Genomic DNA, 124,082 nt, shown 5'->3' with positions numbered 1-124,082 from the left:
TACACATTTCATACAAACATTAGACTTGTTATTTCATATAAATTTTTTGATTTGTTTCAACTATATGTGAAATAACAAGTGTAAGTTATTGTTTGCCTTCATTACTGGCTCCTGAAGATGTTCATAGATATGAAAAAAACGTTCTGAAAAAAATATGTATTTGTTTTATTTGACCTAAAACCCATTTTATAACACAAATTCATTAACAAAAGGTCATCAGCATCAACAGTAACTTAGAAGTGCATGTTCTTACACTTGTAAGGTGTTTTTCTCAATTTTGTTCCTTATTAGTTTCTTTAACTGTTTATTTAAGAGTTTATAAACAGATAGTAGATATAGGGCCTTTATAGCCACAAAAGATAAGAGCAATAAAAGAATTAAAATCGTCATTTACTACAACTAATCAGAGTTATAAGATCCAGCTGCGTCATTTGAAAAAGTGTCGCAGTTTTTTTAGTTGTAGGTTTATACATAGTTTGTTTGTTTGCACAACCTATACTCACATTCGTGCTATAAAGATGAGTTGTTTTGTAGTTTGTCGACAATACGATATCAAAGGTAAATTAAACTTATAGTTTATTTTTGTAGGGAAATATTATAATGATAATAATCTGTTTCAATGGCATTAAAAAATACCCGATATGTTAATTTACTTTCCAATTTGTCGAATTGAATATACCAATAAGGAGAGTCAGACAAACTTTTGAAAGATTGAAAGCTTTTATATTTTGAATTAATAGATATGAATCGTAAATATTAATTCGAAAGCATCCAAAGCAAATTTACTTCATAAAGAAGATTTCTTGAATTTATAATTTTTTATTTAACAAATGTATGTCAGTTTTTTGTAATAGACAAAAAAAAAAACACTCTGAGAAAGAATTTCAATTTTTAGATTATTATATTTTGTTTGTTCTAAATTAAAGCTAACCCTCAATGTTCAGAACGTCAAACATCGGCGACTCATGACCGAATAGTAAAACGTTATCGACAAGTGATCATTGCTGTTTGACGTTTCGGACAGAGAGTTTTTCTTCTTTTTTGCCGGAAGAACCGGCAAGAACCAGAAGTCAACTAGAATTGATTGGCTGAAAGCGTGGATTTCAGACAAGTTTGCAAGATTGCAGTGCTCCTGGCACAACGGTGCCACCTTCTTAATATGAAACATGTATGTTGAATCCAATATGGCAAACATTCGTCGGGCTAGATCAACCCTTTCCATAGCCGAAAGCGAAATCATTGAACATACCGAGAAGCCCTCACATCCAAATGAAGAGGATGAAGTGGACACATAGTTAAGGTTACTTCGCAAACGAGTGGAGATAGCACGCTTAAGGGAATGCTCGTAGCAGGTAACTTAGACGCAGTTGATCAGCCTAATCTCGGGGCCGACACCACTTTCGTTACTCCTTCCAGAAAGTACGAATATGTTCGGATGCCCTGAGGCCTCCGAAATCCACCAGCTGTATTCCAGCGTTTTATAAATAATGTTTTATTTCCGTTTATCAAAGAAAGGTCAGTGGTTGTTTACTTAGACGACATTACAATAGCCACCGCGAATTTTATCAGCCACCTTTCTTATTGCAACGAGTTCTATGACGTCTGGGAATATTGAATTTCAAAAAATGCCAATCCGGCTACGAGGAAATAGATTTATTGGTATTTAATATCAGTAATAAGGTTATACGCCCCAACGACAACAAAAAAGATGTTCAGAAATGTTTTGGTATGTTTTCATATTTCCGTCGATTTATTCTACGCTGCTCCTCCATTGAACGGCCACTACGCCAATTACTCAAAGAAAATGTTGGCTTTAACTTTGATGAAAGCTGTAAGGCCGCTTTCCTTACCGTACGAGACAGATTAACTTCCCTACACATTCTGGTTCTGTATACTCTCTCCACCGAGAAACCGAGCCGAAAATTTCGATGGCAAGCAACCAGCACCTTCCATAGATAACCTTTCTGAACATGCCAACAAACTCATGCGCAAATTGCCTTAATTCAAGAAAATATTCTTGCTTTCCACTCTACCAAATTGAAAGCTAATTCCGCGGTAAAAATTGGAGATTTCGTTATGATTCGTTATGTTGACACGAACGGTAAGCACAAATAAAAAATTAATTTCAAAATATCTTGGGCCATACGCAGTCCATTAAATCCTTCCGAATGATAGATACATAAGAATTCGGTGTTGAGACGACTAGGGGACAGATGCACGGAAAGACCCTAACGGTGGACTGGAGTGGTAACACCGTCGAAAATAGATCCGGTTTAAAGATGCAAAAAGTCAACGAATGAGCTTTAATAACAGATACAAACATTTGTATATACACTATACTCAAGGCCGGACAAAGCATATGTGCATTCATTTCAGTTCATTTTGTTTTTATTGAGACATTAATATACATTTGATAAATTATGATTACATTATTTTGAATTTATGATAACCGACTTCAATAATTGTATCTAGTTAGCATATGTGCAAGATGTGCAAATGAGCAGCGCACACAATTCTGGGGGCGCATTACCATTAGCAAGAAAATGTAATCGGATCTTGCGCAAACAAATATGTACTACTATTTGCCATTTTTTTCATTCATTAAAATAATCTCAAAAACAACATCCATCACAACTGTCCCAAATTATCTCTTGCGCACTAACTAACATCACTTTCATTCTTGCATTCAATGAAAATTTAACTCAAGATATCGGAGAACTAAAGATCCTACCTACCTAATGTCCAAATAAATAAAGGAGAAAAATAGAAAAAATCTCAGCACAAAAAAGTTTATTCCACATCATATGTGCAAGATTTATCATATCATGTGTATGTGAGTTCTCATCTACAAAAAAATGCCTCCGAAAAAAGAGAGCAGGTAGGTTGCTGTTATACGTATACTACTACAAATATTCAATGGATGTGCAAGTTTTCTTTTTTGCACATTAAGTATCGAAACTATAATGGGAGATATTTTAAAAAGAAAATATATCGTATGGGTCAGAGCACTCAGAGCCTGCAGGTTTTCTTATTGCACACTGTATCTGTGTAAGAGTTAAGTACCTGCTTACAGGAGTTGACATTTTTAATAGAATGGAAAAGGAGCATTATATGCGGAGTCCAATCGTTCTTGAGCAGGCAGCTTTTTTTTAAGTTAATGACTGTTGTTAAGGCTAATTTTAATTTATATTTAGTCTGGTGTAGAATGCAGATTGTTTTTTCGCTTTGTTAGTTAATTAAGATTAAATAAATAGCTATCAGTTTTTAATAGAAGTGACGCATTTTGTGATAAGACAAGACCGAAAAGTGACTGGCTCAGTTGGTTTTAGACAATCTTGAATAACATGCAATTTTAATAAGTAACGAAGGCAAAGTTATACTAATGGTTTGTTTGTTTGTTACAAAACAAAGCTCAAGTTTAGTTCAAACCTTGAAGATTTTGCTCCGTATTAAGTAGTTACTCTCCAAATCCTTAATACAATTCTGGTCACGCTAGCTTCAGGAGGACATAGTTTTTTCAACTTAAAATTATTAAAAATGATTCAAGAGAGATTGATATAGGCTTATCTATAATGTCCATTGACAAGGAATCTTTAGACTTTGATGATCTCATTTCTGAATTTGCAAAATGTAAGGCCAGAAAAGTAAGTTTCCAAGTTAAAACGTGTTCCCTCTGCCCATTTCTTGGCATCAATTTTGTTTATGGTTTAGGACGTAAAAAAAACGCATTGAAAAAGGGGCGCTTTCTACTAATTTTGCACAAGGCGCAAGTTTGGCTGGACCGTCCCTGACTATACTCTGTCCAATAAAATAGTGTAGTACAGGGAAGATAGGACGTTTGTACTTTAATCTAAATGAGAAGAAATTCGGCTCTATGTAATAACCTCTTACGAATTGACTCTTAAGGAAAAAACTCTTAGTCCTAATGAAAAAAAAATCCTTACAATAAATGGTATAACTCCAAAATGTCTGATTTTGTTCATAATCTTCTAATAATTAGGTTGTGCACGGCTCGAGAAATGCGAAAGGTAAGGTGGGTTGTAAGATTGCTGGATAAATACTATAACTAGAAAATGCGCACAGACAGTTATCAAACTTAAGGGATTTTAGTCAGTTTTGCAGCAGGCACTCTTGCGTTTCCTATACAAAAAAGCGTTAGAACTTTTAATGACATCAACATCAGAAATGCCAATAAAAAATGCATTGAGCTTTAATTCGAAATACCAGATAAATTCTTTATTTCAAAATGCTGTCTCTCAAAATTTGTATTAACAAAAAACTGTTTCAAAAAATTCTGTAATTCAGAAGCCTGCATCTATAAAAAGTGTATTTGTCTTGAGTTACGTTATGACGTATTCTTAAACAAAAGAAACAGATATAAATTGGTACTATCAAGACTTAAGAGAAAATAAATAAATTGTAAGGAATATAATTTCCAAGTGTATTATTATTACAAATGTTGTTGATTTGTACGATGATAATACATTTCAAATATAAAAAGCATTCGAGAATGCTAAAAGAGAAAAACTCAGTCTTCAGGATTGCCAACGGCTCATCAAAGCTAGAGAGTTATTACCGATATGAGGCTTAATAAAAACATGAGGATAAAAAGCCAAATAAAGAAGTGAAACACTTAAGGGTCCAAAATGCTAGTATGAGTAGTCTCGAATCGAATCCCCCTCCACCAACATCATTCAAAAAAAAACTTAAGAAAAAATGCGGATAAATTAGCTAAAACAATAAATGAAAGCTATTAGTTCAGGTGACCCTGACCGGCTCAAAGTATAGTTAAAAACTGTTCACATGAGAATGACGAAAAAGTAGAAATTAGCATTTTCATTGCCGAAATAAGAGAATTGTAAGGAACAAAATTATTCTTACCGAGTTGTCATCTGTTAAGACGAATAAAAACAAACCATATGGAAGAAATGTCATAAATTGACGAATATTCGTTAATTCGTTGGACTCTATCATGTGAATATTCCTGGATCGGGTTTACGAAGATACTTTCCTCTACTAATATCTCTATCGAGATTTGAAGCCCTTGTCAATAGTAAGGATGCACAAAGGATCATCACCTGCCATTATAACCCTTAAATTGATTCTGGTTAATAAACAATAAAAACAAATTGAAAGAAGAATTATAGAAGGCACACAGCTTATGGTAGCTTTTAAAAATTACCTCCACACCGAGTCAAATCTAACAACCCCAATGCGGATTGGCAACTCATGAAGCATTATGAGCCCACGGATAAGAGCGAAGATATCAATGCTAAACTACTAGAGAATGGTGCTACTTCCATCAAGATGGTATACGTTTGAATTGCGTTTCCTCAACCTTTCGTACATCATAGCAACATTACCGGCCATGAAATATCAATAAATTAGCCAAAAACAGTTCGCAAATCTTACTCCGATCGAGTTGCAAACTGTTTTTGGCTGGCTTTCACTTCTTCTTCAAGCTAAAGACAACTCTCGAAAAACAATGTTTCGTTGAACTTTCTGTTTGACGACATGCCTTGCCACTTAAAGACATCCTGAAATTCTGCAAAAGATCAGGAGACACCCCCATAATTAATCTATACCCAACCGATTCCTGATCGAATCAAATGTCTGGATAAAAACACGATATAAAAAAGCACTTTTTTGGAGGCAATAAAACTAACTCGGTCGAATAATCATTATCTTTTTTCAAAAAATGTGTTATACATATATGCTGAACAAGAGATTGAAAAGCAGATCATATTTGTAGCATCCTTCTTTTTTCGCTTAGTTAATAATTCTTATATTTCTAAATGTTTAATATTATATTGCTCAGTATCGCTTTTTTATTTTTTTTCCAATAGTTGTTATTTATTTATATTTGTTTAGAAAATGTTCGTTCCGATTTTCCTTGTTTTAACCAAAAGCCCAAGATTACTGTATAAGTTAATAACAATTGCATTAGGTATTCATGTATGTACCTAATTTCCCATTCCCGCACTCACTTTCCTATACCCAGCATCTACACTTTATTTCATGCCCTCTTCCTTTTATTATATTAGTTAGCACAATATTATTAAGTTAATAATTTGTATAACCATGCAACATAACCATAATGTCCTCCCTAAAATGCCTAGCAACACGATACATTATAGACAATGTATCCAATTGCAAATATATTCCATTCGATGGCATTTACCTATAGTGATATATGTAACTTAAAAAATATGCTTACACAATCGTAACTATTTTTAGTTAAAATGTATTTCACATTTAAGTTATTCATGTATGTAACTCTTTTGAGGCTCGTATAAAATATAGTAGGTATTTAGTTTATACAACCGATCATGATAAATTTGTATATACATACATATGTATGTTTAAAAAAAACAGGTGTGGCTACTAAGGAAAACAGCAAATAAAACAAATTAATTAAATAATTAAAAATTTAAATCAATTTCATCATAGGAATGCATCAAACCGTGGAAAATAAATAAATAATTATTCTGAAACTGCAATTTTGGTTTGGCGGGGTAGCTTCCTCCCTTAAGGTGGGACACTAGAGTAAGGGAACATTCATGCAAATAATGTTTTATGTATGTGTTTAGGACAGGCAATAAAACGGCGCGGAGTATCTAATTTAGTTTAAAACGAAACAACAAAATTTGCGGCGAGTTGGTGGATACATAGTTTGATAAGGAGCGTCGAATCTACGGATTTTTGAATGTTTTTGTTTAAATGACTTTTTATACATATATACATCCGTCTAACAATAGAATTTTTATTTGTTTCGGGATATTCCAAGTTATAACCTTCCACGCATTTTCCAAAAAATTGTACATAGTTGTAATGCAACAAAAAAAAAAAACAATTTTAGGGGTTGCTGTTGCATTTGCAGTATGTTAATGTGTCAAGTTACCTATACAAGCTTAGAAGTGCATCACTTTTCCTATTTCTATTTCAGTCTCTCTGGTAACACATTTGTATTGACCGTTAGTATGATGCACTTTGCGCTTGTATAGGTGGAGGTATTTCAAAGAAGGGTAAGTTCGTTTTTGAGGGATCTAACTGAGTGAAGTTGAATGTTTGTCGAGGGGCACTGTAGTAAAAGTAGCATTTTAGTGCGTATTCACATACCTATGCGAACAATTTATACCTATTATAGTGTGAGTTTTTAGGCTTTTTCGCATATTTGTAATCCTAATCCTTTGTATGCTTGTGCCACAATTTCGTCTATATTGCTGCACTTTTAGCATTTGATAGCAAAAAGGATAGCACACACATCTGGAAAAATAAAGCTTTTGAGATTCAAAACGAAAAAGACATACAAACTTATTTGTGGTAAACGACGCGCGTATATTACGCACTAATACACAAGCATCGATAGAAAATTTTAGGGAATTGAACAAAATTACATTTCTGATTTCACGAAAGGGTGATAGAGGTGAACGGCTTAAATGCCTAACGAAAGAAAATTTGTTTATGTGTAAAGGTAAGTAAATATATTATCATTTTGAAGCGGCGCGGTGGTCGTGGGAGGTATGAGTGTACGTATATTTTCCTTTTTCTTTTGTAGCGGTGATATTTAATGCGAAAATCAATTGATTATGAGATTTTAAGTTTATCTTTTCGCGCACATTATTTACCAATAGTATTTCAGACCATAACGCGTTTAATTTCCATTGAAAAAAAAATATTTTTTTTTTGCGAGGTTTTACGGTGTAAGACTGACATTTTTGATAGGTGTTAAAATTATTGTTTATGGTACTCGGTCTTGTTCTTAAACAATACCGGTGCCTAGTTCTGATTACAAATAGATTATTTGTTATATGTTATCGTACTTTAGTTGCGTCAAGTCAAAGTATTCTTTCTTGGGTGTTCAGAATTGTCCGAGACAATAGAAATAAAGAACTAAAACAAGAGATTCAAACCGAAAAGCCAAGACTTAACGTCAGTCGTAAGCTTGGCGACCTTTATTCAAACAGGCATGGTGTGTAGTGAAAAACTATATACCCAAATATATGTATATTTACCAGACCTTTGTTGAAGGTCCTTGGTCGGAACTTTCAGCCATTAGTTATGTCTCAAAGAAACAAAAGCAGTTCATAGTATTTTAAGAGAGATTAATCTCCATAACAAACTAGAAAAATATTTGGGTCGAATACCTTTATCAGAAAAATGTATGCAAAATGGGAGCCGTTCAAATTGCACAATATCTTGCAAAATGCTAATTTGTATAATGTTTCTTGTAAGTTCCCTACAATTTTTCTTTTGAAGAAAGAATTTTGTTGGTACTAATTTAAGTTTTAAATCAGGAAAACTGAAAATAATAGATCGTGATTTTTCCTTGCGACATATAGGATAACTATATAAATGAGTCAACAAAAATTGGTTACCCGATTCCGTCCGTTTGTTTGTCAGTGTGTCCACGCCCTTATATAGCCCTAGCCATTGAGTACATTATACAACTTAGAAATAAAGGTTTTATGCTGATTCGCCTCATTCGTTTTTTTCATTTTTTTAGATCAGAAATAACCGAGGCCCCAAACATTTTTTTTTTAATTTTTGTTTTGGTACCTATTTTTTTGTCTTAACCTGTCTTTGGAGGGAACCCCCTATAGAACCGTTATTTTGTTTTTGAGTTTTCTCAAGAATTAATTAATAAATTAAATAAGCACTAGCTCTTATACTATCTGAATAATTTTTGATGATCAAAATTGTCATTGGTTTTAGTTCTGATTTTTAAACAAAATTTAAACATACATTTTCTGAGATTTATATCTCGAAAATGGGTTGATATATTTTTACGAAATTGAAATGCAAAATGCATATTAATAAACTCAAAATAACTGTATAATTCAAATGTTGTTGAATTCAAGTTAAAAAGTTTTGTACACACAAAATTAATTTAAAAAAAAACGCTTCAACGATTTTCAAAAAAAAAAAATTAATTATGAGAGCAAATTTTCTTGCAGGTACATTTTTAAATCAAAAATATAGAAAATATTTTTGAACAGGCTTTTAAGATACAAGAGCGAACAAATGCGACCCAGTCGTGCATATTATTTAAATTTGCATACAGTTTTAATCAACTAAGAATGCAATGTCTATAAAACTTAAGTATTAACTAGATATTCAATTTTCTTTTTAAAGCATTGTTTGTTTTAGCCTCTGAATGCTTTAACTAGAATCAAATCGGGGGTACAAGGAAAACAAGTTCTCATTAGTAGTAGTAAATTGTACCAGTATATATTTATTAAAAACATAAAAACAGAATAGATGTAACGCATCCTGAACTAGTAAATAACCAAAGATAAATACACTAAAATAATGATTTTTTTAAATAAATAAGTTTCCTAATGATATTTCACGCAGATATTTTGGTTGAAGTCATCTATATTGAGTCAAATATACTCTGTACAATCTTATTTAGGTGAATTCTTTTCAGTTTTTGTTTATAGTCTGATAGATATACATAACTGACTTAATAGGTATACAATTTAAAGAATATTTAAAATACTCTAGAGATCTAAAAATTATCATTGATTTTTGATCGCTTACTTAGACAAACAATGCCTTTTATGGCAAATATAACTTAATGAATAAAATTAAAACAAAAACAAAAACTAAAATTAAAACTAAAACTAAAATTAAAACTAAAAACTACAACTAAAGAGGTCCAACTAATATACATTTTATATTTAAGGATTACCTTAACGGTAAGTATTTTACAAAACATTTTATTCAGATTATCAATATTATCCGCTAAATTTGAAAATGACATTAAGAATATTAAATGGTGATAAGTAAAATGTATTAACAAAATTGTCAATCTTAGGAATTGCATGGAGACTTATTCTTTCTATTTAGTACTTCATTAATGCGGTGTAACCTGAGTTGCTTCATATAATGTTTTAATTGAAAACTATTACTAACCATTTCTAAACATTCCCCAATATTTTCCGTTAAAAAATAGACAATTCTTTTGCTACAGTAGGTGAAATGTAAACCAAGTACAAAAACCGTATCTTAGGATCGGTCTTTTAATCGTCTTGTACATCAGAATTCTAGATTTTTTTAGCATACCATCCTCGCCTTGAGGATAACCCGTGGCATGATGGTAAGTGCGGTGGTCTGCCTATGCCACCTAAAGTTTTTTCACGAACTGACAAATTCTCCAAGAGTAATTCTTGTCATAAAAAGTGCTTTCGCATTTGCGTGTATTGAAGGGTGGAAGCCCATCCTCAATTTTGTTACGATCGCCCTCAATTTTGATATAATTGTGTCATAAGCAAAGATCCAGCTTCATCGAGAATAGGTTCTGAAATAGGAAAGTATTGCAGACAAATGTTGAACAACAATAGCCCCAGTATCCATCCCTGAGGAACACCTGAGTTCACTGGAAAAAATGCGTGTGCGCAGATCATACAAAAATCGATGTTCATCTATTTGTTTAAAAACTTAAAAATGAGCTTAATGAGCCAATTGATGCCAAAGCGAATCAATAGCTCTTTGAAAGCATCAAACATCATACCAATGCAGTTATTTAGAGCTTATTAATGTTTTCGAGATATCGAATTTCAAAAAAAAAGAGCTGGTGAAGCTAGGCTTAGACAATTTTGTTTAAGGAAAGTGAAAACAAATCTTTTTCTTTGTTTTTGAGAAAATTTGAATTTTAGATTCTTGACCAAAAAACTTTTATCGCGTCTACTTTTATTTTTAATATTTAAAAAAATGAAGAAACGACTAACGCCAATCAATTTAAAACCTTAGTTTCGAAGTTTGAACTGAATCGACCAAAAGGCTGTATGGGCGTGGACACTATAATCGTTATTTCATATTTGATTTAAATCCCGAATTCAAAATTTGAATGCAAAACTTGCCATATAGTTCCCATATACCGAAAGTAAAAAAGTATTTAAAAGAAATATTTTCAGTTACTAACAGAGATTCTACCGCAGTGTTATCTTCTCGGTATTATGGGGTTAAAAACAGTTGTATATGTTAGCATTCAATATAAAATATCATTTTTAAGGAATAAAGGTTTTAATGCCTTCAAAGTTGTCATCATTTTTAATAATTTAATCGTCAGACTTCTGTAATTAAAAAAATAAATTACAATGCATACAAATAATGTCTATAAAATATAATCACATATATTATATGCATTTATTTATATACGAAAAAATTAATGTACATATTTATACATAACACAAACTGTATATAAAAATGATGTATATATTTATATAAACATTTATTTATATAGTAAACACGCATGTGTGTGCACACATCCTCATGTAGTGTACGGATATAGAGTGGATGGTATTTTAAGTGCATTAATCAAGCCTAAAGCTCTAACGGTCCGGATTTTGGTCAACTAGGTGGATGCAATTGGGCGCAAAAAAAAGCTGATGAAACTTTTGGATGATAATATGTCGTGTAGTTGTATTGGTTTTCACGCGCGTATGATTTTGATATTTCGATGCTGATGCACTAAACAGAATGATAAGTGCAACAAAAATGCATCTTCGTATACGCGTATAGAAAACGCGGAGTTTTAATGGATAGGTTTTTTCTGATTGTCAACCCATAAACCCTTTCTATTAACAGCCAAAAAGGACGTACCACATTTTTTTTTATTTACTGGTATGGGTTACATTGTGCTTTAGGTACATAATTATTACGAGATGCAATTTTTTGAATTTCGCGTACATATTGGAGACGCGTTGAAATATTTTTTAAGGAAGGTTATAATTAGTTCCTCTCTTAAGAACTGTTAGTTTTCGATTACTATGAGAAGAGTTGCATTAAACACTAAAAAAAGGATAACTTATGTTTGTACTGTGGTTTTTAGATCTATTTAACATGTCATGTAAATATTGATGATTTCAATATTCATAAAAAAAATAATTTAAGTTAGTTCTAAGTTTAGTTAGGTTAAGTTAAGTTAGGTTAACTTATAGCTTGTATTAAGATGAATAAATAAATGAAATATTGAAGCGACCAAAGTGATCCCTGAGGGGAAATTGATATTTTTTAAATTTCAAAATTCAACATTACGACTCCATACTTTGTTAGTCCGTTCAACAAAAATGAATGTTCTGCTAAAGGCCTTCTGATCTTTGCATAGAGTGATTGCTCCGCAAAAAACAGCCAACTAGATGTTCCGTTTATGATCTTAAAGAATGATCTGGCCAAAAAGTAAAGAATAATGTGTGCTCTTCTAAATCAACTACAAAGCTTATTTCTAAAAGTGTTTGTATCACTGCGATTTGTGTTAACTTACCACTTTTCTTTATTAAATATGAATAAGTAAAGTATAATATTAAATAATAGTTGCATTGTACCTAAATTATAAATTTTCTTATAATAATAGTTTAATTTAAAAAAAAATGACCGCTAGCATGTCCAAATCCTCTTTGAAAACAGTTGGATATCTGTGATCTTATCATGCCTTTCAAACAGCGTTTAATTGTATAAATGTAAAATAAAAAAAAAATTAAAATACATTATGTTAAATTTTAATATTATCTATTTCATTAGCTTGAAGTAAACTACGTATATATACAAAAAAAATCCAATTTGATGATACGCATATAATCATCGAGCAGACATATTAATCGATTACATAGACTTTTGTACATACTATATGTTTTTCAATCGAATTTACGAGGAAAAGGGACCATAAAAAAAGTGTATATAAAAGTAAAATGCCTGTATTCTATAACCGATACTAGCTTCATGCCACTCCTTTATTAGTGTGCAGTTGCGAAACTATATAAAAAAAATTAAATGCATACAGCCATATAACTTTATGCGACCACAGCAACACACACACCTACAGACCGATGCATGTAATTATTAAACAATTGCAAGCAAATGAGAATTCCCCTATAGTACCTGCATTAGTTTGAAATGCATTCTTTAAGCTCTATTCATTATCTCATACTCATATACATATACGTATTCATAACGTTGTTGAATACTATATATGTATATATTATGCGTAACTAATACAAAAGTCTGAAAAAAGTTTTAAATGGTAGAATTTTTTGGCAAGCGATTAAAAGTAAGTATTTTCGCAACAAAAACAATGTCACGCACTCTACATTTATGCATATTGGGGGTGATTTTTGTTTTATTATAACGCAACATCGAGTGGTTATGCCCCATCAGTCAATTGAGGTAATATAATATTAATATGGAGAGAAATTGATTTCACAATCCCTTGCTGCATTTGGAGGCGGCGATAACAGGATGAAGTACTCGCTCTGCTTAATGCAGTTCCAATACTTTTATTAATCGAAATTATACCTAAACCTTTGTCCTCAAAGTCCAAGCTGATCTAAGGTGTCTATCTATTAAGCATAATGTATCTAAATTTGAAGACTTCCTACAAATATTGTCGCGCGTTTTTGGAATCCCAGGGCGTGGCTTGTTTTTATTTATTTTTTTTACTATAGAGCAATTTAAATTTTATAATTTGGTATTTTATTAATATTTTACAGCCGTCAGTTGACTTTTTTTTTAAAGAAACCGAAAATAACAAGCACAATGAATCAATTTGATTTTTTTTAAGATAAAGCGTTAAGCTGCTAAGCTATCGCATCAAAAATGTTACAATCACTTTGCAAACGAGTATAAGATATCTGTTGCAAATAGTTACAGACGAAAGATAATAAATATATTTAATATCGATATTCATTGTCAATTTAGTGATTAAATTTTCATAAACTTTTGAAAATTTAACATGCACTGTTTCAACAGCTGTAATTGGATATCTCAGATCAAAACAAACACACGTGTGTGCGACCATTATTCTAAGAACTTGACCAATTTTGTTTTTATTTTTTTCATCAGAAGAAAAAGATGATCATGATACTTAGAAAAAAGTGTTGATTGTTATACAAGTTCTTAAGTACCCAAATACTTGAGAAACAGTGTTATTTTATCGTTTTCTGAGTACCAATATGAAGGGGCAAGTAACAGTGCCGGTAGTGAAATTGGCACTGATACTTTTATATGAAAATAATATTGAATTTATTTTCTTTTTCATGTTCGACATTATTTCAAAACAATTTTAATAACGCCAAACAGAACATTGAACACAAAATTATTTTTTGTTATAATATGCTTTTTTATAACCGCTATGTAATGCGACATGTAAGCAGTGATTTGCGTAATCTACGATCATTCAGTCCCTTATAAATACATAAATTAGGTGGCGCAGTAGTCCATTGAAAACTATAACTATAGTGACTTACAGCTCCCAAACATTCCTTTGTGCGATTACTGTTGATGGAGGGGACTTACAGTTTTAAGTCGAATCTGAACGGCTTATTTAAGAAAGCCCTTTTCATAACAAGAATTTCTCTTGGAGGAGTTGTCTATACCTCGCAAAAGGCAATACCCGTGAAAAAAGAACTTGCGATGGTACAGACAGGGATTGATCCCAAGGCATCTGTCATGACAGTCCTATGCACTAACCATCACGCCACAAGTAGTACATACATATTGCCCCCTGCCTCTGCAAATTTCAGGATTAGGGTAATTCTAATTAAAGTGTGCTAAGTAGAGGGAACAAAGGCTGCATGTAGCTTTCGACTTTTTCGGACTTTTATTTGATTCTACTTTCTTACTAGTTCATTTTTTTTTTTATAACTCCTTGTCTTTTAGAAAGACATTTCTTCTGCCTCCGTGTTAAGTTTTCGTCATACTTGTCGTTTTAGTCCAGATCATTTCACATTTATACGGAAATAAATATGACCATAACAGGTGCTATAACAGGAAATAAGGCCAAGTGAAATAAGGCCAACTTTCAAAACTTGGCCTTATTGCACTTAACAAAAGTGAAATGAGGCCAATTTTTAGCATTTGTTTATATTGCATTCTGACAAAGTGAAATAAAGCCAAACTATTTAAGGAAGTAGGACCAACTATTGAAATTTGGCCTTATTTTACGGCATCACCAAAACAACAAACAAGAACAAATTTGATCAGAAGTAAAAATAAAGACGATTTGAATATTAAATTTAGTTCACGGAACCTGACAATGTTAATACTTATGGTCAATGATCGTGTATTAGGTTATGGAACTTGTATATATGTAGTTTTTAGTGCTATGGCTTGCAAGGGGTATTTTAACAAACTGGTTGACTCAAGAAAGGAAAACATAAATTAAAGTTATGTTTAATGATTGTACTGACGAGCTTTATAATATACAGGTAAAAAAATAGGTTGGACGGTCTTGTCTGCTCAAATGCACCTTCCCCCTCCCCCTCAAACGAATGAAGAAACTTATATTAAAAAAAGATTATATTACCAATAATGCTTTCAATATTGATAACATTATAATAAATGAAGAAATTAAATAATTCATTGAAATTGTTTAAGACATTAATATAGGTTTTCAAAACTCACCTTTTTTAACTATTACAGCTTCTATGTCGCATCCAAATTTTAGAAGTTCCTTTAAAATGTATCCTTCGGTTTGATACCACTTCATTCTCGAACTAGTAAATGTTTGTTAATTCTGTTTCGAAATGATACCATAGCAATGTTCGTGTTTTCCAAAATAAATTAAAATTTTCTTTGTCACTACACATATTTTAAACATTATTCAGGGTTTTAAGTGTCAATGTCAGATTTTTTAGGAATAATCACTGGCATGAACGGTTGCTGTCTTTCAAATTCTTTCGCACGCAGTGCCATTTTCTTATATTTATTTTTTTTTCACAAAATAATTATAATTTTTTCTTTGGTTTTGTACTTTTTTTTAATACCATATACAATTTTGACTTATCAACAAATGGATTTTAATTTATCTATCTCTTAAGGTGGTTTTGATTCGAAATACATATATTCTTTAAGTTTAAAAATAACTTAAGGTCCCAGAGATGATTTTTTAGTTTAATATTTTTTTAAGTTCTAGTACTAAATTCTTGTCTAAATTTTACTACAAACTAATTTTGTTTTCACAGCGAGAAGGGAAAAAATCTGTTACATATATAAAAATCTGATTTTTCTTCCACTAGTTATTTTTTTCGTTCAACAGTTTTTCTTTGTAACAAAAAAATATATTTTTTTATACTAAAAAATATTTTTATATGATTTTTTGTTTGACCTAAACATTTTTTTATTTTATTTTTATCAAGCACTTAAAAATGTTCAGAATGATTACGTTTATTTTCTTCGCCACTTTTAAGTTGTTTTTGCCGTTTCTTTATGCTTTTTAATTTTTTTTTGTTGTTTAAGGCCAAGTTAAGGCACACGAATTTTCAGATAAGGGTTGCTGTTGTTGGTTTATTTGTTTTGTTATTATTTGTTTATAATCTCTTGCTTTGAGGCAAGGTTTTTATATAATACAGTTAGTGTTAAATTTCTATATATATATGTATATATATATTTTATTATACAATGTAAACCACACACTCTTATTAATATAACCAAAAAAACTGAAATGTTTTTAGTTTAACTAATGTTTTTGAATCTTTTCTCTTTTTCTATATAAAATAGTTTCTTTTTTTGTTTAAATTTTAACTTTTGCGATCACATTTGGGTTTCCGGAATTTTTTTATGAGTATTTTTTTGTTTTGTTTTTTGCGATTCTTTTTGTATGTATAGGCCTAAAATATCACTTGAAATATTTCGAAGACTACTTTCTTGCTTTCCAAAATATAGTACGTTTTTTGAGTGTCTCACTTTTTTTATTAAATATTTTTTTTTTAATTTACTAAATATATCATTGATTTTATATAATTAAATAGTTTTTAACAATTTTGCACAACATGATAAATGAACAATAACGTAAGAAACTTTAAGTCTTGAACGATTTGTAAATTGTTTTAATATTTTATTTTTATATTTTTACATTTGTTGTTTATTATTTAAATTAAAACTAGCCCGTTTTTAAGTTTTATTAAGTATTTTATTGATTTAAAGTATGTTGTAGCCCTCAACAAAACTTTGTTGCTAATATAGATGGATTGTTGCAATTTTTTGTTGTTTTATGTATGTATTTATTAGATAGGATTATATTATTTTTAGTTTATTAATTATTGATATATATTTGATGTGTGTATTATTAGATAAATAAAAAAATTGTGAACAAAAATCAAGAAAAATATTTTTAAATTGAAACTAAAAAACTGTATAAGTTTGGGTTATATTTTAATTATTTAATTTTTGTATGCTATTGGCTTACACGAAAAATGTATAAGTATTAAAAATCAATTTTTTTCCTAAAAATTTAAAATTTTGTGCATGAACCTGAAATTTTTTGAATTTATGCTCTGTTTTCGAATTGTATTTCTATATAATTTTTGTTTGTGTTTGTTCCCAAATTATTTTTAGTTTCCTTGTAGTAAATTTTCTATAACTTCGATGATTTTTTGCTTTGTGTTTAAATTGGTATATTGGGTTTATGTTTCTTATTTAAGATTTATGGAGGGAGTGTAAAAGAAATTATGTGTTATTTTTTGCGTATTTTTGTTAGCAAATGCTAGCTGTATGGTAAATGGTATTTAAAACTGTATGTTCCGGTGTCAGTGTTATTTTGTGTAATTTCGTAGGAGTGTATTTTGGTATTTTCTTTCAAATTGCTTTGAAAGTCTATATTTTTGTGTGTTTGTGTATGAGGTTTTTATTTTAATTCAATAACTATATTTTGCTTTGTAAATAAAATTGAAATTGTTTAAAAAGGTCTTAAAATTTTGAACTTAAAAAGTGTTTGCCAATTTGATATACTTTTAATTAATGTTAAAAAAATTAGATCTTATGTTTGTTTTTATTTATATATTATAAATATTATTATTATTATTTGAGAAGTTGTTTTTTTATTTTGTATTTATTTCTTCTAGCAATAACTTTAATTTTGTAGAAAATTTTGTTGCGTTGTTATCATTCTTAAATTGTATTAAAATGTTTTTATTTTTGTTGTCTTTGTACTTTTGGTTCCGAAATTAGTTATGAATTTTGTTGCAAGTTTTATTCTTATATTTTTGGTTGGCTTTATACAGTTATTATTGTTGTTTTCAAAATCTTTAATAATTTTTCTTTATGTTGCTGCTGTTCTTGAAGTTGCTCTTATTTTATTTTTATAATAAATATTACTTTTTTTAAATTTATTTTTAGAAAAAAATATTGTCCGTTCTATTGGGTAATAAACTGAAAGTGGTTAAGTTTTATGTATTCTATTGCTCAATTTGTTTTTGGAAAAGTTTATAATATTTCTTGGTCTATTGCGATTTTAAATAATGATGATTAGACCTAAAACGGGAAGAGAATTAAACGTTACTTTACTTTAGTTAAAGCTTAGCGCTTAGTGTAAACCATATTAAAATTCCGTCAGTCGTTGTATCTTTATCATATTTTTTTTTGTGGCTTAAATAAAATAAAATATAATAAATAAAGAAAATAAATATTAATACATTTACGAAATAAGGCATTCATGCTCTCTACTCTAATCTATAACTTATTTGTTTTACTTGTTTCCATTTGCTCAGAAGTAAGATAGGTTAATTAACCAACACTATTTAAAAAAAAAAGTTATTTGGACCGAATAATATTATTTTAAAGCTTTATCCCAAAAACGTATTGCTTATCAAAAGCTATTATAATTCACAGTGCAAATTCAAAACATATATTGTCAATAACTTTTTTTTATAGCGTTATATAATCGGGTTATAATTTTTCTGTAAAAAAAAACAATTTTTTGTATCAAATTATGCCCATCACTTTTGTTGTCCTTCCTCGCTTCGTAAAGTGTTCAGTTTTCGTTTTTATCTATTTTAATTTATTTTATTATTTCTTTTGAATTATATCCTTATGAAGGGCTACTTAAAGGAAAAGAAGTAAAAATGCAAAAAGGATGTTCAAGTTTCTATACGGGAAATAAAATGGCGGATACAATTTTAGCACTTCTTTCAACCTTTCGTAACACATAAGGCATTTTGCACTATTGTTGAAAACGAAAGGGAAGTAAAAGGGAAGAAGATGAAGACGAAGACGAAGAAGAAGAAAAAGAAGAAGAAAAGAGTATTAGATTTTGTGTTTTGTGTTCTACATTGCTTTCAGACGACTTGCGTGCCACCAGGTTCAAAAGCATTTAACGTTAAGATTTTGATTTTGTAGAAACTGAAGAAGACAAAGGTAAAGACAAGATATTGAAATAAGGAAAGGAAGATAATAGTAATTCGACATCGAAAGCTAAAATCTAATAAAAGACTGAGAATAAACAAAGATGATAACTGAAAAATAAATTTAAGGAGAGCGCCAGAATTATAGAGTAACAAGTTTCGAGATTTTCATGTTGTAAAACATGTTTGGCCTTTTTTTTTTAAATCACTACACAAATTTTAATTGCCACAATGTAGTTGAATTTTTTTATTTTTTGTATTAATATTTTTTAAATCCAATTTTTTCACTGAATCTTCATGACGGAATTTAAATATTTTTTTTTTCACAACTTAAGCACTTTTGGATAATTGTAATATTGTTAAGAATTGATGAATTTTTTAAAAGTTGGTTTGTAAATTAAAAAAAGGAACTTGCATTTATTTATTGTATGTTTGAGAATAATGGAAAAAAATGTTGCCGGAAAAATATGTTGTGTGTTGTATAACCCAGCTAAAGGCTTATTATGTTTTGTACAGCAATTTTTTAAACTTGGCACGGTCGATTCCAACATCATTTGAAATAAGCAAATATTTATTCTAGTATGTGTGAACAAATACATGCAGCAGGAATTGATTTTGAGTGTATTTGTAGGAAAATACCCACAACGAACATGCAACTGCAATTTTGCAAAATGCATCCACTGAGTCCCCTTTTTGTGGTATATGGTGTAAGCCTTTGCATTGCCTATGCCTATGCCCTGTGTCCCATGCCAATGACGTGCCTATCCTTGTTAAAGTTGATGCTTAATCACCCCTTGCACTAGGACTAGTATGGACATCACACTTATTTCGCGCCCATGACAACATAGACTGGTGCATTTTGTTCACTTACAAAAGTGAAGTTGCAACTCGCAACTATAGCTATACCAGCAAGTTGAATAGCTTAAATCAGGGACTTATTGGGTGAGCCTGGAATGTACATCCAATCCCACATACAAATTGATATAAAGTATGCATATAATAGTATAAATTCACAAGCACATCAGCCTATCTGTAGATATGGGCTACATGGCTTCCTCTATTTCAACAATGCAAGCTTTGGGGTATATTTTGAAAACTTTACTCCCTTTTTGCTGGTGGTCCAAAAATATAACTGGACGGTGTAGGTAAACCGACCCCGATTTATTTAATCTGTGTGCGTAAAATTTTTGAAGTGTTTGTGCGAAAAATCTTTTTGTGCGTACGTATGCATGTAACTTCGTACTTCAGCGTACGCACGATAGTTAAGGTGGGTTTTAGGACAGTCTCTCGGTCAATTGATATATTGACATTTTACCTTTGTGTTAAATGTGGAGCATGAGGTGAACATGGGAGCATTCATGAACGAGAATGACGTTCACATATGTGTGTGCATTATGCATTCAGAAAGCTGCGCCAATACAAAAAAAATGATGCTGGTATTCTTCGCCGTGTTATTTTTTAACGCGGCGTTGAAAGGATGTGCTCTGATCTGGCATCTCTTTCTGTTTTATTTTTAATTTCGTATACGAAAGCTATCAATATAGGGGACGCATAAATATAAATGACCTTTGCTTCCAATAAAGATAAAAGGTTTTATACTATAACATTATACCCCCATTCTCTTTTTGTATTCCTTATTTTTATGTTTCCCAGTCAACTTGAATATTATTTATGATGAAGGTACAAACCAGAATAAAAGGTTTGATTTGTATGCATTTTACCTATAGTCGCTTCTGTCTCTCTATGGCAGATATTTTAATGTGGATAGGCATATAGATGGCGTAAAAAAATGCGCCGCGTATCATGCGTGAGGACCAAAATACAACTAAACTTAACTTGGTAGTGTGATGAATATAAACCTGCTGAATTGTATATGCATCACCAGAATGTGAAATATTGGAACCAACTTAACGTATACCTAGCCAAATTATGTGGGCGTGAGGGAAAAATTTGATAAGGAAACCCTTTAAAGTGCTAAAATATTTAAATTTTTAATAAAATGTTTAATAAAAACTATACATACGTAATACGTATTTCAATATTTAAGGATTTATCGCCACCTTTCAATGAAACTTTCTTTTACTTTATTTTTTAATATGAACAATTTACCAACAAATTAAAAAATTGTAGGACTTGATTTTTTTACCAAGCAATAACTTAAAAGTATACCGTTTAATAGAAGTGCATTGACAAATCCTTCAAGAGTAATTCTTGTCATGAAAAAGTGCTTTCCCAAAAATTAACCGTTCGGATTCGGCCTAAAATTGTAGGTCCCTCCATTCCTGACAACAGTACTCGCACACAGGAATGGTTGAGAGTTGTAAGTCACTAGGCCCTGGTTCACAACGGACTGATTTGAATGTCATCTAAATAAGCAATAGAATGAGTATTGCAAGAATTGTACTGCAGTGCGTAAAAGACGAAAACTATAATTTGAGAATGAAGGTTCATGAAATTTTTACGAACGTAGGTACCAAGCAGAAAAAGTTTCAGCCTTCGTGCTTTGTGAAAAGCATTTTGGAAATCCCCCTACTGACTTTTTGTCCAAACAAAAAGGATTGAGAAAGTGGAAGTGTAAGTGTGATCAATATGAGCATATCACACTTTTTTTTTTTATTTCTCGTCTTATGGACAAAAATCAAAACATGAGAAAATCTCCAAGAAGAGTCATATACTTACTTACTTAAGCTGGCGCTACATGCCTGTGTAAACTAGAATCTCAAACAACAACTACTGCATTCAGCTCAGTCCCTAGTTGCGCAATCCAGGTTGGGAGACTGCTTTGGAGTTTGTGCTTATGGCATAGCCTAAGTCGCTGTAAACAGCCCATGCAGACGTCACTGTTGTAGATCGTTTCTTAATGTTAAAGTGTGGAAAACGAATACTGATAACAATGACATCTCATCCTGCAGCAAGTTGTGCCATGGAGGCTTTTAGCATATTATTACACAAGATGTCTTACCTTTCTAGCTTGGCATTAAAATCAATGCGTTTTAAATGTCGTGGCTAGGACTTTGCTCATATGCTTTGTCCAAGAGCTCGAAGAACATATTTTTGGTGTTGTTCAACCTTTTCTTCTATTGAGTCCTGTGCTCATATTAGACAATATATACCTAACTAGCTTTACTTCAGGTGGTCAGGATTTTAAACTGACGCACGACCTCCAATCTGAAGGACCGGTCCTTGATTTGAACTTTAAGGGTGAGGGCCAGCATAGACGCTCCTTACAAACCTCAGCTCCTATAGGATTAGATAAGTTTAGGCATTGAGAAAAGAGCTGAGGGGGTTTAAAACATATTTGGAATTCAGGCAAGGCTGTACATTGAGTCTAGTCTGTTTGCCTTGTTTGTATGTAGTAGACCTTGTAAACTTTTTATCAGTTGGTATCGACTTAGCCGGCCAAATAATAAAAGCAATGCTTTTCGCTGACGGCATTGTACTTTTTTGAAGTTTGATAGTGAATCTGAACAGGTCCAACATTTTGATTTTCAAACATACTAGAGGCCGCAACCCGGTGAACGAAAAATGGAATTCAAATACCTCAGAGTTTGCTTAAGAAAACATCTAATGGAAATACATCTAAGCGAGAAACTACCTAAACTCAAGTGCATTTAGAGCAACTTGGAATTGATGCTTTCGTAATAAATGTATAGCCCATAGCAGAAATTTCAGGATATTTGAAGCGGTATCGGAATAAGTTATATTTTACGCGGCACGAACTTGGGAAAGCAGTATGAAACTGTTGAGAAACTTCTTGGAAACTTTATAAATAGAATTTTCTCACATGCCATTATCAAAATATACTCGTATGTAATGAGCCCTAGTAATAGTTGATTACATTCTAAGAGTGATGATGATGAGTATCAGTAGACTTGCAAAGATAGCAGCTCTTCAAGCCATACCAACAAAAACAATTCGATGTGTTGATTGGTTAGATTTGACAAGAGAATGTGGAATGGAATAAATTGAGTTAAAAGCTTCTCTGTATGGCAGCCCATTTCTACAGTGGGCATTAAACAGTGAAAGAAATGTTCAGGCAGCTATATACTGTCCACTTAATCATATATTGGAAGAGAAAAACCATTTAAGGCTAGGTTCCCCAAATATCAATGATGGTTAAGTACAGAAGTAAAGGAAATGTGAATTTGTTACCTTATGGAGAAAAACTACTCAATATATGCTCCTTGTGCAATTCAATTCAATTCTTAAGGAAAGAAAGAGTAATGCTTTTGGTAGCGGCAAATCTAATTTACGTTAGCAACCATTACGTTATTATTTACGTTAACCATTAACCTATACATCTCGACTCGAACAAATGGAAATGCTTTTTTTTGACTAGATTGTTCTTTCAGTCTTAACATATGGCTGCCAAACATGGCAATCCACTAAATCGTGCGTCGTAGATATTTCAAAATATCGCTTTCCTTTACTAAACTATATTATAGGCTCATTAAATTCTTCCCTAAACAGTAATGTACAATAAAGAATAACTGCATGGAATTTAATGCTTCGAAAACCCAATAACGCTCCCTTTCAGTTTATATGAGTAGTATTTAAATTAAATAAATACACTAGGCGCAACAGCTCGCAACAACCAGCGCCTGGTGACTTACAACTCTCAACCATTCATTTGTTCCAGTATAATAACCTATATATTCTATGTCGATCCCAAACGGCTGGAGGATTTGTAGATTCTTCGCAGGAGACAGTACCACTGTTATATAGTCAGTGGCACATGTCAAACTGAAAATAACGATATTTTCGATATGTCATCATCTTTTACGCGATGTCGCCATAAATGCCACAAGATGATTGCGTTTCCTCAGACAATGCAAGACATTTTTAGGTATCTCCTGGTATCTGGCTCAAACTTCAGCATAACGTCCATAGTCTCATCCTATGCCTGCCAGTATTAAGAAAAGGGCTATAAAAATGATTGGTGACATCGTCGTAAAGTTTATTCCTTAGCAGTACTACGCGAATGTGCCTTACCACGATCTATTTTTCCATAGCGATGCAATGTTTGAGATTTTAAAATCGACACCTCCTTCGCTAATTATAAAATTATTAATATATATATATATTATATAATTATAAAAAAAGATATAAACTAATTTTGAAAATAATCTATAAGAAATTTAGATATTTTAAATCGATAGGAAAAATTGTCAAAATGTTCGTGTTATCAGCGTTTCTCTGCTCAGCTGTGAAAATATAAAAATGTGGCTTGTTTTGATTTAACAATCATCGATTCAACTTTATTCAAGACTTACATGTTTATTTAGTTTCGAGGTAAGTGTTCGCAATTTCATTTCAACATCGAAGTAAAATTTCATTCTTACGTTACTCATAATAGATTGTTCGATCTAGTTCAAACAAAAATATTTCGTGTGAAAATCATAATTAGGACATTTGTTTTCCTGGAGGTGCAATATCTTATACTTTCCTTGATTTGCTTCCATTAACAAGATATCGAATAATGTATAAGAAAGTTATGTCACAAAAGTTAAACCTGAAAATGATCGTGCTTATGTTATTGGGTGTCAATACTTTTCATTTATAATGTATTACCAAGATGCAGTTATGCATATTATTTCAGTAATATAAAAAAAAAATTACATAATTTTATACGTATACCACCTAAACTCAATTTTCGCAGACAAATAGCTAATAATGCAATAAAATTACCGCATTCTTCATAGCACTCATATGAAATCTCCACTCTTTTCCACACTTTTATCATCATCAGTTTTCCATTTTCACGTGCATATGTATAGGTAAGTATTTGGCTATTATTTGACTGAACGGAGGATTGCGATTCAATAAATTGTATTCTCTTGTTTCAATTCAACGCCTAAATCCACAAACCCAGTACACATGGAAAATGTCCTTTTTGACCAATGTTTGGGTACAGCCGCTATACTACTACTATAGCCGCTTATAAACATTTGGTATACACCTATAATATATTCCGCAGTAGAGGCCCTCAGCATCCTAGGCCTACTCCAGCTTCGCACATTCGTGGTATTAGTCGGTTCAAATTTTGTCCTTCACGTCCACATTAACATGCGTCGTGTTCTCGCTCGGTTTTGCAAAATAATTGCATATACATATTAAATGAGACTTAACGTAGCTACATGTACCTTCTGTACCTATACACATGTTGGTACACGCACTTAAGTATGTATGCCTCTACATTTATTTAAATGCATTTTATAAATCCAATTTTATGTACAGCATAAGCAGGTGCCTGCGCCGTGGAGTGCATGCGTGCAATATGTTTTCATTTTCTATACACTAGTATTGAATTAAAAATTGCATTTTTTTAATTTCTACAAGTATCTGCTTACTTTTAATTATATAAACCCTTAGCTTTATAAAAACCTTTTGAACAAAATATGTTCAAAATCCTTGCAACGTAAAAGTCCACTGAAATATTTGTTCGATATTATAAGTCCTCCTTAGAACACACTTGATCTTGGTAATAATTGCTATAATCTGTATATGGCATTGGTATGAGTTATACAAAACACAAAAAAGAAAAATATAAGGTGGTTTATGACCTTGACTCTAAGCTTAGTATTTGATTTGTAATGAAATGTTTAGAAACATTTTAATTTTTTCTTTTCTCTTTAAAATGTCTTCTTTTTCCTTTTTGTTAGTTTTAATATCTACAAGAAAGGGATCAAATATGTACATATATACATGTGCCTTAGGTGTAGGGTTTATAAACGAATGTGAACTGAGCACATAGACCTTTTTGCACAAAGTTAAATAAGAGTTGTTGTGCACCACATAAGACTTAATCTTCATTCAAGAAGTGACTGAATTTGGCCTAAAAAAGGTGGGAGTGTAATGATGCTAAAGAGAAGTTTGTGAGCTCATTTAGTAGTTACTATTCTCCCTCATATTCAAACTCTTGCTTTATTTATTTTTTCAGACATGTCAGTATTATTCAGCTTCGTATAGATACGTAAAAAGGATCAATGAAATCCAAAGTGCACGGAGTAAGATTCACATATTAACAATTCAATCAAAGCAGTTTTATGTTTAAGTTAAAATATGTAAGCACATATACTTGGCTTGAACTGAATGCGCACAAACATTTTCGTAAATGCTTTTTACATTTTGTTCAAATACTTACGGTTCTTATGACGTCTTTCGATGCTAAATATTCTCTTGAGATATTTCAAAAAAATATATCCAAATAAAACTGCGAGCCTTGTTTTCGCCCAGTTGTAAAGTATTGACTACTTAAAGAAGAAGTTTTTTTTTGAGTCAACTGAATAGGTACAACGACAATTTAATTGTTTTTTATGAGCGTTTTCAAGTACTGGATAGTTTAAATAAAATTGTTTAGGTTTTTAAGTGAAATTTTATTTCTGATTTCAAATTTTAAAAGCTAAAATCGACATGATTAGGAACCAATACCTAAGATCGGACGTGGTGCAGCTAATAAAATTTCCCGAAATCTTAATGGCTTTTATTTTTACTTAAAAAAATAAGATTCGTGCATATGTAGGTTAAACATAAATGTAGGTGAGGTAAAAAGAACTTCAAAAACAGCAGCTTAAAGACGAGCAGTTTTAAGGTATGCATCTAATTCTTGTGATTTTTTATTTATTTATCGGACAACCTTTTATTTTTAAGATTAAAAAAAGTAAAAATATGTTAGAAGATTCATCAGCACTTTGAGGAAGGTGTTGTTATATTGAAAGCTGTCAGTTAATATCGAACAGTTAAGGTTGAGGTGCATCAAAAATTGCTGCAGCTGGGTATAAGGGGATCCTCGAACTTGGCCTACCAACATGAAAACGCGCCTTAACTCGGTGTGCTTATTATAGCTTGGACAGAGGAGCCAAATTTGCATTTTCTAAAACAATTGACAAATTCATCTGATCTAAACATTATTAAATACACTTAGAGATGCTTGTGGGTTACAGTAAATGAGATATTCTTCAGTTTAAAGCAAAAAATCCTTAATTTCTGAAATTAAGTTAGCGTTTAGTAGAATATAGATGAATACTAGCTGATCCAACAAAAATTGTGTTGTCATAAAAATAATTTCTAGAGAATATTTTAATAGAAATAAATAGCTTATTGTTAGTGTGTAAGGATGTGGTATATAAGTGGGAGAAGTATAGAGCACTGTAAACGGTGACAAAATATTTAAATAACAAATCACCAAACAGTTTTTTTAATTTAATAAAACTAAATCTGTACAATTATATACATAATGCTAATTATGACTATACTACAAAAAGAAATACCAATCCCTTAATGCAACAATGTCCAATATTTTTTGTGATCCCATCTTTCGCCAATACAAACAAACTGGATGGTTTGCCCACTCGAGAGCACGTCTGGAAAACATGTCTTCAAATCTTAGCCGCAGACACACATCGCTTGGCCTTGAGACTCATTGATAGCTATTGCAAATGCCAATCTAATTGAAAATTAAAGGCGTTTGAATTGAAGTGGCACATCTGTGGGTATAATAGGGATTCGCGGTAGTAATATATTTTCATCTCGGAATTTGCCATTCACAATTATGACTTCGATAATATTTTTTATAAATTTTTTAATTACTAAACGCGTGCCGTTGCACAAATGTGGTGGGCTCAAATTACGAAGCTAAGTTAGAGGTGATCCAATCTTCAGTTGTAAATAATGCGGTGGCATGCATGGTAAATCCATAAGATCTTCGGTGGTATCACAAACTGTATCAATAGATTTGTATGACACCAAGCCTTCTGGTAACAGATGTTGTATCTTGAAATTTAATTCCTTGACATCCACATTTTTTGCTGCTGAAATTTCTCTTTCTGCCGTCCACTCATGATTTGTATATTGTCTGTGTACTTCGGGAAATATCTGGTCAATGAGAGCGTATATCTAACATTTATTTTGAGAATGTTTCAGCGGATGGATCTTGAAGGAATTGAATAAGCATATTTACTTTCGGTTGTACTTTTCAACTTTACGCCACAATGGCGATGATTTTAAGCACGCGTTGATCTCATCAGCATACGTGGAAGCGGAATAAGAGGAATGTTTTTCCAGTTTTACCTAGGATATAATGAAAAAAAGAATCCATCTTGTCCTGTCGAAGCTGAGAGCATGATGTGGTCATAAATGGTTCTTTGTTCTTCATTCATTAGAGGGCAATTGCGAGCAACAATCGCTGCCATTTCAACAGTTTTGTATTGAAGTTCACGTTTCAATTCAGTGTCTATTAAATCAGATACATTTCGATTTGGTGAATGCATACCGAAATGACTGAGTGGTAAGTTGGCAATAATAATGCAAAGATCCTTGATAGCAATCAATGCTTCCTTTTACATAGTGTCATTGAATACTATCGTAAGATTATTGCATCGTGTACGATGTTGACCTACCGAATGTATATGTAAAATTTCATTAAAATTGGTTAAGTCGTTTCAGAGGATTATGGCAACTAACACTGTGACAGGAGAATTTTATATATTAGATAAATACATTTTTTTAAATGTCACCTATTCAGTTGGCTCAAAAAAAATATTAAATTTTACTAGTATAGGGTCGGCCAAATATTTTTTTTTTAATGCTATAAAAACATCGAGTGTAGCTTTGGCTGTGGGGCACGTAGTGCCGTCCTGTTGAAACCAAATGTTGCCAATATCCTTCTCCTCCTGTTGTGAACAAAAATTCATTCAACATGCCCCATAACGACCTCCATTGACTGTAACGGTAAATCCGCACCAAACAGTTACTCGTTTTAGGTATATCGGCTTTTCAATGCATGCGTGCGGGTTTTCTGTGGCCCAAATGCGACAATTTTGCTTGTTTACGTACCCGCCAAGATCAAAATAAGCTTCATCTGAAGAGATGGCAAAATCGGCATATTGTCTAAGCGTTGTTTCCAGCGTTATTATTCAAGCGTAAACACAACCATATTCGTTCAGCGGAAGGATAAAACTAATTATATGTCAAATCAGACATGAGCTTAGTGTTACCATTCACGAAATAAGCACTAGTTGAAACAAAAAATTAAATTGGCAGACCCTATAGAAAGCTTTGCAACTGGGCAAAAGAAAAGCTTGTGGTTGTTTTTTGATAATCTTTTGGAAAATTCTTGGAAGAAATGTAAAAATTATTTTCACAAATGTGTGTATTCAGTATTCAGTCGAAACGGAGTGTAAATAAATATTTCGTAATTTCCGTGATCTAAACGAAAATGGATATCATCTAAGTATTTAATTTGTTTAAATATATAATATTCTTTATTTACTTATAAAAATATGATTTCTTAAATGCTATTAGAAATAATTTTTATTTTTTAACAAAATGATGATTTTTCTACTAATTACTTATAAAGAAACTTATTTCTACTCCAGATGTTTTACCGAACTTTCTACTCAAATGCAATGCAAGCCAGGTTTGTTTAGTAAGACTAATTTTTACAAACCATTAAGTAGATAATATTTTAACCTTAGTTGGACCCCACAGCTTATAGGATAAGACAAGAAGATATTTGATTGGATTGTATACACTTTACGGCGTAAATTGGCTACGCGTAGGATATAATGAAATAAAGTGTTCTCCAACAAGAGGATTTATTTCGAACATCAAATAAAAGATGAAACGATAGTAGCTTTTTGATCTTTGGAGTTTCGCATTCCACAAATACCTTTCAGCATATTTCGCACTAAGGCTTACATATGTCAAATCTTTATCAAATTCAATTATAATAAGAACTCGGTCAGTCCTTCCACTAAACAAGTCGCATCTGCACTGATCAAAAAATACTGAATTGTAGGGGCCATGACTTTCCCCCTGATAAGGTATACTTTTAAATTTTCTTGGGAATTTTATTTAACTCAAATCTAATCGTACTGCGTTAATGGATACCTACATAAAATTTGTATTTTAGTGCCGTACACTTTTAACTGAGGAATAGATGAAGATCACAATATAAATTGAAAATCCAGCCTCCGCACGAATTCATCACTTTTAAACCAATGATAGATCTGAGGGGTTCTTTGTTGTATAAGCAAAGATTTTATCCACGGACTTCATAGTAATTTAACGATATTCACCAAAAAAACGGTTTATTGGTCAAAAACAACAAAAATCTTTTTAATAATATTGAAGGATTGCTTTTTACCAAGTAATAATCTTCTTATGGATGACACAAATATAGAATGGAAATCTGATGCAAAATAACTTGGAATGCATTAACATTTGGCTTAAATGCACAAAAAAGGATTCAGAAAATAAATCATGCAGTTAAAATTCTTTATCCATTCATTAAGTGCAAACCAATGCTTAGCACCGATAATAAGGTTCTAATATACAAAGTTGTTTTCCAAGCTATCAGGTATAGTGGTTCACCATCTCTAATATACGACGGCTGCAGATAGCTCAAAATAAGATATTAAAAAAAGATTCTGAAGCTTCCATGGTAATTTTCAACTAATAAACTTCATTCCATTTTAGCCATGGATATGGTGTAAGGAAGAATTGCTAAACTTAATGAGCTATACCTTGCATCATGTACTATGTCTGATAGTACCTTGATTACAAACCTAGCTTCACAATGACTTTTAACTATATTTATTCACTATTTATGTATATTAATTTTTGTTCATACATTTATTTACTTATTTATTGAATTTATATGTCTATTTGTTTATTTATTTACCTATTTGTTTTTTTAAATATATATTAATTTTTGTGGGTAGTTATTGATTTGGTTTGTTATTGTTATTGTTATTGTTATTTATTTAGTTATTTTTTTTCTTTTTTAATTTATTTATCTTTTTATTTATTTATCTACTTATTTATGTATTTAGTGATGTATTTATTTTTTATAAATTTATTGTTTTTTTGTCTATATCTATATTCTATATATTTTTACCTACTTGCTGTAAGACTCAAAGCTTGATTTGAATCTTTTTTTTCCCCTCCCACCTTTCTTTCATTCTATTTTATAAAGGGTTTTATATAGCTTTTCCTTCAATATTACTTATTTTTGTATTTTTGGTTGATTGATGTAATAATTATAACATTGATAGTAGTAAGGTTGTCTTATACCATGTCTCTGTAAATTGTGCAATTTAATTTAAGAAAAAATATTATAAAATTGATGCTTCAATAAAGATAAAACAACTGTCCCAAATAAATGGGGTGTGAACGGGACAAATTTTAACTAAACCGGCGGCGGTGGGTCAACATTGACAGTAGCTATGAACACCCCCTGCTTGGGGGAAATGCAATGCATATCAAAATGTTTATTATTTGATTTTTTCACCTGATTGCTTTCTTGCTTTCTTTACATTCTTGTCTGACAAAATTTTTAATATTTCTTTATAAAACTGTAAATGTAAAAAGTAGAGAACACGGCAATTTGATTGACTAGACTATATAAGGTGATAGCAACATTAATACAAGACAGAAGAGAAAGAACACATGAAAACAGCACGCGTTAGGTTTCGAGACGGTCCTCCATCTGCCTACTAACCGCGCTCACTAATGCTTGATTTCTTTGATCGATGGGAACTGATGCTTTATCACTTGTCTTAATGTGAAGTGTGTTAAACCCCCTGATTAAAAGTCTGGATCCGCCCTTGGCCACACAAGGAACGAAACTATGGAAATTTTGCAAGAAAGGTTTTTTAGCCGCGATATTTTCTTGAAGATTAATTACATTTGGCCAACGAGATCATGTGATTTAACGCAGTTAGACTTTATTTGAGCTTTGTTAAAGATGGGATATGAGCTCCACAATCGATTCAGAACCTGTAAGACGGATTCTATAGAGTTATCGACGACATACAGACAGAGATGAGAAAATAGTCATGGAAAACTTAATGGGTGGAGAAGATAACCATCAATTCGACAATTTTCGGATCATTGTAGTTTTATGAAGAAAACAAATTTAATTTTTATTCTGAGAAAACAGAAAATTACAATGCTTTTTTTTTGTTTATTTAAACTGTTTAACTAACGTACTTTTGCTCTTAAAGCCTTATATAGGACGGGAATTATATATGTACGCATATGTGCATACATACATGGATATGTAAGTATTAGTAGACAATATTTACTTATAATTTGTAATACACATTGTGTATAACATTCCTCCAACAAAAAAAAAAAAAAAAAACAAAAATATATATATGAGAGGGTGAAAAGGAATGCGTTTTTAAGCCTTCTTAAATATAAATGTTTTTCATGTTTGAACATTTCTTTTCTATAGATCTTGATACATTTAAGGGAAATTTTCCTCATTTAACAGACAATGAAAAACGGACATTAGTGAGTACCTATATGGCATGTTCGTTTATATTTTTAAATGTCCAAAAAATAGTTTTCATGAATTATTTATTTATTTCGTGCTTTTTTTCGGAATCCATTTTCAAATACACACAAAAAAAACATAAACATAGTTATGGTATATAGTGTATGCAATTGCATAGTTGTATTGAGGGTGGTCAATCTGCGCGTATTTAAATCTATCTACAACGTAAATTGCAAATTTCCTCTCATATGAAGTTTATATAGCTAAACAATTTAGCGCACCACCCCTATTGAGAAATTAATTTTGATAAAAAGTTAAAATAAGTGTTCCTGCAACATGACTTTTGGCATGAGAATCATTGAAATTGGATCTCTCTTGGACAAGATACAGTTTTCAAATACAAACAAAAATGTAATCTTATATGGATAAGATAACAATACAGAATTCCTCAGCGATGCCACAAATCCTTGTAATCTCACTTTCAAATCTATTGAGTCAAAAGACCAAACATTTGTTTTGGTTTATTGGTGCATTCCTTAAAGTAAATCTGTCTACTTTATTTTACAGAGATTTAAAATAATTTCTTATATGTGACCTGACATGGTCAATAACAGAGCTTCGATTCAATACATTGCGGCTCACGTTCTAAGGTGTAACTTTTAAAAATCAAATCTGGAATTTTGTTTTCGAAAATATTTAAATAAAACTGGTATTACTTACTATAGGTAGGGTCCTGCGTTTAATTGGGGATTTTGGAAAAAAGTTACTTATTTTAGGGTCACAATACAAAATGGAAAAGTTCAAAAAGGTACTATCTTTCTCGTTTCCGCACAACATCGAGGCGCAGTATCAAGCATTATTTAATTCTCCGACTATTGACGCGGATGCATTGTATTTAAATGTGGTGGTTGTGTTTTCAATGATTTCATCTCGTTCTGGAGCATAAACCATTAACATATGACATAAAATGCTGAAATGCCTTATTTGCTAGCTCTTTCGGGAGTTTAAATGCAATTTTATTAATCTGCATTTTGTGCATATATGTATGTATAGACTGACGCAGGAAGGGAGCGTAAATAAATAAAGTGGAAAATGCAAGCAGATAAATGGTATGAATATTAGGGCTGGCTGGAAGACGGGTTAAATAAAAATTATAATACCTAGCAGGCGGTGAACAGTAAATGCTATCTATATGTATGGGTAAGTGCATTTTTTACATTTACAAATGTTTTTTTACCTACCTCGGTTTTGTTCATTAATACATATATGTACATATGTACCTAGGTACTTCTACCCACGCAAAATTTGTTCGAATGCTTTGAAGAATATTTTCATTAATTATAAGTTAAGAAAATAATATAAATATTAGTTTGGTTTTATTTTTATTTATTTATTTACTACATATTTAAAACAAAAAAGTATAAACAAAGTATTTGTTGGTCATTTGGACTGATTCTGGATATCTTAAAGTTGTTTGGGAGATACGAAAATTATAAAATACATTAAAATTTAAAATGGGAACAACTCGAACTATTCTGCATGTATTCGCCCCGACTCTTAACGTGATGAATGTGGATCGAAATACCCATTAGTGAAATCGACGGTTAGATGAAATGAACCTGGGAAAAGTTAAAAAAAATATTAATGGATCTGTCTTTCTTAAATACAAAACAAGCACAATTATGAAACTAAAAAGTTGAAATTATTATAAAAGGACATGCTTTTTTTTACTACTGGAATAATTTTTAATATTGGAAGGGGCTTGGCTATGACACACACTGATATCTACTCATTCGTGCCCGTCTGTTGATATTTCCAAAAGTCTTACGAAATTTTAATTATAATATTGTTAATAGAATATATGTACATATATAAGTAAAAAAATAATTTGCATAAGATTAAATTATTGGAATTTCTATATGTTTCTGTTTACGTGATATTTTTTAGGACAAGTAATTTGAGAATACGCCTAGTCTCGTGGCGTGCTCTCCTATTAGACAGTGTCGGGTTATGACACCTATTATCGAGCTTATATGCGATCTGCTTAGAGAGCAAGCACCTTGAACGTTTTAAATCCAGTGTTGGCCAGATGTTTTTTGTGACTTGACACGTGGTGATGTTGTTCCACCTGGTGCCTGCCCTCCTCACAGCGTCTTACATTAGCAGCAGTTTACAAGTAGCGATTGCTATGCCTGTACTTGTCAAACGTGGTAGGATGGGCTGTACTGTACCGTTCCTGGCAAGTTCATCTGCCTTACAGTTACCTGGAATGTCGCCATGACCCGGCAGCTAGCAAAGGTGAATATTAAACTGTTGTGACATCTCCATTAGAGATGATCAACAGTTATGGACTGTTAAAGAGTTTGTAGAGACAGAGTCCAGAGATTTGATAGCGGCCTGGCTATCTGAGAAAATACGGATATCAGATGTTGATATCACGTTTTCTTTAAGCCATGGACAAGACTTCCTTTATCGGCAAAAGTTCCGCCTGGAACACGCTACAATGATTTTCGAGGATAAAACACCATCGTAAATTTATTTTTTAATCTAGACATTGACAAAATTGAATGTTAATTTTTTTTAAACTATACTAAATGTTAAAAGCAATATTTTTATAGGATAAAATTAGTTTTCTTTATTGAAATCGCAAACCTTATTGGTTATAGTTTTGTTTGGTTTCAACAAAATGTTTTACTCTTTTTCAAATTATTATAGAAAGACAAACCAAGACTTATTTGTTTTGAAATTCCTTTCTTCACCTGTAATGTAAACATTAATTTGAATTTAATATCTCTGCCGATTAGTGAGCTAGGATACATATTTGAGGAAGAGATGCCGCTCTTTCTGAAAATGTATACTAGTCTTTTTATGAACGTAATGTATACATTATTATTTTTTAAAACCTATTAATGGATTTGAATTATACCACAATAAGATCAAGTATCACAAAAAATTATAACTATCATACAAAAGTTTAAAAAAAAATATATTAAAAGCCATTTTCTTTACTATTTGTGAACTCTTAAGTTGAACAACTGTACAATTTACACAAACTTGACAGTTGAGAGACAAGTTGACTTTGTGTTCTTTCTCTCCTGCATGTAGATATAAATTATAAATTTTACTGCTAAATATTTTTTAGTCGATCTAGATTACTTCCACATTCTGTGCAAAGGGTGCATTGTATTTGTATACCGTAACTAATATTTTCAAAATTGTGTGCATTGGGTCCTATTTGTTTTAATTTTAATTTATTCAAAATTCTAAATAATTATACAGGGATTTTCAGTTGGCTCCTAACCTAACTTTAAAAAGCTTCTTTTACTTTATTTTTGTAGAGACAAATTAAAATGAGGCAGAGATGCCGCATCATATTTTAAAACTTAAGAGAAAAATAAAACAAATAGAAAATACAATAATATGTGCTTGTAACACCCCTTTATCGTACACCACTCTAAAATTGAAAAAAAAACCCTTCAACTCTTAACTTCTTAAGATTTAAAAAGTCCTTTAGGGAGGTAAAAAACAATTAAATGGAACAAATCCGGCTATCCGATATAAACAATTTGTTGTCCTACATTTTTAGTTGAAAACTTATCTTAAGGCAAAAATGAATTTGTTGGGATGGCCAGAGGCAGGAATTTTGTTGAGTGCGGCATATGTCCCGTAATTACTCTAAGGTCGACGGAAAAAGGTATCTAGAACGTACGTGCACACGCATACAGTTATCTCTATAAAAAAAACCTTTGAAAGTTTAAGTAATGTTAAAATTTTTAATTCGAAAAATCAGGCCGATTATAATAACTTTCTATGTGAAGTTAATAATAATATTAAACTCTATCTTGAAGATTGGACATGACTTGTCACAGCATTGCAGCTGCCCATGGAATAATTTTTACGACAACTTAACATTTTTGTCTACATCCCCTAACGGTATACGAATACACCAGAAAACTATCCCATGATGGGACGAAAGTAAATCTAATTTCGCATCTGACGCTTTTCGGACAAGAGATCAACAATCACATTACGAATAGGGTCTTCCCATTGCGAGTATGTGATCAAATGACCGAGTTAACACCCATCATCATACACATCCTCGACGACTGAACCCTTTTATAATTTCCTATTTCGATTAGAAGCCTCACCTTGCATCACTACATCCGTTATATTATTCTGAAAACACATGGTCAGGCAACACAAAAAAAAAAACAAAAGTAGGTAGAATATAAAAACTAAAATTAAAAACCTATATTCAAATGCCTAACACTCTACCTTATGGGTGACCCTTTTTTAATAGAAAAAAAGTTTGAATAAATTAAGATTTTTCTTTCATTGCCATAACCACTGGAAATGTCAAGGGATAAATGAATCAAAATCACATGAACAAATGTCTAATGGACAACGGTACATCTTCTGCTGCGTGCATATTTTATTTCGTATACCTACATATCACGTACCTCGGTCCTCAACATTCAGTTCCTGGTTCCGAATTGCATTGATGTGTCTATATCTTGTAGAACTCATTCTCCCCGTTCGTTGTCCAAATAGGAAGCCCTTTTTTAAATTTAAATAGCCATAGGAATAAAAAAAATAAAAACTCCGTTAAAAGAAATTACTGGACCCTTTATCTTGTCTTAATATCCATGTTTTTGGAATGGGGTTTAAAGGAAACACAGCTATCGTTTGCCTTCAAGTTTTCAATTGACTCTGGCTACCTGAAAGTGAGCGCTACAACTATGTGCGCACGTATAACTTCAAGGAGGACCGATACTTAAACAACTAGAAACTAAAGCAGTAACACAGTTAGATACCGTTTTGTGAACAGTTATTCTGCTCAATTGTCTTTTTCACTATGTTTTTTTTTTTTAGTAATTACACCTTTAGGAGTGTTGGCAACTAAACATCTTTTAAGCATTTATATATGCATTTGTAGGCAAAATACATCGATATTAGCCATGGGAAGATGAATAAGTTATGATTGGAAATCAAGAAAATGTTTTTAAACATAGCATATGTGTATGTAGGTATGCATGTATACAATAATCATGTAGTTAAACGATCAATTAAGTATGTGCTGTGCAATACCAAAATTAAAAGAGACTGATTATTCATTCAGAAAAATGCCAATTATTTCTTAAAAACCCTTCTTCGAAAAAAAATGTATCGTTTTAGTTGGTGAATTGAAAATATAGCTTGGGAATAAGGACAGAATAATACATACATATTATATCTATACAATGTATAAATGAGGTTTCCTTGGCGCGCGATTCACTGTGTGTCCATTACAGGGTTCAGGTTCGATGCTCCCCCATGTGCTCGCTTTTACAGACGTTGATTCCCGTACATTTACGAGGTACGTAGGTAAGTACTTGTATACAATTGCTTATAACATTTTGTCCACCTGTTTCACCTTTCCTTGTGTCAATATCGCTGGAATGTTTAAATCGTCTTGTTATTCCTATAAAAAAAGATCTCGGCACGACTAAAGGTAATTGAAGGAAGGTATATTTTTACTCATCGAAAACTGTATTCTTTTTATTAACGTTGAGTGTATGTTATTCTTTCTTAGATGAAGTGTAACCTCTGATACAGTTATGCCTCGATTACCTTACCTTTGTATTGTTTCGTTTGATAGAAATATAATTTATTTTACCGCGAGATACAAATATTTTTAACCGCAGACCGACCATACATACATTAGTCCTTGAGGTTTTACCCTTTTTTATGCAATAGTGTAGTGGAAAAACAAAAAAAGGATAAGTATCGGTTAGATGTTCTACGAACAAAGGGAAGCAACGGTGAACTTTTTTGCTCTTTTGTGATGGAAGCATAATACAAACACCCTGTCGATTCATATATGCGGTTACATGCCGCAGTTTTTGTACCAGATATAAAGCGCACTTATATTTCGTTATATAGGTACCTACCTACGATATCTATAAAATTGACCGAGAAAAATGTAGGTAATCTAAATTTGAATACAAAGAAAACAGTTTTGTCATCAAATACATTTTTTGAGGTATTTAAATAAATTAACTACAATTTGAGCCTTAAGTATTGTCTGTAGATGCAACGGTTTTCAGAATGCAATTGTTCAAAAATATTATCGCAATTATTAAGGTGTTGCCGTTGATTCTCAATCTTTGATTTTGTACGTCAACTCACTCCTCTGAAATAATACTCCTTTCACCTAAAAAGGTTGATATAAGCCCCCATCCCAAACTTTTGTATTATTCTTTTGGCTCGATCTTCTCACCCCAGAGTTATGGCGTACCTTATGGCAAATTTTCTATTTTTAACTTTCCATTGGAACTTGCGATAAAAGAGACTTGAATTATATTTGATATTATACTAGCTGACCCGACAAACGTTGTTTTGTCATATAAATAATTTTAAGATAGTATTTTGATGGAAATAAATAACTCATTGTAAGTGTGTCAAGAGGTGGTATAAAGTGGGAAAAGTATAGTGCACTGTAAACAGTAACAACATTTTAAAATAACAAATCACCAAACATTTTTTTTAAATTTATTAAAATCAATTCTTTAAAATTATACGTAAACATAGCGCTAATCATGACTATGCTACAAAAAAGTAACAATATCAATCATTTTGTACGACAGAGTATACAATATTTTTTGTGATTCCATCTATCGCCAATACAAACAAACTGGATGGTTTGCCCACTTGATAGCACGCCATCTATAATTGTCCTTGTGAAAAACATGAAGTGCTCAAATATAAATCGCAGATAGATATCGTTCTTTGAAACTTGTTGATAGTCATTGCAAGGTGTTCGAATTGCATTGGGATTCGCAGTAATAATATATTTTCACTTCGGAATTTGCCACTTAGAATAATGCCTTGGATCTCATTTTTCATTAATTTTTTAAATACTAATCGCGTGTCGTTGCACAACCGTGGTGGGTTCAAATAATGAAACAAAAATACTGTAGATCCAATCTTCAGTTGTTAATTATGCGGTGACATGCTTGTTAACTCCAATGGGTTCAAAACCTCAGTTGGATAATTTGCAGCTTCGGTGGCATCACAAACTATATCAATAGATTTTTATGACACCAAGCTGTCTGGTAACAAATCTTGATATTTAATTCGTTGACATCAACATTTTATTCTGCTAAAATTGATCTTTCTGCCAGCCACCCATGATTTGTATATTGTCAGTGTATGTCGGGAAATATCAAGTCAATGAGAGCATCGTGCAGAAATCTACCGGTTATTTTATGCATCCAGTTTCTCATCCATCTGTAGTTACTTTTCCGTCGCCTATATCTAACAGTTGTGTTGAGAACGTTTCAGCGTATGGATCTTGAAGCATTTGAAGACCCACATTTAAATTAATTTGTACTTTTTCAACATTCCGCCACAGTTTCGATGATCTTAAGCACGTGTTGATCTCATCAGTATACGTTGAACGCGGAATAACGGGAAGCCACCTGAAAAGAGTGTCGCCAAATAGTCTGTCGTTGTTTTTTATATCTTGCAATATCCTGCCCAATGCCTCAAGCGAATGTTTTTGTGCCATAAATACAAACAAAAAACTGGACAAAAATATATCCAATATTTTACGAACAAAAAATGATTGAATCTCCAAAACAATTGTGTGCAACGAATAATAACGTTTTTGACATCTGGTACAATTGTGAGAAAAATCAAATCGAAAGTTTGTGGGTAGCACATCAGCCTCTTTTTTTATTATTCTTTTGGTTCGATATTTAGACTCCAAAGTTATGATACACCTTATGGCAAATTGTCTATTTTTATCATTTTAATTCATCTGTTTTTTGTGAAAAATTTATTTAAACTAATTTTTCAACAACTGTATTTTGAAAAATGTTACAAGTACAGATACGACTTTAAGCTCAAAATGTATATGATTTGTTTGATTTAAAATCGTAGAACAAGATTGCATTAAAAAAAATCGACTCTTCTGATTTTTGAGTTCTTTCGTTTGGCGCTTGTGGTCGGAAACTTGAATAATATAAAAAAGGGCAACATTATACAAATCAGATATACTGGATTTAACTCAAGGTCTTCTTTTATTCAAATGACAAAGTGACTAGACTTACATTCATAAATCAATTGAATAAATCTGTTTGAGGCTATCTCTTTAAGGATCAAATAAAAAATGAATACAATGATTCAATTTGCATCCGTCAATGTTATTAGTTAAACTTTGACGAATGCACATCGATTTTTTTTTTCATTGTTGACCTAAAGGCTTATTTATTTGGTCTTTGTAGACCAACAGATTTAGTGCTGATTTGTACTTAAGCACTCCTAGCGAAGAGTTTTGAAAAAAAAATATTCAGGTTTTTCCACTCCACTTTTACTTAGGAACCACCAACCAACAACACCAGTGTAATCTTCTTTCGGTTATAGGACAACTACCCCCAGTCCTTAAGAAGAAGAAAAGTAATCAAACTTAAAAAAGAACAATATTTACATAACAGAAAATAATTTCACGAGCTATGTAGTGCCTAATAGTGTTTTTTAACAGTAAATAAGAATTTTTACGTGACATGATTGAAAAAAACCGATGAAAATTTGAAACCTAGAATTAATTAACTGTGGTGAAAATTAAATCATGAAAATTTCATTTTATGTTCACTGGAAAATGGCTTGTGCTCATGATTGCGCCCACCCACCAAAAAGTTTTTTTTTCAGAAAGGTCCAACTCAATGCCTTTTTTTACCTCCTTTTAGAAAAATTAAATTTTCTTCCGCACATTTAATTTCTCTTTTTTTTTTAATAATGGGGTGCGGAAAAATCATGAAGTTCTAGGGCAAACAATTATTCCGGGTTTTTGGAAACTGAGTGAAACAGATTTCAATAATCATTCCAATAAATTAAAAATGACGGAATGATTGTATTTGAATTCTAAATCAGTAATATTAGGTGTTCATTAGACTTGGCCTAAGATGTGGCTATTTTTTCTTGAAAGTAATCTTTGAAATATGCCAAAAAACATATCCATAAAGAGTTTGATCTAAAATACTCAAGTTAGTACACTTATTATCGTTGAGGATGTTGATATTAAATTAAATTTTAAATTATAATAATGAATAAGTTTTAAACTTTATCTCATAAAACGGTTGTTATGACATAAACATGGCAATATCATTTTTAGTAAAGCATTACATTTTCTACAAACAGTAGTTGGTAAAAATGCATTTACCTTTAATGCTCAAAAATGTTTTGACGAAAGAATTCGATATAAAAAAATACATTTTTAACTGAAGTGTTTATATTTATATTTAAAACATTTTTGTAGAACTAAAATGTTTGTAGTTCGTTTTTTACATTCTGCTACAAAGCAAAGAAACAGAAATGTTTCTTAAGAGCAGTTGCAGCTTTATATGCGTAAACAAATACATAATTTGTTGTTGCTGTAAACCTGAAAGCATATAAAAATAAATATAACTTTTGCTAAAAGTAAAATAGATACACAGAAGTAGAAAGAGTGCTACCTTTTTTAAAAGTTTTGCCAAAGGGCAAAGATTTTCAAGTACATATCTCAAGCTTACAATCATCCAAATACCTAGTAACTACCAACATTTTAACTTAGTTTTTCCAACATTTATTGATTTTTCGTGTGATTTTTCACCTCCAGCTTTGTATGTTCCTTCGTACAGTGAGAAAATTATGAATTTGAAAACTAGAAGAAGAAGAATTTATACCCTATATAGAAAAAGATATAAATGTGTATATATCTTTCACCCGCTGCTCGAATAGACAGTGCACAGAAATAACTTTTTCTTCCCAAGATGATTGTGTTGTTTTCATCTTGATGTTGTCGTTTTTTATTTTTATTGAAAATTCTTTTCTTTTAACGTAAAGTGAAATAACTACGAAACCCAAAAAAAACTTTTTTCATTATCTTTTATTTTTTTCGCTTTTCGCCAGTTTTTTTTTTTGATGATTTTTGACTTTTTTAGCATGAAGAGTATTTTTTGTAAATTATATTTTTTAAAATTTTTAGAATTGAATGATACCCAACAAAAAAAAGTTGTTAATACTTTTAACATAGTGTATCTCAAACTTAAAAAAATATTCTATACCTACCTTTACGAAAAACATAACCTCGAATTTAAGATATATTTATTTCCAGTCTCTAGAAAGTAAGTAAGAATACAAGAATAAATATTTTTTATACAAAATGTGGTTTGGCTTTCTTTTTAAATTCAAAATCATACTTCAAGAAAAGGCATACAAATCTACATCCCCTTTTCGCTCCTCATTCAAGATTTGTTCATCTCAAATTCGGAAGTAGAATACATACATATAACTTTTTTAATGTAAATATACCCAAAAAAGAAAAAACATAAAAATCACAAAGAAGAAAAGGAAATGGAATTCTTTTTACTTCTAAATTTTTTGCTTATCAAAACATTTAATTTTTTTCCTTGGTATCTTCTGAGGCTAAAAAAGTAAGATGATGATACATTCATAAAAAAAACTTTAAGGATGGTATTCATCATTTATCAGGTTTAAGAAAAAAACATCGTGATGCGGACGAAAGTAAATGAGAAAAAAAGAAATTAATGAAATCAGAAGCATCCGTTCATCGTCCTTTTTTGTAATGACAAAATTAAAGAACGAAATGTCTATCCTTTCAACTTTTTTTTTAATGCATCATAGAACAAAGCACAAAGGTCAAAGTCGTGCGATTGTGAAATGGATAAAAAAGGGAGGTATGAACAGAACTGGGAAGGTCTATTTTAAGAAATAAATAATAATTTCAAACTTTTTTTTTCAAATTGGACAACGAATAAATGATTTTTTGACGAAAAAAAAAAATAATATAAAGAATGGGTTTTCGTTTTATTTGTAATTGCTTAATTGTTTAGTAGATATATTAAAGATTTCTATGTATATATTATGTATTGTATATTGTTTGTAGATAAAATGGCACTAAAATTTAATAGTTTTATTATAATATCAAAGCATTTGTTAAAAATTAGTGCTAATATATTAAAAAAAAAAAATAGTATAGATCTCGCAAACACCCTTTTGTTTTAAGTTTTTGGTGGTCTATACTTATATTATTGGCTACCCTGTATCTAATATTAGGTCACACGATTATTGTATACACAAACAATTGTGTTATTAGTTGCAAATTCAAAGCTCAATTATTTGAATTTCAAAAAGAAAAAGAAAATTATTTGTCAGATTCGTGTCTTTGGATAGACTGTATTTAGTTAATTCTGTTGTACAAATATTTTATTTTATTACTAGACGGCATTTTTTCGCACGGACGATTATATCTGTTTCAAAAATTAAAATCTCGTTATTTAAATACGTGAAAATAAAATTAAAATAACAATAACAACATATTTGTCAGTATTAGAGTTAACCGTGAAAAGACCTAAACTGATAGAGGATATATTTTCAAGTTAAAGTGATGAAGATTGTCAATCTCTCATAGTCTCTGGATGCTAAAACCCAACTTCTATGTGCATTAAATTTACTTCGAAGTGTAACTCAGTACTTTTACTTGACGATTGACAGGGTGTTTCAAAATAATTAATTCGGTGTAAAAGCAATTTTTGTTGTTTAATGGTAGGACAACTCCTGGGAGACGAAAGTCACTGGGTCACTGGCATGTGTTGCTAGAATTGTTCATGGTTCTTTAATAAGAATTGAAGCAGCGTTGGTGGATAGAAATGGTGACCATTCAATTAATGCCATGTTTGTGTGTGGTCCGAATTTATAGTTCTTTTATGTTTCCACCCGGTGCAGTGGCCAGGATCTGTTTACAATGCTTCGGCTTTCAGAAACAGTTTATTAACAAGAAGATATTAAAATGGATGGGGCCATTTCCTCATGTCTTAAAATTAAGGACGAGGAAGAAAGTCATTCCACACCAAATCGAACAAAATGAAACTCTGAGAAGATTTTTGGGGGCTGACAAGAAATAAAGAAGGCTTGTCGAAAATGCATCGTCTAGACTATTTGAGATTATTGCCAAATGTGCAAACATTTTAAAATTAAAAGACCATTAGCGTTCTGTTACTTCTAACATAAAAAAAAATCATCGAAAAGCGATGAAAATTGAAACAAAATGTAAAGGTTTCGATCCATATTTCATCATTTTTAGAACATTTAACACATTTTAAGATTAGGTACACAATGAAATTTTGCCTTAAAATTTGTCAGTAAGTACATACAATTGCAAAATTGTCACGACAAAATGCGTCAGTATATAACAAAGTTGTCATGACGAATTTGTCATTGTGTTTTTCTGAAAAACTTGTTACCTGTCAATATTTTATGGAAAACGGATTTGTCAGCTACATGTGACAAATTTGTAGAACTGTCGCCTGCCAATAGGTTAATATTGTTGTAATTGTTGTTACTCGTTGTAAGTTATTTGTAATATTAATTGTTTTCACGCAACGTGTTAAGTTTGCAAATCACACAAAAGTGATAAGATTACACAAAAGTTCGAGTGAATGCCTTTTTTATTCATTAGATAAATTCTATACTTTGATGCCAGAATCAAACAAATAACTCGAGCCAATAGATATCATATTTAATTTTATCAAGGAGGTAAACCTTTCAAAGGCCCAAGATCTTGCCAGAAATTTGTTGTTTAAAAACAATTAAAAATAGTTTTATCTATAAGGAATAATTGGGTTCAAGTCGTAAGGGAGTTACATTCACACAAATTGCAAATTTATTTGGTATTGGTGATGGGTCAACAATCCTTGTAATTGAACTCGTTTTGATACATTAAAAACTTTCAATTATGATTAAAATATGTATGTACAGACAATATACATATATCAACTTCTAATTTTTCAATGCCGAGGAGTAATTATTTGTATTGGCGAGGAGCTTCAAGAGGAAACATACTTCCACTGTTCAATGAACCTTGAACGAACTGCCCCATTGTATGGACTACGTTGATGGGATCTAAATAAATTGGGGAAAAAACCCACAGGAGATAAATAAAAACAAATTTGATGTTAATTTTACGAGAAAATTGTAACCTAATGGTGTAAATCATTTTTCATACAAAACTTGACACTTCATTTAACTGATTCATAAGCAAACAGTAAAAGCACTTTTATCTAAAAGGCCTTTAAATTTTGTCAGTTTCAACAAGCTTAAAATGGGAAATTTTAAAAATTGGGCTTTGGTGCTTTATATCATTGCGTGAATACTCTTATTGTATCTAAGAAATGCTACTAATGAAATTTAAATGGAAAATTAAATAGTAAAATTTCGTATCGCACATTTACAAATTTTTAAAGTCAGAAAATGTTTAATAGCTTACGCGTCATACATATTGCGTTATTTACAACGGTGTTATAAGGGTTTGTACCAATTTCAACTAGGTGCGACTTTTTTGAGCTGGATAAATTTTATCGTCTAATATCACTGGACTATAAGACGTATTCCAGATTTTTAAATACAACATAAGAATTTAAAGTAACAATTCGTCCCTGTATACAAATTAAAAAAAAACTATTACGTAATAAATAAAAAAACCCCAACAACCACTATAGATAGGCAATATAAACATAATAATTAAAGTTACTTTTTAAACTATATCCACCATTTTTGTTTACGCTTTACTTTAAGGTCTAAATAGCAGGCAAACTAATTCAGAAAAAAATGGAATACGTTATCCCACACTTGCCTAATGTACTACACACAATAGGTAGGAAGGTACGTTTTTTGTATACCCTTGTCCCATATTGCATTTCAAAAACACCCTTCTGAAAAAATAACCCCTAGTGGAAAAAATGAAACCATTTTTGAATGGCATTGGACCTTTTTATGTGTGTGTGTGTAAATATAAATATCTATGTGAAATTTTTACGACGGTATTTAATTTTAGCATGAACGGACATCGTTAAGTCCCTTTGATAGATACATTCTACATCGTACTGTCTATACCTAGTTTTAGATGAACAAACGTGGAGACATAACTATTTTTACTATTTGACTTCTAAATTAGAAAAAATAACAGCTGCAACCGCGTATGGCCGTCGCCGTTATGATTACACCCTAGTATAATTTTGTGTCTACCTTCATCTTGTCGCTTGCGCTGTGCTGGTTCAATGCGCGTCTAAAAATTTGCAACCACATTTTTATTTTTTTTGGGAAAAAACGATAACATACGTACGTACAATTATTTAATTTTACATAGGCAAGGTATATTGTATAAACAACGTTACCTTAGATTTTCATAACATCTTTACAAGAGTAAGACACTAAAAACAGACAATTTTTGGGGATTACATGCATTTTTTAAATTAAAATCGTTTTAAATACATAGGTGGAAGAACAGAGGTTGACTAAATGTTTAAAGGGCCTACCGGGATTTGAGAAAGAGGAACACTTTAAATAATAATATCTTAAACTTATTGAATAACAAAATATTAATAATGAAGGTAATGCAAGAATACATCCTAATTAAACACATGCCCTTTCTGATCCGTTCTGCCAAGTTTTTAATTACCTGGGAAGGTTACAAATAATTTGGCAAGAGCGTTTTCATTAAGCGGAAGCACATCGATATTCCTAAGTATAGTGCAGGGAGGAATCGGTTGAAAGCGTTTGCGACAAATGACAATAAAAATTACCTATTTGATTTGTGTAAGGTGACAGTTAGTTATGATAGTCAAATATCTTTATTCACTTTAAAACGAAATCAATGACAATTACGCCCACTAACAACAAGCTGTTTCAAAAGAAAGAAGAAAAAGTACGATTGTAATTTCAAAGAAGCATAATGGCTTACACAGTAGATAGAAGGGGTGCACAGCACATGTCTAATGAAATTTTTTTAAAGGATATTTGGCCTTTTTTGAAGAAAAAAAAAATGAAGTAGGCAGAAACATAGAATCTAAAACTGAAGTAGGTGACAGTACTCTAATAAAGCTGCGAAGTAGATTTTGTTTAAAATATAAAAATAAGAAGATAGAGCACTTTTCATGACAACACAGCACATCAGGCAGGAATCGAACTCAAGACCTCCGGCATGACACTCCAACGCACTTTTTTTTTTAATTTCTTTGTATTCATTAATTCTTTAAACTATCTTAAAGCTAGACAAAAATTCATAAAAATAGCCTAAATAACCATAACTTACTGGTCCCCTACGGACACTCTAAGTTAAACAATAATACTTACTTCTAATGCCCTTCAGCCGTAAGATCTATGTTACTGTAATTCAATTTGTTTACTTTTTATTTATTTGAAAATTTAAAAAAAAAATAATTTCAATATCTTTTTTCATTTTTACTTAAAAACTACTTAAAATAAAACTTAAAACTAACTTGAATTACCTATTCTACCTATAAACTACTTAAAACTAGAAAACTCACAGCAGCAAATCTAACTATATAACATTTTTTGTTTTTTATATTTTGTTGTCCTTTTTTTTTCTTTTCCAGTTTTTTTAAGTTTTGTTTTATATTTTGTTTGTATTTTTTGTGCCACCGTGCCTAAACATAAAACTAAACCCTAAAACTATGAAACAAGTATATAAGCCGGCCAAGGCTTAATACCCCACCCCGACTACCCACTATCAAGTGCCAATTGAAGAAACCAAAACTGGATCTCCTGCTTCATCCTATGAGTTCGGTCCCATTCGGACACAGCCGTACAAGAGGAATGCCTCTAGTGGAATAAGTCCGCTCAAGCTTCTAACGCACTAACCATCACGCCACGGGTAGTACAAAACGCTTTTTTTTTTTTTAAATTAAGAGGTACTCAAGGAGTTACTACCACCCTAAAATTGTTTAAACACAGTGTGAGCGTTAGGAAAATAAGATAATGATTAATGATGATATATCGGGCATATTGATCCTTAAATTTTGAATATCCCAATGAGATGGGGAGACAACATTGGGTAACAAATTCCACATTCCTGATGTGCGATTAAAAAAGAAATCTCTGCACTTGAAGTGCACTTAGTAGTGCGAGTATTACGGCTGACATAAAATGTATCTTTGTAAAAAAAGAGAAAAGCTCAAAATTGTATGTATATGTACGTTTATACATTTGCAAGTGTGTATGCCTATGTTATCCCCATATAAAAATTGAAAGTATATTTTACTACAACTTAACTTAAGGTTATCACGTAGAGTAGGTACCCTTCTGACACTATTCAGTAAGCGACACGAATGTCATTTTGTGTAAGCAAATATTTTCTCAGTAACTGTAATGAAAGCACAAACAAAAAATTTGTTCTAACAACACACCTTTATAGTTTCAGCGTATCTTCTTCTTATCGTAAGCTCATGGACATTAAAATATCGTGGTTGGGTGTGTATATTTTGACATGATAGAAAACGCATTCAATTTTCTAAATTAGTGACTCCTTTGTTTGAAAATCTAATAATTTAATCATCACCTTGCGTAGCGTCAAGAGGATATTAATATATATAAAGTTTGTAATTAGATAAACGTATCTATGCTGCTACCGCATAATGTTTTTATGGTCATTCATATTTCTTAGGTATACAAATTTCTAAGTCGAGTACAGGGAGACACACATAATAAAATGCTAATATTGAAAATGTAAAAAAAGATCTAAAAAAAACACTGAAACATTTATGCTAAAACGGTTCATAACAGAAAAAGGCAAAACAATTTTAAAATTCACTAATTTTTAATTTTCTCGAATACCTCAAGAGCAAATGAGATCATTTGCTTCAAAATTATTTGATTTTTCACAGAGTAGTGTTGTTGTTAATTTTTAAGAAAAATTGCATTGACATTATTTTTTAAATAACAAAAAGCTACGAAAAACAAGGCAGGGTAAACAATGATTTTCGACTGAAGTGTTTTGATAACAAAAAAATGATTGTGTTCAAACTTTCTTCACGTTATACATAATTGTAAGAACTTGAAAAAAAATATTAAAAAGTAAAAATTTAATTTTGAGTTAAATGTCTTGAAAATAAATGAAGATATATATAAAAGAAGCAATATTTCAAGACAAAATACTCCTATACAAATTTATTCATTTAACTCCTCAGATACATCCCTACATACAAATATATCTTATTAACATTCTTTTCAAAATTCCTCTTATTGATAAAATTAGCTTGTCACTTAAAATATCATATGAATATTTTTAGCAGGTTATAATCGGACATTATCGGTGTGGGTTGCATCCCAGCCTCTTTTTCTTTTAAGTTTGTTTGACTACGTTAAAATTATAACAAAAAGGCATATATTTTAACAGGGAGAACAAAATTGTAACCGAAATATTCTTCAGTTTTGGATTAAAAAAAGCATTAGACGATATTAAGAATAAATATTGATTTCATAATTGAAATTTCTCCGGAATCTAGAGAAATAACAACATATTGTACTAGAAAAGGCTTATTGGAATTTTTTACATGTATTCAAAATTTTTTTCAAAAGATCGAAGATAGTGTATTGAGCTACCAAAGAAGAACACGATAGTTAGGCACTAAAAGTAAGAGAATACATAAAAAATATCTTCTTGAAAAATAAATTAAAGCATTTTTATAACTAATGAAAAGTTACTTGGCTCTTGGATATAACGATGTGAACGATCAAACTCAAATAAACGCCGATGCCAGTCCCATGCATCGGCTTAGGTGAAATTTTAATTCAAGTCAACAATCAAAACGAGCCATAAATAAAAAATGGAATGCGACCCACACTGATAACTTCCCATCCCGTCCGTCGATTCGTATTACTTAAAAGTTTGTAGGTTTTGGTCTTCTTTTAAAAAGTTATATTTGGGTACTATTTTTTGAAAATGTTATTTTTTTATGGAAAACACGGACTGTTGGATTCTAATAAAAAAATATTTTTAATTTTTGAAAAGATTTTTAAGTCGAAAATCAATTTTTACCACATCTTGTTAATTTTGTTTAGGTTTTCATTTTTTGTAAAAGAATTGCCAATTTGATTTTTCTCAAAATTTGTCCGAATAAGTTGAAAGTCATGTTCTTAAATTTTTGAAAAAAAAAATTGTCCGAATGTTGAAGAAAACAATATTTTAAAAATTAGTTGAAAACCTTAATCTCAAATTCTTGAGCTATGGACGACAAAAAAACGTCGCGAACGAACGTGCGTACACACGCAAGATCATTCGGTCAGTCATGTCAAGAGTTAGTTTTCACTACAGGCTCTAAGGGACTCAAAACTGAACCTTGAGGTACTTCTACTGTAATATTTCTGGTTTCACTGAAAGTACCACGTACCGTTTGTCTCCAGTTTTTAAGTTAAGATGAAAAAAAAAATCTGGCATAAGACCTCTAAAGTCAGCAAACTAGCAATAAAGATATATTCCTATAATAATTGTTAATATATTCCCTACACCTTATAAGATTACTTCAGCTACTTTCAAATTTTGTGGTAATTCACTATGAAAAATAGTTTTGTTAAATAAATTTACTTAAATGTCTACAGTAAGTCCACCTTATAAGATTGTTTCAGCTATAGTTTTGTTAAATAAATGTAATAAATGAAGAAAACGAATAATCCAAATTTTGAATCTTCAAAAAAAGATAACGGTTTGAAGAAAAACTATTTGGTTGAAAACTTATTAATGCATTCTATATTTACAGCATTTTGAATACCAAAATTCATTAAACATTTTAGCTATTTACGAAAACTGAATATTTTTCAAATTACGTACATTAAGATTTGAAGGAGTACTCGATTTCGTTATGATAAATTAATATATTTAGCTTAAAAAAGTTTTTTACCTATTTCTATAAATTATTTATTATTTTTTATTGGACTAAAAATTTCCTATCTATAAAAATTTGTGTTTCTGTTGCATAATTAATTCATTATAAAATTGATTTCAAGACGATAAACAGTTCAACAATTCTTCATAGCAATATATTCAGAGCATGTCAGAGCTTATAAAACTCGTGCTAATAAAATCACGATTCAAACTTTCATCAATTAAAATAGCATTGTCATCTGACGCATAAGTGTTGTTAAACTTTGCATAGAAATTTAAAACAGTTGATTATAATAAACAAATTAATGATTTTGATTTAAAAATGTTGTTGTATATGAGACAAGTAAAAAAATGGCTTAGTCCACCCAGTTGAATGAAAAATCCCTACATTAAACATTTTTTTTTTTGCAAAACGAAACGTGAAGTTGTTTTAATCACAGGTTCTGATACGAATCGCGCATCTGGAAATTTTTGTTACATATATACTAAAAAGGTTCACATGTGCAAATGAAAAAACCTGACACTAGGCCTAATTTGATTCATCTACCTTATTTTGGGTTGCCCAAACGTTTGCTTTAAAAAAAATAATATACCTATAGTTTTCAACATAATCGAGTTATTTCTAATGACAAATCAAAATACAGTTTCAACATAAGTTTCCATAATTAAAATCACGCTTTAAAATACATACATTTTTGTGTTTGACTCCGTGTTGAATATTGCATATGAAACAACGAACTGCTTTTTTGATAAATTTGAAATAAAAAATTAATAATTATTTAATGATTCACTATCAAAAGCTATTTTCGCACTATGATGGGGAAGTGCAGCGTATAATTTTGTTTTCTTTTTTTTTTTTTAATTATTATAAATTATAAATTTTGTTTTAAAAGATTAGCTTTGAGTGATGGTGACGTTTCAAATAAAGGCTTTCGGGAAAAAATAATTTCGTTTCAGATAAATATGGTGTTGACCAATGTAATCAAAGAATATCTTTTATTTCTAAGATAAGTTAAGTTGTTTTAGTTTGTTTAATAAGAGGTGTTTTATCTTCTAAAAAATACAGCGCAAATGAAACACAAACTCACAACACATAAGATAAAACTATGTTAATACCAATCTTCACTAATCTTTATCTTTAAAACAATATTATACTTATTCAATACAACAGTTTTTTATACTTTAAAAATGATACAAATGATACTTCACTCAAACCACACGTTTATACAAAAAAGGACACATTTTTACTTCAAGATAAGAACTTAACATAAGCAAATAAAAGCATCTCTGTTTATTTTTATCATTTATCACTCTTATACAGAACTTTAATATGAATGTATTTGTTTATTTATAACTACTAAAAATGTACTGTCGTCCGCCGGTCGTCATCCGTTACCCTTTGAAATAATGAGTAATAGTGTTAAGGATTGATGTCTATGGTCAAATGGTTCACCCATCTCATCTTTTCAGTCGTATTATAATTTTGTTTCGATTCCACTGAGACAGTAAAATCTTTGTATCCAATTTTGTGTACTTTCAATTTCAACCCCTGTAACAGATTAAGAGGCAAGAAACTGGCAACTGACATTAATCGTACGCAACTGCCATCTATGAAAGAATAGAGTAACTTTACGACTCAAATTTCTTATGGGAAAGAAATTTCCTTTTTGGATGCACCGTGTTGGGAATACTTATTTGTTGGGTAAGTAGGTACTTATCCAACTAACAATCAGAAATATAAAAAGAATAAAATTCTCATAAGTTTACAATATAAAATGCAATAAGAGTCATATTACGGTCTAATCTCTATTATTGTTATGATTCAATAAGAGAATCGAATACATATGTTGAATTCTGATCCTAATAAAAAATGTTTTGAATATGATGGATGATTGAAACAGGTGGCTAATTCAATAAATACACAGTAATGTGGCGCTTTAGTAGCAGTAAAGTAGTAAAAATGTGATTTTATTTATCAGATTAATTGTTCATTGCTTTTTTTTTTAATTTCACAGTTATAGCATTGGCTTTTGCCGTGAGCCAGAAGAAAGAGTATAATCTAAACAAGTGTAATATAAATAAATAAATAGTAATAATAAATAGATTTTCAAGTTGTATAAAGTTAATTGACTAAACAAATTTGTTTCAAGATTCATAATGTTGGTTTTGTAGGGTGGATTTCATGTGCGTTCAGAAGGCTTCGTTCAGGATTTGGTATCGGTATTTTAGCGCTGTTTTGACGTAACTGCTCAACACGTTCCACTCCTTTCCATTTAGGATTCCTTTGGCTTCATCTAAAGTTAAGATGCTTTTTCTCCAGTGACCTCTTCTGATTGCAGCAAGAATAGGGCACATTGCTAGGAAGTGCAGTACGTCTTCTCTAACCTTGTGGTTGCAGTAGGCATTTTTATATTGTAGGCGATTGAATTCTCCGATTTATGAAATTATTGCTCCTGTATCCAAAGACTCTTTTTACAAATAGAACTCATGTTTTAAATTTGCCAATAAAATAAGTTTGTCTTAAAAAATACCAATTAAGAAAAAACCTTGATTTGTTAGATTTTTTCTGAAAATTGTTAGAATGTTTTTTTTTTTTTAATTTTGAATAATTTGTTTTAACTTGGAACCACCTTTCATGCCATTACTATTTCTTTGATTCCAAGAAACGGCACAATATATATTATACTAAGTTTAATATCTATCTCACTCTTAAATGTTTGTTTTAAGTATTGAACACCTTTAAACTAGAATTAGGCATTAGTCTTACATTTGGAGAAATAACATACAAGCGAGTTTAGTAAAGCTTAATAGCTTAAAGCCAATTAAGTAAAGATTAATATAAAAATTAAAATGTAAACGGGAAACTAAAACGTAAGAAAATATAACTGTACATGATTTGTTTTTACATAATTAATTAATTAAAGTTGTTCGTTGACTACTTTAATTTTGTAATAAATTCCATAAAGTTGGTTGAGCCAACATTATCTTTAATTTTGTTTTAAGACGAAACAAATTCATTTAAAAAAATAAAATAATTCGTTTTGCACGAAAACAAATCAGCCGTGTGTTGAACAAAGGCACGGCGGCGGCGGCGGAGCATTGGCATGCAGTTAACTGCCTCAATCAACATCATCGTCATCTCAAGCATTGTCGGCGTCATCACCATCTTCATCTTCATTGGCATCATCGTCACCTCCAGCATCATCATCACCTCTAGCGTCATTGGCATCATCATCGTCACCTACAGCGTCATCGACATCATCATCGTCATTTCCATCATCATTGGCACATCGTAACCATCATTTCTATCATCATTAACACCATTATCATCATCTACAGCATCATCGGCATCACGACCAGCGTCATCGACATCGGTTATTCAGTATGGTCATCAGCTCTTGATCATCGTTACCACAGACGATCATCTCATGATAACATTGTATTTCATCCCCATCGTGTGAATCACAATCAATAAAAAGGAGGTAAGCCAGCATGTCTCATAATTCTAATCGTATAGTCTTAGGAAAGGGTCGGGTGTTCCTGATGCTCAAGGGTAAGACAGTGAGGATTATAGTCGTAAAAGGTGTAGCGCACCAGATAACCAGTCACTTATGGTACAATGTGGTACCTGCCAAGACTGGTTTCATTTTACTCGTGTTGGGGTTGCTCAAACTGTGGAAGAAATTGACTGACACTGCATCAAATTCATACAACCTCGAATGCAAATGTTCCTGTTTCAAAAGGCAAATCTATTGTTAGAGGAGGTTTCTCCGAAAGCGAAGTCCAAAGCTGAGACTTCAAAGCAATGCAGGCTGTTGTCAAACACTGATTTTCATCAAGCCTTAAGCTAATTGTCAACGTCGAAATCAAGAATAGTTAAAATTAAACTTGATAAATTAGAAGAAGAGCGCAAGCATGAACAAAAATATTTAGATACATAATATGCAATTCTTGAGAATTTCGACTCTGATGAGGATGACATTTCAGTGAAAACTTCAACTAACAGCTGCAGTCGCGTGCAAGACTGCTTACTTAGCGTTAAGAATGAGTTCGGTTAGGTAGTGAAAATACAGTAGGATTAGGGGTGGCAACGAGTTTAGTTCAAAATAAGTTAAGCTCCAATTCTATAAAAAAGCTATGCTACAGCCTCTTCGGAAGTAACATATACCGTTCCCCAATCATTCGAAAATAAAATTATTAAAAAAACAAAGTCTTTATTAACGTTCACCAAGAAGAAAAACCTTAGTCTCAAAAAGTTAATAAATGCAATTCGTGCAAAAATAATTGTAAATCACTAGAAATGTTTTTTTTTTTTTTAAATCATGAAAATTGAATTTAAAATAAACCAGCATGGTGTTCAATTTTCATGATTTTAAATCATATTTATTAAATTAAACGGTGTTCAGGAAATAACAATTTGACTGTTAACAGTCAAACACCTTATCTTCACTAGAAATGTGTCCGAATTTCTTGAAACTTCCACGTTTTTACGTTTGTTGCATTTGTTAACGACGACATGGCTCTCGTCGTTGCCTATCATCCCAACTATGTGGTGTTTCAGGATGCACCTTTCGACATAGTGCACTTTTGCACAACGACAAGTTCCAGCTAAAGGTTGAACATGACATCGGCGATTCACGAGTAAAGGCTCGTTATACTGCGTATGAAGCTAACATTGTTCTAAATCGTGTCGGTTAGGTTTCAACGAGAAATTTATCGAAACCTTCACCTTTATTGATGATGGATCTTCGGAGACACGTATTAACGAAGAAGTTGCATTCTCTTTGGAAGCTATAGGTACAAAAGAACCACTCTGTTTTAGGTGGAAATATCGGGTGGTGGCAGCAATCGAAAATACTTACTTGCAAACGCACGTAAAGTTCAATCATTGGATCTTCCAAGACAATCACTCGATTTTAACAGTTTGGCGCAACGTTTTACATACATAAGAGGATTACTGATAAAATCATATTAGAACGCGAGGCCACAGATTCTACTTGGTCTGCAACACTGGCGGCTATAGGTATGTTCTTAAAGACTCGAGAAGGTGAAGATTCTTAGCCAGCCGCATTTAAAACCAGATTAGGTTGGACTCCTTATGACGTGGCTTCAGATGAAGATACGTCAAATGAAGACCTCATTGCAAACATTAAGTTCATCTTTGCGACTGTAAAAACCAAATTGATTCACAGATGCACGAAGCAGTGACAAAATATTTCTCGTTGGAGAATTTGGGAACAAATGTTACAAAATGAAGTTTTTCTGAAGAACATCATAAAGTTATACAACTGGAAGAAAAAACTATTTTCTGAGATGACTCTTATGCAGTGCCACTGCTTTGGAAATATGAACATTTATACTTGCCAGACACTAAAGTCATGTCTGAAAGAAATTTACAATGTATTGAAAAGCGTCTTTCTAAGGCCTCGGCCACGCAGTAAGCGGCTGAGCGGCTAAGCGGCTGAGCGGCAAGCGGCTGAGCGGCAACTCTAAGCGACGTATGGCCATGCACTAAGCGGCTGAGCGGCTGAGCGGCAACTCTTGCGACGTATGGCCAGGCACTGAGCGACTGCTTTTGAGCGATTAGTAGTTAAAATGCCGTTGTCAAGAACAGTTCGCCGTATTTTACTGGCGGAAAATCGTTTGTTTGTGTACAAATTACTTAAACGTATACAAAAAAGAAGACGATTTGGTGTTCATCCGATTAATCAATTAAGATCGGAGTTTGAAGAATTTAATCATTTATTTTTAAATCTACGAAAATTTCCAGATAAAATCTGGCAATATCTACGTATGTCTATCGAATCTTTTGATTTGCTGCTTGAAAAAGTGCGTCCTAGATTAATAAAACAAAGAATTGCTATTGCTATTGCTCCAGAAAACAGGTTTGGTTGCTGAGCGGCGCCGCTTAGCATTAAAACAGGTTTGGTTGCTGAGCGGCGCCGCTTAGCCGCTCAGAATTTTGTTTCGCCGCTCGCTCATTGCGTGGCCGCTCCTATGTGATTTCATATGTTTTATATTTTTTTTTCCGCTCAGCCGCTCAGCCGCTCAGCCGCTTACTGCGTGGCCGCGGCCTAATCAACCTGAATTAACTGAGCCAGTTAACATGCAAATTAAACAGTATCTCCAGAAAGGCTACGCGAAGAAATTAAGCGGGGATGAGGTAAATAGACCTACTTCACGTATATGGTACCTACCCATATTCCTTGTGGATAAAGTCATATAACAAACTATTTAAAAGTTTTGTGGTCATTCGAGTGGAACTGGGTTTCCATAAATGCTGACGATGCATCAAAAATTAAGAATAATCGCGAATTCAGTTCTTCGAGCAGATGGTATAAAGGACCAAATTTGTTTGTACCAGAACCCTCTTCTTCTTGCAATAGAAAGTAAAGACTTTACATCATATAGTGAGGGTTCAAAAGAAATTAAAGAATGTTTCATACATTGCGCTGCTTGTAATAGATGTCTAACGGTTCTCAGGATGGACAAGTCTCCTAAAAACAGTGATGTATGTCTATCGCTTCGTAAAAATCTTCGTGAAAAATGGCAAAACCCAAACGCTTTACATGAAGAGGGCGAATCCATCTTTGATGAAAAGGAAGCGGCAAAAAATATTTCTTTCAACAATATCAAAAAGAAGGTTTTCCTAACGAAATCTAAAGCTCTAGTCACTGGAATAGTTTCCAAAAATGAGGCCAGCATCAATACAGCCAGTTCACTATATAAGGTCTCACCCTACCTAGACGAACACCAAATAATTGGAATCTCCTGAGGAATCGATGCAATAAGCAATGTTCCATTTGAAACTAAACGACCAATTATTTTACCGAAAGACTACAAAATTACTCACATAGTAACTCATGAATGTCAGATTTCACCACCTTTTCAACGATACAGTCAGTGGTTAACGAACTTCGGCGAAATTATTAAATCCCAAACTTGAGACACATTTTGAAAAATGGCCAGCAACAATGTAAAACACTTCAAAGCAACAGAACCAAACCGTTGCCCCCTCGCATGGCCAACCTACCCTATGCTCGTCTTCAATCATTTCAGACTCTTTTCTTACACAGGAGTGGATAACTTCGGGCCGCTCTACGTTAAATCGACAGGCGTGTTGGAAAAAGATGGGCTATGCAATTAACATGCAATTCACATAGAGATAGTTTACAGTCTTTCTAGTGATACAAAATATTTATTTCAAGACGATGTATGCCTAAAGAAATGTATTTATACAACGGCTACAGCAAGCCTTAAATGAGTTGAACGAACACGTATTAGCCAAAGAGTTTGAACTTGAGCTAAAGGAGGACTTTATTCCTCCAGCAAACCCCAATATAGGTGGGTGCTGGGAGCTCATGGTAAGATCTGTAAGAAGTAGAAATATCTCCAACCCGAAACCCCACTGACGAGCTATTGATAAGCATGATGACAGAAATTGAAAGCATCGTGAATTTATGACCTTTAAGCTACGTACCCATTGGTTGGCTATACAAATCAAGAAAATTTTTGTCAATCTCTTGTAGATGAGCAGCCAAACTAAAACGTAAGAATATATAATTGTATTTGAATTGATTTTATATAATTTTAACTATTTTTCAGGAAATTAAAGTTGTTTTTTCTTTAAATATAAATTTGACTACTTTAATTTTTTTTTGAATTTTGAAATAAATTTCATAAAGTTGGTTTTGAGTCAACAATATGTATGATGGTACAATTTTTGAATTTTAGTAAAAAGTTTGGATATTTTTTTTCATTCAAAAAGTAAAGTTTGACATTTTTGGCACCAAATATTATTGAGACAGTATAAGAGGTTGTGCAGAGAAAACTATTGTAAACGGTTCATTAATTCTTGAGAAAATTGAAAAATAAAATAATGGTTCACTTTTGAGAAAATTCAAATTTTTGCCTAACAAATTTTGATTGGGGTTGTTGTTACTTTTAGTCTTGAAGAATAATTTTAAAAACACCTAACGCAAATCTGCTCAAACCTACAATTCCAAGTTTGAATTCAATGGACCCAATGGTTTGGGAAGTAGGGACAAGGACAGAGGCATATCCACAGTATTTTTGAATTTCATGTTACCACAGTATATTTAGCCTTAGATATGAAATTGGCACTTTCTAAGTGGATAGATTTTAATATCATGAATTATTTCAATTACTTGATTGGATCATTAAAATTAATAACAAAAAGGCCTACATATTGCAAATTTCAAGCGTACCAGATGCAAATTTATTGAGTTTTATAAACAAAAAACATTTCAACGACCATTAAAACAACTTAACATCATTAATATATAATAATTTATAATAGACACTGATAGAAAAACCTCGAAAGAAAGGTGTGCTACCATTTAAAAAATAGTACAAAGCAATCAAATTAGAGTACCTGCGTTTTTACATATATTAAAATCTGATCTTTTTCTCTATATAACTTTCTTAACGATTCATTCTGGTAGTATCTTATAGGTTTAAATAATTCCCTATCGATAAATAAATCAATTAAAATTTAATTGCATCATGTGCCTTTTATTTAAATTATGCAATTTTAAAGTTTAAAATTGAAAATGTGATTGGTGTAAAATACGTGATTTTTCTAGCGGCACACATATCGATAAGATCTTGCACCAAAATAAATAATTGTGAATGATAATTTTACGAATAATCAATAGTAAAAAAGAGCTATTGATCTAAATTTTTAAATTTCAAAGTTTGTACAACAGCACAAAATCAAAATTTATCATGAAATGAGGGGTTTTCTTTTGAATGCATATATTTCCACTGTTCTGCACAGAACGAAAGATATTTATTAACGATGTTTCAAAATGAATCACGCAAGTATTTTCTTACTATTTAGTTGATAAATTTCAAATGTTAAAAATGAAAGATTCTGTAGATGGACGGATGAAATCGGGGAACCCACTTTTTTCGACTTCCTTGACATCGTAATGTCATTATCTCGATTTAAAAATGTTTTACGAATGCAATGCTTGCGATATAGTTCATTTATGTCACAAGTAAAAAGTAATGTACATCAGCACTGAACAAAATGTGTGCTCAAACATTTACTACTGTCAAGTTATCACTACATTTTGCGAAATTTAAAAAATTGAGTATGCAGTTAATTGTAGCTTTTTTCTTGTATATAAGTTGTGGAAAAAATGTGTAGCTCGACAATTTAAAAAAAGTGGTATGCAGTGCTAGGTTGATCTCAAGTTAGCACTACACGTTTTGATTTTGTTAAATCTAAGTACGCAATTAGGTGACAGTTATTTGTTGTAAATTAGTTGTGGAAAGAAAAAAAAATCCAAACATTTGTTTACTTTAATTTTTTAAAAAGGGAGTATGTTGTACTAACTTGACACCGTGAGTCCAGGCATAAAACAAGGATATTCGAAAATGTAACCATGTAATTAATTGTAGCTTTTTTTGTTTAAAATTAGTTATGGAAAGAAAAAAATACGAAATATTTTTTTACTTACATTTTTTTTAAAAAAGGGGGTATGTAGTGAGTGCGTGAAGTAAACCCCCCTTTTTTGATTCTCCTATTTTGGAAGGGTGTTCCAGTTTGTTTCACATTGTTCCAAAGGTTTTTTTTTAAAATCACCCAAAATGGGGGTCTTAGACCCGAAAACTATTTTTGACCAAGCCCTCCCTTTCTCGAAAATTGATTTTTTGAGTATTGTTCCAGGTTGTTCTGAACCTTGTTCCATATTTTTGGACACCTATGATCAAAGTTTTAAAAGATAAAGGCAAAATTTGAGAAAATTCTATCCCCCCTTTTTTCGAAATTCTAACTTTTTATATTTGTTTGGATTCTGAAAAGTGTTCTTACCATTTTTCCAAAAACTAAGAGTCGTTAAATGTATATTTTGCCAATAACATTGCGATTTCCGACGTCTGAAACTATAAACCAAAACAAAAAAACGCAGATTTATTATGCTACATTTTAGCGAATATATATTTTACCTCACTAATCTAAGTACACAATGATAGTTATGGTGATTATTATGCACGTTACACAAAACTGGTCTCTTTACTACGTGGAAACATTTTAAATAGCCTTTCAATTACCAATAACAAAACAATTACATGAGATTGCCTCCCTTAACCGTTTCCTTTACACGTGTAGTAATCATATATTCGCATGTACGATCCCCTTCCTCCCCTATGTCCTTTTCAAATCATCACATTTGTCTTCATGTTAAATTCAAGGAATTTTGATTGCCGCATTTGGTAGGTTTTATATCTTTCTTGTTTATACAGTCATTTTTTTGTACACACACACATATGTATATATGTACGTATCTCTGGCTCCAGGATAAAAGTCGGCGTTAAAATCAACAAATTCACAGCGCAAAGTGAAACAAAAGACCGTTTTGTGTAGAAGGTCTGGCAGTTAATCGCTTACTTCATTATAGGTTCTTTCTGCCCTTCATTTTGTTCAGAACGTGTGACCTCACTTTTTCCCGACATTAAGCTGCCGAAACCAACAAAACAAGAAAAAAAAACACTTTTTGACAGCATTTATTTTCCAATTTAACCTGTTGACCAGGTTTTTTCATGCGGATGAGAAGAGGTAAAACAGGACTACAAGGTTTCCATCCTGAAAATGGTGAAAAAATCGAAAACAAACATCCATTACACGGTTTTCATATGCAAAGCCGAAGTCGTATTTATTTTTGCTGATTTTTTTGCGAATACCTACATTCCACCACTTGGTGGTTTCTCTTGGCTTTATCTCCCTAAAGCACTTTAAAGGAATTAAAAAAAAAGCACTAGCTACTCTGAACAATTTTGTCCTGGTGTTTCGTTAAAAATAAAAAAAATCTAACGTGTGTATAGACACCAACCTATGCTTCATTTAAATTCATTTTTTTAAGTTTTTTTTTTTTGCACACATTGGTGGTGACACTTAGACAATTTAGTGTTTGTATCTGAGGCTAATTAGAATAGAAGGATTTAAAATCGTTTGAGGAAAAGATATAACCAATTATTGCGTTGCGAACACATTTACATATGCACACGTATATGTTTTTCTTAAATATTTTTGATGGAAGAATTTACTTTAAAACTGGGGAATATTTAAAGAGAAGAAACAGAAAAAATAGGTGGCGCAACAGTCCTTTAAGAACCTAGTGGCTTACAACTCTCAACCATTCCCGTGTGCGTGTACTGCTGTAAGGGACGAAAGGGACCCAGAGTTTTAAAACGAATACGAACGGGTTATTTAAGAAACCACTTTTCACGACAATATATCGCAAAAGGCAGTACCCGTGCAGAAAAAATCTTTAGGTTCCACAGGCAGGGATTTTTTGTTTGTTAATTAATTGTATTAATTCAATCTTAAAGATAGACACAAATTCATAAAACGAGCCTAATTAATCATAACTTATAACTAACTCACTTGTCCCATACTGATACTATGAGTTAAACTATAACAATTGTTACTAATAACTTCAATTCAAAACTCGAAAAAAAACTAATACATACCTTTTTTTACTATTTTTGCTTAAAAACTGCTTAAAATTAGGTCCTTAAAATAAAGTCCAACGCATTAACCATCACCCAACGGGTACTACAGTATTTTTAGAATACTATATTAAAAAGAGGCTGAGATGTGACCCACACTGATAACTTCCCATCCCGTCTGTCGATTTGTCTTGCTCAAAAGTGTGTCTATATGTACTCGTATCAATTTTTACCAAATTTGCGTACTATTTTTTGTAGATTTTATTTTTTGTGAAAAAACGGACTGTTGGATTTTTATATAAAATTTCTGAATGAAGCCAATATTTTTAATTTTTGAAAAGCTATTTGAATCGAAAGTAAATTTTTGCCAAGTTTTAGTATTGTTTTTTTTTTAAACTTTATTTTTTCTCAATTCGATTTTTTTAAAAATTTTATCGAATGTTGAAAACAATATTTCTTATAAGATAAAATTAGTTTGGAGCCAAATTTCAAGTTTTTGAAAAGATATTTGAGTCGAAAATCAATTTTTACCAACTTTTATAAATTTTTTTTAGGGTTTTATTTTTTGTAAAAAAAACTGTCGAATCGATTTTTCTCAACATTTTTCAGAATGTTGAAAACAATATTTCTTATAAGATAAAATAAGTTTGAAGCCTAAATTTTAAGTTTTTGATTTGAATCGATATTCAATTTTTACCAACTTTAAGTAATGTTTTTTAGATTTTTATTTTTTATAAAAAAAAACAATTCGATTTTTCTCAAAATTTTATCAGATGTCAAAAACATTATTCTTCATTGCACAAAATTGTTTTGGAGATGAAATCATATTTAAGTCGCAAAATTTTGGAGGTGACAAATTTTTTTTTTCAGTTTTTTTGATTTATAAAAAAACCGTTAAATGGATTTTTTTAAAAAATATAATTCTTTGATATCACGTTACAGTATATTATATAAAATTTAATTCAAGTTTCTAGCGTTTTTGGTTCGTAAGATATTTAGGGTTAACCAAAATTGTAACCCTTTTTTTTCAAACTGCTATGGTAAAAAAAAACACCCACGCAATTTTCTTGAGAGCCCCTTTTGCGTCTTTCTGTCTTTTTATCTGTATAACAAAATTTATTTGAAATCGATATCTCTTCTGGTTCTTGAGCTAAAGACAACGAAAAAAACGTCGCGAACGTACAGAACGCACAGACATCTTTCTAAAAATCTTGTATTTCGACTCTAGGGACCTTGAAACGTCGAGAAATGTCAAAATATTCAATTTGACAAATCGGACCCATTACAATAACTTCATATGGGAATAACTTTTAAATAAAAAAATAACAGTTTTGACACAATTTTCCTCAATCGTGTTGATGAAAAACTTCGCAAAGTTCTCTCAAAAAAATGATTTCGTGTATTTTTTAGGGAGTTTGGTTTGTTTTTCTGATCTAATGAAAAACAACTAAAATTGAGCAAGGACATTACACATGTATTTGAAATTATAGCAAAATTACAGTTCCTTTTACATTATTTGACCAAATTCTTCTTGAGATCGTCTACGTTATGACACATTATGCATATGTTTTGTGATTTGAAGCACATGTTGGTGGATGAGAGATCCCCAAAAAAAAAATCACAAATAAAATTTACCAATTTTGATTTACTTTATACGAACTCAAGTTTCCTTTTGAAAAACGTTTTTACTTCAATGCACAGTTTTGAAGCTCTGGAAATTAAGGTGAAATTATTTTAGTTCAGTTTAACAAAAGTCATGGCTAATGTATCGCCCGGAATCGTGGGCGCATTAGAGAAGATAGCCTTTGGCCCCGCCGAATAACATGATGGTCAATCTGGTTGCCGGTAGGTTGGCCTGGGGAACTCCAAGTTTGTTTGTGGAGGCACTCGTTGATGAACATATAGCTAAAGACTTGTTGCCTCAGTCTGGCTCCAGTGATGAAGCCGCATCCAAACAGGCGTTACTGGTTTTTTAGGTAGAATTCAAAATAATAAATATCGCTGTTTTTTATCCTCGTTTTGTCCGGCCCATTCCATCGCATTTTCTGGATAGCCTTCTCATGTTATACGGCTGCTTGTGGTCTGTTAAGGGACCTAAAATTCCACAACCATATCCAAAGTTCGTTATAAGGAAATCGCTTTCGTGGGTTATCAACATTAAATCCCTCCATAATGGAGGCTTGTTGGTGCTTCGAAACTAGTTTTTCTTTACGTGGTCCAGGTCCTTTATTTAAACTCCAAAAGCAAGAGGCGGTATATATGTCATAGTAGATAGTCATGCTTATCCACATTTAAACGATATCGAAATCCTTCTAAAACTTCCATATATTTAACTAAGATTATTTCGAAAACACAATTTAATAAACTCGAAATTGTAACTACCTACAAGAATAAATAATAAACTTATAAATCAAATAGGATCTTAATGTAATCGGTCCAATATATCGAATTGAAAACTTTGATATTTATCGATATTTCCTGTGAGTGCGCGGTTTACGTATCTGTATATCAAGATCCGTAGATGTATTGAGTTTAAATAATTTATGTTACAGATAATATCATTGGAAGATGCAGAAGGAACTTTTAACAAAAATTGAGTGGGTGGTTTTTTTTAGTCTAGCAATAAAAAAAGTTCATTCCAAATATCTCACGAACCAAAAATGCTAGTGACTTCAATTAAATGATTTGTTATAAAATGTGAATGGATTACAATTTAGTTTAATCGTGTAAAGATTTGATAAAAAAAATATTGAATGGATTTTTTTAATTATACTTATTTAGTAGCACTAGCGCTATTGGATCCTGAAATAATTTGGGTCAACAAGGACTTAAGAATAAGGTTGTTTTACACATATTTTACTTGCCTTCGCCTATATAAAAGAACCAGTTAACCAGTTAAAGAAACGGGCCAGAAAGAGCATATGTATTTTCTATTAGAATCACTTGCTCAACGTATACAAATTATACCTATATAGGTATTACGTACAAACTCAACAACTACTGCTTACGTGACACTTTAATACTAAAATCCAACACGCACAAGAGCCTGACTGTAAACAACACATGAATAGCAATTTCTTGTACCTGTTCGTATGCTTGTTTTTTTAAAGACTTTAACGAACAAAATAAGCTAAACGTAATAACTCCATGTTTGCGCTGAAAACTTGTTGGAAAGAAGGGATGTGATTGGATTGTAGTAGGTCCTTTTACCTACCAATAACATTCCTTCATTATTATCATAAACACGTTTTTATCGATCTATCTGCATAAATCTGAGCACGCCAAAAAACTATTCTTTATCCGTTTTAGACACCTACCTAACTACGCAACCAATACGCGATCGCTTTACAATTTTAACATACATGTTCTTCCTCTTTCATATCTTTAGATAATTTATTTTCCATCCTGGTTCCTCTAATATGAAATTAAAATTAAGCTATCCAAAGGAAAAATCTTTGAACGAATTAGTTGAATACACAAACAATTGTTTTCGTTAAGTATGCTTACAAGTATTTTTCTTTTTCGGGATGAGTTGTCCTAGGATGAGTTGTCTCTTAAGATGAAACTAGCTTACCGACAAAAAATGTTGTGTATTCGATAAGTTCATTCAAATACACAAACCATTTCCCTTAACAAAATATTTTCCGAGTATTGCATATTTGTATTATAATACAAAGTTAAGTTTTTTCAACAAATTATTAATTAATATTCAATAGAAGTCAATTTGCATAGTCTACGGAAAATTCTCTTTGTTAAAATTAGTTCCGTATGAGAGCCGAAAAAAGGAGACATCCTAAGGAAATAATATATATGATAATGATTCGTCCAGACTAAATTTCTATTTAATCACTAAAAAACTGCATAACAAAAATGATTTCAAGAAAAAAATTGAAAAGTTGTATGACTTCAAAAATTAATTTAAATAAAATCGGTCTAACGAATTCCAAAAAAAAAAATTGAAAAATGTGGGTTTTTGACAAATAAAATGGCATTTATATCTTTGAATACAAACTTATTTTACAGGTATATTTTTTAATCTTATGTATCTTTGCATAAAGGAGCAAGTTCGTGAGATCCAGTCGTGCATTTTATTTTATAAGTGAAACAAATTAATAGAAACAAAAAAAAATCACATTGCATTTTTTTTAACTTTACATGAAGTTTCTTCATTAAAAAAAAAAGTTTTAACTTTACGTTAATATTTTAAATGCAAATCTTGTGAACTTCATGAAGTTCTCTATACTTTAAGATGATCTTTAAATAATTACAAAATAACGGTTGAAAAGAATATATCTATGTATCATCAAACATATACATGCAGAAATACATATGTACTTGAATAGATAAATCAGCAACAAAGTCTATGAACAAAAACATCACAGGTACATAGGGGCTTTTTGAAAGTAAATAGACATGGTTTTTATAAATTCTAAAATTATTATTATAAGTAACATTCCTTAGGTTGGACACGTATACCATGAGATCTAGATTTTCTAATCGACTTTATTCAATTCTCAATATTTGAGGATTATCACCCTGCTTTTGTATTGAATATAGTTTAAGTCCTGGCTGTATATACATATGTATGTACCTAACCTACCAAAATTTAACCCCAAGAATTCTATTCAAATCCACACCTACGCATGTACTCTTATGATTTTTTACAAACTTAAATCACCAAACAATATTTCATGTAGAAAAAAGATTTTTTTTTAGAGATAAGCACGAAAGGCAGGAGCCTTAAGTGCTCGCTTTCACACACAGCCAAACACAGCCCATTTTTATCTTAAATTGTGAAGCCCTAGAATAAGTATATACCTGAAAAATACATTTCATAAAGTTTATAGGTAGACAACATATAATTTAAATTTAGCTGCAAAAAAATAAATTGACAAAAATAAACTCTCACAAACAGCTACCTACCCACAGATAAAGAAAACCCAGAATTTTTGTTTACCCCAAAAAAATATGAGAATGAAAACATACATAAGGAAGACGGATCCAAATGAATATCATTTGCCCTTTCTTTTAGCAATACCATGAAAACTTTTTCTGCTAACATTAAAAAATTAAATAGGTATTGGAGGAACGTACCTTCTTTGGCAAGGAGAAAACTATATCTATAGAGGAAATACACATAGAAGGTATAAGTTTTTTATTTATTCAATATAAACTTCCTCAACTGGCACTGTACCCAAAGCTTAGAGAAGTGGATTTTAAGGATTTAATATAAGAATAAAAACCCCCGTTTCGATATAACATATAATATCATGTGTCTTTATGTACATCGCCATCATCCAAGTGCAAAAAGCCCGCAAGGCCATCATGTACTCGTACTGTACACAATGCTTGTAAGGACTAAAAAACCTCTTCTCTCTTGCATGTAAAAAAATCCCAGAGTCTAGTCCACTTACATTTGTATTTCCTTATCTTGCTCTCCGGCTTCGCATTTCTTTGTCCCTCAAAGGTTCTACCATCGTGCTAGAATGTAATTATACAGAGAAAGTAAAAAAGAAAGAAAAAAACAGCTAGAAAATCATTAAAAAAAAGGATATGTACACAGTTATACATATCGAAACGTCTGTTTCATATTATTTTTTTTATCGTGTTCATTGTCCGTCGCTAACGTCCCTGAGATCCAAACTTTTCAAGCCAACCAGCCGCTGCTGAGGCTGACTTCTTCTGTTCTGCTAGCACAGTAGTAAGATGAAACAGAGAATAACGGTAAAAGGTATCGAAACAGAAAAGGAATGTCTTCACAACACAACCACCTTCCGTATCACTTGGATGGGATATACATAAGTAGGTACATAGAAAAGCTTTAGCGTTCAGTAGCACTGCAAGAGAAAAGCAGATTGAATTCTTGCGCGGACAGGCAAATAGAAATGGCTCTGCTGCTCCTCCACTGTACTGTGACGACCATTATAAAAAGTCCATCCCAACTTTTACTATGCGCTTGTACATTGCTCAAGTATTTTCTTATTTTTTATTTTATATAAAAGCCCTAGTTATAACATATTTTACCATAAATGGTTATGAATTCATTAGAAAGCTATTTTTACCTATCATGGAATTCTTTAAAATAGAAGTGCTCAAATCGCTAACCACTTGCGCGATATTCAACGATTTAATCTAAGACAAATATATAAGACACTAACACACCAACGAGCTAAGGTCACATTTCCCTAGATTTTGGTTTTGTCCGCTTTCTCATTTCTTTTTATTCGAACTTTCACTTGAAGATGAATTGCAAGGGATTCTTTTCTCGTACCTCATTTTTAATTGTAATCCTACTTTGTTGGACGTTCGTTCTGTCGTCCTTGTTGGAACAAAGATGTGTGGGGGGCATGTATAATATGATGGTTGAAGGAGCAAGAGTGTTGATAAAATTATATTTCCAACAATTATCATATCCTATATGTACATATTTATGTATGTCTATGTTTTTGTACCTATACATATTTACACAGTTGAAAATTGGATTTTGGTAAAGAAAAGATTATGTCTCCGTACGTATTCCATGGAACGAATAAGGAGAAAAAAACACCCACTTTTAACCCTTTACATGTCTGCTTGTGAGATTATAAGGCCAGGCAATGATGATAAAAACTGTTTTAATAAAATAACGAAATACTGCAGCTAGAATTGGAAATTTTAAGGTGGAACAATAAAGAATAATATATGACAATGTAGGATATCTCTACACGGGTTAGCTTATTTAAGTAAATTTTATACGGACAAAATATCACTCATACGCCCCAGGGATTTTTTAAAAGAAATTGAAGCAAGTTGCTTAGAAAATTTGTATGTATTGACTAAGGATTTTTTTATAAAATCTCTATATGAATTACCTTTGTTAAAATCTATTTAGGAAATTCAGGCTCCAATAGCTACCCCTTAAAATCGATTATAATCAAGTCAAATTTTTCTATACAAATTTCTCTTCATGAGTTCTTTTAAGAGTGCAGCTATTCAGCATAATAAAGTCACCATATCGTTGACACAAACAAGTTAATAAGACAATTATATTCCATATCAATGATGGATGCAAGTGTATGCCTGGTTTCGGATTATTTTGACTCAAAAAGTCTAAGAACCTCACATTTATTACTAATAAATTCCTAAATAAGTTTTAAGATATTATTTACGATTCTTTGGTCAAAATCATTTTGAATTATGGATTGTGGAACTCAAAGTCTTAGAGTAAAAATTAGCAGCGAGCGCGGATCTTGTAGGGCATTTTGTTGTACGACTTGAAACTCGTGGAAGACGCGGACCGCTCTTGCGGAAGACGTTTAAAAAGTCACGTGCTTCATAAACTTGCAAATTATTCTGTAGCTAAAAAGTCTAAAAGTTTAAAAATTAAAAAAAAATAAAGAAACAACTTATTAACGACGATACCTAAACAAATTTGGTAAAACCCTAGAAATCGAAATCTTTTCGTGTAAAAATAATATATTAACCCACGTGTTGACCTTATTGGTTAAAGTTTAATCATTTCGTAAAAAAAAAAAACAAAAAACCTTTCGGTTTTTTTAATTTTACGTTAAATCCCAAACATAAATAAAAAGGTATTATAAAAAAAGAGTACTAAAATCTGGGGTATAGAAATAGAAAAACCCCCGTGCACTTTACCAATGCAAATACAATAAAATCGAATTTCTAGAATTTGAAAAACAAAATTAGTGACGTCACCATTTAAAACGTCCATTTTTAACCTGTGTGCTCATCTTAATAACTCCCGGATTATATCGATAGGAAATCAGACCAGCCACTCCTGCTATAGTCCTTTGAAAGATGATCATCTCAACTCGTAAAAAAAATATCATCATCCTTTCTGCAGCGGTTTTATTTTATTATTTTTTTTTGTGTATTTTTCTTCGTATAGATTTTATATATTATTGTTTTAATGTCATTTATATTTAATGTTAAAACAAAAATAAAAGAAAATTGATTATTAAGTGAAATTAATATATGTTCTAAATAAAAACAAAACAATCAAATATCGTTCATAATTAATTTCTTTTCAAATAAAAAAAAAACAGGTGTAAATTAAGGATAACCTGCCCTCAATTCCATGCAATAATCTTCATATGCAGGGTCTGGCAAAAAACCCTAAAATCATCCCGTATTTTTAGACGTTTATATTTAAAGCTATTTACAGATAAAATGGTATTGTGGGTATAGATAGTCGCTTTTAGTAACCATAATAGCGTGGCCCTTATGAGACAGTTTGGTGTGCAGTTGCTGAATTTGGTGTGTTAGGTCACTATTTTTTCGAAGAAAATGGACAAAAAGTTAAAGTTACAGTTAATGCGGATCGCTACAGTTAAATGATTGAGACCTTCCTCCAACCAAACTCAAATCAGTTTCCTAGGTTCCAATTTAAGAAATTCAATACAATTTTTCTGTTAAATTGTTTATTTATTTGTCATTGCCTTTTAAGCTATCAAGTTAAAATAAAGTAAAAGAAAACAATTATTTATGTACTCGTATTTCAAAATAATTATGTAAGCTAGGATAGATATCCGAAATGAATAAAACATATTTAGAAATCTATCTCTATCCATCTTATCCTAAATTCTGAAACAATTTCTAATAATTTTTTTTTTTTAATAAAATTTTATCATAGCTATAGTATATCTCTTTCGAATAAAACTTCTCTTAGTAAAAAAATGATGTAGTGTAAGTTATGCTGTTAGGTAATTAGGTGATAAGAGAGCGAAACCCGCTAAATGTCAAATTGAAGTTACCGTTTTACTACTTTGGTTTGTTTTGATTATTCTTTTTCTTATTTTATTTTCTAGGAAGATTTGTTTCTTTAATTTTCTATGAATATTCCTTTTTTTTTTAATAACAATGAAGATTATCGTTTAATTTTTGTTAATAGTATGTAAGGTTTATTTTTAATTTAATAAACATCTTGAATATATGAACATTTAAATGAAGAGTTATCATTTTATAGATGTTTGGATTTATTATGTTTTCATTTTCGTTCTTCTTTAAGATGATTATAATTGAAATGCATTAATTCATTTAAAGAATTTTTAGTATTGGATTTGACAACTTTAAATCGAGATGGCCGCGATATTGTACGGAATTTTGTTCTTGTAATGTATATTTTTTTTTTCTGTAGTTCGTTTTTAAAGTCAGGGGTTATCACAACAAGATTTAAGGACGTGATAACTACGGATGTACCTCACCATTTCGGTGTAAGAATGTGGGTGCGTAATTCCTCTGAGTACAAAAACAACAAAACTCCTTCACTCGATACAAATCAGGACTCAAAATTCATAAGCATATGGAACAAATCAGGCCTCGCTATTATAAAATGAATAGGCATGAAAATGCGTAACGACCATCTAGACCTAACAACAGCAAAGATGGCAGGCTACTCTGTGCACATGCAAGCATGCAGTTGTGGTCCAGACACCCTTAGTCCTTGCTGCCAATATGAGTTGAATACACCTGTAAGCATTTTTGTCGTTCTGGGGGGTTTATAGGGATTTGGGTTTCTTAGCAGATGTATATTAATGAGGATATAATTTGAGATGACGTTGGATTTTTCCAACACAATTTAAAATTATCTCAAGAATAAAAGCCTCCTATTTTAGAATAGTTTTAAATTCGTTACAACAAAAATGTATCAATGTTATAAGGTAAAAAAGTATATGAAGAAGAGAAGGGACTTGAATACGAAATTAAAAAAATGACAGGTAACTACCTATATTAATTTATTAATTAAGCAGATCATGAATGCGAAGTAGTGCATCTTTTAAAAAGCTTGAGCCAATAGAAGCAGCAGATAACAACGTAGAAGAAGAAGAACATGGGTGGTCAGCTTGTCAAAGCTTTTTAAATCCAAAAATCTTCCCATAGCTTCTAAGCTGCTGTTGCACGGGACGATGGTTTTGCCAATACTTACATATATGTAGATCCGAAACCTGCGTGTTTAATAAGAGGCACTTTGGCCAAGCGCGTTCCAGAGGAAGGTATTGGAGAATTGTTGGCCCCTTATGTGAGGAACAACGATTCAGGAAGAAAAACTACCAAATAAATTACGTGGTGCAACAGTTCGTTGAGAACTAGTTCCTCCAAGAGAAATTCTTGTCATAAATAGTGCTTTCTCAATTTAGACTTTCGGAACATCCAAACTATAGGTCACCTCTATTTCTAAAATGACTCGCACACAAGAATGGTTGAGAGTTGTAAGTCGCTGTGCTCTACTTCTCGACGGACTGTTGTGCCACCCTATTTATTTATTTTATTTTATTATCTACAAAATAAAATTTATTTGAAGTCGATACTTTTGCTTGTTCTTAAGACATGGATGAAGAAAAAGGGCATCCCGAACGTACAAAAACACACTCACATATTTCTAAATACCTTTCTAGGCACCTTGAAACGTCGATATAATGTTCGACAATCGGACAATAACTTTCTATGAGAAGCAAAAAAACTATTATCTATCCATCACGATCACGCAAGGTGTCGAAATTTTCTCTCCGTCCGGAAAAGTCGTAGACAAGAATATTGAACAATTGACACAATGGTCAGTTTGTGTAGCGCTAATGCCCAGGAATAAAATTATTTTTCTTAGGTATAGGCAATGAACACAAATGATTTATAAAAATCAACGTGCAAGGTGAATATTAACATTTTTAATAAAATAAAAAAACAGTACCTACACACACACCATTTCTATATAAAGTAGATAATATCAAAAAATGAATGATAGAAACATTTAATTAAGTTTAAAATATTCAAGCCAATTTCAGGCACTGCCTGATTCCGCAAATTTTATAAAGGAATGTCCACTTTCCCAAAAAAATAAAATAAAAAACACAACCCACTAAGTATGACATAAAAAAACTCTATCAACATTACCTTCAGAAAAACACCAAAAGAAAAATAAACCCAAAAAGGTCATAAAGGCTACTTAAGTGGTGTAAAATTACCACATGCGAATGACAGATTGCTACGTTTACAACGTCCTCACGTCGCACACACCATAAATTTAAATGTAAATTACAGTTACACACAGCCAACAGCATGGTTAAGTGAAATCACACAAGCAAAACTTGACCTCCGCTTCATACATCTTCTGTAATTTAGGACCTTGTTTTATGCAATGCAAAGAATGAATTAGAAAAAAAAATAATAGAAGGTAATTTTTAGTCCATTTGCTTGAAATCCATTACAATCCGTTGGCGGTTTTTTCTCAAACCACGCATTCTTTCCGATTCATTATTTTATGGAAGGTCGACCTACAACATGTATCACCATCTCTCGAATGGCTCGCATCTGCAGCCTCCCAAACGGATCCTTGACAAGGGTGTAACAGTGTATAACGACAGCCAATTTGGCTGAAGAAAAAAAGTGTAGAAAAGAATTGGAAAGCCCTCGCAAACTTAGTTACAATATGGGGAAAATGAAAAAGTAGAAAATTTTGTGTTTTGTGTTTACCCTTTTTATTTACAAATAAGTTAATCTCCAGGAGACTTTTTTAAGTAAAAAAACATGAACAGCTAACTCTAGGCAACAGGATCCGAATTACATTATTGATGATAACTTCTTCATCGTCATACATCGTTATTGTCTTTTAAAGCTGGTGCTACTGGACAGTCTTAGAAACTAAGGTGAATGAAATGAAATGTAATGTAGGTTTTGTTATTTTATCTCATTATTTATTTGTTTAAAGAAACCACATCAGGAGGTCATTGTCATCTTTGGAATTTTAGATGGGTTAGCATCTAATAAATGTTATATTGCTAATTAGTTAAATTAAAGAAAGCATTTATTATTTTCGTTGTTATTATTTTATTGTTATATAATACCAACACACAAGCAATTATAATAATTAAGGACAGTGCGACCAATTCGAAAAATAGGATCACATTAAAAAGAAGATACCTATGAACATTGGCTTCGAATATCTGATGAATGAGATATATATGGCTGAAAAACGAATCCCTTCTCTAAACAATAAGTCTTAAATCGAGTCAAGGGTATAAGTGATCATTTCTTAGATGAAAGTACTTCCGCATCGTGGGAGAAACCCTTAACACTTAGCTGTGTTAATGGAAATGTAAAATATGTGATCACTACACAAAATAAGGTCTGTGAAGCACATACCTTAAATTGAAAGCTGTTCAGCATCCTAACACATCGATAGTCGCATTGGGGGAGAGTAACGTCTTAGACAGCATTGAGGATTCTCCGTTTTTAAGGGACTGTCTTGAAAAATGCTGTTTTTTATCTCCTCCTTTTTTATTTACCTCCTCTGAACAATTAAAGGCTATCAGATTTGTGAATTTCACGTTTTCTTAACAACTGCATATTGTGTCAGAAAATTGGCTTCATTATTTAGCTTTCGAAAGAAATGTCATTAAGGACGAGCGTAAAGTATCTACATTGTAACATTTTTTGTTTGATACCAAAATTTTTTGTGAGATGAACAAAATTTGAAGTCGTTCTCTTCTTTTGTTCTCATCATATTTAAATCGAAAACCTTTTCTTATAAGTTTTCTCTTGTTCTTGGAACTTTCAGTTAGCAACAATAATTTGCATAGTTATGATAAAATAAGATTGATTTCAAAATCTGTTTTTGTTAACTAAATTTTTAATAGATTTTAATTGTTATAAAAAAACTGGAAGTTGGATTCTTATAAAAAATGTACAGACTGTTAAAAATAATATCTTTTTATAAGATGAAGTAAATATCTTTTATTCGAGTCGAAAATCAATTCTTACCAACCTTTAGTATTTTTTTTATTTTTATTTATTTCGAGGTGACATTTATATATATTTTCACTTTTTTTGATTTGTAAAAAGAGAACCTAATGTTTTTAATTCGAATATATGTGTATGTGTATATATTTATAATTTTAATCCATATTGTTAGGCGAACATATCGCTTCAGGCCTATCAAGAATCCAATCTAATCGGATGATCGCACATATTTGGGTATGGTTTAATTCAAGATTTCTTTCTTTATAATGTCGCGGCGATGAAAGAAAAATATCGAAAATTATGCTTGTGTGTATGTAAATTTAATCAGACATTTCTAATAAACTTAATAACATCCATATAGTTTTAGGTAACTGTATCATAGATCTATGGATATGGGCTTAATTATATCTGGCTTTTCATTCTTGAAACACGATTTAACATCAATAGGTTATTAATTTAATGCATTTCGCAATTTACATAATGTTATCAATTAATGAAAACGCAATGTAATTACCAAAAGAAATTAAGCCCTGAAGCAACTGGTTGAAACCCTTAAACATTTATTTGCATTCTTTTCATTCCAATATATCGTTTTAAGTTCCCACGTTCTCCCTTAAAGAGGTTTTGGGGATACTCTTTTCAATTGAGTTTCATTTAAGTGTTAAAAAAAGTCCACAGTAGATTGTATTCTTGTGTTTTATATATTCCCTTTTGAAAAAAAGCAAATCCCACATTGTTCTAGCAAAATAATGTGTTGCTCTTCTCACATAACCACGAATGTACACATAAAACGGACAAAAAACCACATGATCCCAATAAAGTCCAGAGGAGATTTACACAAAAAAACCATCAACATCGTGTTAAAAAATAACAACGCAGACCTTCCCGAATGGAAAAGCGTGTACGAAATATAACCAACACATCCCTTGGTTCAAAATTAAGTGAAATACATTTTGATTCGGCTTCCTATGCATCAAGGGAGAGTCGTTTGTTGAACGCTAAGTCGGTTGAATGTGGATGAGACCAATTTTAATTTTTTTCTAAAAAAAACCTGACCACTGGGTGAATTTGCCTACAGCTCAAGAGAAAAAAATACGAGCCACTGATAATAAATTTGATTTCAAACATAACGTACAAGGATTTGCAGTAACGCACCCTTGGGAAAAATTAGCAAACAAAATGGACCTTTTGGATGGATGGATCAACGTGCTTCGCGTATGCGATGTTAATCACTTTTTAGACCGAATCTGTGATACTTTGCGGCTGCTTTGCATTAAAAATCGTTAACACATTTTTTTGCTATGGCTATTCACTCTAAGGAAAGTTTTTGCGGATGGAATGAGGTTTTAATTTTATTATCTCTGTCGATAAAATAATGACATCATCCATATAAATTGTAGAGAAATTGAAAACATCTAAGCGCTTTTAAGTAATCATTAAAAAATTTAAATTATTTTTAAGCATTGATCTGCGTGTGTGAACGTGAAATAATGGTGTGACTTGTGAATCAATTTTCTTCTAATAGAAGGTGATTAATTGTTTATTTTTTTTTAAAACAGGTAACAGGTATTTCCTTTTAATTTCACAGTTTTGTTTTATTAATTTGGGCAGAATCTTACAAAACCTAACAAACGTTAGGTTTTGTGGACAATGTGGCGACTGATTACCTTATGGCCACACTAATCAATAAAATCCATTGTTATACCCTGAATTATTGAACTTCACTAAAAGAAAAATACATAATTAAAAGGTATGATGTCTGTGGATTGTCTTGTTTTAGTTTTTTAGAGAATTGGCTTAGGCGTAATAATCTGTTTCCTGGAATGTCTTCGAGTTCTTCAAGATTATCGAAAAAGAGTGTTTTTTCAGTGTGACTAAGTGCTGGCTTAAGAATTAGACAGTGTCTCTTGCTCTTCCTCATAACTGAAGCCCTTGCACACATCATCGGTAGTTTCTTTTTAACCCAACCGGTTGTAACGGTTAGTATGCTCATGTCTAGGTGCATCAGATCAGTATAGCTCTAACTATGAGGAAATCGTCTATTGAACCTTCTGATCAATATTTTTAGTAAAAACTACTCTCTCATTTATTCCATTAATGACAATGTTTTTAAGGAAGTTTTCAGGGGGAAAACTATCCTTGAAAAGTGTACGTAAGATTCTTAAAAATTTAAATGTGATCATACGGGCTCAGATATACTTGGTATATCTTGGTTTCATGGAACCTTTATCAATTAGTTCACATGATTTCCTTAAAGGTTTGTTAAAGTTGGTTTCTAGTATTTGGAATACAAAATTCTATTAGTTTGTATCAAGGTCATTATGTCCCCATACATACTTGAACAAATTATAGGATTCAAGTAAAAAATCAAAAATCATCTAAAAAGTAAATAATTTGAATAACATTAGTTTTTTTTAATAATGACTTAATATTTCTTCATCAACTCATTAATGGTGAAAATGATGTAGCTTATTTGATTTCTTGTGTATATTTGAAATACCGAGGCGGAACTCATCACCTGCGTACATTTGATTTTATACATATTAACTTTTATAGAACTAGCTATGGTAAGAATGCAGCTTTAAGTCGAATAGATTTAAATCTAAATAAGGTGGGATTAAAATCATTGCTTAGAACCAGTGCTCTACTATCGAAAACGTCTTTATTTTATTTTTTGTTCTGTAAAAGTTAAATGTTAATTGTGTTTTGTATTTTATGCTTGTGTTAGGCTATAATTGTATTATTTTCTTACTAACAACAAACATATGCACTTACGATGAGCTTCTGTTCGTAGTTTGACGCTTGCTTAAAGTTAACTACTTTCTGAAAATTCTGAAGTGTAAACAAAATATGTTTATTTTGTCTTTATTTAAATGGACTATTCTATTTGAATTGCATATGTTGTCGATTGATTAGCAACCAAAACAGAAGCTAGCTTGGAACACAATTATTGAACTTCGAAAAGACCTATTAATTCCACCAGTTAAAAAAATGTTTTACGCAGAATAAGAATTTCTTCTAGGAAACATAATGGGCATTTTTATAGAACTCATAACTGATTCTATTAACCTTGCCTAGTGCCATTTTAAGTCCAGCTTTTTGCAGTACAAGGGACAGTTTCCACACCGCTAAAGGTGTGTGAAGAAAAGGGTGTATTGTCTCTTGCATCACCCAATAAATTTGCTCACATTCAGGTGTAATCAATTGAGCCTTTATTCAAGTGCCAAAGTTGACAACATTAGCTGATATTGATAGAGGCGGAGTAAAACTCATTTCTAAAAGGCATATGGTCAAAAATCAAACGAGCATATACAGTAATCGATGTTGAATAAGCCATTACATCACAAAACGTGAATGTACAATCTGCATCCCCAGATACTCTTCCATTCAAAATAACCCCACAATTTTCAAAAAGTTCCAAACATTTTTTAACTTTCGCTTTTGCTACTTAATCTTTTGAATTTTTGTGATGGGAAAGAAAATAAAGACCTTTCCATTGATAAATTGAATATCAGCAGTTCGAGCATTGAAATTATCTACAATGCTAAAAGATTCAAGCTACGAGTATCTTAAAACTCATCAACCTTTTTAAAAACACTCGCCCACATTGTGCAATCTAAATATCGCGGTATAGAGTAGACATTTTGTTCCACCAAATTTAGCAGATGAGCAAAATTTCATCAAAGAAATGTAAAAATTCTTTTCTTCATTTTTTACAGTTACCTTAAACAAAAAGAAAATATCAAACTTATGTAAGCAAATTACTGAAATTAAGCTTCATTCTTATATTCGCTACGTTACACGCTACCGGGAATAAGTCTACTTAACATCGCCTATAAAATCTTCTCTGCCGTAATATGTGAACGTCTAAGGCCCATCGTCAACAACCTGATAGGTCCTTATCAGTGTGGTTTTAGACCAGGAAAGTCCACAGTCGATCAAATATTCATATTACGGCAGATCCTGGGAAAAACTCAAGAACACCAAATCGACACCCACCATCTTTTCATCGATTTCAAGGCTGCATATGACAGCATCTACAGGGACGAGCTGTAAAGAGCCATGTCTAGTTTTGGCATCCCTGCCAAACTCGTCCGTTTGTGCAGTATGACCATGGAGAATTCACGCTGCTCCATAAAGGTTGGAAACAACTTAACAGAACCTTTCGATGTCAAAAAAGGTTTTAGACAAGGTGATGCACTGTCATGCGATTTTTTTAACATCGTGCTTGAAAGAACAATGCAGAGCTCACACGTCAACACTAGAGGCACTATCTTTCAAAAATCTGTCCAATTACTGGCATATGCTGATGACATTGACATAATCGGAAGAACTCAGCGTGATGTCAATGGGGCTTTTGTGAGTATTGAGGCAGAGGCGGCAAAAATGGGTTTAACGGTTAATGAGGGCAAAACAAAGTACATGCTGTCGTCTAGAAAGGACATACAACATCGACGTTTTGGTCAAAACGTCACAATCGACAGACGTAACTTTGAGGTAGTCAAGGACTTCGTCTACCTAGGCTCCGCTGTAAACGCAGAAAACACCACCAATGCTGAGATCAAATGCAGAAAAACTCTTGCTAACCGCTGTTTCTTTGGACTAAGAAAGAAATTGAGTGGTAAAGTCCTCTTTCGAGGGACCAAAGTGTTGCTATATAAGACCCTTATCATCCCCGTCCTGCTATACGGTGCAGAAGCATGGACCATGACAAAAGCGGATGAAAGCACCTTGGGTCGCTTCGAGAGAAAAGTTCTTCGTGTGATCTACGGTCCCGTATGCATCGAAGGGGAGTGGAGGAGAATATGGAACGACGAAATGTACGGGCTGTACAGCGACGTAGACTTAGCCAGAAGAGTAAAAGTCCAACGACTAAGATGGCTGGGTCACGTAGAGCGCATGGAAACCAATACTCCGGCCCGGAAAGTCTTCGAATCCGCACCCACAGGACAGCGCAGTAGAGGAAGACCGCGAATCAGGTGGCGCGCACAAGTGGAAGGTGACCTCACCCAACTTGGAGCGCGAAACTGTAAACTCATAGGACAATCACTTTCTTATTTTTATTTGTCAAGCAACAGGCTGTCGGTGGTGGAGTTGCAACTTGTTATTTCCAAGCTTTTTTTGTCTTATTTGTCTCGGGCGAAGTTAATTGAAGAGCTCTTTAATTATATCCATTTATTTTCTTACCAATCAATATTTGAATAAAAATAAGTCTAATACAAATTAATAAGCGCCCGAGCAGTGACTCGTAAAATTCTTAAATTGCGTTTGAACGTAACACTGAAACGGTCGAAACGGCTCATTGAAAGATAAACTTTGTAAACAAGCTACGCTCAACCAACCTGATTTTAATGGGAAATACGAGGTTCCTACAGAAGCTTAAATAGTCAAAGACGCAATGCTTATTCAAGAAAATAAACCAATTATTTATATAAGCCAAACAGAAGAAAATTAGCCACAAACGAGAGGGACATAATTTCAGTATTGAAGAATGTTCGAAACTATTTTAACGGTGCAAGTGGTATCCGCATTTATACAGATCACAAACTAATAGCACTTGCTATAGGTGCACTTTTATAAAAGAATACGCTCCAGAAATTATATACAATCCAGGTAAGGAGAATGTCGTCACCGGTGTTCTCATCAGACAGGAACTAAACATGATGAAAACTAAATTGATGAAGGGACCGTGCAAATGAAATATTAAGAATGAAACAAAAATAAACAATTTTAATTTTGAATTTAATTGGGATTTATTAGCGCTACACATATTTATAAACAAGTCGTTTGTAAAAATTACAGGCCAAATGGTTTCAAACAGATTCTCTCAATAAACGCAACGTCCAAAATCTGTGTAAGACATCCCAATAAGCAACCAATTGGTGAGACTCCAATGTTTGAAAAAGGGTGAGCGCATTCATGCAATATACGAGTATGTTTACTATTACTCATCCTCAAAATTTCTAATAACAACTTGATTGATTCAAAGGTAACTTAAAAACCTTAATAACCTAAAAAAAACGACATTCTGCTCTTTTTTGCAAAATGTGCATAGAACCGCTTAAACATCATCATCCAAAAAGCCAGACTGCAACTGCATAATAGAGATAAGTTAAAGAATCCACATAAACAACAGACACAGAGATATAAAGGGTGATTTGTTAGCTATTTTCTTTTTGCAACACTGGTTTAAACAGCTGACGCACGTTTCGTGTTTTGTTTTACTGTCAAACATCTTCAGTTTGGTCTATAATTTAACAATGAATCGTCTTACAAACCAAAAACAATTGCAAATTATTGAACTTAACTATCAAAATTCGTTCTCTGTTAAGAAAGTTCATCGCGCGCTCTTTACCGAAAAATTGTGTTTAGCGACGAAGCTCATTTTTGGCTCAATGGGTACGTAAATAAGCAGAATTGTCGATTTTGGAGTGAATATCAGCCAGAACCATTGCGAGAGCTACCAATGCATCCAGAAAAAGTCACGGTTTAGTGCGGTTTATGGGCTGGTCACATCATTGGACCGTACTTTTTCAAAGACGATGCTTATCCTAACGTAACTTTGAATGGTGAGCGCTATGCCACACAGCACGCGCAACAATTCACTTATTGAGAGGCGAGTTCGGTGAACATTTCATTTCACGTTCCAGAACGGTGATCGCGCGCTTTTAAACGAAAAATTATGTTTAGCGACGAACCTTATTTTTGGCTCAATGGGTACGTAAATAAGCAGAATTGTCGATTTTGGAGTGAATATCAGCCAGAAGCATTGCTAGAGCTACCAATGCATCCAGAAAAAGTCACGGTTTGGTGCGGTTTATGGGCTAGTCACATCATTGGACCATACTTCTTCAAAGATGATGCTAATCCTAACGTAACTTTGAATGGTGAGCGCTATGCCACACAGCACGCCCAACAATTCACTTATTGAGAGGCGAGTTCGGTGAACATTTCATTTCACGTTCGGGAACAGACAAATAGTCGCCTAGATCGTGCGATTTAACACCTTTAGACACTTTTTTGTGGGGCTATTTTAAACCTCATGTCTATACAGACAAGCTCGCTTCAATTGACGCATTGAGAGGCAATTATTGAAGCATTAATTCGTGAGATACCGGCCGAAATGTTGGAAAGAGTATGCCAAAATTGGACTAAGCGGATGGACCATTTTAGAAGCAGTCAAGGTCAAAATTTGCATGAAATAATCTTCAAAAAAATGCAAAAAAAAACTTTCCTATAGCTTTTAAGAAATCACCCTTTACATAGATCTACGAAGACTTCGGGGAAATCTATCACGTTATCAATTTAAATTCTGACGCCGAGTTACTAGATAGATGCTAAAAGTTGCTAAAAACTGATACCGACTTCAAACTAATTTCACCTTAAAGAAAATTTTGTTTTTGACATTTAGTAAATTTTTCATACAATTGTCAGTTTTTGCATAAAATTTAAAAAGTCTGCAAACAATAGTACGCAAACTTGGTTAAAATTTATATTCGATTCTCTATATCACGTGAATAGATTAAGGTAGTGACTTCAAAATTATTTCAATCTGTGCTTAATTTTCTTAGAAAAATCCAATCTCTATTTGCTTCTATAAGAATAAATACAAACTTTTAACAAATGCTACTAACATCGGTAACAATTGGGTTTCGATTAAAAATCTCGTTAGCAAAAATAGATTTCAAAATGAAACTATTTCATCAAATGCAAAGTTTGTTTGTTAATTTTTAGTTATTTTTTTTGGAAAAATTCAACTGACAACTTTTTTATTAAAACATAATTAGGAGAACAAAGAAAGACATTGACTTAAAATTATTTATCTCACACCAAATATTGTTATAAATATTTTTTAAAGTATCAAGCAAGATCGACAGCCAGCCTCTTTTTTTTTTTAAATTTAATTGAGGCGTGTTAACTTTTACGGTACACATTTTTAACAATATTAAAATTACTTCCTTTTTTAAAATTGTTATTATTTGATATAATATTACTACCCCAATAATATTGTTATTGTAGGCCTTTCATGAATGCATGTGTATATCAATAAAAAAAATTACATGCTCTTATTTTTGTTTACTCTGGCTAAAATAATTTCTGCAAAACAAGCTTTTTATACTTTATGCGTATACATTATGATCTTAAAATCAATACAATTAAATTCTTGTCTGCCATGTCTTTAAAACACCTTTATCCTTGTGGAAAAAAATATACAGAGGAAAGAAAATTGATGACGCGAATTTCACCCCATTTACATATCACACACGTTTTCTTTTTCCCTTTTAGATATTTTTCCACTTGCTGTTGCCCATACCAACCCTTATATGGCAGACTTTTCAATTTTTGATAGTAGAATAAGGAATAGAAATATTCTTACGTTTCTTGCGTGAGTGGAGAACTGCGAATGAAACAAAAAAGCTAAATAAAAAATAAATCTAAAAATACAACAACTTAGCCATAGCCCCCCGTTGTTTCTGCCATAAATGCATATGTGGGCATAAATTGCAAATACCCTTGCTTTATTTTCATTTTCTTACAAGGAAATACTCACAAACGTTCATACGATTAACAAAAAAAAAAAAAACAGTTTAACATTGACGATAAGTTGAGACAATGCGATGGTGGTAAACAATAAGAATACTTTTTTGTAAGAAAGAACGACAAACGACTAAAAAGTTGGGGTAGTTACATATATGAAAGTGGGTTTATCTATAACTTCGTCAAGCAAGTAAAAAAAAATTGAATTCGTTTGTATAGTGATATTCTTATTGCTGGATAAAGGTAGACATGTTTCGAAAATATTTATCTCCAAGTACGAATTAATATACTTTTCTGTATGAAAAATACCTGTAAATAGTATTTCCAGGAATTTTGTATTTTGTCCACTGCAAGTAAAAATTAACTTTCAAACTTATTTTGATGGAAATAACTATTAATGTAAAAGATGGCCAGCTTTGAATACGTTACAAGGAGAAACGCTATCCTTTTTATATGATTCCATCGAAGGCAGTTTTTTTTTTTCAATTTTTGTATTGTTCTTAGAAACTTATTTGCGTCAGACGTCTTGGTAGAGACTCGAACCTTTAAGTGAACTGCTTAATGCATTCTAAAATTATGTGTACCATTCCGAAAAATAATGTAAGAATTTTTCTAGGAAATTTATTTACGGTATTAAAAACGTAGGTAATGACATTTATCAAATTGTCAAAAATATTTATCAATATAAGAAAGGGGAGATTCTTTAGCTAAGACAAAGAATATTATATTTTTGCTTTCAAAATTTAGTAAGTTTTAAGGAATGTTCTTTTACCTCTCATATCTAGTATTGAAATTTTAAGGCAATTATTTTGCCAGAATTAACATTTTTTTCAAAAAAAGTCTTGTGTGGGTTAATATATCAATAATTTGTTGAAAATGTTGTAAGTGCACTTATGGTAATTGCCGAAGCTCCTTACCATACTTCATTACTTTGGGTTCAAAATTGTGTTACATACACTACTAAACAACTAGATCGAGGCCACACATTTTGAAAAATGTTTGCTTTTTATACCTGCTGCAAGTTTTCGGAAACCTTTATTATTCATGGATAGGTTTGTATTCTCTCATTACAAAATCATAAAATAAAGAGGCAAATTAGGAACAAAAGTTAGAATTTTTATAAATCAAATAAAAATCTCCTAAAAAGTGTATAAAAAGTGTTGTACTTCATTTTAAAAACTTTTTTTTTATAGAATATCTAAGAGAGTATTGAACACAACTATTTTGATTTAAGTGGGATCCCAAAAGACTTTGATAGTTACAGAAAGAGAAAAAATAGATGTTTTCAAGGATTCAACAGCAATTATCTTGCTGATCCAGACAAATATGGATACAATTAAAAAGGCTTCTTGAGAGAAGCAACAATATCAAAAGAAAAGAGGTCAATTCTATATGGCTTGCCTCAAATTCCAAAATATTAGCGACTAAAACAAGGGCCAATCAGCTAGGATATATAACAACGGTTCGAAGGATAGGATATGCAATTTTTGTTGGTGATTTACGCTGTGTGATTTTGACTAACATATCTACGTATTAATGAAAAGCAAACTTAAATGAAGCTTTGTTTGTATGAACATAAATTCCTGAGAAAGCTAATTTATTTTTGGAAAAAAGTATTTTTTTTAATATATTGTTGAAATGAACATTTTTTACAGTTGCATTTGAAACAAAGTTCACCACAACAATAAAAGAAAAATGTTTTCCTTTTTTTCTTCTGACTAATATTTTGTTTGCCTTATCTGTTCGAATTTATGGTTAAATTTCAGTGTTGAATAAAAAACTGACGGTAGGTAAATACTTTTATGAAGTTCTGAAGATTTTCTTTCTCATTTGCTAAAAATTAAAGTCCGTTTTAAGCACAAGACTTTTTTTTTCTTTCTTTTAGATTAAAAAAACTAACGATTGTCTTATACATATAAAACCAACAGCTATCTAAGTCTTTCTGAATGCATCCAGTAGAAGTATATACCTGTTTATACATGAAATGAAGGAAGTATGTAACACACAAAAAATTAACAATTCTAAAAGTATGTAGGTACCTACCTACATTAAAACATTTTTTGATTTGGATGTGTTGGTGTGCACTGTTTGCACAAGAAACATTAAAGAAGGACAATTGAGAAGGACATGACAAGGCAGCAGTGGAATAATGTTCAAAATAAAAAAAAACATGCTATAATATATAACAGGTACACACAAAGAAAGAAAAGAAAAAATTCGCCCACGGTCGGATATATTTCTATAAGAATCCTTACGGTTGGTTATTGGAACGACAACGACGCGCCGCCGGTGGTGGTTGGTTGGCTAACACTCTGGCGAAGCAGATATCTATGGAGAACGAATTCTCTCGAAACGACTTTGGCTAGCCTTTGGGTTCCTTCCTCCTTCCTTTAGTTGGTTGTAATAGTGTATACTTTGTTACGCCATCTCGAAAGTAAACGTCTTCGCTGCCACAACGAAAAATTAATCGTTGTATGTGTGTGGGTTGTAGGGGTAAATTCGAGATGGTATTAAGAAAGAATAAACAAATAGGTAACCAGAAAACATTTATCTACAATTATAACTTGTTTTTTTTTTTTGTTATTTAAATGAATAGAATCGTAGGATTTAAAAAGTCTTGATTCGAGAGCCTCGTCTGTTTCTGATTGAGAAACTTAATATCGAGTGGCCATTGTTGGCAAAGAAGCTGAATACAACTGCCTCAATATTGAATGTACTATGCATATACTGTGAAAAAGGAATAGATACTCACCTAACTTGGGACGAGTCTGTAATGTTATAAAGAAAATTCGGTGTACGGGTGAATAATATCTACATGGGTTTTCCAGAATCAGGTCCAAACTTGACTTGTTTCAATTTACACATTGTAGATCTATCCACAATTTCATTTAAAAAAAGGGGGTATGTAGTGTTCAATTGACACCGTTTATCTATTGGCTGATAGAATGCGCTTATATCACCTATTTAAAAAAAATCTAAGTAAAACAATGTTTGGAATTTCTTTGCTTCCGAAAGTTATTTTTAACGAAAAAGCTACAATTAATTGCATTTTAAATTTTCGAAGTTAGCACTACATGCCCCCTTTTTTTACATACATTTTTTTCTTTTCGCAACTAATTTACAACAAATAATTATCAACTAATTGCGTACTTAGTTTTAATAAAATCAAAAAGTGTAGTGTAACTTGATATCAACCTAGCACTACATGCCACTTTTTATTTAAATCGTCGAGCTACAAATTTTTGTTTCAACAACTAGTTTCGAAAAAAGTGCTAATTCGACACTTGTAGAATAAAGCTCATTTTTCATAAATGTAAATCGGGGCTATAACGTGTAAGAACATTACACACGCACAATTGCATAATGCACAAATTGTTAGTACTCCAATCGGTACCTATTAATTTCTTCATAAAAGTACTAAGCTATACCTCTGTCAAATGACTGAATGCTATAGTTAGAAACTGGGTATTTTCTGGTACAGCAAAATCTATAGGCTAGGGCGTTAATACTGTAATCAAAGCAATAAAGCTCATTTTATTTGGCAATTTTTCGACTTCTTTTTTTAGAAAAAAGTAATTCTTATTTTATAATTGTGTATTATGTTTTCACTTTTGGTATCTATAGGAATAATTAGTTATTTTCTGCTGTACATTTATGGTTCAAATATCGAATAAATTTGTTTTAAGATCTTTAAATATCGTGAATGATGTAGAAAAGGAGAAAATTGGTGGTTCTGTGATGTTTTTACCATATTGCACAACAACGGCATATCATGTTGGCTTTTTTGACTTTATCGTTTTAAAATGTACGTTTACAATTTGTTCTTCAATTAGATGCGGATGAAATACAACATCGCCAGACATAGTTTATGGTACTACCTTTGATTTATAATCTTGTTAGAAAAAAAATATGTTAGAATAAGTGCCAACAAGGATAGCATGGGGCTATATAGACTTGGAATATAACAAGAATAATAGATAACGTCGTCGTTGTGCATCAAAATTATTTTTAATTGCTTTAAAATGCCAACACTTTTAAAATGTTTAACAATGGCATAATTCCGTTCAACATAAATAAAAGAAAAAAGCAAATAAATACCAAAAGCATGTAGCCAAAGAAAACATTCCTCAAATCCTTGTTTCGAATCTTCTAATCAAAAATTTTAATTTTATTTTATTAATTTCGACATTTTCGTATGGCTGCCAATTTCAACTAAATATAAACATAATACTGTAGGACAGCTTAGGACGAATGTGAAGAAATTGGGCGAAAATATTTTATATTATAAATGTCGTCAATTTTTTTTTAAATTTATATTTAGATTTTAATGAAATACTGTTTTTGCCTTAAGAGTCTTGCATTTTAATTAAAAATACAACATCAACTTAATTTTATTTTCTAATTTTGTTTGACCCCTCGAAGAAATTATTCTGGCGCCTGTGTAACTTTCCATAGTCTACCGTCGTTAAAATATTTTATAATCATTGGTTAAATAACTGTGTGCGTATTTAAAGCTATTAATTAATTAAAATTAAAGCTGTTCATTTTTTAAACACAGTGAGAGCATTAGAATAAATAAGAAAGGATGTTAGAATTAAAAAGGATATATCGATGCGCATTGGTTTTGAATGTCTGCAGAAAGGAGATACCGATGCACGTGGTTTTGAAAGTCTGCACATTGTATTGAGTGAGAAATATAATGAGCCTGGTAAAGTATTCCAAAATCAACTTGTGCTCAAATGTAAACTGATAAGCATTTCTAGAAGTAAGGTACGGAGGCCAAATAAGGTCCTATTTCTAATAAAGTCCACTTCTCAGAAAACATAGAAACAAACAAATAACGGGACTTTTTTCCTTTACGCCCGAACTTGAGCTCAAGGGTAAACTGATAACAATAAGCATTCCTAGAAGTTAGTATGGCAACTGACTATTTCACTAGAGCTTTGTTCATACAAATATCTATTAAACAATGATAGGCATGATACCTTCCAGCGGTGTTCAAGAGTAGTAAATGACTAAGTAAGAGAACAATAGCCTATAATTTTGTTTGTTCTTTTTTTATTTTTGTCTAAGACACTAAAATATGCTATTGGAGCAAGCACTACTCATGACTAATCATAATTTATCGTTGGTAGTCCACATCCAAATGACAAGGATGAGAATTTACATGGAAAGAAGTGTATGGCATTTATGACAATGCTAGTATGGACTATGGAGTCCCATACTAAAAAAGTATCGGTGATATTCCTGCATTATATTGCTACAACTCCTATAAGTATGGGATTATGTACTATGCTGTATGGTACCACAATCTTTGCTTGTAACACAAGGGCGCATAGAACGTTTGACGAGACAGCATTGCCTTCAGCCCAGCCCCATACTGTATCGGAGATGTCGCAATGTTACTAGTTTTTCCCGCAATAATTTATGGCGTGATAATCGATACCCTTATTGGATTGCTGTCAATGGTGTAAGTTTAAGGGACATAACAATAATGTATAGACTATTCTGCGAGGATGACCTTAATATTTTTGATAGTAAATTGAAGAAAAATTATATATCTAAATGAATCAGTCATATAGGTATTTCTTTAACTACAAAAAGCAAACATTTTTCTCTCCCCAATTTTTAAGTTGTATTGACTCCTTTTTAATCAAAATATTTTCAGAAAGTTCACGCTTAACAGTAATTTTGTAAGTCTTAGTCTTCTTACATCCGAATATTGCGTCCGAAAGAGACAAAAGAGTCTTTATATTAAATTCTGTTAAAAGGAGGTTTCCAATATGGTTGAGTAGACTTTGAAATAGAATAAAACAAGCTGTGTTTGAGATATTAACAAAAGTATTTTTTTTTATTTGAAGGGCACATGTATGCCATTAAGTGGGGAATTTAACCCTACCCTCAAATCGTTCATGCAAAATATCAATCGTGGCGTTTGTTGTGCGGCTCGTAGCTCTGTTCTGCTGAAACCACATGTCGTCTAGGTCACTAAAGATGGTTTTTCGGCCAAAATTAAGATCGTCTTTCAAACGATTCGAAGCACAGTCAACGAACGAACGGCGTTGTCTATGGTCATGAACTTTGAGCTCCTGGGTCAGTTGGATCTTGTACGGGTGTAGGCCCAAGTCCCGTCGCAAAATTCGACAAGTTGAAATCTAAGAAATGGGCGCAATGCACGTTTGCGTTAGCGAATACTCGTTTTGATAATAAAGTTTTATCATTTGAACTGCTGTTCAATCGTGTAACTTGCCATGATGATTTGGCTTGAACAACTGAATAATAAAGAAAAAGTTTTAGAGATGTCACCAAAACAAAATGGCGGCATAGGGGCGCCAAAATCTACCTGCGGCAATAGATTTGTAATTTTTCTGGCAAACTTTCTCATTTGAAGAAAAACAATTGCTTGTTACGTGGCAAATTTATACTCAAAAAATATGCCTTACGGCGCGGCGGCGGGTGGTCAATGATGGTAACTATGAACACTTCCTACCAAATTTTATTGAAATAATAAAAGAGCTTTTTTCAGAATAAAAAATATAAATCGGTTCATTAGTTTGTGAGAAAATTAAAAAAAAAAAACAAAATAAACTCTTTTAAGGATACCCTTCAAAAGCAATATGTACAAACCTTTATTTTGTATTCAAATTCAAAGAAGACAAGTTAGGGAAAAATTAATTCGAATTTTGCAATTTTGGTCAACAAATGGACCGAATGGCCGTCCTAACTTTTTTACTTCTCTACCATCGCATGGCATTTTTAATTTCAGTCTCGAGTTAAAATTAGTGCACGAATGCAATACTCGCCATTTAGTTTCTATAAGTCGCAAGAAAAAAGTGTAAAGGATACAAGCAATCTCGTGGTCCATTTTTATATTAATATTTTGTTCTCTTTTTGAAACCATATTCAATTTTATGGAACACTCAATCATTTTTGTGGGATCACAAAATAATGCGCTAGAAATATATTTTGCCTATCACTTGTCTTGTTTTAATTTTTTAGTTTTATCACCAACATCAACTGTTCTAGTTGCAAAGGTACTAAATATGTACCAAGTAGTATAAACTGTTACTTATATTACAAACATTTTATTTTACTAGACTATTAAAGCAAATTAGTAGACGTTCAGCTTTTTTTAATTTTTTTCTTTCTTTTAACTTGTAAACAAAATATTAAATTTGAACTTCTTAAATAAAAGTTTGTTTACTCTTTTGTTACGATCAGAAGTTACTTATTATTGTACTTTTAAATTAATAAGATTCAAATAAAATAGCACAACATACATCTCTAAATGTATACTCAACTTTAACACTTTTCAAAAATTTAGGCATTTCATTAAATACATGTAAAATCAAAGCAACAAAACCCGTTTATCCTTATTTCAGAAACAAAAGCAAATTTCGGACAAGGGTCACTCACATTGAAAACTTTACTTTACTTCTGATCATGGCATCACACTGAATTCTTAATAACCGTGTATACGCACTGCATCTTAAATAAATTCGTCTGCATAAACAGTCTACAAAATATTTATTTTTTCCTGCAGCTGTCCGTATAAAAAAGTACGCAAAGTACCACTGGTCATTGATTTTCCCAGTGGTCAGTTTAAATAATGATAAACAGCACCACCAATCTTTATAACCATTCATATGTAAAGTACGTGTTTGCAGGAACAGGGAATTGTTTGTGAGAGGACTAAATAAATAGGGGTTACTAGTTTTGCCCAGCTTTCAGGTATAAATGCTTTTCTTTTAAATATGAGGTAGTCATTTTTTCAATAATATTCATTAGGAGGCCACGTTTAATTCATTTGTTTAACCTAAATAAAACCATATTACTAATAAAATGTTAATAAATTAAATTACTTGCATAAAGAAAAACAATAGTCATTGTAACAAGTGTACTAAACGAGGCATGGATTCTTTTAAAACAAGACATTTTTCTGATTTTACTTCCATACAATTAATTGCTTCGAGTTTTTTGCCTAAATTGTACCAATTTCTTTTTCATAGTTTTAAGGAGTTTTTTATTTGCACATTATAAGAAATAACACAATGAGAGAAACAATTTGTTTCTTTTACTAAAAGTATTTTTTCTATGAATTCATACCCAATGGTGTAACGAGATTATATCGAGCCCCTTTCGCTAATTTATCGTAAGTGCCAATATTAAATATATCGGAAACGACATATCGAAAGCTTACTGATGGTCCTCCTTTTATACCCTAAGTCAGTATTGGTAATTATTGACCATGCTTAAAGTAAGACATGAGAATATTTTTCAAGGCTTCTTAAGTTACTACCAAATTTTAATAATTAAGTTCTCTTTTTTATTAAAAGTACCCATGCCATAATGGTTAGTGCTAGAGGCCTTGGGTTCGACCCCTGCCAGTGCCATCTAAAGTTTTTTTTTTCACGTGTACTGCCTCTTGCGACGAATTGCTTTCTCAAATTAGCCGCTCGGATATGGCTCAAAATTGTAGGTCCCTCCATTCTTGACTACATTACTCGCACACAGGAATGGTTGAGAGTTGTAAGTCACTAGGCCCTATAGTTCTCAACGGACTGGTGCGCCACCTAGTGTATTTATTTTTCTTGAAAATGTCGCTTACGATAAAATGGTGAAAGAGTCTCCATATGTAGAGTAAAATACGTGTTGGTGACCTTCTCGCCCCAACTCAAGTGCGTGTACATAAACATCATCCAATTGGAAAAAAAAAATCATTAATCATAACACTACCGTTTCCCATTGACTGTACCATTATGGTGGGCTAATTTTTCGAAGAAATATGGACCAATGATTTCATCAATACGTACATTTTACTTATTAACATACCCATTCAACCAAAAGTTGTATCGCTGAACCAAATTTTCTTGCCAAAATCGCGATCGGTGGCCAATTCACCTAAACTGGGATGCGCTTGAAGGTCATTTTGCAAATTGTAGTTTCTAAGTCCGTAAACCAAGATCTTTTAAGGAAATTTTCTGTACAGTGGATAGATGGACTTATTCGGGTCTTCTGCTATATTCTGCTCCACTGCAGCGATAGCATCTGTCTGCGATGCGCACTGGAAATTGCAAACTAAACTGAGCAGTGAGCATACATTGAGTGAAGCTATCATAAATCCCACTTTAAGAAAAAAGCAAGATCCGTTATATTTAATTAGAACTTAATTGTTCTCTTTCTTAAATTTTTGTATGCTTCCCAGGATATACAATTGAAGTTCGGTAACTCTACATGATCTTCAGTTAATACCAAAAAAAACTTGTCACTTTTTTAGTATAAAAAAAAAATAATTCAATAATTCGTTTTAACATTTTGCCATTACGCTTTTATTTTTTGGTAAATGTTTCTAACGCATCAAAAGTTTTAATCCCTCAAAAATATATTTAATTTTTTTTCAGATAAACATCTCAAAGTAATAGATATTTGGGATGTGACCCACTTCCCATTTATGCCCGCTCCGATTTTCTAAAAATTTAACAATATTTATTAAAAAAAAAAACATTTTGCGTAAGCTACCAAATTTTAAGTCAATATCGTTCATTGTTCTCATATTACTTGAGACGAAAACCATTTCTAATCAGTTTTTTTGTGGTTTTCTAGTTTTATAAAAAAGGTGTAAATTGTTTTTTTTTCTTCTAAAAATTTTACTTAAAGTTAGCAACAATGTATTGCATATAATAAAATAAGTTTGATTTTAATATTTAATCGGAAAACCAATTTAAGTAACATTTTTTTAAAGTTCTTATCTTTTTTTAAAAAAAATATGGAATGGAATTTTCTAGTTAATAACAATATGTAAGATCTTATTTTTTTTGTATCGATTTTGTAAATGTTTTGCATTTTGCGGAAAATTTGAAAACTACGATTTTCTTCCTACAGAATGAATATCTGTTTTGTCCATTGAGCCTGAGCGCTTGTAACTGTCCGTTAAAAGACACCACTTTTGTTATATAAGTTAACGAAAACAATGTCAAAACAAAGATGAAAACTAACACCTCACATGAGTCGTCTGAAATGAAATTGAAAATTAAGCGCATTGAAAAGTGTCCTGATGGGGTTTAATTTTAACCCAGCAAATAGGTGTAGTACCCGTAGCGTGATGGTTAGTGCGTTGGACTGTTGCTGTTCTGGTTGATTTGGAAAAGGCCGTTGACACCGTATGGTCAGAGGGTCTTTACCTAAAACTGAGCAGGTTTGGCATAAGCAAGCCATTGTTGTATATACTTTATGATATGCTTAACAGTAGAAAGTTTGTAGTCAAAAGTGGCAATGTAACTTCTACCACAACATTCTCAATTAAAAATGGTCTTCAACAGGGAGCGCTGAATTCGACGATTCTCTTCAGCATTTACACCAGCGATCTGATAGTTAGTCTTACAAAGGCAATTGCGTACGCCGACGATCTAATTGCGTACAGAACGGCCCGAAAGGTTGAGGTTATTAGAATTCTCTTGCAGCGTGATTTCGACAAGATTCAGCGATATTGCGACGACTGGAAACTGAATATAAATGTCCAGAAGCCGGAGACAATTTTGTTCCGGACTCCGTTGGCTAGGGCCACGAGGGATACGTGCAAGAATTGGCGCAAGATGGTCATCATTGATCTTCACGGGCAACTATTAGCGAGCAAAAGTGTAGTGAAGTACCTCGGTATCTGATGGTCAGATCAGTATTTATATTTCGACAGACATATAAATGCTGCTCTGACCAGGGCCAGAAGAGCCTTCGCTCTGACGAAACGGCTATTTTTTCATTTATTCATTCCACCAGAGGCATTCCGCTTTTTAGACAGATGCGGTTTGATACAGGATAGATTGGCAGTTCCGCTAATCTTCCACGTCAGACGAAGAACCGTGGATAGGTGACTCCCGTACAATCGGGACGTCATGGCATAAGGCGGAGCAGAGCTCCATTGGTTCAGTAGGGCTGTGTCCGCACGGGACCGAACTGATAGGGTGAAGCAGGAGAACCAGTTTTGGTAGCTTCAATCGGCACTTGATAGTGGGTAGTCGGGATGGGATTTTAAGCCTTGGCCGGCTTACAAACTTGTTTTATAGTTTTAAGGTTTAGTTTTAAGTAGAATAGGCATGGTGGCATAAAAAGAACTAGCAAAAAAAACATGGAATAAAAAAAAAAAATTAAAAAAAAAAAAACAACAAAATGAAAAACAAAAATGTTAGGTTGTTAGATTTGCTGCTGTGGTTGTTCTAGTTTTAAGTAGTTTATAGGTAGAATAGGTAGTTTAAGTTAGCTTTAAGTTTTATTTAAGGACCTAATTTTAAGTACAAATAAAGAGGATATTGAGGATATTAGTTTTTTAAATTTTCTAATGAATATAAAAATAAATAAAATTGAATTGAAGTTAAAATAGATCTTAGGGCCGAAAGGCATTAGTGGTATGTGTTATAGTTTAACTTAGAGTATCCGTATGGGACAAGCGAGATAGTCTTAAGTTATGATTAATAAGGCTAGTTTTATAAATTTTTGTCTAGCTTTAAGATAGGTTTAAGATTGAATAAATAAAAATAAATTAAAAAAAGTGCGTTGGACTGTCATGCAAGTGGCCTTGGGTTCAATCCCTGCCTGTGCCACCAGAATTTAAAAAAAAAGTTTTCGCGGGTACTACCTCTTTCGAGAAATTGACAAATCCTTCAAGAGTAATTCTTGTCATGAAAAGTGCTTTCTCAAATTAGCCGTTCGGATTTCTCGCTTACAGGAAGGGTTGAGAGTTGTAAGTCACTAGGCTTTGGTTCTTCATGGACTGTTGCGCTTCCTAATTTATTTATTTATTTATAAATAGGTGTAAATATAAGGTAATTGCGGCAGAGATGCCGTGCACTTTAAAAGATTCAGAGTAATTATTTTATAAACGACAAGTAAATATTGTTGAATAAAATTATTAAGACATTTATATTCTACCATAATAAAATACTTGACCAAAAAAAAAACGATTTTCATAACGAATAAAAGAAAAGAAAATATAGTGTGTCATCCCTCACTGCATGTGTGGGAGACATGCCACATATTGCATTTGATTTAAATAATTAATTTTACTGAACATTTTTTCTTGACAATCGTTCTTGATCATGTCCATATTTCGTACAAAGGGTTTGAATTTTTAATAAAGTGTTTTTTTTTTTTTACATTTTGTGCATTGGAACATTTTTTCCTTTTTTTGTTTTAATTTTAATTTCTTCAAAGTTCAAAACAAATACTGAGTTTCTCAGCTTGGTCAATCTTACTTCAAAGAGATTTTATTTTACCTTTTTTGTTCAATGGCAGCAAATTTACTTCTTGAAAATAAACTACGGAAACTCTCCCCGAAATGATGGAGAAATGCTGCACCACATTTAGAAACTTAAGAAAAAAAGAAAACAAATGCAAATAAATAACAATGTTCTTTTAACACGTATATACCACAAAAAAACTATAATTGTCGGCACAAACTTAAAAAACTTTTAAAGTCAGGTCGGGAGCTAAAACAAAAATAAATAGAAACAAATTCCGCTACATTTCCGTACTACCAGTTTTTCGCCTGCGTTTTTGTCCTAATGAACAGACGTATGAATTTGGTTGAATACGTTACCTCACCCCACACGACATCTCTCTTGCAATAACCCTAGCTACAAAGGTATTTCTTCTTGTGAGAAATTGAAAAATTAAAGTGTATCTCAAATTAACCCTACCAGTTCGAATTAAAATTTTAATAAAGGCAAGAGCACTATAACTGAGGAGGCTCCAAAAATTGATATAAATATCTTGTAGAGCATTTTATACTAAGGGAGGGGTGGGCAATCGCAAATGCGGTCTAAAAAAAAAGACTTAAATTGCAAAAACTTATATTTAAACACAGCGGCAAAGCTTACAATTACTTGCTATACGAATTTTGAAAGCCAGAAGTCGGTTTAAGTTAAACTATGTATGTCAATAGTTTTTGAAATATTTGATGTAAACCGAAAATGATTTCTTAGACCTACATATGTATGTTCTTACGAAATAATGTAATCAAATTTTTAATTGGCTTCAATTATTTGATACCACTTTTTATTCATAATCAAAATAAATAGGATGAATTTCAAATTTTGTTTCAATCCATACAATAAAAAGAAGAATCTTTGCTCTACACTAAACCTTCCACCTACTGCAAATTATTGTATGTGATCAATCAGGTGGTAGCGGGGTAATTGAAAGGGGTGTCTTGTTGCAGAGATGCAGCATGCCCCCTATGCATACCACAATGTTTATTCGTAGCTATTTTGGGTGCTAGCACTGTATTTATCTTACAAACTTAAATACAAGTAGGCACTCAAAAAATTTAAAATTTAATTGAAAGTAGTTTAAGTGAATTGAAATTATTATAAAATAGACAAACAAGTTTTTAGTTTCTAATTAAGAATTAATAAGATAATCAAATAATTAAATCTAATTTTAAACTTTATTCCACAATACAGAAAACAGAAGGTCTTAACTTACATTTTTATTTTATTTTTTGTAATTTTGACTTTACATCTGAATTCTTTAAAATCTATTGACATAAACAAATAACTCAAATTTTGCGATTATAGACAGGACCTCTGCCTTGCAATTCGTATACAATTTGGATGGTGCTAGATCTTCTATTTTTATAATGTTGCTTATTTATTTCAATTAAATTACATGAAGTATAAAATGTAGATATGCTTACATAATTAAATATTTAAACAAACCAATGATTATGGTAGTCGTTCACAAAATAATTTACATAAAGATCTTTGGCTTGCTGTCATTATATTATAACTTAAAAGGATATCTTTTTCATTACTAAACACACTTTTATTGGCGATGAAAATTATCTTCTCTGGAGTATGATTTTTTACTTTAACATTTGGTCATTAATTTTAGATTAATCTATAAGCCTCAGCATAACCTACCCAGAAATATAAACATGCAAATATGAATCTTCAGTAATTAAAAATTGTATCCTTTTTTCATGTTTTTTTTTCAAAAATTGAAAATTGGTTAATTCAATCACTACATTTGTTTTTATGTGATGCAATACAACTTATAACAAATCGGGTTGATTGAATTAATATACGACTTAAAGATGTCTCACTATTGCATCTGATAGCTTAAACTCAACAAGATAAAATCAGGCATAAAAGAAAACGACTCAGTAAGGAAAACAAATACCAATTATTAAAACTAAACAAATGTAAGGAGAATATCACTGTATTTAATCGCATTACAAAATTCAAACATAAAAACTATTTTTTCACCAAAACTTAATTTCAGCATTTGAAACATAAAGTTAAATATATTATAAGAATAATTCCTCTTACAATTGCCGTCGGATACAAAAAATTCCTTGGTCTTAAATTCTGACAAACGTTTAATTCACGCACACTTTGCCTATACCTACACCAATTGAGGAACTAGAGCTCTATTAACCGTAAGATGTCGTATACCACTCCCTGAGCATTCCGTGTTGTTTTTTCATATAAATTCAATAGAAAAAAAATATAGAGTTCTTATTAGATTTAAAAAATTCCAACAGTTTTTATGTCATTGTTTTTTTTCTATATTTATTATTGTCACTTTATGAATAAAAATTTGAATATCGTTTCACAAAATATTTTCTTTTACTTGTTAATATATCACAAACTCCGCTTTGTTAAAAAAATGTTGGATGTGTTTTTCCGAATTTTGATTTTGACTGCATGACGAAAGGATTTTAGGTATGCCCTAAGTCTATACGTACCTACTTTTAAATATAAATCTTAAATGTACGTGTCACGTATGCATATGGGGAAATGTTATACTACTTAGAATACGACAAGAGAACTGAAGAAAATTGTCTTCTTTTCATTTCCATGCATGAGAATGGGCATTATAACAAAAATCTCCAAAGGATTACGATATTAAATACATGCACACATATTAGCTCAATATACCATATTTGTATCCTGCGTATGGGATAGAGTGGAAGTGGAATTCCTGCTTAGTCCTTATTCTAATTTGAATTTTGAAGATACACTATCTCTGAATAGTAGACAAAGAGCTCTCTTTAAACAAATTTTCGATTAATTCTCTTTGGCCGCCTTGTTCTAAGCATGTGTGGAAATAAATAAACACCACACATCATATTAGTATTTCAACATCATATAAGTAAGTTGTACGCTTGTTAAATTTTACCATACCCAAAGTCTTATCGGAAAACTATACTTCCCAATTGGAGTAACTACCTAAGGACTCAACTCAAAGGGAAATTTATTGAGTTGCTGGAGAAAATATCCCTTCCAGGGAAACATTCTCTTTAATTTGTTCTGTAGCTAACAGAACAGGCACAGGACTCTTTTGATATACTGAGAATTTAGATTGGAAAAGGGATGAGTAGGTGTCGGATATATCATATATCTATGATATAAATAAGGTAGGGAGGAAAACAGAGAATGGCTCTTAGAATTTTTTTCTTAATCACTCTTCTTTATTATACATTCAGCTTCATGCCTATATTAAACCACGTTTGTGAAAGTACTACGTAAAAGAATCTAGGTACATATTTTAATTCAAGGCTCTATAATTCTGTAAGGAAAATGCAAAATTTTAAAACTTGTTGAGTTCATTAAAAAGTAAATATTATTCTTGGTTCAAAGTAATACGTTCATTGAGTATTCAATATTACTTAATGCAATCTTATGCAAGACTTAACTAAGCAAAGAATTTGCCCTACAATAAGTAATTTTTTAAAAGTGGATTGATAGCCCGCTTTTATTTTAAATTGTTCACCATATACCAAAACCATCTAAGGAACATAACGCACACATACTTTTGGGTGAATTTTGTATTTATAGGTTGTTGTATTTGATAAATTTTTAAGCTAAGAATCGAATTACTTCTTTGATGCATAGTCCAGTCACTATATATGTACCTACAGCGGACCATGGTTAAATCCGTTAGTTCTCATTTTCCCGGTAACTTAATTTTTTTCATTTTGAGCCCAATCCTATCCGATATATTCTAAAATGCAACCATGATAAATTTATAACAAAGACACATTTTTAATAACAAAAATGTGAAAAAGAGGCTAAGATGCAACCCACAGTAATAACTTTTCGTCCGTTCATAAGATAAATAATTTGAAGTCTATGTCATTTCTTATCAGTTGTCAATTGAAGTTTTCTAAAAAAAGATGACTTAAAATTACCTACAATAATTTGCAAATAAAATAGTTTGATTTCAAAATCAATTTTTGTTAAAGAGAATTATAGACCATTTTTTTTTAAATTTTATTTCTATTTATATAAGAAACCCGTAGCATGATGGTAAGTGCGTTGGACTGTCATGCAAGGGGTCTTGGGTTCAATCCCTGCCTGTGCCACCTTAATTTAAAAAAATAATTTTCGCGGGTACTGCCTCTTGCGAGGAATTGACAAATCCTTCAAGAGTAATTCTTGTCATGAAAAAGTGCTTTCTCAAACTAGCCGTTCGGATTCGGCCTAAAATTGTAGGTCCCTTCCATTCCTGACAACAGTACTCGCACACAGGAATGGTTGAAAGTTGTAAGTCACTAGGCCCTGGTTCACAACGGACTGTTGCGCCACACCATTTGATTTTGATATAAGAAATAAAAATGCTACTAAAACAGATTGGAGTTTTGCAACAATAATTTAATATTAACAACTAAATTTAGCACAGAATTAATTCAATTTAATTTCTACGACAAAAATAACAGTTGAATTTTTTGTAATAAATTTACTGAATATCGACATACATATATATATGTGACATGTTTTTACTAGATTTATATATATAAATAAAATCATTATTTGTTCGTAAAATATTCGACTTGACATTTGTTTTTTTGATTTATAAAAAAGGTATTTTTTCATTTATATAAGTTTGGTATCACTTCACATTATAGAATAGACATAAAATGTAATTCAAACCGCTAAAATTATTGGTTATTTTCGGTTAACCAAATTTTTAAATAAATAAAAATAAATTGGGTGGCGCAACAGTCCGTTGAGAACTAGGGCCTAGTGATTTACAACTCTCAACCATTCCGGTGTGCGAGTAATGTTGTCAGGAATGGAAGGAATTCTACATCAGTTAGTATGCCGAATCTGAACGGCTAATTTGAGAAAGCATTTTGTCATGACAAGAGTAACTTTTGGAGAGTTTGCCAATTCCTCCAAGAGGCAGTGAAAAGACTTTAGATGGCATAGGCAGGGATCGATCCCAAGACCTCTGGAATGACAACCCAACGCACTTTTTTTTTAAATTTATTTTTATTAATTCAATCTTAAACCTATCTTAAAGCCAGACAAAAACTCATAAAACTAGCCTAATTAACCATAACTCTAAGTTAAACTATAACACTTATTACTAATGCCTTTCGGCCCTAAGATCTATTTAACTTCAATTTAAATTTTATTTATTTTTGCATTTATTAAAGAATTATTATTAAATATTAAAACTAATATCAAGATCCTTTTTTATTTTTACTTAAAACTACTTAAAATACGGTCCTTAATAAATCCTACCTATAAACTACTTTAAACCAGAACAACCACAGCAGCAAATCTAACTATCTAGCATTTTTGTTTTTCATATTTATTTTTTATTCCATGTTCTTTTTTATATTTTTTGGTATTTCAACGCCCAACGCATTAACCATCATGCCACGGGTACTACTAACCAAATTTTTTACTTTGTTGAGAGTCCCTTCTGCATCTTTTTGTGTTATTATGTGTATAACACAGTTTATTAAGTCGATATCTCTACTGGTTCTTGAGATATGGACGACGAACACAGAAATCTCTCCAAAAACCTTTTATTCTGGACCTTGAACGTCGAGAAATACCAACATTTTCAGTTTGACAAATCGGAACGATTACAATCTTCCTATAGGAATTTAAAACAAATAACAGTTTTTGCGGTTGCATAAATTTCGTTCAGATCTCGAGTTCGATAAAGTAGATTATTTATGAGCCCAACTTCAAAAACACCTATAAAAAAAGGATCTACTGGATTTAGGCTCTTTCTGTCGAGAGAAATGGCTATTGGACTAAAAACAGTATAAGAGATGTAACTGAAACATGTTTTTAGATAAGATGGTGTTAAGTTAAAATTAACAAGGAAATTAATTACTGAAATAACAAATTGTCTATTTTTGTTATTTTAGTATTAATTCGTCGATTTTTTGTAAAAGTCTTTTCAGGCAGTTTTTGAAATCAAAACTTGGATTATTAATTAGGCCAACACCTTACACAAGTAACAAAAAAATCTCCTTCTAGCTAAATGACAAAGTTACTGGACTATCGGTAAGAAAAACAAAATTGTAAATAGTAGCTGGTTAATTTAAACTTTCTTCCCACTTTAAAAATCAATTGCATATCATTTTAATATGAATCATAAAATTCCTTAAAAAAATAAAACATTTTCAATTGTTCTTGAACGTCTAAGATTATTCAATGAGGTTATTATTCAATAGATGCAGATTATTTAAATACCTATACACATAATGAAAAAAACCAGAGAAAAATTTTTTTTAATTACCTTGCTGTTGAATAAAACAGTCGCATATTTATTAAACTTAACTTTTTTTCCAAAAAGAAATAATTGCAATAATATAGTGAAACTTTGAAAAAACATGAACAGGACATGTGCAAATATTTTGTAGGAGCAAAAGTAAAAACTTCGAATCGTACATTGTTATCCATTTTTTAGCTTCCCTTTGAAATTATTGCAATCGGTCCGATTAGTCCGTACTTTGAGTTAGCTTTGTTCGTCATCCATATCTCAAGAACCAGTAGAGATAATAACACAGAAAGATGCAGAAAGGACTCTAAACAAGTTTTTGCGGGTGTTTTATTGAGTATTATCTTTTCAATTAATTAAAAATTAAAAAACAAAAAAGAGGCTGGGATGCGACCCACACTGATAACTTCTCATTCCTATTGTCTATATGTACTCTTATCAATTTTTACCAAATTTGCGTACTATTTTTTGTAGATTTTATTTTTTTATGAAAAAAACGGACTTTTGGATTTTTATATACAAAATACTGAATATCGAAAACAACATATTCTGTGAAATAAAATAAGTTTGAAGCCAATATTTTTACTTTTTGAAAAGCTATTTGAGTCGAAAGTATTTTTTTTTAGAGTTTTATTTTTGGTAAAAAAAAACTGTCAATTCGATTTTTTTCAAAATTTTATCGAATGTTGAAAACAATATTTTTTATAAGATAAAATTTGTTTGAAGCCAATATTTCAAGTTTTTGAAAAGATATTAGAGTCGAAAATCAATTTTTACTAACTTTTGTTAAATTTTGTTTATGTTTTTAATTTTTTGTACAAAACTGTCAATTCGATTTTTTTCAAAATTTTACTGAATGTTAACAACAATACTTTTTGATAGATAAAAGTAGTTTAAAGCCAATATCTACAATTTTTGAAAAGATATTTAAGTCGAAAATCAATTTTTACCAACTTTTATACATTTTTTTTTAGGTTTTATATTTTGTAAAAAAAACTGTCAATTCGATTTTTCTAAAAATTTGTCTTAATGTTGAAAACAATATTTCTTATAAGATAAAATAAGTTTAAAGCCTAAATTTCAAGGTTTTGAAAAGATATTTGAGTCGATATTCAATTTTTACCAACTTTGAGTAATGATTTCTTAAGATTTTTATTTTTTATAAAAAAACTGTCAATTCGATTTTTCTAAAAATTTTATCAGATGTCAAAAATTATTTTTCGTTACACAAAATTGTTTTGAAAATGAAATCATATTGTAGTTGTAAAATTTTGGAGGTGACAAATTTTTTTTTCAGTTTTTTTGATTTTTAAAAAAATCGTTAAATGGATTTTTTTTCAAAAAATATACTTCTTTGATACCATGTTACAATATATTATATACAATTTAATTCAAGTCTCTAGCGCTTTTGGTTCGTTAGATATTTAGGGTTAACCAAAATGTTCACCTTTTCTTCGAACTGCTATGGTAAAAAAACGACCCACGCAAAAGGGCTCTCAAGACCTTTCTGCAGCTTTCTGCCTTATTATCTGTGTAACAAAATTTATTTGAAATCGATATCTCTTCTGGTTCTTGAGCTATAGACGACGAAAAAAACGTCGCAAACGTACGGACGTACGCACAGACATCTTTCTAAAAATCTTTTATTTGGATTCTAGGGACCTTGAAACGTCGAGAAATGTCAAAATTTTCAATTGGACAAATCGGACCCATTACAATAACTTCCTATGGAAAGTTTAAAATATTATTCAAAAAATATTTAAAAAAGTTTTTAGAAAAATCCAACCACCTGCAGTTTTCTAACAAAAAAAAATACAACACAAAATTGGAAATCATTAATGTTTGAATAAATGAAATTTTTTTTGCTAACGTAGGATAATGTTATTAGGAAAATCCAATTAGTATTTTGTTTAACAAGAACCAAAACCTGTTAAAATTGATAAAAATTGGGTTTCGACTCAAAATGTCGGGAGCAAAAACTAATATTGGAATTAAACTTATCTTATCATATAAGAAATATTCTTGCTAATTTGTATTGTGTTAGAAATACGTATTTAAGGGACAACTTTTTTAACAAAACAAGAAAACCTACGAAAACAATTTTGGACCGCTAAATGGGTGTTAGTTGGCCTACTTGGACCTGACCAATTAAAGGCAGTTTTATAATATTGATAGTTAATCATTATCGGGCTTCAAGTAACAAGCAGTTCACCTATTAGGAAAAAGAATAGAAACCGTCAACAAAATCCCTCAAATACATATTTGTTAGTCTCAAAAAAGTGTTTATCTATTGATAATTTTTATATAAAAGAGCCTCTTTGCTATCCGAATCTTACTTAGAATAAAAATACCTACTAACAGTTATAAGCTACATATTTTTTAAATCGTGCGTATACGCCCGATTTACCTGCAATTGTCATACAAAACATAAAGTTTCGTAATTTTTACAATCATTTTTGATTCAAACTGCATTTTTTGGTACCAGCGTTACCACTTCTAAAAAAATGGAAGTAGATTTTAGGAAAAAAATGAAGTAGATTGGGGAAAATGTATGTAGATTTCAAAAACTAAGTTTTTCATATTATTCCACATATTTTTAAATTTCATTATTTCAATAAAAAAATAGAATTATTTAAGCCTTCATATCATATAATTCAATATGTTAATGTAACATTTCTTAAATTAATTCGTGGTTGTTGGCAACGAAAACGCAAGGATTGGACTTGTGTTGGTTAAATGAAATGACTTTAGGATGTTTTGATTGCAAAGGACGAGTTCTACAGGAAAAAGTTATTGTAATCATAATACAATTTTAATGCATCAACAAACCTTGAACAACTTTAAAATATCTTTTCATATTGAAAACAAAAAATCAAATATAAAATAGCACTAGAGCACAACTTTACACAAATACCATTAACAAAAAGCAATAAAATGCACGACTGTTTCGCATGAACTCGCTCATGTATCCAAAAAAGTCGGTTAAAACTGTTTCCTGTATTTTAAGAATTAAAATGTACCTGCAAAAAAGTTTGTTTTCAAAAATGTAGATGCCATTTGATTTCTCAAGAAAAGTAAAAATGCAAGAGGGTTAAACTAGAATATATTACATAAAACGAAACCTCACCGCAAATGCAAATACTAAAGCGATTTTTAGAAAGTTTAAAGAGTGATAAGGAGAAACAAGGACTAGATTCAGTCTATTTTTATTATAATTGAAGTAGATATAAACACAGATCTTAATGAAGTAGATTTAAATATTTTGATCGAAGTACCTATAGGAAGTAGATTTTTAATATATTTGAAAAAAAATAAGAAGTAGATCTACTTCAATTGAATAAAATGGTTACCACTGGTTGGTACTCTTTATTGCCTATTAGATCCAGGAAAACAAATGATAGGTTATACTTACCTATCATATAATTTTCTTCGTCATTAGATGAAACAAATTTAATCATAGATCACCCAAAAATTTCTACATAAAACTAATATGCAGCTACTAACTCAGTCGAAATGTAAAAATATATGTACCTACATATTTAGGTAAAAGTATAGTCTTTCAAATACAGGTACAAGAGCAAACTAAAAGCTCTTGAACTTCCATTTTGCAATACCTAATATTTATTATTTTATTACTACACTCTAAGGATAAAAAATGAAAGAGACCTTCTTTATATAACACACCGGCACCACCATGAAAATAATATTTTTTTGTAAATAGACGCAAAACCTCCTAAGTAAAAGCGAGAACAGGCCAAAACAAAGACACGATGAAAATACAAGAGGAATTGTAAATACCAAAAATTATTAAATATACTTGTCTTTGGCTCGGAACTAGGTAACCACCTACAAGTTAACCAACCCAAAAAGGGCTATGAGTAGCACTCAACGTTTTCTTCAAAACTACATCAACTAACAAAAAGAAAATAATCCTACAATGTAAAAAAAATCTACATCTGCTATTAAATACACACAGAAATACCTCTATTCCTTACCAACCAAGCATCTTTAACCCACACAAAGAAAGCTACTCCTCCATAGTAAAATGTCCTCTTTTTTAATAATAAAATTTTCGAATAAAGGACCTCCACGGTATCATAAAAATTACCCACCAATTCACCCCCGCATGCAAAGGAAGCCAAAATAAAAGGACAAAAACCATCTTCTGAAAAATCAATGACTGGGTACAAAAAAAGCATCACCAACAAAAGCGTAAGGAGCCCAACCAAACTTAAAGACGAAAAGATGAAAACAAGAAAAGAAACTGACAGCAGCGCAACGCTGCTGGAGTAGAGTAGGTATACCAAAAGAAAAAGGGATTCAAAGGAAGAAAAAGCAGCATCAGTAGAAATACCAGCAAAATCCGACATCTATAATACATTCAAAATGAGAAAAAATGAGAAGGGCTCTGTAATACAAGAATGGGCGGAGCTAGGATTCACAGGCATTTTTTTCACCATATACCTTCCTTAGAGCTAAGTTAATGCGAGAAGCGATATGATGCGTCCTCAATGGGTGAGTGTGTAGAGCTGCGGTGTTACGATGGAATTTCATTTTCACAACTTTTCCTTACTCCGTTGTATGGTAAATTACCATTGGTAATAATACTACACAAGGGTGAGTGAGTGTGCATGGAACCAGACAATGAATCCGCAGAACAAATCTAACCGAGGCAAGTATACCTATAGAAGGTCTTATTTTCTGTATTGTAAAAACTAAATATTTTTTGTTTTAAATAAGAATCAAGGCGTAGTTTTCTTCGTTTTTTAATAAGTGCGGGAGGATTATTGTTTGCACATACATACATATATGATAAATAACATTCGCTCATGGGATATACAAATAATTAGTTACAGCACTAAGGCATAACTTTTTTATTTTTAAATGAATATGAAAATAATAACTACTTATACATTACATATAGACATACAACTACGAAAATAATAGCCATGACTTTATAAAATTTAAAACAAAACGGTATACCTTTATGAAAATGGTCATTCTGCTGTGATCAAATCAACAAAATAAATAGCTCGGATCATCATAGGTATTCAGATAATATTTTTTGACGTTAAGAGCGGAGTATCCCTTCGATCATTTTGTTCTTCTATATGTATGATCGTATTAATTTTCACTTCACGAAACAATATTTTATTTTGTTTAAAATTTCTATTATTTTATCGATTACATACCTACAAAAAAGGGGCTGGGTTGCAACCCACACTGATAACTTCCCATCTCGTTTTCGTGGATTCGTCTTGTTTAAAACTTTAACAAAATATTCATTACAATATTCGAATTCGATATCATTCTTTTTTTCCTAATACTTGAGTCGAAAACCATTGCTTATCAGTTTTTTGTTACTTTTGTGGGTCTTCGTGTTTTGTTAAAAAAGTTGTCAGTTTATTTTTCCAAAAAAAATAACTTCAAATTATCAACAATATTTTACTTGTATTTATTTTTACTATCGAGATTTTTATTCGAAACCCAATTTTTACCAATTTTAGTAGAATTTCTTGAAAATTTTATTTATATTATAAAAAATCACCGATTGGATTTTTCTAAGGCATTCTCTTGTGAACGACAAAATTGAGCACCCAATGAAATCATTTTGAAGTCAATACCTTCATTTACTCACGAGATATAGAAAATCAAACATCATTTTTTACCAATTTGGAGTACTATGCTTTGTAGATTTGTATTGTCATGAAAAAAACTGACTGTTGTTCTTATAAAAATTTTACTGAATGTCGAAAGCAATGTTTTCTATAAGTTTGAATTGATTTGAAGCCAATACCTTTAATTTTTGAAAAGATATTGAGTCGAAAATCAATTGTTACCAACTTTTAGTAATGTTTTTGTTATGTTTTTATATTGTGTAAAAACACTTTTAATTTAATTTTGTAAAAATATTAACAGGTGTTAATGTTATTCTTCGTTGCATTAAATTATTTTGAAGATAAAATCATTCTTTGTTTGTAAAATATTGTGGTGACACTTGTTTTTTTTCCAGTTTTTTTAGTTTGTAAAAGAATGGTTGATTGATTTTTTCTTAATTATATCAGCTGTTATCACGTCGCAATATGTAATATACAATTAAATTGAAGTCACCAGCGTTATTGGTTCTTTAGATATTTTGGGATAGCTAAAATGTTAAATAAAACACGGTTTTTATTCAGAAGTTTGATTCTTATTTAATTTATCTCAATCCCTATGCAGTTGCTTTAGTTGGTTGTGTGTGGGTGTGTGCTTTATATTTGTTCGTTGCCTGATCCGAATGTAAAGTATGGTTATATTCTAAGGGCCGATATTAAATGTGCATAAGATCTAAACATCAAGTTTTTCTCTGCATTTCAATTGACATTTGTGAATTTCAGACTTATTCAATTTGAAACACGTTAAAGTTACTCAAATCAATTTTTCGGTAAATTTCCCTGTCCAAATGTGCGTGCAATCGAAAAAATCATACATTATTTTTAGCAAACCGGGTATGTAAGAGATGTTGAAACACCAGTACATGAGCTCGTACTGCAGAAAAAATTGCTGCTGTTCGCGCCCAAAATCGAATTCTTTTGATAGGGTTATTTGATAGAATAGGTGTATCCCGAACATTTGGGCCACCGGATGGAGATGTGACACTAAGGACACGGAGGCCATTTGCTGGATATATTGTTGTATGCTTAATTGAACTATACCGATAATATCATAATAAAAATCAATGACCATAATTCCTCAAATAATTTGTGTTTCATTCAAAATCAACATCGGCCCTTAAAATTTAGCTAGGTTTTTATCCTATATTGGCTAAGTCCATGTCATGTGGCCGCCGATCAAGTCAAAAACCTATTTTTAATTCTTCCTTTGATCGCAGGGATGGTGTTGTTTTCTGCATTCACAGTGGTGTCTAGCTAAATACATTCTTTAACTACATGCTTTAAAGTTACATTTGTTGACGCCTGGCGGTGTTGTTAAGTTGCATTTGCTTGCCAACATTTCTAATCAGAGTAGGGATTTCTTGTGGGTGGCTGGCTGCAGATAACTTCGCAGTAGAACTCTTTCAGAGAAGGGTTTAGCGATCTCTTACGATTGGATTGAAGCCATCGCGGTCGTACATTCTAGAGATTCATCCCCACGCGCACCTTAAAATCTACTTTTCTTAAAAGCGGTATTGATTTATGGGTCAATCATATAACTTCTTTTGTGTCTTCTTTGATATTTTATTTTCTTATAACCGCCCTGTCTTGGCCTTGCAAATCTGTATCGATAAATATTTAAGATATATCTCTCAAGCGGATCCTTTCGTACATTGGGCCCTTTTCTTATGAGCTTTCTCGATTCCTGATCTCTTTATTGTCTATAAGACGAAAATCTTGGGTAAGGAACTGTTTGGTGACGAACTTATGTGTTCCTCGGTCTTTTAAAGAGCTCATCGAAGATCTTTGGTAGGGAGTTCCTTACCATCCCTGGCTATTTAGCTGTTATAGCTGTTAGGGATTCAGTCTCTGATCAAATCGAAAGGGCTAGGACCTCTTGTTTAATTAATCCAATTTTTCCTTTCCAGAAAAACGCTATCAGCGTTGTATTTTTGTCGGCGTCTTATTACCTGTCCTCTTTTTTATTGTCTTTCCCCCCATGCAAGGTTAGACATTAGGCCCCAAGCTCGGTCGGGTGGTCGAGACCATGGGTCCGATGTTTGAGTTGCAGTTCTTTCATTCCATCCTAAGGCATTTTCCCAAATATCCTTATCCTTATCTTGCCAGTTTAACATCTTGCTCCGGCTGGAAGACCTCGATAAACTTAAGAGGCTGTAGTAGGTTAAAGAAGGTGTGTGCAGGAGATTCTCGTCCATCCAAAACCAAACTTTATTTTTTTCTTCATACATATATCTTTATTCAGTAATGTCTTCTCTTTCAATAGGAATTATTGATTTTCTAGGGGTTTAATTTTGGATTTTATTTTATAATTTATGTTGTTTTTCATCTGAAAAACAAAGCCATCTTTTAAAGATATTGCCTACAAACTCGTAACTTAATTCGCCATTGAGATATTTACGGATCCCCAAGTTCTTTAATTTATTTGTTCTTTTTATTATGTTTCTATCAATAACTATTTCTGTTAAAGTTATGGAAACTGTTTAAGAAAAAGTATTCGATATAGGCGTACTGTACTACATTGCTAATTATTAAACACATACATATACAGATTTCTTAAAAAAAGTATTCCATGTAAGAGAAAATGCGTTATTGTACTACTACTTACAATGCTAAAGACTAAAAGCTGCCTGATCTTTTCTTTCCTTGTCGCTTCTTATTCAAAACACCCTGCACATTACTTTCAATCCAAAACAAGGAAACCAACACCAAAAATAAAAAATACACATATATAGCAAGGTGCCATTCATTATAAAAGAAAAATGGCTGCCATGGTTTCGTGAGGGCGGATTGAAGAAGGTTGATAGATTTTTTTTTTTAATTTCTTTATTTGGGACCTTTAATGTGCTGAACTATGAAAGTTTTCTGGCATGGCGTACAAAGGGTGGAAGTGGATATATGTATGAAACACTTGGATTTGAAAGTGTATGCGATTTGTCGGGGGAGTTTGACTAAAAAAACATAAATGAAAAGAAGGGTAAAATGAAACTAACAAAATCACCACTTTTGTGCCTATTTCTATGTGTATACAGTACAATGGCTAAGGATAATACATCCAAATCAGGGACAACAACTGATGAGTTTTTCAAAAAAAAAAAAAATAATTAGAACATAAGAATTTAAACTCAGCTTTCCACCAGATTGGTAAAAACAAAGTTATAAATTATATCTAGCAATTAAATTTTTCTTAGATTTTTAATAAGATAGAAAATTTAAATATTATTTTTCAGACGTATATATATAATAAAACACTCACACCAATAATTACACATGTATGTGTATATACTGGTTTTTGTTAGTCTTTGATAACTATATAGTTCTTTTATTCCCGAAAACTGTAAATTTCAGTAAATCTTACTCTGAAAACGGGGTCGCTAAATATTTCCTCTATATTCGAATAGTGAGCTACTATATTATTGAGATTATAATTTGTTAGAAAATAATCAAGTTGACTCAACTTAACAAACCTCCTTTTTGCACGCGAATGTGCTCAGCACACATGCGATTATAGAAAGATCCTTCAAATACATAACATGTCTAATTTTGTTGCAGTAGATGTAAAGTCATCTTAAAATAATTACGTTTCCCACCTATTAAATTATTCTATTATCAAAACACACATTAGCTTACACTCCTTGCATCCTAACCTGCCCTTTGTAAGAAAATATTTGCTTTTATCATTTTAAGTCCTTGACCGATGTCCATAAAAAGGGATGTAAGAGTTCTTTATAGAATATTTTAACGTTAAGATATTACCTACCCCCTGTAGGTATACCTTAACGTGTCTACAGATACATTTCTCTTTAAAAAAAAAACACAAGAAAGGGGTTGAGATGGATATCATACTGTCTGCGCTATGTTTGACCACTGGTCAGTCTTTTGTGTGCTGCAATTTTTCACTTTTTTTTCAAAGGACAATATCGAAAAAACTGTTGAATACACTTCAAAGGCACAAGACAAAAGACTTAAAGAAGATAAACTGGTTTAATGGAGACTCTGATATAATATTTCTTTTTATTTACCGTTCTTATAGTAAGAATTCCTAATGAGCTTCTTTTGAATTTAATTTTCTTAGTCAATGTGTTCCTTGACCAGAGACTGTCCTGGGAAAAGAAACCTGATTTCTCCGTGTAACGGTCAGATATGAAGAATATATTGGTTTATACTTACACAAAACTAGCCCTTTCTGGAAACGGGTCATTTTATAAATAAGTGAAACAGAAAAATATATATAAATTATTCAACCCTATGCTTCATACATAGATACATTAAAAAAAAGATCGGTATAAAAAAGTAAAAATCAGCTTAAAATGGTTTAAATTATGAAGAATTTACCATCGGGATACCCAATGGTCAGTTAGATGGTTCTTCCGTTCTGTAATAACGAAAATGCAGATGTTTTTTTTTTGGTTTCATCCCTTTTATTTGTCTATTTTATAAAGAATGGAGTTTGTTAATTGAAACCGGACTTTTTGTAATTATTTTTTTGATTTTTTTTGTAATAAAATAGGGTCACAGTTTCATACAAAATTGTCAATTTTGTATTAAATTTGATTGACAAGGGATGGTGCAATTTCTACAAAGAACAGTTTCCAGGTGCGTGTTGTTTAAAAAATAGAAAATCATAAAATTGTAGAGCATAATGAATTCAAATCGTCCGGCGTTCCGACTTTCCAGTTTTTATAGCATATGCTTTCGTCACGATAGAGGTAAATGCTATCTTACATTGTACGAGTACATTTAAATACGTGTATATAAAAGTGATACTCGTAATTCTATATACCTAGCCGAACTTTTCCAAAGATGTTCTTGCCTAATAGTCAAAATTGAAAGTGGGATTAAAATACAGATAAATAAGGATTGCTTAAACAAAATCCATTTAATAAGTTGAAAACTATCGAACGCCGCGCCGCCGCAGTGTCGCAATGTTTCTTTTGATCATTTTTCCGTTTCCGTAAGTAGGAAAAATAATCAATATTTAAAAGTAAAGAAGATATGTTTGAATTAACAGTTGAGCAATGACTTTTCTACCGGTAATGCGAAATAAATAAAAATAAATAAATTGGGTGGCGCAACAGTCCGGTAATGCGAAATAAACTTTTAAAAAGAGTCTTACGGGGCCGATGCACTACGCATCACGCAACCGCAGCGGGCTGATTTAGGTCGTCAAATTTTATATGATAGACAGGCACATGACATGCCAATGACATGATAGGTTTTGTAAGTTTGGGTTCTTTCTGTACTTTCTCCTTTAAACTCGAAGTTACTTTATACTTTTTGTTTATGACCAAGCCAATTGACGGTAGAAAAGTGTTTTAATTAATATAAACGAACCTGAATCTGATGTTAATTCTAGCCTTGTTGTAGCACAATAAAGTTGTTATTGTAGTGTTGAACCCCTTTTAATAAGAAATTTTGTCAACAAAATTTAATTTCATTTTCATTGGAAAAGTCAGAATTCTCTGATAAGTTAAGTGAATTTTTTCGTACAATAATTAGTCCGCAGTTGCAATATTAACTTCACATACAAGATTGCATGTATTAACATTATTTGTCAATAGTTGCTTCAGGGTAATAACTTTTCAATTGACTTTATTTAAATCTAATAGCATTATTCTGATGATTGGGATACTTTTAATTGTTTAGAACTTGGACTAAGCCAGAAGCGCAACAATCAGTCAAAATGATGTGCTTGTTTTACCTCCTTGTATTGATCCCCTGTCAACTATTTGTTTCTAATTATTTCACTTGTATTAAGATATGCCAAAGATTAGCCAACATTTCAAGTGCAATAGTATATATATATAGATTTTATAGAAAACCACTACCAAATTTACTTAAATTTCCCGATTAAAGAAACACAGTCTTTATATTTAACAAATAGCAATTTAATTCAAGATTTATTTAAGTAATTATAATTGATTATAGCAAGAAAGTTTAAGGCAAGAATGAAGATGTTTTACTACCAAAGTTAAAAGTGTACTAACTCAGTATATTATGTACAAGAAATTATTCATTATTATTAAAAAGAGATAGCAATATAAAGTTATTAAAAGCTTTAATTTACAACATCCTCCGGCCCACCATCTTTACGACGATATGTTATTTCTAGAGGGTAAAGCAGTTGAATAGGCCTTCGAAATGTTCTTCCGTCAGAAATTCGCACCTCACAGGCACGAACCTTTCCATCACGACCGGGAAAAATATTTACAATTATGCCCAAGTGCCAAAGTGTCTTTGGCAATGAACGGTCCTCCATAAGCACTACATCTCCAATTTCCAGGTCGATTGATCTGTGGTATTTTGACTTATGAAACGACATCAGTTGTTGAATGTATTCGTTGTACCACCTCCGCTTGAAGCTAGCTATATATTGTAATCGTTCCTTCCACCGTTTGCGTAACACTTCTGGGCCTTGACTTCTGTCATCTTCAGTTGAAGAAGATTCATTTAGTTGAGATGCTTGTGGTCCACGTAGAAGCTGAGAAGGTGTGAGCGGCGATAAATCAAGAGGCTCGTCTGCTACATATGTAAGCGGCCTGTTGTTGACCACATTTTCCACTTCGGTAAGAAATGTGTATAGCTGGTTGGTGTTCAAGGTTGCCTTGCCTATAGCTGCTCTTAAAGCGGATTTCACAACACCTACCAGCCTTTCCCAGAACCCACCCCACCACGGGGCACGTTCAACTATGAATCTCCACTTTATACGATGGTTAGCCAAGAAACCTGTAAACATTTCATTAGTGAAACTCACTTTAAAGAACTCCTTGGAAGATTTCTTGAAGGTAGCTGCATTATCCGACCAGATAACCCTCGGTACGCCTCTGCGAGCAATAAAGCGTCGGATACCCAATAAACAACTTTCGGTAGTTAGATCTGATGTCAGTTCGAGATGGACCGCTCTTATCGATGCACAAGTAAATAGCATAATGTAAGCCTTACTTTTTTGTCCAGAATCATACGTATACAGAGGTCCAGCAAAATCCAGTCCGGTGACATCAAACGGCGACGAAAATGTGATCCGATCTCTAGGTAGTGGTGCAAATGGTTGAGTAGCAGGCATAGCTCGAAGAACCTTACAAATTGAGCAGCTCTTGACCTCAGATTTAACAAGTTGTCGACCCTTAATAATCCAGTAAGATGACCGTAAATGCGTAAGGACTGAAGATACACCAGCATGGAACAATTTTTTGTGTGCATCATTAACTATCAGCTTCGAGATATGTGACGATTTTGGCAATATTACAGGGTGTGCTTGAATTTCAGAGGAAACAAAGTGCAATCTCCCTCCTACACGAAGATGACCACTATTTTGATCTAGAACAGGACTAAACATTAATAATTTAGAGTTCAAAGGTATACCTTTATTTTGCGTTAGTGATTCAATTTCAGAATTGAAATGCAGCCTCTGTGCTTCGCTAACCCAATAATTTTCAGCTCTATCCATCTCACTTGCAGTTAGGAATGGGACATCTTCATATGAAGCATACTTATCATGGCGTTGTTTTTTCTTGAAGCAGTCAATCGCACGGAAGCAATAAGCCGTAGTTCTTAAAAGGCGTTTCCAAGAACTGAATTTCTTGCATGGTATAACAGAATTATTAATTTTTGTAGACTCCTCTTTCTCCTCTTCACCCGCAACAAACAAAGAAAGCGCTTGCGGTGTATCAAGTTTGTATTCATTTACAGTTGGCCAAAAAGTTGCTTCCTTACGTAGCCAATCTGGTCCAGAAAGCCATTCAGATGATTGGATTAGAGACAGAGCGTTAATTCCTCTGGTCAATAGATCTGCAGGGTTCTGAGAACCTGGACAGTGCCGCCAACAAGAAATTTTAGTTAGCGTTCGAATTTCTCGGACTCTGTTCTCAACATATGGCTTCCAACGCTTCTCTTTCCCCAATATCCAAAATAAGGCGATTCTGGAGTCCGTCCACAAAAACTCTTCATCGAATTTAATCTGTAAATTCGTACGTAGATACAAAAGCAATCTTGCAGCAAGTAAAGCAGCGGTAAGCTCTAATTTTGGCACAGTTAACTCATCACGATCTTTGTTCTTGATAGGGGCTATTCGATTCTTAGCGCAAAGGAAACGAGGGGTTATGGTTCCATCATTATCTGCGATTCGCAAGAAGGCAACAGCTCCAAAGGCATGCTGACTGGCATCGGCAAAAATATGGATCTGTGTAGAACCTTCTTCGTTGAGAACGCAGCGTGGAATCATCAGTTGACTTAGCTCACTCACATCTGCATAGCATTCAGTCCAGATCTTTTGAAGTTCCGATGGCAGCCCTTCATCCCAGTCTAGATTTTGTTTCCAAATCGATTGAAACAGGATCTTCAAACGAACTACCCAGGGACCTAATAAGCCAAAAGGATCATATATTTTGGACATTACCTTCAGTACATTGCGTTTTGTTCCATTTAAACTGTTTGAATTAAGAAGAACTTCAACTGCGTTCAAATCCACCGATAATTCATCAGCAACAACAAACCAACAGACCCCTAGGACTTTTTGCATTTCTGGTGGAGGTATTTCCGATGGATGACTATTTCGCACTAACAAACTGTTGGAGTTCCACTTACGAAGATGCATAGAACCAGCCTTCATGATCTTAACTGCCTCATGACTAATATCCCTTGCGATTTCCTCGTCATTCACACTTGCGACAAAATCATCGACGTAAAAACATCTGCGTAGAAGGTCGACAGCTCTAGGATATCGTTCCTTTCCATCGTCTAAAATTTTGGATATTACTTCTCCTAATATGTTAGGGCTGCTGGTGACACCAAAAGTAACTCGTGTCATGCGATAGGCTTGCACTGAAAAATCAGTTCGCGTTCCACTAGGGTTAGACAACTCCTTGAACCAGAAAAATCGATGGCTTTCTCGATCAGGTGCAGCCAAAGCTATTTGAAGAAACGCCTTTTCAATATCAGCTGTCAATCCTATTTTTCCACAGCGAAAGTTGAGTAAAACCGTCAAAATCTCAGGCAAACGGCTGTTGCCTACCTCCAAATGATCGTTAAGTGAAGTATGATTTGCTGCGTGTGCCGAAGCATCAAAGACAATTCGTAACTTGGTTGTGTCTTTATCTTCCCTATATACCGGTCTATGAGGCATATCCTTCATCCTTCACTCGTTCAGCCAAACCACCGTTTATCATCTCTTGCATTGATGATTCATAGTCCTTTAGTCTTCCTATTGCTCTTAATTTTCGGACCAGTGAATGCATTCGATAAAGTGCGCCAATACGATTATCATGAAGCGATTCTTTAACATCTCTCCATGGCAGTGATGCCTCGTATCGATCTGCAACCTTGCGAATAATGGGCTCTATTGGACGTTCTATAATTTTATCGTTTGTTATTCCAATAGTTTCTAGTCGCCAGAATTGTTGGAGATCCTCACAGGCACAGACATGTAAAGAAGTAACACACGAAAGATTCAACACAGCATCTGAATTATGAGAAATGACAGGAGACCTACCTTGCAAAGTCCACCCAAGAACAGTGTTTATTGCTGTTAGATCGGGTGTAATCCGTTTATGTTGTCCAGTTGCAACAACCCAATAATTATCTGCTCCTATTAAAATGCTGATTCCATTTTCAGCATGCAAATTTTCGAGACGCACATCTGCCAGCTGCAAGTCACTTAACGTTTCCAGATTTTCATCTGGCGTTGACAAAACATCAACACAGATTTCGGGAACCTCCATTAGTTCCAAAGAAACAATTCTGTTGTCATATTGGTTGCGCAATACTACTTGTACCTTATTACACTGCATGCTTGGTCTAGGCTCTTTGCTTCCAAATGGTATGATATTTATATTTTGTATTCCGATAATATCCAAATCGAGTTGACGTGCCACGCTAGATTTTATAAATGACATTTGGCTGCCGCCATCCAATACCATTCGCACATACAATGATTTACAGGAATTTTTTTTCGAAGCAAATGCAAATGCCGTTTGCAAGTACACAGTGTTAACTTGCTGTACTAAATTATGACTCTGTGTCTGTGTGGTGTATAAGTTAGTTGATTGCTGCGGTTGAATTGGTGACGTCAGAGTATTATTTTGCGTTGATGGTGATGGAGGTGTACTTTTCTTTTTACCTGAAGATGTCGATGTAGATTGTGTATGGTTTGGATCACACATAGAAGTTGCGTGTCGCCCGTTACAAATTTTGCACAAAAGTTGAAATCGTTTCTTGCACATCTTAGAGTAGTGACCTTTTCTACAACACCGAAAGCATCGTCCGTCCTCCTTTAACATCTGTTTCTTTTTGGCTATAGGAAAAGAGCTTTTGCAATCAGATGAATAATGATCAGAGGCTTTACAAAAAAAACAATGGTTGTCATTTATTCCTGCTGTAAATAATCCAACAGCTGTTTTAACCGGTTTGGATGTGGATGATTGCACTCGAGTTGAGCTTTGTTTCGCTTCTTGAGCCTTCTCTAGGGATTCAGCTTCTCTTTTGATGAATTTCAATAAATATTTTACGGTTTTATCACCAATGTCTTTCGTTGATGAAATATCGGATCTTATAGAGGAAACCTCGTTATCGTTATGGTCAGAAATATCGTTTTTATCACCTTCTAGACAGGAAGAGTCATCGTAATACCTGTGAAAATCAACTCTCAATTCATTGGGAATGCAACGGAGTAGGACACCTTTTAGCATGACGTAATAATTTGATGATGGAATTCCGAGAGCAGCAAGTGATCGGGTGGAAGCTATAACAGAATTATAGAGGCATCTCAGCCCTGTAGCGTCCACCTTTGATTGAACTGGCTGAATGGACAACAAGCATTGCATATTATGATCGACTATTTTTTCTTTATTTCCATACTCTTCTTTGAGTATGTTTATGGCCGTCTCGTAATTAAGTTCACTTGGTGTGAGGCCTACCAAGGTGTTTGCTGCCTTACCAGTCAAAGCTGCTTCCAAGTAGTTAAACTTGTCAACAGTGGAAAGGGACAGATTATCATGCACAAGTGTTTTATACTGTTCCCAAAACGGTATCCATTCTTTGTAGTCGCCTGAGAACTTTTTAGGTTGCAGCCTTTGAAGTTTTACTGCTGGCATTTTATTTTGAAGGGATATGGTAGCGTTATGTGATGAAATATTGTTATCGTTATTCGGGGAACCATCAATAATTGGAACTGAGGGGGATAATAATTGTTTTTGATATTGTTTCACCTTGTTTAAACGAATTTGAAGTCGTGTAATGGTTGATACAGCTTTGTCATCATATTCAGCCACAGATTCTGCTTCTCGATCAAAATCATCCGTTTTTATTGAGGAACGAACATCGGCATTTGCCTTGCGAAGACTCGCATGTGCCGATGTCAATCGATCCAAGAAAACGCTGAGTTCCTCCTCAATGCAATCCAAAGCATATTGGTCCATGCCATCTTTAATTTGACACTCATTTGATTTCAGGAAATCGCCTGCGCCGTTCACGATCTTCGTTACTTGCCCCCGAAATGTAGCACGACTTGCTAAATCCATTATCGATAGAATAAATCACGCGCTATTTGGGTCGTTCGTGTCTCTTCCCGGGTTTCGGCACCAATGTAAAATTTGTTACCAAATTTACTTAAATTTCCCGATTAAAGAAACACAGTCTTTATATTTAACAAATAGCAATTTAATTCAAGATTTATTTAAGTAATTATAATTGATTATAGCAAGAAAGTTTAAGGCAAGAATGAAGATGTTTTACTACCAAAGTTAAAAGTGTACTAACTCAGTATATTATGTACAAGAAATTATTCATTATTATTAAAAAGAGATAGCAATATAAAGTTATTAAAAGCTTTAATTTACAACAACACCTCTGATTGATAATGTTAACACTTTGACGAAATTTTTTCTACTGTACCTAGAAAAGGATTGGTTTGTGGACTGTAAAGACGCTTCTTCTTAGGGATAGGTGTTGTTAAATGGTTGGACTCTGTAAAGTTGGATTGCTATTTTAAGCCGGTGATTCAATAGCAGTTTTCAAAACATCCATAACAGGGAAGGTGCAGACACAGGAATGGCCCGATACGACCATCTTTTATAGTTTCTGCCCTAAGATTAGGAACAGTTTTAGTTGATAAAAGAATGTCGTATGTGCACGATATAGAATGAAGGCTGCTCAATCAAGTTTGGAAAAGATCTCACCAATGCTTTTTATTTCAAAAAAAGGTTTTACCCTGTCATGCGACTTCGTCAAAATCGATCTGGAATATAATTGTTCAAAACTCAATCGCCAATCTTAGATAAACTATGTTATTGAAATAAGTCGGAATCAGACAAGATGAGTTTAGTGAAAAGGCATTGAACGACTACGTCTTTAACAAAACGCTACCATGGATATATGGATATAACTTTGAAGTCGTGGAAGACTTTGTCTACCTAGTCAAACGGAGAATAATATCACTGCTTCTTTACACTTAGAAGGGAACTGATTAAAAAAGCCCTCTCTCGATCAACTAAAAGTCCCTCTATAAGGATTGAACCTTGTCAAGGCAAGATAAAAACGGTTTAAGTTGCTTCGAGAGAATAATTCTTCGGGTGATTTTTGGTCCCGTCTGAATAGATGAAAAGTGGAGGAGGAGATTTAACGACAAACTGAACGGGCTGACAGCGACTCTGAATCCAAGTCCCTAGGGACGGTGCAGTAGAGGAATACCGAAAGTCAGGTGGCGCACGTGTAGGTGGCAGAGCACCTCAACCAACTTGGCATGCTGGACTGTAGACAGCAATACTCGAATAAATTAAATTAGGTGGCGACAGCCCGTAGAGAACCAGGGCTTAGTGACTTACAACTCTCAACCATTCCTGTGTGCGAGTAATTGCAGGGATGGAGGGGACCTACAGTTTATATGCCGCATACGAACGGCTTATTTGAGAAAACACTTTTTCATGACAAGAATTACTCTTGGAGAATTTGTCAATCCCTCGCAAGAGGCAGTACCCGTGAATAAAACTTTAGGTGGCACAGGCAGGGATCGAACCCAAGACCTTTCGCATGATAGTCCAACGCACTAACCATAATGCCACGGGTACTACAATGCTCGAATGTCGAAGTTTAATACAGATAGGTTAAAGAATCCTGTTGTCCACCAGCACCTATGGAATCGTAGGAACTGAACACAATCAGCAGCGCTGAGCTCACTACCATCGATAACTTCTTCAGGCGCCTCGCTTCCCAAGGAACTTGGGCAAGGATCGACGAAAGAAAACAACTAGAAAGGAAGAAACAAACAAGAGTCTACGTATCGAATCAAAGACAACGGAAGTTCACCTTTCATTAACGATTTGTCTAAAGAAGCCGAAGAAGCTGCTTGTAGGTGTGACAGTAAGGGGCCTACAGAATTGTTAAAGATCAGACATGTGTCCCAGCTTCAAACAACACCCGGTAAAAGATACAAACCAGGTCAAGTACTTGGAATACGTTTACGAAGTTTGCTTTCTTTCTCCTAGGGTCATCTCCATTAAATGACAGCATGAGCGAAGTAGAAATCTTAGGGTTAAAGATCAACTCGGCAAAAACTCAAAAGCCTTGAATCCAATCCAATATTTTTGGACAGCTTGTGTGACAGAAGATTTCCAATATCTTTGGAGTTTTTTTTCTACAGGTGACGTAAATGTAGAATACTTTTTAATAAGATTTATAAATAGGACATTAAAAAGAATTGGACTTTTAATTGGGAAATTTAAATTTATAATCTTAGGAAAATTTAATGAAATGTTCTCAGAAACATTAAATCGATACATTCGATCTACTCGGTTAGCAGAAATGATATGTTAGGCTTTAAAAACGTCTTTCATATTATTTAGGTCAAGTATTTGTATTATTAGTGTTAATGGCTTAAATTCTCTTAAATTCAGTTGAATATTAAATAAATGTTTTTTTTTTTGTTTGGCATTAAGTATACAAAAAATAGTTCTTGTTATAAATAGGAAACTGTTCTATTCTAATAAAAAAAATGTTTCCGCGAACAACCATTTACTAACCCTCGATAACCAAAAACGCCAAAGGCGATGAATTAAGTTCGATTAAAGTTAGTACCCGTGGCGTGATGATTAGTGCCTAGGACTATCAGAATACCAGATGTTTTGCCTGTGCCACTTTAAAGGGGAAAACAAATTTGTTTCACGGGCGTACAGCAATTGACAAATTCTCTAAGAGGAATTTTTTTCATGAAAAATGCTTTCTCAAATTAGCCGTTTGTATTCAGCTTAAGACTGTAGGTCCCCTCCACCCCTGAACAAATTACTTTCGCACCAGTAATTGTTAAGAGTCCAAATTGATGTGGTACTGCTTGAGACTTTTAACATGGTCGATCATATTAACTAGTGTGAAAAGCAGTTGCAAAGTTTTTTTTAATTTTTCACCAAGTGCTAAGGCCAATCTATTGCTATTTTGTGATCCAATGTTTCTATGGTTCCTCAGAATTTGATACTTTGTCCTTGTACTTAAATGTGCATAAGGTGCCTATTTGGGCTAATTAAGCATGTAGCTGCTTCGGTTAAGAAAGACATAGAAAAAAGTGTGAATTTGTCTAGGCTTAATGGTCACATTTTAAACCAAAAAAAGAGTGGTCTTAGGTGTTAATTGTTTGCCTTCGATAGTTTTGAACAATGTTCGCATTTTTTTTTTGTGAGAACTGCATATGAAATCAATTGTTGGAAATGTAAACGGAGTACTATGTATACATTATTTGTATCTCACACTTGTTAAAGTACGTTTATTCCTTTCGAACACCATGACAACACAATTTTGATCTATGAACACGAAATTTTTAGAAATTGTAATTATAATAGCAGCATTTTACGTAAGTACTGCTCGTTCGTTATGTTTACGACCCAAATGTTTTTCTTTAGATTAGGTAGTAAGGTGTTGAAAGTTGTTCATTTAACCATACGCATGCACACCTCGTGATGTAATTATGGTAAATTTAAAAATACAAGGTTCATTTAAAGATATAAAATTCTACTCTACTATTTTTGAAATGATATTGATTCATTTACATAGGTTCCGTAACTATAGGTTATGTCAAAAGTTTGAATAAAGACCACAATATACTTGGTAACATATGTACTCGTATGTACATATATTTAAAAAATTAATGTCAATGAATTTTTGTTTCCCTTAAATATAGTTCCATTAGATAACCTACTCCCTAATATCCTACTTGAAGCTAAAAAATATGAGTTTGTAAGTCAAGTTAAAATATGAAATAACTTTGTGGAATGTATTAAGAAAGCCAAGAAAATGTTTGTATGGTTATATTTGTGTTGTTTTATTATTATATTAAGTTTATATATATATCTTAAAGAAAATTAAAAAAAAAACAGAATGTTGAAATTTAATTAAGAGCCTAGTTGTTTATGCGGACAAAATGAAAAATTAAACATCTAAGTATAAGTATAAGGGAAGGAAATTGTTGGAGAGGAAAGAACATTTTGATTTCCTTTCACTTAACAAGAAGTAACTTGCTAAACTTTCAATCAATATAAGAAAATAGTATGTATCATCATCACTCTTATCCTGTTTGAAGTATGGAAGATGAAAAATTAAAATGTTTTGTTTGCATATTTGCTATGGGGACTGGGGATGAGTTTAAAAAAAAAGGAAAAGAAGACGAAAGAACAAAAAAGCATATTTCGCTGGGTATGAAGAGGAGGGATAAGGTAAGAAATGGAAAAATTGCGTCTTCTTTTCGTGGAGCTAGCTTTGCAAGCCCTTGTAGACATTTGATTGGTGTTGGTACAGCGTGTGCGGTTGGTTGGCTGGTTTTCCTTATTTTTCTCTCTCTTCATTCTCCTCCGTTGGCGGGTTTTATCGTCTTTTCTTCGAGAATTTTTTTTGTACGATTTTCCATTCTAAAGAGCGACAGCGAACAATTTTTCCATCATGTGTAGCAAGTGTGGAAGAGTGGATTTCTTTCCTTAGGTTTCGGTTGGTACTTCGGATTGGTGGCGCTTGTGCGCGCATTTAAATACATACAATATACTTCCCATTCCTCGTAGCCCATTACATTACCT

The 124,082-nt window shown here is 32.1% G+C and overlaps 2 protein-coding genes and 1 long non-coding RNA gene across 3 annotated transcripts; all 3 read right to left on the bottom strand.

Annotated features, from left to right (window-relative positions):
- Positions 1 to 33,763: 33,763 nt before the first annotated feature.
- LOC129953361 (uncharacterized) lies at positions 33,764 to 98,594 on the bottom strand. Its single transcript, XR_008782506.1, has 5 exons — positions 98,188 to 98,594; positions 61,094 to 61,730; positions 60,960 to 61,030; positions 60,607 to 60,849; positions 33,764 to 34,019 (listed from the first exon to the last, which is right to left on the bottom strand). It is a non-coding gene; the product is annotated as an uncharacterized LOC129953361 (long non-coding RNA).
- Positions 98,595 to 113,987: 15,393 nt separating this feature from the next.
- On the bottom strand, positions 113,988 to 117,127 carry LOC129953417 (uncharacterized). The gene is made up of 2 exons (XM_056066627.1): positions 114,794 to 117,127; positions 113,988 to 114,739 (listed from the first exon to the last, which is right to left on the bottom strand). The coding sequence occupies exons 1-2, from the start codon at positions 116,843 to 116,845 to the stop codon at positions 114,098 to 114,100; spliced, it is 2,694 nt and encodes an 897-aa protein (XP_055922602.1). The 5' UTR covers positions 116,846 to 117,127; the 3' UTR covers positions 113,988 to 114,097.
- A 22-nt stretch (positions 117,128 to 117,149) lies between these two features.
- Positions 117,150 to 119,552, bottom strand: LOC129953211 (uncharacterized). The gene has a single exon (XM_056066162.1). It carries the CDS (start codon positions 119,550 to 119,552, stop codon positions 117,150 to 117,152), a length of 2,403 nt encoding a protein of 800 aa, XP_055922137.1.
- Between the last annotated feature and the right edge of the window lie 4,530 nt (positions 119,553 to 124,082).

Source organism: Eupeodes corollae, chromosome X, assembly GCF_945859685.1.
Source record: "Eupeodes corollae chromosome X, idEupCoro1.1, whole genome shotgun sequence".
Lineage (NCBI taxonomy): Eukaryota > Metazoa > Arthropoda > Insecta > Diptera > Syrphidae > Eupeodes > Eupeodes corollae.
This window is presented reverse-complemented; position numbering and strand designations above follow the sequence as displayed.

What these genes read in the sequence shown, in the direction of transcription:
- LOC129953417 (XM_056066627.1), bottom strand. Translation starts at nt 116,845, where the DNA reads ATGACACGAGTTACTTTTGGTGTCACCAGCAGCCCTAACATATTAGGA. An exon ending in CTTCCAAGGAGTTCTTTAAA is followed by an intron (nt 114,740 to 114,793) that starts GTGAGTTTCACT and finishes CATCGTATAAAG; the next exon opens with TGGAGATTCATAGTTGAACG.
- LOC129953211 (XM_056066162.1), bottom strand. Translation starts at nt 119,552, where the DNA reads ATGGATTTAGCAAGTCGTGCTACATTTCGGGGGCAAGTAACGAAGATC.